Consider the following 121896-nt stretch of genomic DNA (forward strand, 5'->3'; position numbering starts at 1 on the left):
AGAGTTCACCTGCCAATCAGCATTCACTTCTGATACAGCATATAAAAGGTTGTTTCTCATCACATTTGTATTATTTTGTGCAGTGTCCTGAAGAGTGAAAGACAAAAAAATTTGTCAAAATGCACATTTTTCAGCAAATATATCAACATCTTGATTTTAATTAATAGGAAATTACAGCTAGGGTGTCTGTATTGCTATATAATTAAATGTGAGTTAGCCAATCACAGTGTGCTGCTGCCTAGTCTCCTGAAGGGAGAGTGGACTTAACAGAAAACTGAGCCCCAGAGGAAAGGCATTGAATCAATTAATCGAATAGTCAACTATCCGAACAAAATACTGCCCACCTATCTCGCCTGGATAATCGAGATTCCTCTGTAATGAAAACTAACTTTAAGTAGCATATTCTCCTCCATATTCCCCTCCAGCCTCACAACTCTTCTAATTCTCACCACTTACTTTTTTTTTGGGATAGAGGAATTTCATTATTATTGTTTGCAGTTAGGGAAGCATCGAATGAACCAATTTATTTCAGAGCCTTTGAGTTAGTTTATGGATACAAAGTAAAAGGACTACAAACTTATTAAACACAAATATAGGGATTAGGAAGAGGAAATTATTGTCTTGCATGGTGCCCAAATTATGAAACAGGTTGTCAAAAGCATATGCACATTAAGATTTCTCAACAGGGAACAAAAAAAGGCAGAAAGATGAGGAATAACAATTTTAAATCTGGGAATAAGGTACTGGTTATGTTACTGCTGCACAGTGAGTCACTGAAGTCTAGATCTTGCTTTATGAAGGTAAGTTTCTTTTAAAATAAATATTTTATTAGAATGCCAGACAGAAGAGAATGTGGATATCTCAAAAATATAAAATAGTATCATGACAGGAAAGATAACCAAGTGTACTGCAGGAAATAAAGTGATACTAAACCCGAGTGTCATAGAACATAGAAAAATACAGCGCAGTACAGACCCTTCGGCCCTCGATGTTGCGCCGATCCAAGCCCACCTAACCTACACTAGCCCACTATCCTCCATATGTCTATCCAATGTCCGTTTAAATGCCCGTAAAGAGGGAGAGTCCACCACGGCTACTGGCAGGGCATTCCATGAACTCACGACCCGCTGAGTAAAGAATCTACCCCTAATATCTGTCCTATACCTACCTCCCCTTAATTTAAAGCTATCCCCCCTCGTAATAGCTGACTCCATACACGGAAAAAGGTTCTCATTGTCAACCCTATCTAAACCCCTAATCATCTTGTACACCTCAATCAAGTCACCCCAAACCTTCTTTTCTCCAATGAAAACAGCCCCAAGTGCCTCAGCCTTTCCTCATACGATCTTCCTACCATACCAGGCAACATCCTGGTAAACCTCCTTTGCACCCGTTCCAGTGCCTCCACATCCTTCCTATAGTATGGTGACCAAAACTGCACACAATACTCCAGATGCGGCTGCATGAGAGTCTTATACAACTGCAACATAACCTCAGGACTCCGGAACTCAATTCCTTTACCAATAAAAACTAGTATGCCATATGCCTTCTTCACAGCACTATTTACCTGGGTGGCAACTTTCAGAGAATTGTGTACATGGGCACCAAGATCCCTCTGCTCATCCACACTACCAAGTATAAGTACATGACGAGACAAAGGCTGAAAATATTCACATCAAATCCCAGTAATAAAATTAGCCAGTAGAGATGCTAAAGAATTTAGATTAAGTATACCATCTTTCAACAGAGTTTCAGGGTGACATATGTAAACTGATAAAAGAATATGGGTCACTGTACATCATGTGGATTGAGGGTTCTTGTAGTGTAGTGATAATGTCCCTCCCTCTGACCCGGAAGGCCTTGGTTCAAGTCCCACCTGCAAGTCTGTAATAACATTTCTGCACAGGTTGATTAGAAAGTATCTACATGATGTGGATGAAGGAAGTGCTCCATCCACTAATCAAAATCAACTTAAACGTAGCCCTAAGAAATAGGCCCAAGTAAGAAAATTTATTTTCAAGTTGCATAATGATCTAGTGAACTGGATCAAGGTAGTTGCATTAAATATAAATAAGCGAATGCCATAACGAGACTCTTGTCCTTTACCACAAAATGAAGATTGCATTGAGTTAGAAGTTCTGCATTTTCAGCAAGATTGACTTATGAAAAGGGTATTGTCATTTTTGACTAACACAGCAATCAAACAAATTTCTTCTTTTAATGACACAGCCTCAATCAATGTAATGTTATTCATAATGATGAATATACTAGCTAGCTTTCAAAGGCTAATAAATCAAGTTATTATCAGACTATCAATAAACTATGTTTCTATTGACTATTTATTGATCCACAATGATACTCTGAAAGACAATGTGAAGAACCTCATACTGAGAAAGGTTGACTCAGAAAATGTCACATTAACTGGTGACGTCAATTTGCTAAGGCCATGTTTTTTTGGGATATGTCATGAGGCAAAGCTGAATTGTCTGGAGAAGTCAACGTTCAAGTCATTATAGGCATTCTTGTTTCTAAAACCAATGGGAAGATACTGCAGTTCCTTGAAACATGGATTTTACATGAGACTTGCCCTAAACTTCAACGAAGTAGTGACTCCATTCAAATCTGTTGAAGCAAGCCAAATATGACTGGGTATAATTAGACTTAGACTTACAGTGTGGAAACAGGCCCTTCGGCCCAACAAGTCCATACCGACCCGCCGAAGCGAAACCCACCCATACCCCTACATTTACCCCTTACCTAACACTACGGGCAATTTAGCATGGCCAATTCACCTGACCAATTCGCACATCTTTGGACTGTGGGAGGAAACCGGAGCACCCGGAGGAAACCCACGCTGACACGGGGAGAACATGCAAACTCCACACAGTCAGTCGCCTGAGTCGGGAATTGAACCTGGGTCTCAGGCGCTGTGAGGCAGCAGTGCTAACCACTGTGCCACCGTGCCGCCCATAATCTTGTCAGGCTATTTGAGAGATTAAAAGGGCTTCATAAGTTAGACAGTGATGGCTGTGCCAAATTTCAACAAACTGCTCAAGATTGCAGAGGATTGTTGTGATTTGGTTACGGAAATAACTTGGTTAGTTTCAAGATAACTTAATTACTGACTCCATGGTTATAAAATAAAGTATAAAGCCTTGTTTTGGCTGGTCAATTTTAAAACTCATCCCACTTTGGTTAACTGAAGGATTTCTAACAGTGAGTTATATTTATAGCAATACTGTAGGATAACCAAGCTTTGTTGGGTGGTGGAGGGGGAAACAGGAAAGGTTTAAAGGAGTATGACCAATCGCAAGCACATGGAACTAGTTTAGTTCAGAAAACATGCTCGGCCTGGATCAGTTGGGCTGAAGGGTCTCTTGCCGTGCTGTATGACTCTATATAGAGCAAGAAGCCTGCATCGGTGGGACTGTTGCAGTACTTTAAAGGATCAAACTTGTCAAAACTGAAAGTAAATGGAAGGTCACTGAAATCCCTTACAAAGGAATCTACAAATCAATACAAGTAATTCAATTTCTAAGTTTTGATAAATATCATACAAATTTATTTTGGGTACAAGTCTAATTTGAATAGAAAAAAATTGATTTAAGGAGTCAAGTTTAGATTGGAAAAAATGTTAATATGCTTTTACTATCTAAGTAACCATTTAATTTTTGTGTCCATGTTCTTTGATTTCCATGAACCTTGTAGCTTTACACTTTTTGCAAATTTCTAGACTTTCAGATTTCAAAAAAGTTGTACAAATACAAATGCCTCCACCTATAACTGAACAAACTAAAAACATTCCCACTTGGCCCCAGTAATTAACACCCTTGTGTCATTTACATTATTTTGGGAATAAAGGTAATCAGCAATATTATACTTAGCATTTTATTATTTAAAAATCATCCCAAATTCAAACAGCGGTACTACTGTACTGACAGGTTTTAGCATTGCTCACTTCTATTTGGGAACCAAAGACTGCATTGAACCAGTTTCTTTTAATGAAAAGGTGAATACCTCTTCTTGAATCAGCAACTTAGATAAATCTGTCAATTTCATTCTCAGGAAAAAATTATTTCCAGAATTATGAAGAATTTTTAAAGAGAATCCTGATTTTGCTGTTCCCAAAGTTTGGAGTGAAGTGCCAGAATTATTCCAAATTCTGCAAAACTCACTCAGTAGACAGCAGGAGTCATTTTTGATGCCCAGAACAAATGCAAAAGCAATCAGAGGGATGGCAGCATGCTGAAGCGAGTTGACAGGCTGGTTTCAGCTCTCTAGGACTTAAGAATAAAACAAAACTCTCTCATCCTCTCACTTCACTTTTCAAGCGTATTCATGTCATGTCTAATAATCCCAACGGGCACTTGAACTCTTCGCAGGACACTTCCCTCTCCAAAAGGTGTCCCTCAAACTCACTAAAATGTTATCCCCACTCTTTAAAAAAAACTCCCACAAGGTTAGCCTTTCCCACGAATTGTGTAAAATTAAGGTACTTTGGCCAACCCACTAAAAAACAATTGCACCTATTTGAATGAAGCTGCACTTTCACATATGCAGTTGCCCCTGTGAATCAGCAATGTGTAAATTACAAATCACCACCACATTCCCCCTTGGCATAAAGAATGGTTACCAGATTCAGGGACAACACTTCTGGAACTAAGGCTCTGACACTGTTTTAACTAAGTGAAAGACCTTCTCCATCCCTGTGAAAGAATCAGGACAGAAGCGCATGTAATTATTTTTGATGTAACTTTCATAACTTTCCCTTTTGGACAATGTCATAAGAGTTAACAAATGGGTTGAATGAGTCAAGGCCATGCCACTGAACGTCAAAACTTTTATTTCAAATTGTCACACTCTGTGACAGACAAAAAAAACCAAAATCAATTGTACAAGCAGCTTAAATCACAAGTACAATGCATATTGTACTATTAAACCATGCAGATCCCTGATCTGTTCTAAGTTAGCACAACATTTCATCTCATTGATTTCAGATTTGGGAATGACTCCAATAGATGTTTAAGAAGGATACACACATTTAATGATATATCCCTCCCCTGCACACTCCTCCCTCTTCTACCTATACACCAATACTTGCGGAAATATACCATTTTGAATTTGAAGGTTTTTTTTCATGTTGGATTAGGAGAATAATAGGGACAAAGCCCCAAAAGTTGCCAAGTTGGGAAACAGATAGAACACAAAACAGAAGTCTGCACTTAATGCTGTGACAGAACAAAGTGCCTTTGGAAATATAAAGTACAAAAGTGTAAGTATGATACTGAAGTTTGGAGTCAGACTCAACAACACAGTAAGAACAAGCTGAGACCCTAATTTCAGCAGGCTGTCTTATAACCAAGATAAGATTATAAGATTATATAACTTTCACGCATAACTGCAAGACTTTTCCTTTGCTTCACCAGTTAACATTTTGGCAGTCAAGATTTCAAGACTAATGTAAATACTAGAGGTTAACTACAAATCAATACATAGGTATATATATCAATAATCTTTGTGTTCCACAAAATACCTCTGCATATTATAGGGTTAGAATGGAGTACTGCTGCTTTCAATAATCACTACATATACTAATAAATGATTCTCATTTATAAAATGTTGTTTGAAGAACTTAATACTTTTATTGCAAGGTAGAATTCGTTATAAGCTTTACAAATAAAATGTGTGCAATGATTTTATTGCATGATAGAACTTCGTAAAAAAAACACAAGGGCCATACACTAATAACCATACATCTGTTGAAGGAACAACTTCCATAAAGTTACTACAGAATTTAATTGTGGAAAAACAAACCTGCTTCAAAAGTTCAGAAAAAGATTTTGATCTTTATCTTTTCATACCAAAAAATTTAAATCAGAAACATTCAGATGATCCTTCAAGGCAGAATCTGAGAAAAGACAATTTTCAAACAATTTCAAGAAAAAAAATGAAATAAAATGTTAAATGTTGCTTGCCCCAAATCACTAAGACATCTAAAATATAACAATGGAATCAAGGCCTGGTTGCACAGTTGGTGCATACAACTAGAAACATTGTTATGTCATAGACAAAATATTTAGCGAAGCTCTGTTAAGAAATTCTATTTTGCCAAAAACATCAGAAGGGATGAGGATACTGGAGCATCTGTTTCTCTAAATTACCCCAGGTAAAAATGTTTGCCCAAATATACAAGTATAGGACATGTTGTAGCATGGCATTTCACTACATGAAGCATGTTTGTTCAGGACTGTGGTTGCAATGTACAGAGTATGTGAACAATCACAGCAAGAAAAATTCCACAGGAGTCATTAGAAATACTATTTTAAAACTTTGGAACATGTTGCAGCATTTTGGTGGGATTCCTTTGTTTATACATCAAGATCTTCGCTATTCTGCGCGGTCACATGAACATGTGTAGTTCTCAGCCCAGCAAAATTACTTTTTAAAAGAATTTAATATTTTGTAGTGTTTCAGTTTAATGCAAATTGAACACGAGTAAACCGAATACATGAAATCAAACCTTTATGTAAGACGTTACATTAAATGAAAATTTTAAGGACTGTACTTCAATTCCAAATTGAAAGCATTTCTGTCTTATGCATGTCTTCAATATTATAGCTAAACAAAAAGATTCTGCAACACATTATACTGATAAATGAAAGTCAAATTTACAGAATCATAGAATCCTTACAGTGTGGAAGCAGGCCATTTGGCCCATCAAAACCATAACAACCCTCCAAAGAGCATCCCACCCAGACCCACCTCTACCCTATCCTTGTAACCTGGTTTCCCACAGCTAGTCCACCTAGCCTGCACATCACTGGACACTGGGCAATTTAGCATAGCCAATTCAGCTAACTTGCACATCTTTGGATTGTGGGAGGAAAACCACACAGACACAGGGAAAATGTGCAAACTCCCATAGACAGTGTGGAGGCTGGAATCCAACCAGGCTCTGAGAGGCAGCAGTGCTAACCACTAAGCTATTGTGTTGCAGAGTACTGTGCAATGCTGCTGAAAATAAAATATACAATATTAGTGAATTCCTGTAATCACCAAGATGAGGAAAATTCTTTCCTGTGTCATGAATCATTTTTCGGTCATGTGCAGTGGAGGTATATTGCAGAATATCAATTTCAAGATGACTCAACATTATATCCCCACTTCCCAATAACAACCATCCCAGTAGTGTCTCCGAGCAACACTCCCATTTTAGCATGATGCTGCATTGCATCCGTGCTATGCTGTGAATTTAATACATAAGGAAGTAGGTCAAACCTGCTTAAACTCATTTCACTCAAGATCTCTGCTACCCATTGCTGTGAAAAAAAGTAGCAGGATGGCAATTACCAGAAAGCTGTCAATCCATTCAGATACATTATTCCCATTCAAACAAAAAAAATGCTGTTATGGAAAACGCTAAAATCAAACTCCAATAAAAAGTTATTTATTGGTCTGTTTCAGAAACATCACAAAATAAAGCTAAAAACCAAAATGCTCCAAAATTAAAACATTAGATGAAATCATCTTTTGCAACACTTTACAAATTTATTAAAAGTCCAGTAGTACAAATAATCCAGGCTGCAGATTGTCAAAAAAAAACAAACTCAAACTGAAATCCAGATTTAAAAGACATGTCCCTAACATATCTCTGAAAAACAAATCACAGAAACATTTATTGGCAATTGATCACTTGTCCATAAAGCACATTTATTCACTTCTATCTTCATCTGAACTAGGGGATGAATCACAGTTTGAGTTTTGCTCTTTCTCGTGGTTCCGATTTTTTGTTCTGCTGTTTGACTTCTTAATTTTGTCATCATGTTCACATAATCTGCTTCTAAATGCAGACTTTTCTTCAGATATTTTGCTTTTACTACTCCCCCTTTTTCTCTTCAAGCTTGGACTACTACTTTTTTCCTTTTTATTCCTATCTTCATCTTCTTTCAGACTCTCAGAGCTGCTGCTATGATCCCTTCCCTGGCTTTTTGGTTTTTCACCCTCCCTGCTGTGTATTATTTTCCCATTTGAATTTTGATTTTCAGAATTCTTTAAATCTTTCTCCTTATTTGGATTATCTCCTGAATGTTTAGACTTTTGCTCCTTCTTTGAATTATCATACCTATCTTTCTCAGGGGTTCTTCTGTCTTTGCTTTTTGAACGTCCCCTCTTTTTCTGTTCTCTATCTCTGTCCCTGCGTGCTTCTTTGCTCTGACTTCTATCCCTTTCCTTACTTTTGGATTTTGCTCTTTTTTCTTGATCTTTACTCTTGCCCTGTTCCTCGTCATTACTGTTGGATTTAATCCAGTTTTCCTTACGTTTTTGTTCCCTGCCTCTGCTTCTTGAGTTTGCATGCTTTTCTCCTTCTCTACTTCTGTCTTTTACTCTATCTCTACTCCTCGACTTGTCTCGACGTCCTCTTTCCTTACTTTTACTTTTATGCCGATCTTTACTTCTGGATTTGGCCCTTTTCCCTCTATATTTGTCTTTACTCTGTTCTCGACTTCTGGATCTTGATTTGGCCCTTCTATCCCGTTCCCTGCTTTTACTTCTTTCTCTACTTTTAGATTTCGATTTGGCCCGTTTTGCTCTCTCTCTGCTCTTACTCTGTTTACGATCTTTACTTCTGGATTTCGATCTGACTCGTTTTCTTCTCTCTCTATTCTTACTCCGTTCTCGATCTCTGCTTCTTGATTTGGCTTCTTTACCCCTCCCTTTGCTGTTACTTTGTTCTCGATCCCTACTCCTTGAATTGGTCTCTTCTCCCTTCCCTTTGTTGTTATTCTGTTCCCGTTCCCTACTTCTGGATTGTGACTTGGCTCGTTTCTCCCAGGCTTTATTGTTAATCTCCCCTGGATCGCGTGTGCTGGATTTTGACTTGGCTTGTTTCTCCCCCTCTTTTCCGTTACTTTGCTCCCGTTCTTTACTCCTGGATTTTGACTTGACTTGTTTCTCCAACACTTTATCATTATTCTGTTCTCGGTCCCTACTTCTAGATTTTGACTTGGTTTGTTTCTCCAACTCTTTGCTATTGTTCTGTTCTCGATCCTTACTTCGAGACTTGGACCGTTTCCCCTTCTCTTTACTGCTACTCTTTTCTCGATCGTGAGTTCTAGATTTTGACTTTGCACATTTTCCTCTCTCTTTACTTCTACTCTGTTCTCTGCTTTGAGATTTTTCACGTCTTCCCTGCTCTTTAGTTGATTTAACAGGTTTATCCCGCTCTTTGCCCTTTGCATGCTCCCTATCTTTGCTTCTTGAATTTGCTCTCTTTTCTTTGTTTGGTTTCTGCTCTCTGTCCCTGATTCTAGTTTTGTCATGTTTTTCCTTATCTTTGCTTCTGCTTTGATTTCTTTCTTTACTCCTTGATCTATTTCTCTTTTTAGGTTTGCTTTTGTCAGATTTGTCATCTCTGTTTGTTTTCTTCAGTTCTCTTTCTTTACTTTTAGATCGATGACTCCTCCCAGTCTCTCGTTCAGTTTTTTTATCCCTTTCTTTGCTCCTTTTCGGACTATCCAATATGTCTGGCTTGTAGTCTGAAGATATTCGCTCTCTCCCTCTGTCTGGGCTTCTATTGTTGTGGTTCTCTTTCTTTTCATTCACTTCACCCCTTTAAGCAGCAGTTGGAGAGGAAAGAAAAGAATTAGCAACAGCAAAACTTACAGAATTAAAGCAAAATACCGCAGAAGTTGGAAATTTGAAATGAAAATAGCAAATGCAAGAAATACACAGGTAAGGCAGCATCTGGGCAGAGAAAAACAAGCTAATCTTTCATCACAACAGTTAAATGGAAAAATCGTCAGCCTGACACATTAATTACTTCACTCCGAATAGATGCTGTCAGATCTGAAAATCTCTGGCATTTTCTGTTTTTACTTAAATATATATTTGAATTTGGAGTTGATACTTAATATTTACTGCATATGGAAGAGCTTTTACTTCATTTTAGCACTTGAATTGGCAATAAAAAAATCATAAGAACACGCAGGAACAGTATGGATGAAATGCTAAACAGGAAGAAAATAATGGCTCTGATAGCAGGTTGCAGCTAGTCTGCATGGATGCTACAATTACATATACCTACAAAATGCATTTTTGAAAGGGACAAAGAGCAGTTAAATTTCCTATCTCTTATGGCTAGATACTATCAACGGCTCAGATTGTTTTTCTGATTTTGAAGAATTAACAAATGCAAGCAATTCCTGAGATTTCAGGTGATAGAAAATAAATTGAAAACACAAATGGACCAAGCTACAGCAAGCTTACAACAAACTTCGTAAGCCATTTATATAAAAAAATTATCAAACTAAGTCAAGAGGAGATAAAATAGACACATTGTTTATAAACTTCTATCCCAATTTATGATTATCCTGATATTAACTAATTCAGAACACACTGTCATACATAAAATAAACGTAATTATTTCTTCATACAAATTGAACAATATAATCCCATACTCATTATTAGGCATAGTAATTTATTTATTTAGCAACTTCACTTAGATATTTTCAAATTCTGCACAAGAAATTATTTAGATGAAAATGCATCAATACATCCCATAAAGCAAAACTTGATAATTTGCTTTCAACCTTGTGCTTCAAATCCAGTTTAAAACACTAACAATTTGCAGCAAATCCATACTTACTAGAATAATACAAGGATAAACAACTTTAAAATGCCTTCAATAGTCCTTTTAAGTACTTCCTAATTAGCATAAAGCTACACTTGATTTTCAGCAGGAAACTTCATTACTCAAAAACAATAACCTAGTAAGCTAAAAAAAAGCATTCGAAAGGGAAAGATCTTGCCTGCCCTACCTCTTGTTTTCCTTTGTGAAGAACTGACAATTCAAATGGTTGTGGAAATCCTGCACGACTTTGTATCTTACCTTCCAAAATGCGGATGACTAAATTCCACATTAAAGGTCTTTAGTTATGATAAAAATTGAAGGACAATGCTAAAATCCTCGAAATGAATAAGAAATTACTCAAAAAAACACATGGTTTTGACTTTTGCAAACAGGGTATGTACTTAATGTTAAATATGATTCTGCAGTTTGACAATATCTTCTAAATAATCCAGAGTGACTAAGAATTACACTAAACCAATTTAAGGTTGTTAGTTGGGCTCACAATGTGTCACCCTTGCTTGTACTCGAAGCTAAATATATTAATATAGGGGGCCTTGTTCTTTGCAGTTTTAAGGACATGTACACACAATGCTCCTGTTTCAACTTAGTGTGTGTGTTGGCCATTTTCTGGTTCAGTCCTAATGGTAATGCCTTGGCCAAAGTCAAGTTGCCTTGTTTAAATTTAAACAAAGTTTGGCAGTTAACCGTCAGCCATCATCTAACTGGATGCATTCTCCCTAACAACACCTCAGTAATCACAGTCAACTTGCCAACCAACAGCACTGATCTCAGACAGTATAAAATGTCATTTCCCTTCATTTTCATAATTCTGTAAATGTCCTGATGAATGCAAGACTTCAGGCTTCACAAAATGTGACTTTTCTCAGCAATACTAAAATCCTTTACTATTAAATGACTCAATACTTAGGTGTTAAGAAAGGTGTGTGGAATGGTGCGGCTATTCAAGATGATTTAAGACAGATGAATTGATTCCCTTATCTGTAATGAACTTGTGCAACATTAAATATTTCATGAAACAGTGAAGGATATACAGGTTGGCTATTCTTTATCTGCATGCGAGAAAACCGAAAATACCTAAAAACTGAAGGTTTCTTCAAACAGGCCTACAAGTGAGGTTTTTTCACCATCATTCCAAGCTTAGCATGTCTACTGCATGGTTTGAGCCTACTGGAAAAAACTTCACTTTTAGGTCTGTTCTGGCCAAGCCTAGTTTTCTTCCAAAGGGCACCGAGCAGATCTAACTACAGAAGTGTGGCAACAAATGGAGACAAAGAATAGTAAGTGCAGAGATAATGAAAGAAAATAAAGGTTACAAATACCATCAAGTTTTTCATAAAAGAAAATGTAAACCCATTCCCCAACAGACTAGGGGAAGTACAACTTCAAGACTTAAATTGTGTTTTTCATCATCTGATGATCAGCAAAAGATCTTAGAGGGTAAGGTAAGCGTACGTTAAAATCGAAAATACCATTCAACCGAGAAGCACCGAACCTAAGGTTTTTGGACAAAGGATCCCGGAACTGGAATTTGTTTTGATTTAAAAGTATTCAAAATCAAAAACAAATCAAGAATGAAAGTTAACAAAAGACAAAGATATACAGTACTGGGGCAAACAACAGAGTTCTTTTTATTTAAAAAATTCCAAAAATGTTCACTGGCAATATTCCTACATGCTCTAATTGGTACGTCCTGTTTGATTTGGACACATTTAAAAGCTTATTTGAGTGTTAATAGTTATCTACCTGATTGGATCAAATAATTTTATATGAACTGTTGTGTTGAAATATGTGGTGTGCAGACAGGGCAGCTTGTTGATTTTTTGATTCTAAAACAGTTACTGCGTATCCTGAATATCAGGAGGAAGCATAGACCACTGCTGCAACATGGGTTTAAAGAAGACCGGCAGTTACATTGTACTTGGCAAATGATATGTTAAGGTTTGATGGATGAGTCTTTTATATCCTTCTGCGTATAAAAGAACCAATCCTTCCATGACTTATATTTGAAAGAATGCTGAATTCAAATTAAACTCAGGTGAAGAGGTGCCTTTATAAAGCTCTGGTTATGCCCCATTTGGAGTACTGTGTCCAGTTTTTGTCCCCACACCTCAGGAAGGACATACTGGCACTGGAGCGTGTCCAGCGGAGATTCACACAGATGATCCCTGGAACGATTGGTCTAACATACGAGGAACGGCTGAGGATCCTGGGATTATATTCATTGGAGTTTAGAAGATTAAGGGGAGACTTGAGAGAGTGGTGGGCCTGTGGAATTCATTGCCGCAGAGTGCAGTGGAGGCCAGGACGCTAAATGTCTTCAAGGCAGGGATTGATAGATTCTTGATGTCATGAGAAATTAAGGGCTACGGGAAGAATGCGGGTAAGTGGAGTTGAAATGTCCATCAGCCATGATTGAATAGCAGAGTGGACTCGATGGGCCGAATGGCCTTACTTCCACTCCTATGTCTTATGGTCTTAAATCAAATTCCCACCAAAAAAAGGCTCATCAAGGAAATTAACGTCACATTGTAAATCATAATAGACTGCTATTGCACATGTGCCCAAACTTAAAGCTCATCAAATATTCCAAAGGCATTCACCATCGAAGTATCAAGTGAACTGGCTGAACTAATCCTCAATAACAGCAAGCAGTGCAAGAAAAATATCACTGATCTGATGAAAGGAGGTTTGAATTAATTGTAGCGGCCCCGAAGGTCAAATTGCTATCTTGTTACAACGAGTGGATTTTTGAAATTGTGACAGGGACAGCGACTCATTACAAGATGTCTGGCGTTGGGGAACAGTGGTTTATTGCAACGTATATATATCGTGGCATAATTAGGATAAGGGCTATTTACAATATCATTATGATTCCATTATGACAATGGGGTATGGAAGATGCGTCTATAGCAAATCAATTGGAGCATCATATTTAAAAGATTCCAAATTAAACGAATTAATTTGTCTGCTTAGTGTTTTTTTTCACATCTGTGGTCTCTTAGAACATAAGATCTAGGAGCAGGAGTAGGCCGTCCGGCCCTGCTCTGCCACTCAGTAAGATCATTGCTAATCTTTTTTGTGGACTCATTATCTCTGCACTTACTATTCTTTGTCTTCATTTGTTGCCACACTTATCCACATTTTCGCCATATCCCTTAATTCCTTTATTTTTCAATCAAGTATCTACCTCAGCTTTAAAAGCAACAATTGAAGTCATGACAACTACTTCCCTGGGCAAGGAATCCCATAGATTAACAACCCTCTGGGTGAAGACATTCCTTCTCAGTTCAGTTCTAAATCTACTCCCTCTAATCTTGAGGCCATGCCCTCTTGTCCTAGTCTCATCTACCAGTGGAAACATCCTATCTATTCCCATTTTATCGATTCCCTTCATAATTTTATGTTTCTCTTAGATCCCCCGACATCTTCTGGATTCCAATGATCTCAGTCTATTCAGTCTCTCCTCATAAAGCCAACCCCCTCAACTCCAGAATCAACCTAGTGAACCCCATCTGCACACTCTCCAGTGCCAGTACATCCTTTCTTAAGTAAGGAGACCAATCTGCACACAGTACTCCAGGTGGGCCTCACCAGCACCTTGTATAGCTGTAACATTGCCTCTGTGTTTTAACTCAGCCCCTTTAGCAATGAAGAACAAAATTCCATTTGCCTTCCTAATTACTTGTTGCACCTGCAGACCAACTTTCTGTGATTCATGCACAAGGACACCCAGGTCCCTCTGCAAATCAGCATGCTGCAAATTTTTACCATTCAAGTAATAATCTATTTTGCTGTTACTCCAACCAAAATGTATGACTTCACATTTACAACATTGTATTCCACCTGCCAGACTTTTGCCCACTCACTCGATGTATCGATGTTCCTCTGCACAGTCCTCTACACATTTTGCTCTGCCACTCATCTTAGTGTCACTGGCAAATTTTTACACTGTATATGTAGTCCCCCAACTCCAAATCATGTATATAAATTGTAAATAATTGTGGTCCCAACACCGATCTCTGAGGCATACCACTAGTCACTGACCGTCAGCCAGAATATTTATTTATTTGCTTCCTGTCAGTCAACCAATCCTCCAACACTTTAATACTCGACCCCTAACACCACTGCACTTGTGCAGCGCAGTCTCATTTGCAGCACCTTGTTAAAGGCCTTTTGGAAATCTGGGTACACCACATTCACTGAGTTACCATTGTCCACCTTGCTTGAAATGTCTTCATAGAATTCCAAAAGATTTGTGAAGCATGACCTGCCCTTCATGAACCCATGCTGCGACTACACAATAGGACATTTTCTTTTGAGGTGCCCTGCTATTTCTTCCTTGATAATAGACTCAAGCACTTCCCCGCTACAGAGGTTAAGCTCACTGGTCTATAATTCCTCAACTTTTGTCTCCTTCCCTTTTTAAACAGTGGCATCACATTTGTTATTTTCCAATCTGCTGGGACTGCCCCAGAGTCCAGCTAATTTTGGAAAATTACTGCTAGGCCACCTGCTATTTCTCCCACCATCTCTTTCAGTGACCTGGGATGCATTCCATCAGAGCCAGATGTATCTATCCTTAGCTCCATTAGCTTACCCAACACTAATTCTTCCATAATAATAATTGCTTTCAGGTCTTCACCTACTTTCATTTCTTACTGGCATGTTATTAGTATTCTCCACTGTGAAGACTGATGCAAAGTACTTGTTCAATGCCTCAGCCATTTCATCATATCCCATAACTAACTGTCCCTTCTCATCCTCTAAAGGACCAACATTTACTTTAGCCACTCTTAGTTTTATATATTCATAGAAGCTTTTGCTATCTGTCTTTATATTCTGTGCTGGATTTTTCTCATGTTCCATCTTACTTTTCTTTATACCTATTTTTGTGGCTCTCTTCTTATGGTCCTTCCTTCTCGCCGGAATATACTTTTGCTGAGCACTTTGAAAAATTTCTTTGAAGGTCCTCCAGTGCTTGCCAACTGCCGCACCATAAAGTCCCGGTTTCCAGTCTGCTTTAGCCAGGATCTCCCTCATTCTATCATAGTCCCCCTTATTCAAGCATAGGACCCTAGTATTGGATTTTATCTTCACATTACCCAGCTGTATTTAAATTTAACCATACACCTTCCAAGAGAATCCCTGACTATGAGGTCATTAATTATTCCTGTCTCGTTACATAGGACCAGATCTAGGATAGCTTGCTTCCTCGTCGGTTCCATTACATGCTGCTCAAGAAAGCCATCATGGATACACACAACAAACTCCTCTTCAAGGCTACCCTGACCGAGCTGCTTCGACCAATCTACATGCAGATTAAAAAAGAAAACCCCACATCATCTGATAATGAAGTTGCTGAGAATAAGTAAGCAGCTTCTGAAAAGTCAAAATGCAATCCATGAGAATATCTCAAAGAGCCCTTACAAAAAAAAGTTGACACCTGGTAGAGAAAGACTTTTCTGATAAATAATTTTCATAATTGGGTTGAATAAGAGTTTTGGGAGGAAGCTAGGAGTGTCATTCACTTATTACATCTAGTTAAAAAAAGACTAAAACAACATTTCTGCATCAGTTACTCCAGTGGCCAGAAATTGAGATTTTGATAGAGAAGCATGAAGCAAGAGCAGAGCTCATCAACTTTAATGTAAGTATAAGTTGCTCAGCAATAGTAATAGGCTCTTGAACAAGAACAGAGTATTCCAGCTTCATCAAAACTCTCAGAATCACAAATTCACTTAAGCAAATTAATTTTACAGGATGCCAAACATTTGAATAAACATGAAATTAAATTTTTTGATACACAGATATGCTACTATAAGAGTACAGCCTCAATGTTCTTTCATTTCCATTCACAATAGATGGTAGTTTCCATAAGCAGAACCATATTTCCAATAATGTAAAACAGTCCTCCACATACCATGACTGTGTACTTACCTCAGACTCAAATGAGCTGCACTCCATGGACGCCTATCAACAAAGAATTGGAGAAATACCACAAAACCAGACAGTGATGTTCAGCTAATACCATTAAACTTATTTGCAAGGAAATAATTGCACAGAAACAAAGAAAGACTATCTGTGACAACAGTTCAATAATTAAATGATCTATAATAAACGAATAAAGCTGGAATCTCATCAGTTCACAAAGGAATTCTATACAGAGACCTGATTAGTGTAGATAACCATTCAATGCTCCTCCCAACATTGTAATTTGGGATTGGAGGCGGGCAGAGACAAAAGTGGGAAAAAGGGGCCACCAGCCTTTGTACTGTCAAAACAGGTATCAATGTACTGAAACAAAAACAATCATTTGGGAAAGCAAACACAGCATAATCAATTCCACCATTCAAGCAGCTAAGAGTACAAAAACATAATTCCACATTTCATTTGTTTTTGAAACTTGCCTTACATATCAAAATTCTCCCACCTAAAGAGCCAACTGGATTCTGTTAATTTCCATGCAACAACTAAAAAACCTAAAAGGAATTTTTGATGTAATTAATGTGAAAATAGATGCAGGAATTCCCGCTGGAAAACCATCGACTATCTAATTCCCAGAGGATTATAATAATCCTTATACTTTGGCATTACCTCTTTCACCACGAAGTTAATGGAACACGTACATCTACTTTGTCATCTTCTGAAAGTCACAAAGCTTTGATATATCCAACGATACTAAATGAATTTTGCAGCCAGTAAGTACCCAGAAAAAAGCTAATACTTCAAAGACCCATACAAATTTCAAGAGATATCGAGTCTATAAATTAAATGGGATACTTAAAATACTCTTATCTGGAGACAATACAGATCACTGAGTAGCTTTGTGACACTTACTTGTCTCCTTTGATCCATCGTTCTCCACTTGAAACCCTCATTCTTTGTGCTCGTTGCATCTCCTGTCTCCAGTGTGGGGGAGTTTCACTGCGCCGAAATCGATCTCTGGACCGAGACCTTGATCTTGAAGGTGTTCGATAGCGCTGCGCAAGACCATGTTTAGAATGCATAAATATGTGAATCCCAATTAATGTATTTATGTAACATCATTCACAATCTCAATGCTCAAATTACTCTACAACCAATGATTCGGAGATGCCGGTGTTGGGCTGAATTGTACAAAGTTAAAAATCACACAACACCAGGTTATAGTCCAACAGGTTTAATTGGAAGCACTACTCCTTCATCAGTGGTTGTGGAGGACACAATTGTAAGACACAAAATTTATAGCAAAAGTTTACAGTGTGATGTAACTGAAATTATACATTGAAAAATACCTGGATTGTTTGTTGAGTCTTTCACCTGTTTGAATACCATGATAGTTCCACTTCTTTCATGTGTAAATCACAAAACCTTTTTTTAAAAAGTTACATTCTCAGATTAACTGTAACAATTGGTGTTAGCCAGATAATATGTTGAAGGTGTTAGTTCCTTGTGTTCTCTGTCTGAGCCATAATGTTTAGACTGATTCTAATCTAAAACGTGTGTTAACAGAGTCTTACATGAATTCATGCAGTTTTTGAGCAAAGAACAATGTAATTCTGCAAGTACAAATTCACCCTACAAACGTATATGTATATGTGTGCATGTGGGTGTGTGTCTGTCTGTCTGGGGTGGGGGGTTGTGAGGGTGAGAGAGAGTGTATATATGTGAGTGTAGAGTGTCTTACATCTGTGACGGGGTGCATGTGAAAGTGTGGGAGTGTGTGTGTCTGTAGGAGTGTGGGTATGTGTGTGTGCGTGTCTGGGGTGGGGGGTTATGAATGTCTGTGAGAGAGTATATATGTGTGTGCGTGAGTATAGAGAGGTCTAAGTCTGTGAGAGGATGCATGTGAGAGTGTGTGCGTGTGTGTAGGAGTATGCGTGTATAGTGCAATGGTGGTCACCTGTAGTGTGACATGAACCCAAAGTCCCGGTTGGGGCCCTCCCTATGGGTACGGAACTTAGCTATCAGCCTCTGCGCTGCCACTTTTCACTGCTGCCTGTCCCGAAGTCCGCCTTGGAGGATAGTCACCCAAAGGTCCGAGGTCGAATATCTTGGACCACTGGGAGGTAACACTCTTGTCTGTCGATTGTTGTGCAGTGCCCATTCATCCGTTGCCGTAGCCTCTGCTCGGTTTCCCCAATGTACCATGCCTCAGGGCATCCTTGCCTGCAAAGTATAAGATAGATAACGTTGGCTGAGTCGCATGAGTACCTGCCACGTACATGGTGGGTGGTATCCCCACGTGTAATGGTGGTATCCATGTCCACACTCTGACACGTCTTGCAGTGCCTACCGTGACAGGGTTGTATGGAGTTGTCCTGAAAGCCAGGCAGTTTGCTATGAACAATGATCTGTTTGAGGTTTTGCGGTTGTTTAAAGGCAAGCAGTGGAGGTGTGGGGAAGACCATGGTGAGATGCTCATCCTCATTGATAATGCGTTGCAGGTCACAAAGCACATGGTGTAGTTTTTCAGCTCCTGGGAAGTACTGGATAACAAAAGGTACCCTGTCGCTTGTAGCAAGTGTCTGTCTCCTGAGGAGGTCATTACGGTTCCTTGTTGTGGCACGTCAGAACTAGCGGTCGATGAGTTGAGTATTGTACCCCATATTTATGAGGGAATGCATGAGTACTTCCAGGTGCCCATCACGTTCCTCCTCATCTGAATAGATCCGGTGTACGCACAGGACTTGTCCATAGGGGACAGCTGTTTTAATATATTTTGGGTGGATGCTGGAGAAGTGTAGCATTGTGAGGTTGTCTGTGGGTTTCCGGTAGAGTGTGGTGCTGAGGTGTCCATGCTTGATGGAGATGCATGTGTCCAAGAATGAGACAGATAGCCGAGAGTAGTCCATGGTGAGTTTGATGGTGGAATGAAACTTGTTGATATCACTGTGTAGTTTTATCAGTGACCTGCAACACATTATCAATGAGGATGAGCACCTCGCCAAGACCTTCCCCACACCTCCACTACTTGCCTTTAAACAACTGCCAAACCTCAAACAGATCATTGTTCACAGCAAGCTGCCCGGCTTTCAGGACAACTCCATACAACCCTGTCACGGTAGGCACTGCAAGACGTGTCAAGAGTATGGACATGGAAACCACCATTACAGGTGGGGACACCTCCTACCATGTACATGGCAGGTACTCATGTATCTCAGCCAACGTTGTCTATCTTATATGTTGCAAGCAAGGATGCCCTGAGGCATGGTACATTGGGGAAACCGAGCAAAGGCTACGGCAACGGATGAATAGGCACTGCACAACAATCAACAGGCAGGAGTGTCCCCTCCCAGTTTGAGAACACTTCAGCGGTCCAAGATATTTGACCTCAGATCTTCAGGTGACCATCCTCCAAGGTGGACTTCGGGACAGGTAGCAGCGAAAAGTGGCCGAGCAGAGGCTGATAGCTAAGTTCCGTACCCATAGGGAGGGCCTCAACTGGGACCTTGGGTTCATGTCACACTACAGGTGACTACCATTGCACTACACACACGCACACAGACCCTTACAGACATACTCCCACACGCACCCCCTCACAGACTTAAGACACTACACTCGCATACACACATGTATACACTCTCTCTCACACTCACAACCCCCCACCCCAGACAGACAGACACACACACACATATATACGTTTGTGGGGCGAATTTGTACTTGCAGAGTTACATTGTACTTTGCTCAAAAACTGCATGAATTCATGTAAGACTCTGTTAACTCACTTTTTAGATTAGAATCAGTCTAAACATTATGGCACAGACAGAGAACCCGGGGGCTAACACCTTCAACATATTGCCTGGCTAACACCAATTGTTACAGTTAACCTGAGAATGTAACTTTTAAAAAAAATTTTTGTGATTTACACATGAAAGAAGTGAAACTATCATGGTATTCGAACAGATGAAAGACTCAACAAACTATCAAGGTATTTTTCAATGTATAATTTCAGTTACATCACACTGTAAACTTTTGCTATAAATTCTGTATCTTACAATTGTGTCCTCCACAACCACCTGATGAAGGAGCGTCGCTCCGAAAGCTAGTGCTTCCAATTAAACCTGTTGGATTATAACCTGGTGTTGTGTGATTTTTAACTTTGTAAAACCAATGAATTAGTCTTCAGGTGCAATCAGTGATGTAAGAAAACATGGCAGCAGGTTGCATATCACAAGGTCCCATAATTACTTGTTTAACTTGTTTTAGTAATGATATTGAAGTGAACTCTACTCTTCAAACATGACCATGAGAGCTTTTACATCCATTTCACGAACAGATTCAGTTTAAATGATTGCTCCCAAGGACATCACTCCCTTTGTACTCAGCTGTCAGTCCAGTTCTAAAGTATCAAATGGAACTTGATTAAGAGTTGAGAACTTATTCACTTAATCAACCCTGCCACTTATACCAAATTAAAATTCTAATTTCTTTCTATCAACAGCTTTAAGGGAAACAAATATAGTTCCAAAAAACATTTACTTACCCGTGGTCCTCTTCCTTTAATTTTTCGCCCTGACCTGGTTACTAGGAGTCTTCTTTGATATGTAGACATTTGGGAATTTGATACATTGCTGTTCAAGATAAAGACTATTATTCTACAACAATATTTACTCATACTTGCTTGATTGAACAAAGAGTCACTGTTAACATTTATGTTATTGTAATGCTAGTGGGATTATTGAGGTAGGGATCATTGATGCTGAAGTAGAATTATAAAGCTAATATAGGTCACTGAGGGCAAGCAGAACTTTGTGCCAAGGCAAGTAAAGGTTTGGATGTGTTCAAGTTCACAGAAGGTGAAGAATACGTAGTCAGCCACGAGAACAATGCAACTATGAACTGTTTAAAATGTTATCATGTTAACATAAATACAGTGCGTTAGCTTTACAATTTCAGTGATATTATTTATTTCTTAGGAAAACAAACATAGGTATTTATACAGTATTGCTATTTCCCCCCCCATAATCAAACACTATCTTGGTCCTTTTTGCAAGATGGGTCCATGGACCTTCATTGAAGAAGAACACAGATCTAATTAGACAATGCTCTTCTCTTCAGTCACAGTTGTTTCAGTTTAGAGCTGATTAATTAGCTCTTTGAAGCTCTGCACTAACATAAAATTGCTCTCCAGATACAAGCCACACGGGCGACACTTTGGGGTGCTGGTCAAATGGAAATTGCTGAAAACTCTCAGCAAGTCTGGCAGCATCTGTGGACAGAAGGCAGGGTGAACATCAGAATAGTTCTGAAGCATGGTCACTGGACTCAGAACGTTAACTCTGCTTTCCCTGCACAGATCCTGCCAGACCTGCTGAGTTTTCCCAGCAATTTCTGTTTGTGTTTCTGATTTCCAATATCCGCAGTTTTTTGTTTATTTGTTGATCAAATGGTTTGCTTTGATGTGGACAGCGTTAAGTTTCTGGAAGAACACTTGTGCAGGTAAGTAAAGAATTTAATGACAGTGTCCTAACTTGTGCATTGTAGATCATGGACAAACTCTTGGAACGTGAATTACTTGCTGCAGAATGTCTAGCAGTAGCCTAGATACATAGCAAATGGTTAGAACTTAGAATACACTGTTGGAGAGTGCAGTGGAGGCAGACACAATCACTTTTCAAATTGGAATAAGATAAGCACTTGGAGAGAAGAAAAAATGCTGGATTACTGGGAAAGGGAAACAAAGTAGAATGAACTGAGCTGTTCTTGCAGAGAAATGGCATCAATACAATGAACCAGCCAGCTTCCTTCTGTGCTATAAACATGTTATTCGAGTATTGCTGAGAAAACACACATTGTGTCATACCTTTTCATCTTACGCACATCAGAACAAGTTGCAAGAAATAACTATGTAACTAAAAGATAACATTTAAAAGAGTGATGGAAAAGGATAGACCAGATCTAAAATTTGAAGTTCTAAATTGAAGAAAGGCCAATTTTGACGGTATTAGGCAAGAACTTTCAAAAGCTGATTGGGGACAGATGTTCGCAGGTAAAGATACAGCTGGAAAGTGGGAAGCCTTCAGAAATGAGATAACAAGAATCTAGAGAAAGTATATTCCTGTCAGGGTGAAAGGGAAGGCTGGTAGGTATAGGGAATGCTGGATGACTAAAGAAATTGAGGGTTTGGTTAAGAAAAAGAAGGAAGCATATGTATGGTATACACAGAATAGATCAAGTGAATCCTTAGAGTATAAAGGAAGTAGGAGTATACTTGAGAGGGAAATCAGGACGGCAAAACGGGGACATGAGATAGCTTTGGCAAATAGAATTAAGGAGAATCCAAAGGGTTTTTACAAATATATTAAGGACAAAAGGGTAACTAGGGAGAGAATAGGGCTCCTCAAAGATCAGCAAGGTGGCCTTTGTGTGGAGCCACAGAAAATGGGGGAGATACTAAATGAATATTTTGCATCAGTATTTACTGTGGAAAAGGATATAGAAGATATCGACAGTGGGAAAATAGATGGTGACATCTTGCAAAATGTCCAGATTACAGAGGAGGAAGTGCTGGATGTCTTGAAACGGATAAATGTGGATAAATCCCCAGGACTTGATCAGGAGTACCCTAGAACTCTGTGGGAAGCTAGAGAAGTGATTGCTGGGCCTCTTGCTGAGATATTTCTATCATCGATAGTCACAGGTGAAGTGCCGGAAGACTGGAGATTGGCAAACGTGGTGCCACTGTTCAAGAAGGGCGGTAAAGACAAGCCAGGGAACTATAGACCAGTGTGCCTGACCTCGGTGGTGGGCAAGTTGTTGGAGAGAATCCTGAGGAACAGGATGTTCATGTACTTGGAAAGGCAAGGACTGATTCGGGATAGTCAACATGGCTTTGTGTGTGGGAAATCATGTCTCACAAACTTGATTGAGTTTTTTAAAGAAGTAACAAAGAAGATTGATGAGGGCTGAGCAGTAGATGTGATCTATATGGACATCAGTAAGGCGTTCGACAAGGTTCCCCATGGGAGACTGATTAGCAAGGTTAGATCTCATGGAGATACAGGGAGAACTAGCCATTTGGATACAGAACTGGTTCAAAGGTAGAAGACAGAGGGTAGTGTTGAAGGGTTGTTTTTCAAACGGGAGGCTTGTGACCAGTGAAGTGCCACAAGGATCGGTGCTGAATCCTCTACTTTTTGTCAATTACATAAATGATTTGGAAGCGAGCATAAGAGGTACAGGGTTAGTAAGTTTGCAATTGACACCAAAATTGGAGGTGTAGTGGACAGCAAAGAGGGTAAAACCTCAGATTACAACAGAATCTGGACCAGATGGGCCAATGGGCTGAGAAGTGGCAGATGGAGTTTAATTCCGATAAATGCGAGGTGCTGCATTTTAGGAGAACAAATCTTAGCAGGACTTTACCATTAAGTGTATAAGTCATAGGGAGTGTTGCTGAACAGAGATCTTGGAGTGCAGATTCATAGCTCCTTGAAAGTGGAGTCACAGGTAGATAGGATAGTGAAGGCGGCGTTTGGTATGCTTTCCTTTATTGGTCAGAATATTGAGTATAGGAGTTGGGAGGTCATGTTGCGGCTGTACAGGACATTGGTTAGGCCACTGTTGGAATACTGCGTGGAATTCTAGTCTCCTTCCTATCGGAAAGATGTTGTGAAACTTGAAAGGGTTCAGAAAAGATTTACAAGGATGTTGTCAGGGTTGGAGGATCTGAGCTACAGGGAGAGGCTGAACAGGCTGGGGCTGTTTTCCCTGGAGCGGCAGAGGCAGAGGGGTGACCTTACAGAGGTTTACAAAATTATGAGGGGCATAGATAGGATAAATAGACAAAGACTTTTCCCTGGGGTTGGGGAGTCCAGAGGTTTAGGGTGAGAGGGGAAAGATATAAAAGAGACCTAAGGGGCAACTTTTTCACGCAGAGGGTGGTACGTGTATGGAATGAGCTACCAGACGATGTGGTGGAGGCTGGTACAATTGCAACATTTAAGAGGCATTTGGATGGGTATATGAATAGGAAGGGTTTGGAGGAATATGGGCCGGGTGCTGGCAGGTGGGACTGGATTGGGTTGAGATATCTGGTCGGCATGGACAGGTTGGACCGAAGGGTCTGTTTCCATGCTGTACATCTCTATGACTCTGTCTAAAAGAAGTATGTTGATTAGTTGACAAATAGACAACTGCAAACTTTGCTTTTTTTTTTGCCATTTCAGTTTTTTTCTCATTGTAATGCCTTAAACAATCAGTCAACCTGCCTGGTTTAAAATTTAAATAAAGCCTACAGCTAACTGTCAATTATCATTAACTGGTGCATTTTCAATGCCTCTATCCCCTGTCAACTATTCAGCACTCTCCTATGGTACAAATATCAGTTTTCCCCTTAAATTGGTTTTCTTGCAATCCTGAGTGCAAGATGAAAAATTCAAATAAAATGTTTTTCTCAAACAAACTCAAGTTCAATACTACTAAATGACTACACTGAAAAGTTTTCCAGAGACGACACACATGTACTAACCTCTCTTTTTTTCTCTCTTTCTCTTTTTCATCTGCCTTGTGAGGGCTCTTTCGCATTAAGAATCTGTTCTCTGGAACAGGGGGAATGTCCTCAGCACGGACAGTGGCAACTGTCTGCAGTGTGGTACTTTCTGCACTTTCATCTGATGAACTTGAAAACAAAGTTAAGAAAATGAAACACTTTTTACAAAAGACAACATATACATAAATGCTTAAATAACATTTCCATCACTGTACGAAGTTGGACTTCCAACAAGGCGGCAGAGGAATGATGATTAATAATGGAGAAAGCAAAAAAATCTGAAGAAAAAGACAAGAAGAGATCAAGAGGCAGAAATTGATGCTAAGGAAGGGAAAGTCAGATCAGCAAGGTTAATGAGACAATCAGGCATGGAACTAATAGCAGCTATTGAGGATGAAAAAAATACTGTCAAGTCAGTGGAAGCTAGATTACATGCCCATTCTAGATAGAAAGCACAGTTGCATATATGTAGGCTTTAATGTAAAAGTGGAATTTAGCCAAGGTGAAGCACAATCAGGGTAAATAATAAGCAGGGAGGGCAAGGAATTAGTTGAGTGCGCTGAAATCTTGTTCAGTGTATGAAAGGGATGAATTTTGTGGGTTGGAGACATATTCACTATGATCAATGGTGGGGTGAACAGTTGCTCTTCATCTCCAATTTCCAGTGAAATACATACACCTGACAAAAGGTGGCTGATGACCTAGCTAAGGTGTTACTTTAGCATTGGGTATATTTTCATCTTCTCAAATAAAGCAGAACTAAAAATATTAATAAGCATAAACCAGCTTAAAGTTGAAACTAAGATCAAATTCCACAACAAGGCTGCATTTTGCAGCAATTACTAGTTCTACAGGCCTGCCTCACACCCTCTCTAAGGCTTGTCATCAGCAAGTTGTAGCCTGAAAGTCACATTCTCAAAGCCATTTATCAAAAATGTTCCCCAACAACACTGATGATTTAACAATACAACCTTTTTTGTGAACCAAATCTTGCAGAAATGTTCTGGATGTGAAGAATTAACTCAGATTCCACCTCTCCTCCATCAGCCACTACCTCAGGCCTTATTTTATTTTTTAAAATTAATTCATGGATTCACGAGCATTTATTGCTCTAGTTACCTTGAGATGGTGCTGGTGTTATGCTGTCTTCTTGAACTGCTGCAGGCAGTATGTACTGTCTACAAGACGCACTGCAGAAATTCACCAAAGATCCTTATACAGAATTTTCCAAACCCATAACCACTTCTGGCTAGAAGAATAAGGATAGCAGGTGCATGAGAACACCACCACCCGCAAGTTCCTCTCCAAATCACTCACCATCCTGACTTGGAGATTTCTTAGGTTTGCTGGGTCAAAATCCTGGAAATCCTGCCCTAATGGCATTGTGGGTTTACCTACAAGCAGATGGATTGTAGCAATTCAAAGAGTTTACTCACTACTACCTCCTCAAGGGCAACTAGGGATGCAGAATACATACGAGCCAGCCAGCAATCAAATCCCACGAGTAAATGTAAAAAAAATGAAAAGAAGCAAGGCATGGAATAAAAATACAGGTGGGAAGAGGAGAAACAAGGGAATCTCTTTGTCTTGGGGTCAGAGATGGGAAGGGCATAGAAAATGTGACTGCGATATTGTATTACAGGCTTTCCCTAAAAGATCACTGAATTTACAGAGCTAGTCTGTAGGGTTTGGGAGAAAGAGTGCAACTCGAGGATGAAAGACTTAATTGTTCACTTGAAGAGTTTATAGGTATATGCACACAATTTATTATGTCCAAACAATGGTAATTATAATCAGTTCATTGACCCTCAAGTGCTTTGAGATGTCCTGAGCACATGAAAAAATAGGAACTCTTGAATAGAGCTCACTTGCTTTTCAGCAAACAGGAGTGAAGGAATGTTTAAGTGCTTTCTGGCTCCATATACATATTACACCATGTGTGATGAAGATGTATTAGAATAATTATTGTGCGAATGGTGAATTTCCTATGCCATCATTTATTTAGTCAGAGGAACAACAAAACAATTACATCATATAACTGGCAATATATAATTTGTTATACTTTGTTAAATAATCCCTTTTACGTTACATAGTTTAATCAAAATTAAATATTTCAAAGACTAATATTATATTTTAATCCTCAGTCTAACAGACATTTTGAAGCATTAGGAGAAAGCTGCAAGCGCCTGCAATTTGGCTTTCAAAAGGCGACACAAGATTGATTCATGCTAAACAACTGGGGCCTAATTTTGTATGGAATTTAGGATATGGGTCAGTCTTCTAAAACAAATGTTAAATTCATCTTTTCTTATAAAATGTACTGAACTTTGCTGAAGTTCTAAACACTCCATAATTTCAAATTTCTACCAGAAGATATTTAAAGAAAACACAAGTGATAAAATACAAGTAAACTTTATCAGGACATATTTTGTATGGAGATATATCTAATGTTCACAAAAGTCTTCTTTATTAACAGCTGGATTATAGGTACTTTTACTGTTATTTCAACAATAAATCTTTGTCAGTAAAATGTGTTTTTAGATTTAGAACCAGCCAATTGGATCCCAGTCTCATGGCTAGTCAACAGATTCAGCCAACACAATTTTTCCCATAGACGCGGCTGTCATTTATTTTGGTTAAAATATTGGTCAAATTTAGAATAGGGATATCTCTAATAATTAATACATGTACCAGAACCAATGTGGCATCATGTCCAATGAATCACTAAAAAGAAAATATGCCAAAGAGAAGCTGAAAATATTTGGGCAGATCAATGATGTGACCATGGAAACATCTATTTTCATTGAAAGGTGATTGTTGTGTCACTGATTTGTGGGGGACCTGAAAGATGATGGGTGTCAATCAAGATGGATGAAGTTAGCAAAGAAAGTCTGAAATGCTCACAACACACCTCTTAACAAGGTTTAATTTAGCTATGTCAAACAAGGTGTTGAAGGTGTACCCTGATTGATTCAATTACTCAAGCTCAGACTAAGATGTTTACTGAGCAAATGAATGAAAATATCAGCGTTAAGGACAGTTTGAACCAACATGCAAAATATATGGGGCAGCAGGGAAATTCAATCCAAAACGTTTGCAAAACGCCAAATGAAGAAATTCCAATAATGAGGGAAAGGCAAATAGCAGAATCTTAGAGAAACAGCAAAGCACAGATGGGCTGAGATTAGAAACAGGAAAGGAGAGATTACTCTGTTGGGAGTTTTACTTAGGTATCCAAATAGTTCCAGAAATGTAGAGGATAGGATAGCAAAGATAATCCTCGATAGAAGTGAGAATGACACAATAGCTGTTATGGGGGATGGTGGCTGATTGGAAATATTCATCCTGGGGTTCAGTTACTAGTGGTGTACCGCAAGGATCTGTTTTAGGTCCACTGTTGTTTGTCATTTTTATAAATTATGTGAATGAGGGCACAGAAGGATGGGTTAGTAAATTTGCAGATGACACTAAGGTCGGTAGAGTTGTGGATAGTGACGAAGGATGTTGTAGGTTACAGAGAGACATAGATAAGCTGCAGAGTTGGACCAAGAGGTGGCAAATGGAGTTTAATGCGGAAAAGTGTGAGGTGATTCACTTTGGAAGGAGCAACAGGAATGCAGAGTACTGGGTTAATAGCAACATTCGTGGTAGTGTAGATGAGCAGAGAGATCTCGGTGTCCAGGTACATCGATCGTTGAAAGTTACCACCCAGGTTGATAGGATTGTTAAGAAGGCATACGGTGTGTTAGCTTTTATTGGCAGACAGATTAAGTTTCTGAACCATGAGATCATGCTGCAACTATACAAAACTCTGGTGCTGCCGCTCTTGGGGGTATTGCGTACAGTTCTGGTCATCTCATTATAGAAAGGATGTGGAAACTTTGCAAAGAGTTCAGAGCAGATTTACTAGGATGTTGCCTGATATAGAGGGAAGGTCTTATGAGGGAAGGCTGAAGGACTTGAGGCTGTTTTCGTTACAGAGAAGAAGGTTGAGAGGCGGCTTAATTGAGATATAGAAGATAATCAGAGAGTTAGATACATTGGACAGTGAGAGCCTTTTTCCTCAGATGGCGATGGCTTGCATGAGGGAACATAGCTTTAAATTGAGTAGTGATACATACAGGACAGACATCAGTGGTAGTTTCTTTACTCAGAATAGTAGGGGTGTGGAACGCATTGTCTACAACAGTAGTAGACTCACCAACTTTAAGGGCATTTAAATGGTCATTGGGTAGGCATATGGATAAGAATGAAATAGTGTAGGTTAGATGGGCTTCAGATTTGTTCCACAGGTCGGCGCAACATCAAGGGTTGAAAGGCCTGTACTGCACCGTAATGTCCTATGTTCCGGAGATTGGGAAACTGCAAAGTGGAGAGGCTGTATGGGCTGTATAGCAGTCTGTGCAGTTCTAAATTTTCTAAACGCTTGAACAATAGAGTACTCTCTGTAAACTGGGAAAAATGAAAACTTGAAATCAAAGAGGTAATCAGAGAAGGAGTATATGTGTTGTGACAATAATCTCAGTGTAGTGATACGAATGGGATTATGCTTCCAACAGGGATAGAAATTATCAATCCTTGTTGTGTCCAAAAGAGATAACACTCCTCCAGAAATCTTTAGTGCTGAGAGGATGGGGAGTGAATAACTAGTTATTGTGGACAAATGCCTCCTAGCAGACAGTTTCATAATAACAATGCAAACATGTTTCCATTGTAGCCCCTTACGCGGGATGATGCATGACATGAGAGTAAAATGGGAAAAGGGAGAATTTGATGGCGAAGTACACAGCCAATAAATAAATTAAAATTTGTGATATGGGAAGTATTTTGTTGGCATGCTGGTTGCTGTATAAAAGAAATTGGCTTTCAATTGCTAAAAATGATGCTTAACCTTATATTCAGATTTAGTGCTTGCGGAATGGCATGAGTCCTGGACAAGTAACATTCTTACATCTAACATTATCACTAACCTTTTCTTTTCGGATTTCTTTCTTCGTTTCTTGTCTTTCTTTCGTTTTTTGGATTCCTTCTTACGTTGTTTCTTTTTTCTTTTCTTCGAATCTTCATCCGTTTCACTTTCTGATTCGGAGGATGAGCTTGAGTCAGAAGAACTCTCAGATTCGCTTGAAGAGGATGAAGATTTCTTTCGTTTCTTCTCTTCCTTTTTTGCTTGTTAAGCAAAATACATCCATCCGTTAAAATATATGCCACCTTTGAAACATCACCTATACCTATAGATTGCAGCTATACAAGAAGACAGCCCACCAACAATTTCTCAAGGGCAATTATCTAAACTTATTTCACAGTGCCCAAATCCGGGGTGAGACACAAAGGAAACAAAACAATGTACTTCAATGAAAAAAAATTCAGAAATTTTATTATAAGCTTTCAACAAAAGTAACCTATTGGCAATTTTCACTGTGCCCTGATACCTTGCGATCTAATTTGGCACCATTAGCTAATCAGAGTTAGGCTTGGCCATTACTTGGATGAGACACCACCTGTGAAAATCGGCTGATCTTCCAAATTGTTGCATCGAGTCAGTTTTATCGTAAAAATATGATTAACACACAACCATGATTAATCATACATAAACATCTTATAGTGTCAATAAGAACTCTCATCCAATTATAAATTAAAAAATAACAAGTTCTAAGGCAAGAAAACAAAAGATTCTTTCTCTTCACTGAAAACAAAAAAATGCTGTAAATCACAGTGGGTCAGGCAGCATCAGTGGACAGCAAGCTATCAGAGCTCGGACGAAGAGTCATCTCAACTCGAAACATTAGCTTGGTGTTTCTCCACAGATGCTGCCTGACCGGCTGTGATTTCCAGCATTTTTTGTTTTCAGTGCAGATCCCAGCATCTGCATTAACTTGCTCCTAGATTCTTCCTCTTTCTCTCTAGTCATGCACACATACCTTTGGATTTTGGAATTAATTCCCCACAGTTTAAGATTCGTACTTCTGCATATGGTTTGCTATTTGCATCAGTCTTCTGGTTTTCCACATCCCTTATTAATTCCTGTCCTGAAATAACTTGACCAAAGACCACATGTACACTGGGAGAATGAAAAACTGATTTTCAGTTACAGTTTCAATGTCGTTATAAGCAACATTTAGATAATTGTTGTATTTTCTATATATAGAAAATGTACTTGCCTATCTAAATGAGGGGCAGGCTTAGTAGTTCTTTACGTTTTAATATTCATAAAAATGAATGTTCGTCACATGAAATTAGAAAAACAAAGTTAGACAACTTATAAAAGCTACAATAAAAGCATTGAAATTCAAACTTTCAGCAACAAAATATCATGCATATGGTGAAGGCAAATATCACAACCAAGGCAATTACGGAGAAAGGAAATGAATTAAGTGTAAAAAAAATTAGATATTTTTTATTCTCATCTCTCTTATTACAAAAATCTTGGGATAAGTAATGTAATAAATGCAGTTCTATAAAATATAAAATCTAAATTAACATTGTATAATATACAGAAAAACGCTATAATAAAAATTGGACATTAGTTACATGTACAGAGGTCATGTGAAGTCACAAAAAGACAAAACAAGCGTTTAAGGAAAAAGAAAGCGAGAGAATTTTTATTAATTACTGATAAATCCTTATCTGCCCTCACATACCAGAATGAGACAACATCATAACAAGCATACATAACTAGCTGAAAATTTAAATCTATTCTGCAGTGTCCAAATCAGATATTTTCCACAGGATAACAAAAAATCTTACATGAAGAACTGTGAACCATTAGTATCCTTTCCTCTGTTAGCCATAGACAACAGGAACTCTTTGTTGTGTTTGACTGCAAAACTTTCATCTATTTCCAACAAAGAAATGAGACAATTTTATCGAACTGAACAAAAAGCTTAAAGAACTCTTCACAATTGCCGTGACACTGTGAGTGGATTTACCCGATAAAGTGTAGTATAATCAGGAGGAAACTCTGTAATCACAAAACTAAAGACTCTTCACTTTATTGTATAGGAACAGTGAAAAATACAGAAACAAAAAAAATCACTGTGGCCCATCCAGCAGTGAAAACACAATCTATGAGACTCCATGTTAAATTAGATCCTGAACAAAAGAGCTAGATAGTTTGCAATTAAAAGTTGATGGGGTGCTCCCTCCAAATAAAAAATGTACTCCTGCTGCTTTGGACTGGAAGTCAGAAAACTATACAGTGTAGGAATAGGCAGTTAAAAAACATTCAATTAATCCCATACACCAACTCATTCCCAATAACGTGCAATTTAGTTTTGCTTCAGACAAATACCAATACCCTTTATTAAAATTGCCACTTTTTCTACCACTGTTCGTACAATTTGTTGCATATCATAATAATAATATAAAAACATTTTATTTCCCTTCCGGTTCTTTTATTATTAATATGAAATCAATCTTTTTTGGTCACTGATCCATTGATTGGTGGAAATAGTTTAGCCTTAATTACTCTGTTGACATTCCTTGAGAATTTTACTGAATCGCTCCTTTCTCTTCTCTGCTTCAAGGAAAACAATCCTAGCTTCTCTAGTCTCTCCACATAATTAAGTGATTCAGCACTGGTTACAAGTGACTTCGGGACTGATGCATGTCCATTACAGTTCTCTGCTCCAGCAGCTAAGCTATCAAGTAGAATTAACTTATCGAAGTTGGACATAAATCCACTCTTAAAATTTTACAACATTCCTCTCATAACATGATTTTCATCCTTAAAAATTGAAAAGCCATGTTGTAAATTAGACCCAAAATACCAAAATGAATACTTATTTTAGGAACCCATACAAATGTCATGAAAATAAATACATCAAGTTATCAGTAGCATACATACAAAACTTGTGATATATTGCTCACTAGCACCATGCAATGCTTAAGTTGCACTGATCAGATATGGGATAAAGATGGAGTTAAAGTCAATCAATCATAATCTTCTGATTCAACCGCAGTGTATGTTTGAAGGGTCAAATAGACTTCTACTTTCCTTCTTCGATTTTAAAAGGAAAAAAAAAATTACCTTCAAAAAACCCTCCATAGATAGATTCACCACCTCGGCCGTTTCCTAAAAGTACAGAAGACTTCATGAAATTACAATTAGCTTTTTTAGTATATACATTACTTCAATTGCAAGAAGGTAATCACATTATGAAAAACACATTCTAGTTGATTTAACAGGAAACAATCACAGCAGTAAAGTGTAATCTTTCTTTATAATTTGCTCTATATTTCAACAGGAGCACTGATTCAAGGAGGGTCATCATAACTTTGAAGAAACAAAACTTTCTACAAAGGGTTTTTCAGAAGCAAAGTGCACCACAAAACTCATTGAAAGAGATTTGTTCTCAGATGTGGGTAAGCATAAAGGACAGTAATACCAACTATTATGGAAAACATGCTAAAGACTAGGACAGCGACCACAATTTTGACTAAGTCCTGGTTCTGACAACAGTTTGGCTACAAAAAAGTGCACAGGGCTTTTATAGCACAAAGTGTCAGATACAGAGGTTAATGAGCATTTGTTTTATTACTAAACAGAAGTGTTCAAACAACTGGTTTATTTCTATTAATACCTCTTTCATCTCCTCTCCAAGCAATCAATGAAGAATGGGACTGCTCTACAGTGAAACAACATACCATGCTACACATTTGAAAAGAAACACAAATCCTGGTAAGTAGTTAAGCTAATTTAAGTAGAAAATTGCAAATTTAGACATTATGTCTCATTAACATCAATTTGCATCAGCTTTTACATTAGCAATGAAGGAGAAAAAAAAGCTGACTGAAGTCAAAAGTTAATAGAATATACAGAGCAGCATTTTGCCTTAGTGATCCATGCCAGAGACAATACTCCATGCAAGCCTCCACCACTATTATGAAATAACCATACACTGCTATACAAAATCAGGCTGGAAAATTATATAATGAGTAGTATGCAAGGAAGAGAAGGCTTTGGACCAAAAACTTCAAATTTTAAGATGAGCACTACAAACTACTGGTTTCATACCTTCACTGAAGTCACCTCCTTGAATCATAAAATCCTTTACAACTCTGTGAAATAGGCAACCTTTGTAATGTAAAGGTTTTTGAGTACTTTTTCCAACCCCTTTTTCACCTGTAATGAGATCAACAGGGGAACATCACTGATAACATGTGGGTACAAACCACCAACAACAGTTAAAATGCACCGAACTGTGGAGCGCTCCCTTAAAGCTGGTATGAAATGACATCCTGCCAATATTGATATGTGACTTTTTCGAAGAATTGTGTAAGATAGAGACAGAAAATAAATTAACACTAACCCATAGCATGGCAAATGGGGGATGAAGGGTACAAATAAAGAACATGTATTTGTTTCAGAACCGTAGGATGTCTCAAGGTGATTTACACCAAATTACACATTTTAAAAAGCTCATCACTCAGCTGTAATGCAACAAACGAGCAATTTTTATGCAGCCAAGTCTGATAAATACAAATGCGATCCCACCCTATCTTGTTGGCTTTTAAAGCTAGAGGAGTGTATGGAGTCTTATTGCAGTTATACAAAAGCCTGATTCATCCCCACTTGGAGGATTGTGTGCAGATCTGGGCATTGCACCTTAGGAAAGATATATTGACCTTGGACTGAGTATAATGAGCTTTCATTATTATAAGCCTACAATTTCAGGGGTCAAGTTATGAGGAAAGATGATCAAAATTAAGATTTTTTTCTTCCCAAAGTTTACAGGATGATCTGATCAAAGTCTTCAAGATATAAACAAGCAAGAACAGAGTAGATAACTATTTCGACTAATGGGGAATTGAAGAACTAAGAGACATATTCTGAGAATTAGGGCCAAATAGTTCAAAAGAGATTTTAGGAAGTACTTCTGCAGTAGATGCTTGAAACTCTTTTCCACAAACAGCAGATGTTGAATCAGGTGTTAATTTTAAATCTGAGATAGATAATTGTATTGCAAAGAGATTAAAGGATATGGACCAAAGGCAGACAAATGAAGTTAGGCCACAGATCAATTATGTCATTGAATGGTGGAATAGGATAGAGGGGCTGAACAACCTACTCTTTTCCTATGTCCCTATCTTCAACCATCTTTTCCTCCACAATATCTCTGAAAGCTTCAGCATGTTCAAAATGTGTAACCATCTTGTTTGTAACCCCATGTTTTAACCTCCTATCAGGTTTATATCCTCACTAGTGCAATAGCCCATAACATAAGTAATATCCAGTATGACTGTGATCATGGTAATCTATTGCACTTAATTCTTATTGCGCACTGTACATTTTGACAGTACACCACACCATCCTCTTCCAAACCCTGTTCTCCACTATCTAGTTGTTTATCGTTCAACTGTTCCATTCTGATCTATTCAGTCATAACCAGGGAATATGCCTGGAATGTCTTCTTTTCCTGCTCCACTCCACTACTTCTGGATTCCCATAAGATCTACTCTTGGTGTACTGTAACTTTTCCCTCGCAAGCTATGCCTTACTTACAACCTGAAAACCTATTAAACTCTACAATAATGGCAATGATAATCAGTTCTATCTCACCATCACTTCACATCACAATTTCTGATTTGTTATGTTACTGATCCGATAACTAACAGAGGTTAAAAAGGAACTTTCTCTCAGTAATTACTTGAAAAATTTGAGCCAATATTTTCAAGAACTAGCAAGAAATTTGTTTCCTAGCCACCAGTACCATCGATCTCCCAAACCACAGACGGAGCGGAAGCAGCCCATTTAAACAATGGTATCTCATTTTACCCTAAAGTCAGCTTTCAATCAATTATTATCTTCATCATTAAGACTATTTGCTTTCACCTCTAAGACTGCTTACATCTGATGTCTTAAATTGCAAGAAACAATGCATTTGTTTATCTCTAGGCTTAATTATGTGCACAATACTCTCCTGCTTGGCCTCCCATCTTGTACCTTCAATAAATTTATACCCATTTCAAACTATGTTCACCATATTCTCTAACTTACTCCAAGATCCATTCATAGAGTCATAGAGATGTACAGCATGGAAACAGACCCTTCGGTCCAACCCATCCATGCCAACCAGATATCCCAACCTAATCTCGTCCCACCTGCCAGCACCTGGCCCATCTTCCTCCAAACCCTTCCTATTCATATACCCATCCAAATGCCTCTTAAATGTTGCAATTGTACCAGCCTCCACCATATCCTCTGGCAGCTCATTCCATACACGTACCACCCTCTGCGAGAAAAAGCTGCCCCTTAGGTCTCTTTTATATCTTTCCCTCTCACTCTAAATCTATGCCTTCGAGTTCTGGACTCCCATATCTCAGAGAAAATAGTTTGTCTATTTATCCTATCCATGCCCCTCATAATTTTGTAAACCTCTATAAGGTCACCCCTCAGCCTCCGCCGCTCCAAGGAAAACAGTCCCAGCCTGTTCAGCCTCTCCCTGTAGCTCAGATCCTCCAACCCTGGCAACATCCTCGTAAATCTTTTCTGAACCCTTTCAAGTTTCACAACATCTTTCCGATAGGAAGAAGACCAGAATTCCACGCAATATTCCAACAGTGGCTTGACCAATGTCCTGTACAGCCGCAACACGACCTCTCAACACCCATACTCAATACTCTGACCAATAAAGGAAAGCATACCAAACACCACCTTCACTATTCTATCTACCTGCGACTCCACCTTCAAGGAGCTATGAACCTGCACTCCAAGGTCTCTTTGTTCAGCAACTCCCTCGGACCTTACCATTAAGAGTATACGTCCTGCTAAGATTTGCTTTCCCAAAATGCAGCACCTCAGTTATCTGAATTAAACTCCATCTGCCACTTCTCAGCCCATTGGCTCATCTGATCCAGATCCTGTTGTAATCTGAGGTAACCCTCTTTGCTGTCCACTACACCTTCAATTTTGGTGTCATCTGCAAACTTACTAACTGTACCTCTTATGCTCGCATGCAAATCATTTATGTAATTGACAAAAAGTAGAGGGCCCAGCACCGATCCTTGTGGCACTTCCCTGGTCACAGGCCTCCAGTGTGAAAAACAACCCTCCACCACTACCCTCTGTCTTCTAGCTTTGAACCAGTTCTGTATCCAAATGGCTAGTTCTCCCTGCATTCCACGGGATCTAACCTTGCTAATCAGTCTCCCATGGGGACCCTTGTCGAACGCCTTACTGATGTCCATATAGATCACATCTACTGCTCTGCCCTCATCAATCTTCTTTGTTACTTCTTTAAAAAACTCAATCAAGTTTGTGAGACATGATTTCCCACGCACAAAGCCATGTTGACTATCCCGAATCAGTCCTTGCCTTTCCAAATACATGTACATCCTGTCCCTCAGGATTCTCTCCAACAACTTGCCCACCACTGAGGTCAGGCTCATCGGTCTATAGTTCCCTGGCTTGTCTTTACTGCCCTTCTTAAACAGTGGCACCACGTTTGCCAATCTCTAGTCTTCCGGCACTTCACCTGTGACTATCGATGATAGAAATACCTCAGCAAGAGCCCCAGCAATCACTTCTCTAGTTTCCCACAGAGTTCCCGGGTACACCTGATCAGGTCCTGGGGATTTATCCACCTTTAACCGTTTCAAGACATCCAGCACTTCCTCCTCTGTAATCTGGACATTTTGCAAGATGTCACCATCTGTTTCCCGACAGTCTATATCTCCCATATCTTTTTCCGCAGTAAATACTGATGCAAAATATTCATTTAGGATCTCTGCCATTTTCTGTGGCTCCACACAAGGGCCGCCTTGCTGATCTTTGAGGGGACCTATTTTCTCCCTAGTTACCCTTTTGTCCTTAATATATTTGTAAAAACCTTTTGGATTCTCCTTAATTCTATTTGCCAAAGCTATCTCATGTCCCTGTTTTGCCCTCCTGATTTCCCTCTTAAGTATACTCCTATTTTCTTTATACTCTTCTAAGGGTTCACTCGATCTATCCTGTCTATACCTGACATTCACTCACAACCCTTGTGTTTGTTGACTCATATGGTGATTCTGCTTCCAGTAACTCAATTAAAAAATTCTGTTTTCAAATCTCTCAGTATTGCCATTCTCCATCTCTCACCTTGTGCAATCTTAAATTCCTTGGAGATATATTTGCTCATCCAATTTTGGTCATACATCAGATTTTCACTCCTCATCGACACATGCATTCTGCTGAAAGTCTTGAGTGCTGCAATTCCTTACCTCATCTCCTTTAAGGAATTCTACAAATTCAGCAAGTTTTTGGAGACTGCTTCTAAGATCTTCTTATGTGACTCAGTGTGAAATTTTGTTTGAGAACACTTCTGTGAAGGGCATGGAGATATTTACCACATTAAGGACACTCTATAAATTAATCCTGTTGCTGGTGTAAGTTGAGGAGTAAACGTTTGCCAAGACTCGAGAAACAGCTCCCCGTTTTTCTTAAAAACGGGCAATAAGTTATTCTGCATCTACCTGAAAGAAAGGTCAATCTCCCATCCAAAAGATGAAACCCATTCCCACAATGCAGAAAACACATACTTGAACATTAGCCTCTCTGTTGTGCTTACTACCTTCTGACAGAGACAGATTGCTAAAATAATTGCATTTTTCAGATCATGAAATTTCTTTGTAATAATAATGTAGAGCTGGGAGAGACACAACGGAAGTTGATACCAAATAACCACTGTATGAGGACGTAATTATAGAATGACAAATTTAATTGGCACTTTCCGGAACAATGTGGACAAAGACATTTATTTTGGAGAAAAAAAGACAGAATAATGGAAAATTGGGAGACCATGAGGCAAGCTTTTCCAAGTAGTAAATGAACAAAGATAAATGTTCTATATAAATATACCTTATTTCTAGTTGTTTAATAATGCTCTAATGCTTTAGCTGTCACCCTTTAATTGAAGTAGAAATACCGACTCTCCAATAAAATGTAACAATTTTAAACTGTTGCTTTTCAAAAGTAAGAACATGTCATTCAGAATAAAATCAAAACAATTCCAAACAGGTCTTCCAAAAGGAAGATGGTTATTACTGACAAATAGAAAGGACTGGCATGTTGGGACAAAGAAGAAGTCCTAAGACAGGACTGTGTGATACTTTGTCTGAACCACTCCAAGTGGGTCCCCAACTGAGTTATAATTGGAGGGCTAACCTTTAATTACCTAATAGTTAGGCAGGAACCATTAGACAGATTAAAAGAACGACTCAATATAAAACTGATTCCTGACGTACCACAATATCAGTTCCCCAGCACCAATTCAACCCATGCCCAGACCTAATTTCCTTCACCTCCATACGAATTCCATGCATCACAGACGCAATATATTGTGAGCTCTGTCCATTGGACTCCCAAATGACCCCCCTCTGACATCCACCCCTAACTCCTTCCTCAACTCATTTACTCACCCCTTGCCGAACACAACTCTTATAGATGCCTCCTAACCTCCACAGCTGTCCTGGACCTCACCTTACTCCCACATCACTGAATAGCCTAATCTGCCAATTCGAACGTTCCAAATTCACCCTCCCCCCAACTCCTTTGGATGTCCCCAATTCCCTTCGACACTCACAGCCGACCCTGAACATCGCCCCCCCCACCCAATTCCCATTGTTGTTCTAAACTCATGCCATCTTCCATAATTACCATGAACTGTCCCTATTCCTGCAGTAGTCAGAGTCTCCCAGTCACCGAGCACTCCAATTCCTGTAACCACCCAACCATCTCTCATCTCACAATTTTCACAATTGCAACCAATCTCTCCTGAAACTGAAACCTGACATCTCCCAGCTTCCATGCCCACCCACCAACCAATCTTGACCAACTCCCACATCTTACTGATTGCCATGTATTGCCATACATCCTATTCAGAATCCCACAACCATAACCCCATCAACTCCAACATACTCCTCAGAAGGTATCTGCACCACGCCCTCACCACGACTGACCCCCACACACTTTGGCCCCTGCCACCAGCTTCCTTGGGTTCCACACACACCCTTTGCTCCATGACATGCACACATGCAGAACTTCAATCTCCATGCATTCCCCTGGCCTCCACACAACAAACTCAATGCCTCATCTGAACCTAACATTCCCTAACACCCCAGCCACTCGTGATCATCTCCAAACCTCAGCAACCACCCCCATCCCCCTAAGCACCCTAAAACCTACAGCCTCTGATATACCCTAAGCCTTCACCCAGTCACGTGCGATCACCCTGGCCAGCTCCACCAGACATTCAGCCCTATCACCTATAACTTTTTTTCCATCTGCACCCAACTCCCCCTTCCTATCTGCCATTCTATCCCTTCAACTATTTTCTCTCAGTAGCTTTAGAGTAGGCTTAGGACTTTTAACCTTGGATTGTGTTAGATTGCGGCAAAAGGGATTTTGGTTTCAGCACCGATGCATCCCATTGCTGCCTGAATAGATTTCTGTCGAGAGTGTGGTGCTGGAAAAGCACAGCAAGTCAGGCATCATCTGAGGAACAGGAGAATCAACATTTCGGGTATAAGCCTCTCATCGGGAATGAGGCTTGTGGGCCAGGGTCTGAGCGATAAATGGAAGGGGGTGGGGCTGGGGGGACGGTAGCAACCACACGGGATCAATGTGGATTTCACCAGTTTCCTCACTTCCCTTTCCCCCACCTTATCCCAGTCCCAAGCCTCCAACTCAGCACCACCCTCTTGATCTGTCCATCATCTTTCCCATTTATCTGCTCCACCCTCTTCTCTAACCTATCACCTTGTCCCCCACCTTCATCTACCTATTGCATTCTCAGCTACCTTCCCCCAATTCCACCCCCTTCCCATTTACCTCACAGATCCCCGATCCACAAGTCTCATTCTCGATGAAGGGTTTACGACCGAAATGTCATTTCTCCTCTCCTGGGATGCTGCCTTATCTGCTGTGCTTTTCCGGCACCACACTCTTGACTCTGATCTTCAACTTCTGCAGTCCTCATTTTCTCGTGCATTGATTTCTGGATTGGATGTGTGATACTTTGACAGGGAAGGCTCCTACCTCAGACATTCACCAAGAAAATTCCTCCAAAGACAAGTGGTTGACATTTTGTCTGAGTTGGGTCAGAAAATAGGGATTCTCGCCTAGATTGGAAGATCCAATTCAATATCCAACAAAACCAAAGCATCTTTCTTAGTTCTAGTTCAAAGCACTCCGCACTCCCAACTAACCTGTACAGAGGCAGCGAAAGTTCTCGCAAGTCTTTGGACACACATCTGAAAACAATTCGAAGACAACTCTGCCTACTGTAAAAAAAAACAAAGTCTTAAACAGTATAATAAAAGTTATATTGCTACATTAACATCATATTACATTCATTTAGTTGCTAACTTTATCAACAATACGCAAAACAATATCAAAATCCTCGCAACTCAAAGTGACAACTTCATTCAAGAAAGACACTTTGAGACAAGTGGAAATTTTACATGGAAGTAGCAAAAAGCATCTTGTAGACCTTCAGTTAATGCACCATGCTGAAAATGTGCAAAGGGTGTTTTCTTCTGCATCTGACCTATGCTACACAGAACATGAGATTGCTTGATGTTGACACAAAACACTAGATTTTTTTTAAATCAGTCTGCTCAAAGATGTTATCACACACCTCTGGAGAAGGTGGGATTTGAACCCAGCCCTCCTGGCTCAGAGTTAGGGACACTAACACTGCAACACAAGAGCCCTCACCATACACTTTGGAGCAAAATACTGGAATAAACATTTTTTTTTGCCCTGTATTTCCTGAAAGACAGCATCGTTAAGCTTGCACATTATGATTTATTAATTTAGAGTGATAATGTTCTGAAACTTACAATACATTCCACTCACATTCCCAATAAATGTACGTATTCCTTTAACCGCACAACTTGAACTTGCAACAAAGTTCCAAACCAACAGCAGATTGTTAAAGAACAACGTCAGTAAAATATTTGCAATTATAATACAACAAAATGAACTCAAAAAGCTAAATCTGAAGCATGGTCATTTCCGTATATTGAAAGTTTGTGTATTCATGCAAGTAACATAATTGCTATAGTATATTTCCCTTACCAAGCAGATTATTGACAGTTATGTCAAAAAAACACCGAGGACGTTGTGTTTTCACCCCCATGCTATTCACAAGCTGTAGTTACTGCAGAAGAAACAGATACCATGATTAGTCAAATATTCAGCACAAGGGATTTACTCACAATGCAGTCTTATGAACTCAGTCTTTCTTTTTTGCACCTTCACTCTTACATCTCACTAAATGTGATCTAATTATTTTCCAAGTTTAAAGCTGGGGGTCTACCATTTCGATTTGCTGGGAAGTAAAACTTAATTTTATGGCCAAAGACAGCAGTTATATGAAGCAGAGAAAAGTCTATGTACAAGCAGAATAACAAACTGCTAGCTGACAACAAATGATGAACATAGGCTCCTGAGAGGAGGAGGCTGGGGAAATAACAATGGGGAACTAGGAAATGGCAGAGAATTTAAATAAACACTTCGCCTTAGTTTTCACTAGTGGTATGCACAGGGGTCAGTGCTGGGGCTACAATTATTAAAACATGTTAATGATTTGTGATGAGGAAAGTGAATGCACGAGAACCAGGTTGGTGGATGATAAAAATAGGTGGGAAGGCAAGTAATTAGGATCCCTGCAGAGTGGGAGAGACAGCTTAACTGAGTGGGCAAAGATGTGAGGTTATGCTTTTCAGCAGGCAAAACAGAACGGCTAAATAATATTTAAAATGGAGAAAGTCAGCAGAAAGCTACATAATAAAGGGATATGGGAATCTTCATCCATGAATCAAAAAAAATCTAACATCCAACTTCAGTGGATAATAGGGAAGGCAATGAAATGTTGGCTTTATTTCAAAGTGAATTTAACATAAAAGTAAGGAGGTCTTACTAAAACTTTATAAGGCAGACCATAGGTGGAAAACTGAACAGTTCTGGGTCCCTTATCTAAAGAAAGATATGCTGGCATTGGAAGCAGTTCAAAGCTGATACCAGCTATTGACAGACTGTCATACGAGGAGAGATTTAAAAGATTGGGCCTTTGCTTGTTTGAACAAAGAATAAGAGGTGACCCTATTAGAATATAAGACAAGGAGCGGGGCAGGCAATTCAGTCCCTTCAGCACACTTTGCAATTTGATACCAACATGGCTGATCTTATCTCAGCCTCAACTCTACTTTCCTGCCTGCTCTCCATAACTCTTCAATCCCATTACTAATTAAAAATCTATCTCCTCCTCAAAGTTATTCAATATCCCAACACTGACCACACTCTGGGTCGTGAATTTCAGATTTGTGATGCTTTGAGAGAAGTAACTTCTCATCTCAGCTTTAAACCTGCTACTCCTTGTCCTGAAATTATGACCTTTATTTCTAGATTGCTCATGTGAGGAAAAAGTCTTTAAATGTCTACTTTGTCAATCACTTGTGGCATCTTATGTATCTCAATTTGATCTACTCTCATTGTTCTAAACCCCATATAGTATAGGCTTAAGTTGCTCAGTCTCTCTTCATAAGTTGAACCCCTTGCTTCTGGAATCAATCTAGTGGACCTTCTCTGAACAATCTCCAATGCAACTAAATCTCTCCTATGTAATAGGGTCAAAATTGTGTGCAATACCCCAAGTAGTCTCACTAATGTCTTGTACAGTTGCAGCAACATTTCCCTACTTTTATACTTTATCAATTTAGCAACAAATGCCAAAATTCAATTTCCCTTCCTATTACTTACTGCACCTGCAAACCAGTTTTCTGTAATTTATAAAAGGACACCCATATCCTTTTGCACTGAAGTACTCTGAATTTCTCCCCATTTAGATAATAAATGGCCTGTTTATCCAAAAGGGATAACCTCAAACATGTCCACATCAAATTTCATCTGCCAAATTTTCACTCATTCACTTCACCTATCCTTATCCATTTGTAAAGTTATTTCTTCATTACAACTTATTTATTGAAACTTACAAGACTCTTAGAGGACTTAATAGGGCAGGTGTGGAAAGGTTGTTTCCCTTGTGGTAGAGTCTACGACCAGAGGATATTATCTCAGAATGGGATCATATTTACAACAGGGATGAGGAGTTTCTTTGTTCAGATGGTTGTGAATTCTCACAAAATCAATACCACAAAGGGCTGTGGAGGGTGGGTCAAGTATTTTCAAGATTGAGACAGATTTTTAAACAGCGTAGGAATCAAAGGTAATGGGGAAAAGGCAGGGAAATGGATATGGGGATTACTTCACTGCATCTATAGAATAGAACTTAGAACATCAGAGACTGAATCATGAGTAGGCCACTAGCTCACTTCTTTGAGCCCTCCCACCATTCAATGACATCTTGGCTGATCTTCTAGTCCATTGTCCTGGACTGTCCTTGTATCTTTAGATATTATTAAGCTGTAGAAATCTATCAATTACTGTCTTGAACAGACTCAAATATTAAGCCTCCATAGCCCTCAAAGGCAAAGAACTCCAAAATATCAGCCTCAGAGTGAAGACTTTCCTCCTCATCCCATCCCACATGGCCTACCCCCTGTTCAGAAACTGTTGCCTGGTTCTTGATTTCCACCCAGTCTCCTCTCCCTACCCATTCTATTGAATCTTTTCTCATAGAACAATCCCTCCATCTCTGGAATTCATTTTCTGAACTTCTGATGCACTCTCTTCTTCAACAGCTAAGGTGGCCAGAACAGCACTTAATCCTCCAAGTGCAATCTTACCAAGGCCTTATGTAATTCAGCTAGACATTATTACTTCTATATTCAAATCTACTTGCAATCATTAAATTGCTTGCTTTATCAGCAGATATACCTTCACTCATGAACAAGGATACTAATTAATTTTCCCACCAATTAAGAAATACTGTTTTTCCTACCAAATGGGACATTTACACATTTATGCACATATTACATCTGTCAAATTTTTGCTCACTCTTCGTCTCTCCAGATCCTCTCAAAATGTCTTTGCATCCTCCTCACAACACACATTTCCAACCAATTGCGTATCCTACAAATGTGAAAAAATAATTTAATCCCCAAATCCAAATTATTGATGGAGATTATGAATATAATTTACAATAAAGTAGATGAATGTCTTGAAATTGCAACTGTGGTTGCAAATATTTGTACATCGGTGTGTTATGACAGCAATGCGGCTACGGGGTCACCGAGACTAGGAACTGAACATCCAAGGGTCTGCAATTTTTTGGAGAAAAATGGCAGGACAGTAAAGAAAATGAGTGGTGTTAGTGAAAGATAAAATTAGTGTAATAGTACAAAAGAATACTGGAGATGAAAATCTAGATGTGGAGTCAGTCTGGTTAGAGCTAAAAAGCAACAATGAGTGGATAACATTAGCAGGAGTTTGTTATAGGCCTCCAAACAATAATGGTGAGGTTGGGGAAGGCATTAAACAGGAAGTTAGAGATCCATGCAACAAGGCACTACAGTAATTATGTACTACCGTAATTTACATATAGACTAGGCAAAACCATAGCAGATGAATTCCTGGTGTACAACATATTCAAAATTCATCTTGCATGTTGAAAAACCAACTCAATGTCGGAGACGTTCCTACATTTGGGTATATGCAATAAGAACAAGTTAATTAATAAATGGTGCCGTGAGGGGTCCTTTACGAAACATTACCAAAACATGGTTTCTTCACTGGTATAGAAAGTGAAGTACTGCAATCCAAAACTAGGCTCCTAAATTTAAAAAAAACTATAAAATATGTAAGGAGTCAGTTGACTGTGCTAGAGAGGGAAACTTCACAGAAGGCATAACAGTGGACATACAATGGTAAAGATTTAAGAATGGAATGTATGCTTCATAGCTCAGGGTCATTTTTATCAAAAGAACAAAGCCTTGAGACAGAATACCGCAAGACCTTATGCACTGTAGCTGGTGACTTCAACTCAGCCAACCTCAAGAGTGTGCTATCAAGATACCATCAACACATCTCCTGTCCCACCAGAAGCTCAAATATCCTTGACCATTCTACACGACATCCAACCACCCCCCCCCCCCCGCCAACATCACCTGAGTGAATTAAAGAGACGAAATATATGAATTTCTAGTTATGCTGCCAATTCATCTGTATTATTAAAAATGGTACAGGACCGCTAATTCAAATTTTTTAAACTGTTTCTGTAAGTGCTAGACTTATCTGTTGGCACACTCTTAAACCTGCGATCACTGTCCCTTCCTGTCATATTATCATTACTTTTATTGCTAAGTTGATTCATTGCTTGATAATTTCCCTTTAACTTATTCAATTCTTCCTTCCTTCCCTCCTCTAAGTAGTTAAAGCTCTCTCTAACAATACCTATGATAAAGCTGAAAAGTCATTTAATTTTGAAAAGTTCTTACAGAAAGTATTTTTAAAATATGCATGATCAGAACAAATATTCACATAAAATTCTTTGCACCCTACAGCTCTAGGTAAAAAGGGCTTAAAAGTTGCTCCAGAGAGTCTTAAATAAGGTCAAAAGTTACTAACTGCCAACAGTCTGCCTAATTCAGGTTGTTAGCAAGTATTTAAAATAGCATATACATATGGATGCTTCAAAATTGTTCTACAATCAATAAAAATCAATTATTGCTTACACTTGTTATTACCTATCAATTTGCACTCCAGTACATCAATCACACTCATGATTTGGCAAACTTGCGCATTTATAGAAGTAGAAACATAAATGAGCTAGAAAAGAATAATTGTTCCATCCAACCTATCAATGTTGTTTTGATACTTTATGCATCACAGTAAAGCTTTCTCTACTCATCAGAGTCACCTCTTGTTGTGCTGTGTCGTGTTGCCATTGTCTTACCAGACCATAGGGGCTGTTCTCTCATCAGAGAGACGCGACTGGAGGGAATTTAACCTGAGGGCCACCAGACCTCAGGTGAGGGAAGAGGTCGAAAAGGAGATTCCTTCATGGTAACTTCAAACCGTTGATGGGAATTGAACCCACACTATTGGCATCATACTGCTCTGCAAACCAACGATCCAGGCAACTGAGCTAAACCAAGTCACCTCTAGAAAGGGGCAAAATCCCAGGCAGGAATTCCAGTCATTTAAGGGGAGAAAGCCAAGAAAACTTCTCGCTGACACCTTTAATCTACTAAAACTAGTTGAGAACAAAATTGCAAACGTTGCAACAGAATACCAACCTTTTGTACAGAATGTTTGCCAATCTTACCTAGAAACAGATCCAGCTCTCTCTTGAAAGACTATATCAAATTAAGATCCATTACATGAACCAGCAATCTGTTCCATAGATCCACTTCTCTCTGGGGGAAAAAAAACTAGCTAACATACAGCATAATTCTTCCCTTCCTAACGTGTGGTTTTCCTCATTTGTGTGTTAAAATATTTGGCTCACAATAACACATTTTTGTTAATTCCAAATTTTATTAGTCTCTAGGATTTGAAGTGATGCTTTTCCAAAAAAAACTTAGCATTTTATATGTACCAAACTAGGAACTTAAGTTTGTGGCGCTCCTGTTCATCCTTTCTATAACTTCAATATCATCCATGAGAAAAACCAAAAAACAATGCAGTTTCCTAATTGGCTTTTTGGACATTGAGAGATTCAAGGAATATAGGAATAGAGATGAAAACTAGAGTTGACTGACATATCATGTTCATACTGAATGCAGGGCTAGCTTTGGAACGATGACCTTGCCGTATCCTCTTTTAATGTTTTTTGGTGCATAATTGAGGCTGAATCAAAATCTTGTGCAATGACAATATGTCATATTTTGTTTTACAATGAATTATCCTGTAAGCACAATCAAGAACATACTATTTTAGGTATAGCTTAACAGGATTTGTCACAAATCTTTCCAAAAGTGATTCATTTAAAAGCCAAGATTCTTTACTTTCCCACTTGCTTCAAATCCATTCCCTGGAGGACCTATGTACATATGATGAATACGTGGTGAATTCTGGATTCCAGTTGGTAGGTTTGGGCCATGGGTAGTTCAAGGTCAATCTTTTTGAAACCAAAGAAAACTTTGTGGTTACTTATCTATAAACTGATGTTCTAATTATTTTGAGCATCCAGCTAAATTGTGTTAAATCAGATTAAAACATAATCCAAGCTTTTCAATATTAAATATTATGAGACATGTGACAAGCTTTTTTACAGGGATGTTGGGTCAAGGATGATTTAGAGTGCTGAATAGATTGGCATGTGAATCAGATAACTGGTCTGGAGACACACTGCACCAATGCATTGCCTATCCAAACTGCCCTAGTGAATGCTTCTTAGATTTTATTCACTACAAATTTATGCAAGCAGTGCCCAATTTCCAAACAAGTCCAGGTTTTAGATAGCCGACTTTGACGGCAACAGACCTGCGTGACCTCTATTTTGATGATTGCTAGACACAGTGTTTTCCTTATTCAACGGGTAAGAGTAATACTTCAGTAGTGAAGACCAAGAAATTTAGAAAATTTCCCAGGTATGTGGTGACCACAAAAAAGGACAATTCCAATCTGGCCAGTTATTGACCTCGCACTTTACTATTAATTATCAGCAAGGTAATGTAAGGAGGTTCACATTGTATTGTTGACATTGCTAAGCAACAAACTGCTAATCACACTAAATTGGGGTTCTACCAGGTGATGACGTTACAGCTTCGGTCCAATAAAAAAAAAGAAAGCATTGGGTTCCACAACTGGCCAGAGAATACCTGACCTTGACATTAATGGATTATATAACAGAGTATGGCTTCAAGGAGTCCTAGCAAAATGGGAGTAAATGCGCTGGTTGGAGATATACGTAACTAGAATTCAATAATCTTAGTCCCAGGCATCACTATAGGAAGTCCTTGAGTTTGTGAACAAGGTGCAACCATCTACAGCTGTTGCATCAATAATCATACCTCAATCATAACGTCAGACAAGGGGATGATTGCTGATTATAGAAGAACATTTTGTACCATTCACTAATCAGATTTTGAAGCAATCTATGTTCACATGCAGCAAGACTTGGAAAACATTCAAACTTGAGATGATAAGTGGCAAATAACACTTGTGTTACACAAGTACTGGCAAATGACCATCTTCAACAAGGGAGAACCAACCATGACCTTGACATTCTTGAATCCTCCAATGCCAACATCATGGAGTTTACTACTGGCCAGAATCTGAACCAGATGAGCATTTAAAATACTAATACTATAATAGAGAGTCAAAGTAAGAATACTGTGGTGAGTAAATCAGTTCCAATCTTGAAATGCCAGTCCAACCAACTAGAAGGCCCGCGTCAGGAGTTTGATGAAATACTCTCCATTTGTCTAGATGGATGTAATTTCAACAACAGTCAAGAAGCCCAACACAATCCAGGACAAAGCAGTCACCTTGCATAAAATCTTTAACATTCACTTGCTCCAACACTGATGCACAGTTGAAGCAATACGATTGTAACATCTACAAGATACACTGCAGCAACTTACCAAAACTCCTTTGACATGTACCTTTGAAACCCATGACCCTATCACCTTGAAGGATAAGAGCAATGGAGGCACATGAGCATCACCACTGCAAACTTCTTTCTAAACTGGGTATGTAGAAGAAAAAGATGTAAACTTCAAAAAATTGCCAGCAAAATGGGTGAAACCTACAAACTGTAAACGTTTTTTAGTAATATCAATTATTCCATGTACATACTAAAAGTTACAACTTCCACCATAACTATTTTCTGCATTTGAAGGACAATGTTTTAAGAACTGGCAACATGATTTTGTATAGGATTCCATCAGAAGAAATTGTTACGTACATTTTTATTGTAGAAAATAGACAGGAATAACTACCATTAACTACCTAGTGGGGTGCAGAATCAAAGACATTTGAAGGAATTTGAAGAGTTTGCTGTTTCTTTTGAAATATTCTGACATTTTTTGCTAATTGTCCATCCTTGAAATTCAAATTTAATGTTTCCATTCTTGAAACTGGTGGAGGCTGGTACAATTACAGCATTTAAAACACATCTGGATGGGTATATGAATAGGAAGGGTTTAGAGGGATATGAGTTAAGTGCTGGCAAATAGGACTAAATTAGGCAAGGAGCAAGGATATCTGGTTTGTATGGACGAGAAGGACTGAAGGGTCGGTTTCTGTGCTGTACATCTTTATGACTCTACTGGAATCCATAATATTAGGTGGAAGGACTAAATGCTTGAGACAAAATAATGAATCATGAATCAGGGTCAGTGGATCTAGTTTACAGAGTACAACTAAACGTGTCCTACCTGAAAGTCTTTGAAGAAACAAATGAATATGCAATGGCTAAGACATTTCAAAAAGCTCTCGGTGTGGTACCACAGGAGGCAGGCGACAATGATAATGTGATCACATGAACAAAGCAGTGGTTGAAGACACTGGCAAAGAATAAAGGATAACAAGCAAAGGAGAAGGGAAAAATGCTTGACCAGACATCTGGCATAAGTGGCATTCCATTGGTCCACCCTTATATTTACTACATATGAAAATTTCCTGCATTTGGTTATAGAAGGAGCAACAACTAAACTTGCTGCTGGCTCCAATTTTGGTCATTTGGATCATAAGAATTGTGTAGATGGGTATAGACTGGACTAACAGAACAGTTGTGATTAGATTAATTAGATTCCTGACACAGGCCCTTCAGCCCAACCAGTCCACACTGACCCTCTGAAGAGTAACCCACCCAGACCCATTTCCCTCTGACTAATGCACCTAACACTATGGGCAATTTAGCATGGCCAATTCACCTGGCCTGCACATCTTTGGACAGTGGGAGGAAACCGGAGCACCTGGAGAAAACCCATGCAGACATGGAGAGAATGTGCAGACTCCACACGAACAATCGCCCGAGGCTGGAATCGAACCTGGGACTCTGGTGCTGTGAGGCAGCAGTGTTAATCACTGAGCCATCGTGCCACCCCATGGATGTAGAAAGTATTTTTTAAAAGAATCAAGAAACAAAATAAATCTTAAATGGACTGACTCAGCAGAGGGACCTCAATATCCATACAGATAGTCATAACATCGACCAAAAAACAAAAACAGAATTTGTGTCGGGGTTTAATTATAAATGCAAGGAGATAAAACAGACTTACTAAAGATGTTGGTTAGAACATAGTTACCTTACTGTTATGCTTGGGCACCCATTATATGAAGGCAATGCTGATATATTACTAAAATTTACTTGATGGCTTGAAAAAGGGGTTAGGAGGTATGAAGTTTGATTTGGGTTTGTATTCTTTTCAGATACAATTGTAAAACAATAAAGAGTCAACTGGTTGAGGTCTTCAAGGCTATGACAGACTACAATATGCATAGCAACAGCTGCAAACTTTAGTCTATTGACTGACAGTGTGGATAGAAACTTTAAAGAAAACACGTTAATTGAAATAAAGCTTAAAAACTTTATTCAAAAATAGTAGCTGAAATGTGGAATTTAGTCCACAGATTCTATTAAGGGAATTATATTGTTATGTAAGGAAAATGGTAAAACAATATTTATGTTAGAATATTCTAATGTATTTTTAAAATAACTATGGCAACATAGTCAGTTTTAATGGCTGTGCACCTCAAAAGTCTGGAGAGTCTAAACAATGATAAATCTTTAGGCAGCTTGTTCAAATTATATTGTCTCAACATTTTTTAGAATTTTAAAAATATTTATTGCTGAAAGTATTCAACAGCAATAAGCATCATCTTAATAAATGCATCTTCTCTCGACTCTTCCACTGTCTAATTTGTCAATATTGACTGTGAAATCCAAGACTATACAAACAAGCTTGATCTGTCCCTTAACCACTAACTCTACCCCTTTCCCTGACCACTGTCTATGAATGATCTGAATTGCCCAAATACATAGCACTGTAATTGATCCAGAAATCACCTTCCAATCATCTATCTGCTTCATCACCAAAAACATCCACTTCTACCTCCAAAACATTCTTCAGACAGTCAGCACAGACCAGACAGCTGAACAGTTGCCCTTTGTGCTGTAACCGTTTTATGATTCTGCTCCTGTCTCATTGGTGCTGAAATCCATTCTTTTACACCACTACACTTGAATATTTCAACAGTCCCCTGACTCGTTTTCCTCCTTTCACCCTCTATAAATAAGATAATGAAAAGCTCTTCTGCCTTATTCTAATTCTCACTAAGTCTTGTTCACCAACGTGTTTTGTTAAGCTATAATCAATGCCAGAGCCAAAAATGACTAATTTAAAAGTGCCATCCTGGTTTACATATTTCTTCAGTTTCCCCTATCTCTTTATCTGTAATCCCCTACAGTCCTGCAACAAGATCTCTCAATTTTCATTATTCCATAACGATAACCCACCAGTTTGGAGATTCTGTTCAAAAACCGCTTCTCCTCAATACCCTAGACCACAAGACTAAGACACAGACACAGACTTAGGCCATTTAGCCCTTCAAGTCTGCGCCATCACTCAATCAAGGTTGATATGCTTCTCAACCCCATTCTCCTACCTTTGTCCCAACCTTGATCACCTTAATCACAAACCTATCTCTATCTTAATACACTCAATGACTTGGTCTCCACAGATTCACCACCCTCTACAATCTTTCTTTTAGTCATCTACCATAATATCACATTATGTGACTGATGTTAAAATTTAGTTTGCCAACACTCCCCGAAACACCTTAAGATGGCTTTCAATGCTAGAGCATGACCAAAATGCAAATTTGCTCTTGGAATTGTTAAGAACGCCACTCAATTTAAAATATTTTGAGTGGAGTTAATTCTTAATTGCTGCATTTGCATTGAAGAAAATATTTATATAACTATTAAGGGTCAAACTTTTATAAAAGGGATGTTTTTTTAAAGTTGGAGTTTCAATATCGTTTAGGCCTCAATGAGTTTACCAATAAAACAAATTGCACCCAATGATAATCACTGGGAGAAATTATTTCAATCTTCAAGTTTTACTTGAATTTGAGTAAGATGATGATTAGATTACTAAATACAACTACATGAGGAAATTGTATGGATTGTGTTAAAACAGGTATTTCGATGGCTATCAACATCAACTTCTCTGCAATCTGCAAGCACCCCTTCACTCCCAGGCCGCCAAACAAACTCCATTGATTTCCAAGAAGCAGCTACCATAGAAATGCCTGCAATAAACTCTTGGGTGTCATGTCTTGGCCCAGTTTACATCAAAATTGAAGTACCATTTGATATACCACTACTAGAATATTTTAGTTCGTCTGCCCGATCAATTTAAGTCGTTCATGAACCGAAGTTTGGAAATGGAAACGAAAGCAAACACACTGATGAAACAAGACGTTTATTCAGAACCTCTCGAGTGTTTTTTTTTAACCCATCACCGGCACCCTATAAATTAAAGTCCTTTCCCCGTGAATTTTGAAAGATATTGTAAGCAAATGCAGACTCTGTACGAAAATACCAAACAAGACCGTCTCCAAACCAGCGAAAAAAAACTCACTTCACCCAACAACGTCCACCCCACAGCTCCCTAAACCGGAGTAGGCTCCCGAAGGACGCAGTGGGCCGTTGCACCGGGTACCGATTCCGGGCTTTCAACCCGCTCGCAATCCCACTCCGGGCCCAACAACGTTAAGCCTCATTCAGCAGGCTCCGAGCAGCTACAACCACACATGCTTCACTCACTCCCGCGCCCGGCACCCCTATTGGCCCAAGCACATCACCCCGCAGCTTCGAACAGACTTCGGGCATCGCTACTGGTCGACATAAACGTCAATCATGTACACATCCCGCCCCATCCACTCGGCGTTAGCAGGTTAGGTTGCCGCTCTCTGACGGGTTTGCGTTGGTGCGTATTGCGTTATGCGGTGGAGGACAACTGGGATCCACCATCTACTCGAGTCTCCGGATCGCGGCCTCGCCAATGATGGCCGAGCTATCAGGTATAACCAGCGCAGAGGTTGGGAGAGGAGTAATTGAGATTGAAAAGGGAGGGAATGACTAACCGCTACGCGGGGGTATGGTGTTTGTTGGCGGGTGTTATGGCTGGAACAGTTCATGAATCTTTCTCGACCTCTTTAAAATGAAAATGGCGCTGCCAGTACGTCAGTACCTTCGAGAAACCGGTGCGTTTCGGCGGCTCGAACTGACGAGGCTGCAGTCAGTCAGTGAGTGAGTGGAGGCCGATTCAGTGTTCGCCTGTTGGGGGCAGAGCAGCCCCGGCGCTGCGAACTGTACCTCGGTATCCCGGCTTCAAGACACTTGCTGTGCCGACTCCCCAACTCATCCCAGCTGTCTGCAGCCGAGCTGGAGGATCGCTGGATGGAGGAAGCTTGATGTTTCGGCCCTGATACCTGTGTGTAAGGACAGCTGCTCGCCTATAGCCTTTTATAGTAAAAGCAACTGAAGTTTGAACATAAGTGCCGCTGTCTCCACGAAGGTTAGAGAGGGTCGCAGCAAAAAGGGAACAGAAAACAGAACCTTTTATCCATCAGCGTCCCGCATTGAAATACACTTTGTGTTTCTCTTACCCACTGAGTTCTCTATTTGTGCAAAGTGATGGTTAAAATCGGTTAGATTTTGTTTTTAGGGCCTATGCTTCGGAATTTACATCGTGCGAATATATTGTCGTGAAGACCACACCAATATTGAACCATTGATAGGGTACAGAAGGAAAGGAAGCCATTTGGCCATCGTGTCGCTTGAGTTACTACTTTCTTGCCTTTTCCCCATAACCCTACCAAGCTTTTATTTTCTGATAATTTTATGCTATTATTGAATCTCCCACCATGTACTATCATAGACAATTTGTGTAATAAAAGTAATACAGTAATTCAGTTTGCATAAGGGTTAGGTAACTCTGATTATTAATATTGTGGAGGAATCATTCTTGGAATGTATGCAAGACTTTTTTAAACAGCAGTGTTGAGCAACCAATGAGAGAATGGGCCATTTTTTGATCTAATATTGTTCAATGAAGCATGGCTGATTAATGAATCTAATTGTAAAGGAATCTTTATGAAACAGAGACCATAAAATGGTAGATTTTTGTGTCAAGTGTGAAAGTGATTTTGTTCATTCAGTATCTGGATTAGTGGTGCTGGAAGAGCACAGCAGTTCAGACAGCATCCAAGGAGCAGTGAAATCAATGTTTCGGGCAAAAGCCCTACATCAGGAATAAGGGCAGAGAGCCTGAAGCGTGGAGAGATAAGCTGGAGGAAGGTGGGGGTGGGGGTGAGTACAGTGGGTGAGTGGGGGAGGGGATGAAGGTGATAGGTCAGGCAGGAGAGGGTGGAGTGGATAGGTGGAAAAGGAGATAGGCAGGTAGGTAGGACAAATTCGGATAGGTCACGGGGACTGCTGAGCTGGAAGTTTGGAACTAGGGTGAAGTGGGGGAAAGGGAAATGAGGAAACTGTTGAAATCCATATTGATGCCCTGGGGTTGAAGTGTTCAGAGGCAGAAAATGAGGCGTTCTTCCTCCAGGCCTTTGAATCTCCTTTGAATCCTCTCATTTGTTTGGCCGAACTGGTCCTCACCCTTAACAATTTCTCCTTTGAATCCTCACGTCTGTAGGAAGAACGCCTCATCTTCCGCCTCAGAACACTTCAACCCCAGGGCATCAATGTGGACTTCAACAGTTTCCTCATTTCCCCTTCCCCCACCTCATCCTAGTTCCAAACTTCCAGCTCAGCACTGTCCCCATGACTTGTCCAACCTGCCTATCTCCTTTTCCACCTATCCACTCCACCCTCTCCTCCCTGACCTATCACCTTCATCCCCTCCCCCACTCACCCATTGTACTCTATGCTACTTTCTCCCCATCCCCACCCTCCTCTAGCTTATCTCTCCACGCTTCAGGCTCACTGCCTTTATTCCTGATGAAGGGCTTATGCCGGAAACGTCAATTTCACTGCTCCTTGGATGCTGCCTGAACTGCTGTGCTCTTCCAGCACCGCTAATCCAGAATCTGGGTTCCAGCATCTGCAGTCATTGTTTTACCTTGTTCATTCAGTAATTGAGGTCTTGCAGAGTCAATGACTGAGTGGTATTGACAGTCGAATTAGTAAGCCCCATCCACCTGGACACCCCGTGCTGGCCCCATCCATCTGGACACCCCGTGCTGGTCTCTTACCCGCCCTCGATCTATTTTTTACTCTTAGTAAGCCAGAAACCCAAGTAATGTTTTTGAGGACCCAGGTTTGAATCCTACCTGAGCAGGTGTATTTTAATTAACATTTTAAAATCTGGATTTAAACACCATTGTTGTAAAATCCATCTGGATCACTTTAGGGAAAGAGAACTACCATCCTTCTCTGATTTGATTTACACATGACCCCAGACCCAAGCAATGTGGTTGACTCTTAACTGCCCTCTGGCAAGCTTGAAAGGAAAAAAAGGCACAGTCCTCATCACTAATGCCTGACATAGTTATGTGCATGAAATCACATCTTGTAAACAATATTCCAAACCAGTAGGATAGACCCAACAGAAGTAGTGGCGCATTGGTACACAATCAAGATGGACCTATGCCAGGAGTCTTCGAAAGTGACTCCAGACCCCATCTACCCAACAATGTGGAAAATTGCTCAGGTGTGTCCGGTACACAAAAGGAAAGAAAAATTCCAACCTGACAAATCCAGCCCCATCAATCTACTCTCGATCATCATCAGTAAAGTGATAGAAGGTGCCATCACAAGCAGCACCTCATTAGTAATAGCCTGTTCACTTACACACAATTTAGATTCCACCTCATTATAACCTTGGTCTAAACATTGACAAAGGACCTGAATTCCAGAGGTGAGATAAAAGTGAAAGCCCTTGACCAGGCTGCATATGACCAAGCGTAGCATCAATTAGCCCTAGCAAAACTGGAGTCAGTGGGAATTTGGGGAAGACTCTTTGCTGGTTGGAGTCATACCTGGCACAAAGAAAGATGATTGTGGTAGTTGGAACCCTGTCATCCCAGTTCCAGAACAACTTTACAGGAATCCGTAGAGTTCCTCAGAGTAACAACAAACCCAACAAACTCCAGTTGATTAATCAATGACCTTCCCTCCATCATAAGATCAGAGGCAGGAATGTTTGCTGATGACTGCACAATGTATAGCACCATTTGCGGTTTCTCTAAGATTGAAGCAGTTTGTGTCCAAATGCAGCACGACCTGGACAGTATCCAGGGTTGGGTTGGCAAGTAGCTTTTGTGGTTTTTGTCCACAAAATGCCAGGTATTGATCATCTCCAACAAAAGAGAATCTAACCACTCCCTTGTGTTTCAATGACGTTACCATCACTAAAGTTACCATGGCTCCTCAGACAGCACTTTAGAAACTCATGACTACTTCCACCTAGAAGGACAAGGGTAGCAGATATGTGGGAACACTACCACATGCAAGTTCCCCTCCAAGCCACTCACTATTCTGCCTTGGAAATATATTGCTTTTCCTGCACTCGCTTAGTCAAAATCCTGGAATTCCTTCCCTTTGTGGATCAACCAACACCATTTGGACTGCAACAGTTCAGGAAGGCAGCTCACCACCCCTTTTAAAGGGCAATTAGGGATGAGAAATAAATACTGGCCAACCATCAATGCCCACATCCACAAGCGAATTTTAAAAAAATAAAATGCTCTGCTATCAACATCCTGGAAATTACCATTGACCAGAACTGAACTAGCCATATAAGTACTGTGGCTACAAGAATAGATAAGGTGCTAGGAATCTTGCAGCATCTAAATCACTTGACTCTCAAAGCTGGTTCACCATGTATAAAGCACTAGTCGGGCATGTGATGGAATACTCTCCACTTGGCTGAATGAGTGCAGCTTCGACAACACTTAAAGATTGATACAATTCCACTTGCTTGTTACCAATCCACAACCATTCATTCCCTTTAGCAAAGCTCAGTTGCAGCAGAATTTTCCATCTACATAGTGTACTGCAGGAATTTTCCATGCTTCTTTGATGGCACCTTCCAAACCCATGACCTCTATCATCCAGAAAGTCAACAGCAGCAGTTAAGTAGAAACAACACTACCTGCAAGTTCCCTTACAAGCTACTCTCCATCTGGATTTTGAAACAGAAATCCATTCCTTAGCACTGCTGCATCAAAATCCTGGGACCACGTCCCTAATGGCACTGTGGGTCTATCTACAGCCAACAGACTGCAGCAGTTCAACAACATTCAGGGGCGGCATGCTGGCTCAATGGTTGGCATTGTTGCCTCACAGCACCAGGATCCCAGGTTCAATTCCAGCCTTGGATGACTGTGTGTGTGGAGGTTGCACATTCTCCCTGTTTCTGCGTGGGTTTCCTCTGGGTGCTCCGGTTTCCTCCCACAGTCCAAAGATGTGCAGATCAGGTGAATTGGCCTTGCTAAATTGCCCGTAGTGTTAGGTGTGTTAGTCAGAGGGAATTGGGTCTGGGTGGGTGACTCTTCGGAAGGTCGGTGTGGACTGGTTGGGCCGAAGGGCCTGTCCCCACACTGTAGGGAATCTAATCTAATCTAATCTAAATGTAGCTCACCATCATCACCTTCGTCGGAAACTAGAGATGGTAATAAATGTTGGCCCAGCCAGTGACGCCCACATCTCCTAAATGAAGTAACGAAAAACTGCTGAGGAACAGATTGGGAAACTGTTTGAAGAAATAGCTAACATTTTTTTAAAAAGTGAGAAATAAATTATAATGCATTCTTTTAATGCACAAAAATCCAACAAATGAAGCCTTCAAAAACCCACACAAATGGAAATTGCTGAAGAGACTCAGTAGGTGTGGCAGCATCTGTTTCAACTCAAAATATTAACTGTTTTCTCTCCACACATGCTGCCAGAGTTACTGAGTTTCTTGAGCAATTTCCATTTTTCTTTGTTTCACATCTCCAGCTTCAATGGTTTTTGTTTTTTATTTGAATTGAATCTTTCCAACATGTGGTCATTAGATTATATGACAGAGATGTGTAAAGTTGCCAAAATGTGGCAAGTGAGAGGATTGGGTGTATTTTAGAAGTCCGCAATGAAGAAGCAAGAAGATTGTATAAGAAAGAGAAAATGGAATGAGTAAAGTAATAAGGAATATGAAAAAGAACTAAAATATTCTATGGATATTTAGAAAAGAAAAGTGTGAAAATGTGGGTTATAAGCAAGTCAGGAGACTTTACAATGGATTAGCAGATGGTAGGGAAACTAAACAATACAGATTACAGAGGAGGAAGTGCTGGATGTCTTGAAACGGCTAAAGGTGGATAAATCCCCAGGACCTGATCAGGTGTACCTGAGGACTCTGTGAGAAGCTAGAGAAATGATTGCTGGGCCTCTTGCTGAGATATTTGTATCATCGATAGTCACGGGTGAGGTGCCGGAAGAATGGATGTTGACAAATGTGGTACCACTGTTTAAAAAGGGTGGTAAAGACAAGCCAGGGAACTATAGACCAGTGAGCCTGATCTCGGTGATGGGCAAGTTGTTGGAGGGAATCCTGAGGGACAGGATGTACATATACTCAGAAAGGCAAGGACTGATTTGGGATAGTCAACATGGCTTTGTGCGTGGGAAATCATGTCTCATAAACTTGATTGAGGTTTTTGACGAAGTAACAAAGAAGCTTAATGAGGGCAGAGCAGTAGATGTGATCTACATGGTCTTCAGTAAGGTGTTTGACAAAGTTCTCCATGGGAGACTGATTGATTGATTAGCAAGGTTAGGTCTCATGTATTACAGGGAGATCTAGCCATTTGGGTACAGAACTGGTTCAAAGGTAGAAGACAGAGGCTGGTGGTGGTGGAGGATTGTTTTTCAGACTGGAGGCCTGTGACCAGTGGAGTGCCACAAGGATCGATGCTGGGCCCTCTACTTTTTGTCATGTACATAAATGATTTGGATGCGAGCATAAGAGGTACAGTTAGTAAGTTTGCAGATGACACCAAAATTGGTGGTGTAGTGGATAGCGAAGAGGGTTACCTCAGATTACAACAGGATCTGGACTAGATGGGCCAATGGGCTGAGAAGTGGCAGATGGAGTTTAATTCAGATAAATGCTGCAATTTGGGAAAGTAAATATTAGCAGGACATATCCACTTAATGGTAAAGTCCTCAAGAGTGTTGCTGAACAAAGAGACCTTGGAGTGCAGATTCATAGCTCCTTGAAAGTGGAATTGCAGGTAGATAGGATAGTGAAGAAGGCATTTGGTATGCTTTCCTTTATTGGTCAGAGTATTGATTACAGGAGTTGGGAGGTCATGTTGCAGCTGTACAGGACATTGGTCAGGCCACTGTTGGAATATTGCGTACAATTCTGGTCTCCTTCCTATCGGAAAGATGTTGTGAAACTTGAAAGGGTTCAGAAGAGATTTACAAGGATGTTGCCAGGGTTGGAGGATCTGAACTACAGGAAGAGGCTGAACAGGCTGGGGCTATTTTCCCTGGAGCGTCAGAGGCTGAGGGGTGACCTTATAGAGGTTTACAAAATTGAGGGGCATGGATAGGATAAATAGACAAAGTCTGTTCCCTGGGGTTGTGGGGTCCAGATCTAGAGGGCCTAGGTTTAGGGTGAGAGGGGAAAGATATGAAAGAGACCTAAGGGGCAACCTTTTCACACAGAGGGTGGTACGTATATGGAATGAGCTGCCAGACGATGTGTTGGAGGCTGGTACAATTGCAACATTTAAGAGGCATTTGGATGGGTATATGAATAGGAAGGGTTTGGGGGATATGGGCTGGGTGCTATCAGGTGGGACTAGATTGGGTTGGGATATCTGGTCAGCATGGATTGGTTGGACCGAAGGGTCTGTTTCCACGCTGTACATCTCCATGACTCTATAAAACCTTCCAGAAAAAGCAGAGGATCTATCGAGTTGTATAAATGAGGAGCTTCAAGATATTGATATTGGTATTACTGGAGAGATTAATAGGATTTAAATACCTACATTCTCTGGAATCTGCATCCCAGTGTGGTGTTACCTGTGGCTGGGACAGTAGTGGATGTTTAGTGGTTTTTCGGTGTTTTACGGACTCTGAAGTGATTTCAAAAAATTGGAAGGTGACAAGTGTAAGCCCACTATTTAAAACTGGAGGGAGAGATTAAAAACTAAGAAGCATAGATCTGTTTGCTGAACATCAGTCTTACGAAAAATACTACAGTTCATAAACAGGTTGTGTTAACAGGTCATGTATACAATAAAGTTAGGATTGGACAGAGTCAACATAGACTTATGCAAGGAAAATCATGAATTCCTTGACAGTGTAACAAGGGGGACAGGGTGACAGTAGGTAAAGGAGAACTGTGACATGATATATTTAGATTTTCGGAAAGCTTTTGATGTTGTCCCACATAAGAGGTGAAACAAAATTTGACCATTTGGAATTATGGGAAATATGTCAGTGTAGTTTGGGAGCTAGTTAATGGATAGAAAGCCGATAGTAAGAATGGATTGGTTATTCTCAGGTGAGCAGTCTGTTCCTATTGGAGTACCACAAGTATCAGTGTTTGGCTTCAGCTTTTCAAAATCCATAGCAATGATTTGTATGTCAGAAATATAATATTTCCAAGTTTGCAGACGATGAAAAGCTCCATGGTATTGAGAGTTGTGGCGAAGACGCAAAGATGCTTCAAAGGGATTTGGAGAGGCTAACAGATTGAGCAAAAATGTGGCAGATGGAATACAATGGGAAGAAATATGATCGAGCTCATGGACCTGGGAAAGGTCAAAGCTATAAAATTATTTGAATGATTGGAATCAAATTTTAAATTGAAAACTTTGTTGAATGAAGAAAGATGAGGAATATTGGTGTGTGTCAGTGTACAGACAGCAGAGTCTTTACAGAGCTGATGTTTTATTTACCTTCATACTCCCTTTAGACAATTATGTCTTAGATGGCTTGAAGGAGTTTGAAGATTGTCTATTGAACCATGTGAATGCACGTTCATGACTGACAAATTGTGGGCTGGAACTTGAACCTCTGACTTTTTGGCTCAGAAGCATAAATGCTATCGGCTGAACCATACAGGCTCCTTTAACTCGGTTTAAATAAAAAAAAGGATTGCAACTTTAGGTCAACTTAAAATGTTGATAATGGGGCTCTTGTGGCACAATAAGATCAGAAGTTTTTTTTTAATGCACTTATTCATGGTATGGTGTCACTGGCTAAGTCAGCATTTATTGCCCATCTCAACCACAATGCTATGGGTCTGGAGTCACATGTAGTCCAGACCAAATAAGGGTGGTGGTTCATTCCCTAAAGGGTGTTTGTCACAAAAATCCAGCTGTTCTCAATCTACATTGGATTCATAGTCTTCATTAGACTCTTATATTTTTATTTAATTTAAATTCCACCTTTTGCCATGGTGGGATTCGAATCCAGGTCACCCGAACATCATCTGGGATTCTGGATTAGTAGTCCAGCAATAAAACCACAAATTTAGGAGCAGAGTCCCATTCCTACTACTTAAGCCATATTTTTCATTTGGCCCAAAAAAAGGCTGCTAGTCGATCAATCATAGCTTTCTCAGATATTCTTTTGCGTTCTCCATGTAACCTTTGATCCCCTTACTGATCAAGAACCTATCTGCCTCTGTCTCAATGACCCTTGGCTCTAAAAGCCTTCTACGGAAATGAGTTCCATAGATTCACCACTCTCTGGCTGAAGAAATGCCTCCTCATCTCATTTCTAAAGTGTTGTCCCTTCATTCTGAAACGGAGACTCTGGGTTCTAGTCTTTCCTACTGCGGAAATATCTTCTTCATGCCCACTCTGTGGGCCTCTTATTGTTCTTTAAGTTTGTGTGATCCCCTTCATCCTTCTAGACTCTATCAAATACATGCCTTGAGCTCTCAACTGCTCCCCATATGATGGGCCTTTCTTTTCCGGGATCATTCTTGTGAACCTCCTCTGGACCCTTATGGAACTAGTCACTGGCTGCCATCCTAAAAAAAAATCCCATTATCCCCCCCTCTGCCTTCTGCCACATAGTCAAGGTGATGCAAAGTACTCACTCAGTTCATCTGCCATTTCTTTGGAACCCAATACTACTACTCCAGCCTCATTTTCGAGCAGTCCAATGTCCATCTTTTACATTTTAGATATCTCACAAAAACTCTTAAATGTTCTTTTATATCACTAGCCAGCTTACCCTTGTGTTTGTTGTTCTTCCTCCCTTTATTGCTTTTTTTAGTTGTCCTCTGCTGGTCTTTTAAGGATTTCCAATTGTCATCCTTGTGTATTCCACTGAACCCCCTCCAAGGCCAGCACATTCATCTTTGGATACAGGACCCAATATTCTAAATGCGTTATGACCAGAGCCTTAAACAGCCATATCATAAATCCCTGCTGTCCACACTCCACATGGCTTTCCATCACCTTCACCACATTGTATATTTTTATGCTGACCTTGACTTCCCTTGTTAGCCATGGTTGCCTTATACTCTCTTTAAAATATTTCTTCTTCCTTGGGATGAATTTTTGCTGTGCCTCCTGAATTACCCCCAGAGATTCCTTCCATTGCTGTTCCATTGTCTTCATACTAGGTTCCCCTTCCAATCAACTTTGGCCAGCACATCCCTCATGTCTTTGTAGTTACTTTAATTGTAATACCTTACAGGACTGCTCAGTGGTTAGCACTGCTACCTCACAGCACCAGGGACCCAGGTTTGTTTCCAGCCTCAGGCAACTGTCTGTGTGGAGTTTGCACATTCTCCCCATGGCTGCATGTTTCCTCCATGCGCTCCAGTTTCCTCCCACAATCCAGAGACGTGCAGGTTAGGTGAATTGGCCATGCTAAGTTGGTCATAGTGTTCAGGGATGTGTAGGTTAGGTTAGGTTAAGTGCATTAGTCAGAGGTAAATGTGGAGTAATGGGGAATGGGTTTGAGGGATGCCCTTCAGAGGGTTGGGCCAAAGGGCCTGTTTCCACACTGTAGGGATTCTAAGATGCATCCATTTCAAACTTTCCTCCTCAAACTGCAGAGTGAATTCTATTATATTATGGTCATTGCCCCCTAGGGGTTCTTTCACCTTAAGTTTCCTAATCAAGGCTGCCTCATTACACATCACCAAATGTGGAATTGACTTTCCTAGTGGGCTGTTTCATGGACTGCTCCAAAAAGAATCATCCATGAATTCATATTTTTGAGATCCTCAATCAACCTGGTCTTCCCAGTCTATCTGCATATTGAAGTCACCATACTTACTATAATGGTGCCTTTCTTACATTCCTTTCTGTCTCTTGATTTATTTTCTGCCCCACATCCTGACTACAGCCAGGAGACCTGTACATAATTCCCTTCCGAGTCATTTTTTTCTTTTCGTTTCTTCAATTCTACTTAGACAGATTCCATGCCTTCTGATTGTGTATGGCTTCTTGATATTGATTTAATTTCATTTCTTACTAACTAGGCAATCCTACCCAACTGCCTGTCCTCTCGCCAGGATGCATATCCTTGGATATTTAGTTCCCAGCCAAGAGACAATGGTAATGCCCTTGCTGCTGGGAGAGAAAGCCCTGATACAGAGTGCTAGAGGTTGCTGCAGAGGTCTGTCATAACTTGTCTCAACAAATTTGATTAAAAATATCTACTGTTGATAGTGACTTCAATAATGTATTCAATATTATTTGTCCAAGATCACAAATATTTGTTTAATGTCATGTAATTGGATTTCTTCTATTTTTACAGATAATTAATACATCCTAAATGTCCTCTGGAATTTTCATTTTTTGGAGATAACAGATGTGGATTTTTGATACACAGCAGAAATATTTTGTGGTTACTTTTGGAATTTATAAGAAGATCTGAAAATATACTTTAAGCTTGGAAAAAAAGACATGCTTCCAATAAAAATGCTTCTCTTGAAGCGAACATGCTGTCCTTCAATGAACTTTTATCGCCCATGGGCAATGGGTTGTGATTCCTTACTGGATCAGTTCGGCAACTGCTCCAATGAGGACCAAATATTTGACGTTGTAGGAAAAAATAAAGCCAAGCTTTCAGTGAAACATGTCGGGCATGCAATACATCTACTCTGGCAATTTCAAAAAGAAAGGCCACAAATGTTGAGGACTATAGATTTCGTTAGAAAACATCCACAGTTCATGGTTCTCCGTGTGTTAGCTGAAAACAAGATTGATCTGATGGATGATGAAACATTGGTGGACATGTTATACAATGCACTGAGGTAACTACAGGTACTGAAACCAGTTAAATTCTTAAAAGAGGTTAAAGTGCAATTATTTTACACCATTGTCAACCCTTGTAGCGTTATTTTAATTAATTCAGAGGGAGAGGGCTTTGCTGGCTCAACCAGCATTTATTGCCTGAGTTGCCCTTGAAAAGTGTGGATGTATAAAGTGATCTGGGTTTGTTTGTACATCAGTCAATGAATGTTGACTGGCAGGTGCAGCAAGAAGGCAAAAGCAAGAAGGAAATGTCTTCATTGCATGAGGTTTTAAGTTTAGAATTAGGGATGTCTTCCCGCAGTTTTATTGGGCCTTGGTGAGACCATAACTGGAACATTGCATGCAGTTTTGGTCTTCTAACATACGACATCCTAAATGTCCTCTGGAATTTTCATTTTTTGGAGATAACAGATGTGGATTTTTGATACACAGCAGAAATATTTTGTGGTTACTTTTGGAATTTATAAGAAAATCTGAAAATATACTTTGGCATAAAGGAAGTGCAATGAAGGTTCATGAGGCTGATATTTTGGATGGCAGGACTTCCCTATGAGGAGATATTGGTTTGATTGGCTCTGTTTTATTACAGTTTAGAAGAACAAGGGGATTGAATTGAAGCATGCAAAGCTCTATCAAGCTAGACGGGTTAAATGCAAAAGGAATATTTTCCCTGGTTGGACAATCTAGCAGCAGGCAGGGGTTACTCTTTCAGTATACAGGGACTGAGATGAGGAAAAATGTTCTTCACTTAATTGGTAGCAAATCTGTGGAATTGCCTACCACTGGAATGACAGGGAGTCAGTGAATAGCACCAGCATGGAGTGTCTGTCTAAAATCCCAAGTAACTTTCTGGAAAACATTAGAATCCACAATCTAGCCCTAGACTATCCCTGAGCCATGTCAACCTTTCTTGAACTTGAGTGAAATTAGATGTTTAAGAACATTAAAATATTTCAGAAAGTGGATAACAATCCATTAAATGGTCATGCATACAAGTCTGTTTGTTCCAGACATTTGTTTTAGTTTTAGAGAGAGCCTTAATTCTCTCACATCTGAATCTATTCGTATTCATCATCATAGCTTCAAGTATAATTTAACAATATAATTTGTTGTTTCACTTGAAGGTTGAATGTTGAACCTCATGATTCAATGATACAACAATTTATGATTGAGGCATCAAGACGGATCGAAAGGTAAATGTAGCTACTTTTATTCTCATCATTTATAAGTTTTAATAGTTTTGACAACTGATACAATAAAAATACAAAGAAAAGTACCTCATTATGGAAATGCTGCAGGATTAATAAACCAGATACACTGGGAAGTAATGGCACAAAGTGCAAGTGTGCAACAAAGTACTTAAATGCCTAAAACTTCACCTTTCACTTTAATTAGATGTGACTAAAAATGGAAAGTATTGTGCAGTTTTCTCTTGTTTGATACAATGTCTTATTTTCAGATAACACTTGGTACATAAAGTACATCATGTGTAGAATAAATTTAGTGAATACCACCAACGAAGCATCTGAAATATGTTATTTAAATAGTTAAAAATCACACAACACCAGGTTATAGTCCAACAGGTTTAATTAGAAGCACTAGCTTTCAGAGCACTACTCCTTCAGTGCTCTGAAAGCTAGTGCTTCTAATTAAACCTGTTGGACTATAACCTGGTGTTGTGATTTTTAACTTTGTACGCCCCAATTCAACACGGCATCTCCATCTCATGGCTTATTTAAATGACATACCTATTGTAGTAATAACCATGAACTCCTCACTTTAGTTCCCTGCTTAATGTTTCACTTTAAAGTAAATCATTCTTTAGAGTCTGTTTCTGTAATTTATCTCGCAGTTCTTATTTTTGCACTTTGTCCATTGTCATCACTGTTTGTGGCGATTTTGTGGTGTCAGGAAGTTTTCTACAAACCTCAGAACTTGGGCTGACCAGCTGAGTTTCATTACATCACTCCTACCCTGCATCCATCCCTCCTTGTTGCCATTCATTGGCTTGTTCACTTGCTTATCGCCTCACTCAAATGGTCAAAAGTACTGTTGAATTGCCACTTGACACCTAGGTAGTAGAAATTTAGGAGACTTTTGCTGGGATCAGGTAGTGAATAGAATCACAGTGGAATAGATGGTGTTGAGAGATTTGCCAGGAATTGAGAAGGTTGAGGATCGACTGACTGGAGGCTTGTGGGACTGGAGGGTTGGGAACAGGCACATGGCTGGAATTAGGTTTGGGATTGGGGTTGAGCTTGGGGGAGATATCGGAATAAACTGATGATCAGGTGTTGGAAAGACTCAGTAGGGATAATGGTGAGTCTTGCTGGAAATCAGAAGCCTAACTGCTGTTTATACATCAGTGCATCCCAAACATTTTCCACTGTGACCACATTTCTAGGCTTGGGCCTTCGGTGAGACTTATGACAGTAGAGGTGGGTGAAGCTCCAAAGTACCTGTTTATGACATGAGGCTGGTGACCCTAAAATTTCAGTTTACCACTCCACTTGGGGTCCTGACTCCTTTTTTGGGAAACCCTGTTGGGAAAATTTGATTGACTTCAATTTGATTGGCATTGTTTTGCTTAAGTTTGCATTCTTAAAAAACACAACTAGGATGTTAAATGCAGAATTACTATTGCAAATCTGAGCATGAGGGCGGCACGGTGGCTCAGTGGTTAGCACTGTTGCCTCATAGCACCAGTGACCCAGGTTCGATTCCGGCCTCAGGCGACAGTCTGTGTAGAGTTTGCATGTTTTCCTCGTGTCTCTGTGGGTTTCCTCCAGGTGCTACAGTTTCCTCCCACAATCCAAAGATGTGCAGGTCAGGTGAATTGGCCATGCTAAATTGCCCATAGTATTAGATGCATTAGTCAGAGGGAAATGGGTTTTGATGGGTTGCTCTTCGGAGTGTCAGTGTGGACTTGTTAGGTCGAAGGGCCTGTTTCCACGCTGTCGGGAATCTAATCTATTTTATTATGTTGTTTTCTCTGCTGTCTTCTCTGTTATGGAGATGCAATTAAAATTATATCAATAGTGGTTGCCAAGTTGAGCATGTTAATTTTACTCAATATAGTACGTTATACCTCTTCCTTCAAGCTGTTTTCCTGTCCTTTGGAAACATTCCAATCTGAGGCATGGATAATTGATAGAATCCAAATCAAATTATTAACTATTTTAAAATATACTTTTTATTGAAGAATAGTTTTTAAAATATTACAAATACAAAACCATACAAAGAAAGAACACAAAAAATTTTAAAGCCCTCATGTACAAATGTATAAATATATATAAAACTTATCCCCCAAAACTACTTAACTAAATACATACTAACTAACAACGAACTAATAAATAATATTAATTATAATAACAATACAGCTCAGCAAAACAAAACACTAACTCGAACATATTGAACCAGAGGCAAGTGGACTATGTGGAGAATCTTCAACTGTAAAGCATGGGTCCTGTTGCAAATTGATATCTTTCTAGCGTTTTCCCAAATATCTTTCCATGCCTCGGAGGATACCTCAACGCCTAGCTCTCTCCCCTACACCCTGCAAAGCCAATCAAACTCACCTGAGTAGTCACCCCTAGGTAATGATATAAAGTGCTGGCAGAAAGTGTACTCTTAGCAGTGAGCACCCTCCTCTCTATGTTGGATTTGTAGGGATTACTCAAAAGTGTAGTCTTTTTTCGAATAATATCCATAACTTGAAAGAAAACAAAAGAGATCCCTGCTATATAACTCGTATTTCCCAGCTGAGTGATCAAAAGACATCACTGTATCTCCCTGAAATAAATCACCCATGCAAGATACACCCCCAGCTGCCCAATGTTTGAATCCTGAATCAATCATCCCTAGTTGTAAACTTAGAATTCCCATTATAGGTGTAAGAAAAGATGTTTTGCCAATATTGCCTTCCCTCTGGCAAATTGCCCTCTATGCTTTAACAGTATTGAGAACTGTTGGGTTATGGGAATATTTCTTAATTGTCCTCATTTTGTCCAAGAGTATCAAGCTAGTAAGGGGACACTTTGCCTGAGAGGTTTTGATATGTAACCATATTGAATGAGAGTCCCCTACAAGCCCAATCACTCGCATAAGATAAAAGTGAGCTTAGTTGATAGTGTTTAACGTCTGGGAGAGACACACACAGAGGAAATTACAGTTTAGCTCGTTTAATAAGGGGCTGCTTACGATGCCAAATGGAAGAGCTGGACCAGCCGTTCAGTCTCCTGAATATTTGCTTATCGAAAATCAGGGGGAGCGTTTATATAGGGTACAACAAACAGGGAGAATAATAATAAGAGTTATCCGACCCAACCATGTGACTAGTAGTGCCTCCAAACTTTGAAGGTCCTGTTTGATTTTGTCAAATAATTGACCAAAATTAGCTTTAAACAGCCGATCAAGAACTGGAGTGATGAATATGCTCAAATATACAAAACCCCCCTGTGACCACTTAAATAGGAATTGAGAGTCGTCCTTAAGACATAGCATCTTCGTAAGACCACCCATAGGCATAGCCTCTGATTTTGCAAAATTAATCTTGTACCCTGAAAAGGCACCAAACACACTGATTTCATTTATCAGGTGAGAAACAAACTGCTGAATTTGCAAACAAATTAGGACATTGTCTACGTACAACGAAATCTTATGTAATTTTGACCCCACTTATGGAGCTGATATGTTGGGATCCCTATGAATGGCCTCCAACAACTGTCCAATTACCAATGTAAAAAGCAATGGCGAAAGGGTACAGTCCTGCCGGCTGCCCCTAAAAAATACTAAAATTGCTTGATCGTACCCCATTTGTGATGACCACCACTGTCGAGAACCTTTACCCATCTTATAAAGGCTTCACCCAAGCCAATCCGCTCTACAGTGTAGAAAAAGTACGGCCACTCAACTCTGTCAAATGCTTTCTCTGCATCTAAAGAAATCACCGATCCCTGTATTGACTTGTTGACATGCTTGAATTACATTAAGCAGCCTCCAAAGGATCTGCGGCCCTTTGTGAAGCCCCTTTTGTCCTCTTTAACAATAAAAGGTAACACAGTTTCCAGCTTAACGCAAGAGTCTTAAAGTCAACATTTAAGAGTGAAATGGGCCTGTAAGTCCTCTGGGACCTTCCCTTTTTTTAAGAATAAGTAAAATACAGGCCTTTCTTAGAGATGGCAGGAGACGATCAGGACTGTACGAGTCATTGAACATATTGAGTATCGGGCCTGACCATATGCTTTCCATTCTGAAGCTGCATCATGGCTTCCTGCACATCTTGCTCTGATAAGGGGGCAATGAGCAAAGACTCTTGTTTGGGCATCATGCTCGGAAGCTCCAGATCCTTGAAAAAGGACTCCATCTTGTCCAGCCCCTCTTCAGATTGATTTAATTCAGAGTAAAATCCTTGAAATGCCACTTTAATCTTTTTGGAATCACATGTTAGATTCCCAGCCCCTTCCCTAATCAATGTAATGGCTTGAGAGGCACTTTTTTTTCCTGCCGAGATATACTAGGAACTTGCCTGGTTTGTCACCATGCTCATACAATCTTTATTTTGTGAAGGTAAGCTCCTTTGCTGTCTGCGTGAGCACAGAGTTCACTGCAGACCGCAGCGCCATAATCCTTGGCCAACGAGAGCCTGTCAAAGTAAGCCTTCTCTGCTGCCTTCAACCGTGCTTCAAGGAGACAGTGCTGCTAGCCCTTCTGCCGCTTCCTACTGGCAGAGTAGGAAATGACTAACACCCGGCATAGGCTTTGGCAGTTTCCCAAAGAATGGACGGGCTGCTAACCGAGCCTGAATTAATGTCTAGGAATACCCTAAATTCCTTAGAAGTGTTTCACACATTTATTATCCTTGAGGATAAAGGGATCGATGCGCCAGTGCCTCGGGCCCACTATAGCATCCTTAATCCTAACACTCCAGTGTACCTGTTAGTTATCGGAGATGGTAAAATTACCAATTGTACAAGATACCACCAATCCAGGGTTGCCACGGGAGTCTCAACAAAATTAATGCTGGTGTGACATCTGTGTGGATTGGGAAAAAATGCAAAATCCCTGCCTGTAGGGTGGTGACACCTCCAGGCGTCTGCCAACTCGAAGTCCACACACAGATCCACTAATTGTTTAGTTTGTACAGAGGGTATTGGGGGATCTTTTGAGCAACCTGTCTATCGTGGGATCCATAAGATAATTAAAATCTTCCCTCATGATGATATGCCGAGACTCTAGACTGATCAATTTAGAGAAAGCATCCACCAGAAATTTGAGGGGATGGGCTGAAGGGCAGTAAACATTTAAAACACCATACTCTTCCTTGTTTATCACTGCTTTGAGGATTACAAACCTCCCATGTGTGTCTTTAACACATCTAGTAACTTAAATGAGAGATTCCTCCTCATAAATATAGCCACTCCACGACTTCTGGTAATAAAAGGTGAAAAGTAAAGCCAATCAAACCCATTCTGCTTTAGTTTCAAATACTCCCTATCGTCCAAGTATGTCTCCTGTACTAAAGCAATATCCACCTTTTCACTTCGTAGACTCGAGAATACCTTTTTTCCTCTTAATTGGTGAGTGACTCCCCTTGCTGTTCCAGGTACACCATTTAATCAAGTCATTAGCCATAACCTTCTGCAGCAACATTTAGATTCCAGAGAGGAGGATCTCTAATTACAAATCGCCGAGCTTAGTGTCACAAGATCCATCGAATGTAACAGTAGTGGTTTTACTTTATGTAGTTTTTAACAAATTACAAAGCTATCAAAAACTGTATGCAACAAAATCTAAGAAAATAAATGGATATATAAGGTGCAAATGGTGCTGAATAGGGGAACTTGCCCCCTGCCGAAAGGAAAAGAGAGCCCCAACTGGACTTACTTTTTTTCTAAAGAAAATTAGAGACATATCCAAACAATACTACTATTTGTACACACTAAATTGTACAGATTAAGTGAATTTGTCCACAAAGTCTCTCACCTTCTCCAATGTGTTAAAGAGACGTACAGATCCGTCTAAGGTGATTCGAAGCACTGCCAGATACCTCAAGAGTATTGGATCCCGAGCTCCCTCAGTCTTGTCTTGATGCCATCATAGGATTTTCTTTTCCGAATCACCAACGCTGAGAAGTCCTGGAAGAACATGATTTTAGAGCCCTAGTAAACTAGGGCCTTTGGATCCTTCCCCTGGATTCTGGAAGCTTCCACAATTCTCTCCTTATCTCTATAGTGGTGAAATCGAACCAACATATTCAAGGACATTGGTCCAGACCTGACCTCCGCACCATGACCTGGTGAGCCCTCTCAATCTTCAAGCTTTCCATTCCTCCCTCCAAGTTAAGGAATTTCGGCAATCAGTCCTCGATTAAATTCCACTGGTCACTCACTTTCCTTACCCTCCGGCACACTGACAATCCGAATTTTTTTTCTCCTGCCCCTGTTCTTGAGGTCATCAACATAGTCAAGCAAACTGTGGACCTGCGTCTCCAGAGCCTGGGTTCTTTCCTTGGAGGAATCAGCATCAGCTTCCATTACTGTAACTCTATGTTCTATCTCATCTGTTCTTTTCTCGAGGTCTCCCAGCTCCTGTTCAAGCTTCTGCAGCATGATAGAGATCAGGGCCAGCTTCTCCTCTATCCACTTCCCCAACATTTCATGAGATTTCATGAGTTCCTTTACCAGGACCTTGTAGGAAATAGAGTTTGAGGATCCTGCGGACTGGGCCATGGGGCCAGCCTCTGACATATCTCCTCCCTTCGGCATCCCTGGATGGCAAAAACTGAGGCAGTTTGTTCTCTTAACAGGTTACTGGGACCCCACGATCTTTCCAGATTCCCAGGATGTTGAGGTGGTCTGGGTAGGGTGGATCAGGACATTTTCCTGCTTGCGATGTGGATAGGAGCTCTTCAGCACAATCTTTCTAGATTGCCGCCAACTTGAATTCCCCCCCCCCCCCCCCAAATTATTAATTTGAGTAGGAATAGTGTTGTGACTTTGTGGTTTTCGAATCTGCTGGGATCTTTCTGGAACCTCTGAGTTTTTGGATGGCTGCATCCAGTGAATCCACTATTTCTGCAACCAATTCCTTTATAACCCTAGGATGCCAGTCATCAGGTTCAAGGAACTTGTCTGCCTTTCATTGTGTAAGGTTTTCTGGTGATTTGTTTTAAATTCCTCCCTTATTTCTGACCCTTGATTTTATACTCTTCTTAGGATGCTTTCTGTGTCTTCTCCGAAGACGAATAATAAATACTTGCTCAAAGTCTCTGCCATTTCCTTTGTTAATGTTCCAGTCTGACCTTCTGAAGACCAATGCTTGCTTTAGCTACACTATTTCTTTCAATTTACCTCTGCATCTTTTACTGACTATTTTTATATTTGTTGCTAGTTTTCTGTCATACTCCGCTTTCTACCCTTTTTGGTTTAAGTCATCCTTTACTGGTTTCTAAAACATTCTCAATCTTTTAGTCACTTCCATAAATCTTCATCCAGTTTGATCCTGCTAATTAAAGAAGTTAAGGACAATGCGTGGTGCATCCTTCGAGTAGAATATTTCTTCTTAAATGGAATGTCGGCCTTGGTCCAAATGCAGGTTAAAAAATTGAGCTCCACATATGATATGAGAGTGACTACTTGTGACATCGTAGCAGTAATTGCCAAGATATAGCATTAAAATGCCTGAACAATACTGAAACCAGTGGGAATTGGGGGTGGGAGTACGTGAACTCTTCTCTGGTTGAAATTATACAAGCACAGAGGAAATGCATTGGGTGCGAAGAGGCACAGTACCAGGACCTGACCAGAAGAATTCCTCAGGGTAGTGTCCCAGACACAACTTCTTCAAGAAGCTTTTGTCTGTAAAGTCAGCAGTTATTGAATCAGCCTGTATCCATATGCAGCAAGACCTGTACAATGTCCAAAGCTTATCCACATCTACAAGGCACAAATCCGATCCTTGATGGAACACTTTCCATTTTTTTGTAAAGTGCAGCACTTGCAAAACTCAAGAAGCTCAACACCACCCAGAACCAAGCAGTCTACTTGATTGACACAAAATCCACCATCTTCAACATTCCCTCCTCCAACATCGATGATTAGTGTTTCACTATCTACATGATGCACTGCAGCAACGCAGCAGGCACCTTCAACTGTACCTTCTAAAACTGACCTCTACGACTTGAAGAAAGGAATGCGGATGCTAAAGATCAGAGTCGAAAGTGTAGTGCTGGAAAAGCACAGCAGGTCAGGCAGCATCTGAGGAGCAGGAGAATCAGTGTTTTGGGCATAAGCCCTTCATCAGGAATAAGACTTGTGAGCCAAGGGGTAGAGAGATAAATGGGAGGGGTTGGGGCTGGGGGGAAGGTAGCTGAGATGCAATAGGTAGATGAAGGTGAGAGTGATGATGACAGGTCAGAGAGGAGGATGGAGCAGTTATGTGGAAAGGAAGATGGACAGATCATGAGATTTATTTGGGATTAATGTGGACTTCACCAGTTTCCTCATTTCCCCATCCCCACCTTCTTCCAGATCCAACCTTCTAACTTGGCACCACCCTCATGACCTGTCCTACCTGTCCAACTTCCTTCCCACCTATCTGCTCCACCGTCCTCTCCAACCTATCACCATTACCTCCACCTTCATCTACATATCACACACTCAGCTACCTTCCTGCCACCCCACCCAAGCCTCATTCCTGATGAAGGGCTTTTGCCCGAAACATAGATTCTCCTGCTCCTCAGGTGCTGCCTGACCTGTACTTTTCTAGCACCACACTACTACTTGAAGGACAAGGGCAGCAGATGCCTGGAAGTATCATCTCCTGCAGTTTCTTTCACTGACATTGAGTCAAAATCCTGGAACTACCTAATAGCACTGTGAATGTATTTGTCCCCCAGGGATTGTTCAGAAAGCTAGCTTAGCACTACCTTCTGCAGAGAAATTAGGAATGGCCAATAAATGCTGGGCTAGCCTGCGATATCCACATCCCAATTTAAAATAAAAATATGGTATGGCATATAATTTGTAATGGAGAGCATTGATGCCAAATCTCTATGCTGTGTCCAACAACTTCTCTAAGCCATTTTCCCCAATAGTACCATCAGTAAGAATATTGTGTAAAGCACTGGAGAGAGCAAGGAAAAGCATTTGCTATTGAAGGTATAGAAAAATCTTGAATATTCTTTCATTAAGGAGGGTTTAGATTAGATTCACTACAGTGTGGAAACAGGCCCTTCGGCCCAACCAGTCTATACCGACCCTCTGAAGAGTAACCCACCCAGACCCATTTGTTCTCTGACTAATGCACCTAATTGGCAATTTAGCATGGCCAATTCACCTGACTTGCACATCTTTGGACTGTGGGAGGAAACCGGAACACCTGGAGGAAACCCATGCAGACACAGGGGAGAATGTGCAAACTCCACACGGATAGTCGCCCGAACCTGGGACCCTGGTGCTGTGAGGCAGCGGTGCTAGCCACTGTGCTGCCCACTGTTAATGTTAATTTTCCCCGTATTCACCAGGAATGCATTGTTTTACTTGTTTAGTATTTTGTTAGTAAGTCTAAACCTTCCATAAATCTGATCAAATATATTTTGTTAATTTTATGAAAATAAGGTATATCATTAATGCAACAATACATCCACCATAAGGTAATAATGTAGGTATGTGCTTTTTTAAGAGAAGTGGATAAACATTTGTAAAATGAAGCTTTAGAGTGTTGAAAAAGTTCAAAGCATTAGACTTCAGTGAATAGCTCCTGCAAAGTTAGCACATATGTGATGGGCTTAACTGTTTCTATATTATGAAATCTGAGGATATTTTCTATCTTTCCTTCAGGAATCATTATATGTGCTTGGGCGAATGAAAAGTAACCACTGTTAAAGTCAGCAAATGTCATTTAGAAATCATCAAAATCTCACATGTCAAGAAAAGAAAGCTATATTAATGCTGATTGAGAGGGTAGGTGACCAGAAGGAGGCCATTCCACCCATATTGTCCTCTGTCAATAAGAAAATTTGCCCAGCGTGTTAGATCATTCTCAATGAAACGTATGTTTTAAGGCTAAGTTGCATCTTCGGAAGCTACCCAAATCTGATTAGAAACATGGGCTGAATCTTATTTTTGACTATCGGTTTCGTAAGGCTTCATGAAGTTCTTCCCTCTGCTAAGCGTACCGAAATTTCTCATTGAATCTTACAAAATCCACTTAATTACCTACTCTACCTCGATGGTTCTTCTCTTGCCTGATTTCTAGCCCTATTCTACCACTTGCCATTCCTGGAAGATCATTCCACTTAATGGATAACCACTGACAGACTGGCATCCCTGGCACATGCACCACCTTTAAAAGATCACTCTGCCCCCGAACGGACATTGGCATTCTGAAGCTACGTTGTTTGTTGAAGGGCAGTCTTTTCAGAAGAGTCTGAGGAGGGGTAAATGGCGCTGCAAATCTTTGACCGAAGCCTTCAGGAGGCTGTCTCCCACTTTAGATTAGGCAGTTCAGAATTAATCTGTGATCAAGGGCAAGGGAATATGATTGTAAATGAGGAAGCTATGTGGGCCCAAGGAGCAGCTCTTGTGGACCCTCTGTCTCTACAGTTGTCCAACAATTATCAGGTTCTTGCAGCCTGTATGGACAAGAGTGGCTCGCAGGAATGATTAGCAAGCTAACCACATCATTGTGGTACAAAATGCCATTCAAGCAGAAGAGGAAATAGTAATTGGTATAGGTATGGTATGGTATAGGTATAGGTATGGTATAGGTATGGGGCTACTTACGGTTCTCTGCAGTCATGCACATGAGTTCTGAAGGCTGTGTTACCTGCCTGTTGTCAGGTTTAAGGACATCTCCTTGGGAGTGGAGAGAAATTTGGTAGGGAAGGAGCCAGGTGTTACCATCCATGTTGGTACTAGTGACATTGCTAGGAGTGGAACAGTAGCTCTGCTGAAAGATTTTGAACCATTTTGAGCTTAACTTAAAAAAAAAAGTTAATTCCAATGTAATAATCTCAGGATTACTACCTAAATCATGGGTAAACTGGCACAGGGTAAACAAAGGAGTTAAAAAGTGGTGTAGTAGGAATGCGTTTCAGTTCAAAGGGCATTAGGACCAATACTAGGATAGAAGGGAGCTTTTCCATTGGGACAGGCTTCACTTGAACTGTGATAAGACCATTGTCCTGGTAAATTGAACAACTAGGACTATAGCAAGGAGATAAACTAGAGAAGGGAGGGGAGATACATAGGCTGCTAAATCAAAGATAAGGCAGCATTGCTGGATAGCTGTTTTGATAATGACACCCACAGTGTACAAATGTTAAAAAAGCAGCCAATAAGATCAAAAGGGAAAACAATGGTTAAAAAGGCCAAATTAATAACATTTTACTTAAATGCATGCTGTATTCAAAAAAAAATTAATAGCACGAGAAAAGATTAATGTGTAGAATTGTATAGCCATTATGAAGGCATGGTTACTAGGAGATCAAAATTAGGACCTTTCCCAAAAGACAGGTGAGAAGGGTAGGGTAGCTTTCTTTGTACAAGATGGAATAAATACTTTAGCAACAAATGATCTAGGATCATTTGATTCCAAGTAGGTGGAGGTAAGAAATAACAAAGGAAGACGACTATGGTAACAGTAGTCTCTTGGCATCCCTAATAGTCGCTGTTCTATAGGATAGAGAATAACGTAAGAAGTAATGAGGACATGTAACAAAGTTAATACATTAATTATGGATGACCTTTATTTTGTAGATTGTGAAAATCAAATTGCAAAAGGTAACCATGAGGAAAAGCTCAGTGTATTTGGGACAGTTTCCGAGAATAATATGTTATGTATACGACCAGAGCTTTAGATGTGGTAATACATAATTAGGCATGTTTAATAAACTATGTCAGAGTAAAATTTGTGCTAGAAAAAAGCAACCATAACATTGTAGAATTTAACATTCAACTAGAGAGAAAGTTGGGTCAGAAATAACTAGTAAACTTAAATAATGTTAATTACATGAGGAGAGCAGAATTGGTTGGAGTGAACGTGGAAAGAGGTTTAGCAGAAAACATAGTTGAGAAACAATGTTTAATAAAATAGATCACGACTCACAGCAAAGATATGTCCCAGTAAGGAACAAAGATTCTTGGAAGGGGATAAACCAACCATAGTCAACTAAGAAAGTTAACGATTGTATCAAATTGAAAGGAAAAACCTACAATGTCTCAAAGATTAATAAACCAGAGGAATGCAAAGTTTTAAAAGCTAATAAAAGATGACCAAAATAATAGAGGGGGAGAAAAGACCTATGAGGGCAAATTAGCAAGTAACATACAAAAGTACCAAGTGCTTCTTAAAGTATATTAAAAAGGGAAAGATGGATCAAAGTGAACACAGACCCTTGGAGAATTAAGTTGGGGAAATAATAATGAGTAACCACAAAAATGGCAAGAGTCTGTTTCCCTGCCGTACATCTCTGACTCTATGAAAGTTTGAATACTTTGTCATACCTTTAAAAAGGTAAATACTTTGCAGCAGTCTTCAGAGTACAATACTGTAGAATACAGTAGCATTCCAAAATGCTAAATGGTTAAGGGGTGGGAAAGAAATAAACACAATAACTAATGCTGGAGACAAAGTACTAGAACCATAATTGTGCTAAAAGCTAATAAACTTGCAGGACCTAATGGGTTGCATCCTAGGATTTGAAAGGAAGTAAGTGTGGAGATGGTGGATATACTGGTAGTAATTTTCCAAGAATCTTTAGATTCTGGAAGAGTTTGAGAATTGGAAAACTGCCAATGTAACACCCTTATCCAAAAAAGAAAGGAGACAAAAATCTGTTAAAGACACGTTGGCTTTTGGCAAAATGTCTGAGTCTATTGTAAGGGATGTAGAAGTAGAGAATGTAGAAATACGTAATACAGTATGATCAAGCAAAGATAAATTGCCTTCTCGAAGGGGAAATCGTGCCTAACAGATTTATTAGAGATCTTTGAGTAGGTAACAAGCAGGAGAGAAAAAGAAACTATAATATATTTGGATTTCTAAAAGACATGTAATGAGGTACAGCACATGAGGCCATTTAACAAGAGCCCATGGTGTTAGGAGTGATATATTAGCATGGATGGAGAATTGGTTAGCTAATTGAAGACTGAGAGTTGGGATAAGAGGCATTTTCAGGATAGCAAACTTATGTAATAGTGTGCCACAGGGATCCCTACTGCTAATCATTTATAATATACATTAAAGACTTGGAATCAGAAGTGAATCTACAATAGACAAGTTTGTAGATGAGAAACAAATAAAGGTGGGAAGACAAGTAGTAAAGGATGACTGAGTCTGCAAAGGAATATGGATAAGTGGAGTTAATGGGTGACAACCGGACAGGTGGAATATAAAGTGGGAAAATATGAGTTTATGCACTTTGCAGAAAGAATAGAAGAGATAATACCGAGTATTTAAGAGGGGGAAAGATTGCAGAAATCTGCAGCACTGAAGAATTTGGGAGCTCACCCATGAATCTTGAAAAGCTAGCTTATAAATTCAGGTAGGGAATAGGGAAGGCAAATGGACTGTTGGCCTGTATTTAAAAGATAATGGTGTATGAAAATAGGAAGGTGATGCTAAAACTACAAGGCACTAGTTAGACCATAGCTGGAATAGTTTGGTTCTCTTCTTTAGGTTAAGTACCTAGATCTAGACTCCTCAACTTATGGAAATAGTTTCTTTATTTGTTCCCCTTAATACTGAGAGAACTTCGATTAAATCACCAATTAATCTTCTAACTTCCAGGGAATGCAACCCAATCTCTCCAATTAACCAGGTGGTATTCATTTTAATTCCTTTCCAAGATGTAGTGTCGAGAACTGAATGCTGTGTAGTAGCTATGGTGTGACCAGAGCTCTATAGTATCCGTGTTACAACTTCTAATTCCTTACATGCTGGTCCTCCGATATAAAGGTCAGCATTCCCTTACTTTCACAATTATTAAGAAAAGCTGTTACTAATACTATTTAACATTCTTGTTCAGCTTGTTTTTAAAGCTGTCACCACACCCAAGATAATTAAACACAACATTATTCTGAATAAACTATTCATGTTGTTCCAGTATTATATTCCAAGCCGTAAGCATTAATGTTGTGTCTACTTTGACAGGTTTGATATGGCTACATTATCCAAGTTTGCTGTGTGCCTGACTGATCAACATATGTACCACTGTCCACTGATGGGAAAAATCACTGATATTGTTCACAGGAAGTTGGAATATATACACGATGCAAGGTAATGTTACGAGGCAAGTCGAACCATTTTGTTGGCTTCTGGCTGCTGTACTTTGTCACTAATTTTGCATTGATTTGGGTTTGCATACTTGAATTTGAAAATAATTAATCATATGTGAAGTGCATTGGAATGGCTTTAAGAAACTTCAGATTGCACCTCAAAATAAATATAATTTTATTTTGTGGTGCAATGTAAGGAAACTATAATTTTGGGGGTTGCTGTATTTAACATGTTTTAATAAATATTTTGTTCAAAAATGCAATTCAATTTGATCAGAAGTATTTTTCTTGAATTTAATCAGTTGGTGCACTTTTACAGTAGAATGTTGTCAGCAGAGGGTTTTTTTATTCCAAGTTAATATATTTTTAGATGTTATTGAGTCATACAGTTTTCATAACATGTTTCGCTGGTCATCAAGCATCCATATTTCATCTAATTTTCCAGCTCTTGGCCCATAGTCCTGTATGTTATCATGTTTAAACTGTTCATCTAAATAATTCTGAAATGTTTTGAGGCTTCCCATGTCTGGCATCTTTTTAGGCAGTGAGTCAGATACCCACAACATTCTAGATTTTTGTTCTGTTTCTGCAAATCCCCTCTGAACTTCCTGCTCCATACTTTTAAAAGGGTGCCCCATAGTTATTGATCCATATACCAAGGGTGAATGTTTCTCCCTATCTACTCTGTCTATGCCTCTGTTTTCCCCATCAGCCTTCTCTGCTGTTGAGGAAAATAACCCAAGCCTATCTAGTCTCTCTTTTTATAGCTGAATTGTTTCAGCTTTGGCAAAGTGCTAATGAATCTCTTCTGTACTCCCTCTGGTACAATCACATCCGTCCCTTGCTGTAGTGACCAAAACTGCACACCGTATTCCAGCTGTGGCCTAACTAATGTTTTATACATTAGTTCTGTCATAACCTCATTTCTCTGGTATTGAATGCCTTGACTAATACAGACTAGTATCCCACATCCATTCTAAGCCACATTATCTTTCTGTCCTTTTGCCTTCAAGAAACTATGGACATGCACATCAAGATCTGTCTAATCCTCTGTGCTTTCTAGGATCACACCATTCAATATGTATTCCCTTTCCATGTTAGTTCTGATCATCGTCCTTTTGAACTGATAAATGTATCATGACTAAACAGCAAGATTAAAAGATCTTTAAGAAAATTACTGTAGCACAGCACTACTTATACTGATATTTATCAGTACTAATCTATTGCTATCTATTCACTCTGAAATCAACTGTACGTTAAGTACTATAGCACAGGAAAAGAAGGTGTAGCCTTTATTGCAATATAGAACATTATGCAAAGCGATGAATGATTCTGAAAACATTAATTGTCATTGCTAATTATGTCTGTCTTTTGAATAGAATACTTTCATCTTTAATGTTAAGCATCTCTGGAATGGTCTCCACACATCTTCGGAATTGTCTGATAGAAAAGGCAGAATTTCTGTTGGACACCAAAGATTCTCAATTTAACAATCCACGCCGAATAGTACAATTTCTACGCAACATCAAGTTCAGTTATCGTCCTTTGTTGGAAAAATGCAACAAGATTTTTCTTCAGAACATAAAAAATCTAGATGCTGATAACATAAGTATAATCCTTGGAGTCTACCAGTCTTTACATTTTAACAACTGTGACTTTCGCTTAGCTGCTAAATGGAGACTGACTGAACTTATGAATGCACACAGTGACTCTGCCAGTTTTGCCAAGCTATTTGCAGCATTAGGACCTTTATCTGGATCAGTGATTAGAGAAAGGTATGTTCTTAACTTAGAGAGCTATGCCATCTAAAAATAACTTCTGAACACATTCTTTACTCATTGCATAAGAAAAATGTGGAGCACTGTTTTGTTTTTTGCAGTTCTATTGTTACATGGTGTAAAAAACCATTCTTACAAAATATGTAAATGTCATTGCTTTGAGATTTTAATTTAATGATCTTCATCCATTTGAGATAATTTAAATTCCTTTTAAAAATTACCAGAAGTAATGCCTAGTATTTAATATAGTTTAAAAAAAATGTAATATCATCTCATTTAAACTAATTTAAATTTAGTTTATAAAATTACAATAAGTAATGCATTATGGATACATCAAAACTAATTAGAATATAATGAACAAATAATTTGCAGCAAACTTTTCTTCCTTCCTCGTTATCCTTCCACCCTGTCAAATAGGCTTGAATCTGCTACCTTGTTAATGGTTGATGAGTTTAGCCCTTCACAAACATTAGCAGTTATAGAGACCATGGAAGAGATGGAATGCAGGAATTCACAACTAATTCAAAAGTAAGTATACATACTATAGTTCACAAGGATAAGTAGTCTATTGTTTGTGTTTGTTCTGTGTTATCACTTCCTTCATATTAGGAAGAGATTGTGGGCAATGATAGTTACAATGGGCTACAAATCCAGAGGGCTGAATTGATACTCTAGTGACACAAGTTCAAATTCTAAGCAGGTAATATTATTTTTCAATTGATAAAATATAGAATTGAAAGTTACTTTCATTTTCAAAATCCAGAACTATAGTGGAATTGAGGCTTATTGTTAGCTAAACTAAATGGTGGAGAATATTTCAATAATGGGTATTCATTGTTCTGTACTTTAATATGCTTTTGCACAATGAAGGAACGTCCATGAGCCATCTATTAATGGGTTCATTACTGTCATGAAGGTGAGGAAATCTGTTGTTCTTATTCAGCCTGACTCACTTGTAACTCCAGACCCATAGCAATGTGGTTAGGCCTAACTGCTTCTCCAAATTGACTGAGTAAACTATTCCAATCAAGGGCAATTAGAGATGTGGAACAAATAATGGCCTTACTAACAATGAACACAAACTACACAAAGGATAATAAAAACATTTCATATTGATATTTAACTAGAAAATACTTATTTTACCTTTCACCTTGCTCAGATTTGCAACCGCTTTGTACACACAATTGGATCAATACAAGCCAGTGGATATTGCAAGATTAACAAAGGCATTGCTGTCACTTCGTTGTCAAAATCCAGAGTTGTATGCAGAATTGAGGCGAATGTTAACGAGGTAAAATGAATTGTGAAGAAAACTGATCTTACCATAACAAATTTTATGAATATTTTTCGTTCTGAACTTTAACATTGCCACAGCAGTAGTGTTCAAGTCTCGTGTGCTTTAGAGAGGTTTCATAACATGTCTGAATAGGTTGATGAGAAAATATCATAAAGCGGACTCAGGAGGGTTCTTGTGGTGCAGCAGATGTTTGGATAACTAAATAATTGGAATTGTAACTTTGAATTCTTAGTTTTGTTTGCAATGCATGCAAAGCTGAATTTCTGTTGATTTTCTGATATTATATAATGTAGAAATTATGTTAATTGAATGTAGAACACTGCATTTTATGAATAAACCTGAAATGTTACTAGAATGTTCAACTGTTGAGGCTCTTTGGGCCTTTACTATTATGTATTAATCAACACTAGCATAGAATTGGTCGCATTCTGCTAAAATGATATGCTGTTTTGGGAGCTAACATTTTCTACAGTTAGCAGCAGCAAATATGGAATATGTTTTCAAAGTGCTCCATGCAAATCATGTAGCAGTCAGGAAAAACAAAGTTGGGTACTTTTAAAAAATTGCCTAACAAGGATGAAGTTGTTAAGTTTAGTCCAAACTACTGTTTCATTTTAACCCATCTTTTCATTGTCAAGGTATATAGTCAGAAACTGATAAATAAAGTTTATTATGGACTGATATTTCTTCAAACAGTGAATGGGTGGAAATGGTTTCTAAATAGAAAAGTGAAAACCCAGGATGGCTGTTGTGATGCAGTGGTAGTGTTCCTACCTCTGGGCCAGAAAACCTGGAATCAAGTTCCAGCTGCTCCAGGGATATGTCATAACATGTCTGAACAGGTTGATTAGAAAATATGATAAAGCAGATTCAGGAGGGTTCTTGTGCTGCATTGGTAATGTCCCTACCTCTGGGCTAGAAGACACAGGTTCAGGTCCCTTTTATAACACACCTAAACAGGTAGATAAAAAATTTCTAAAAGCTCAAACTGTTCAATCGAGTATTTAGTCTGAACATAGATTATTCACCCTGTTCATCTATTTAAAAAGTGCACTCAGTAGTAGTTTCAAGAAAAAAACAAAGCAGAACCAGCCAACTGTCTGCTCCTCTTCTGTAATCATATACATGCCTGGATCTCCTTGGAGAAGGAGCACAGTGTTGATCAGTGCCATCAATGCCTTTAGATAGAGGTGGCCATTGTGGGGGATGCAGTGTTTTATTTCCCCCTCCATCTCCATTTTGGTTTAGCCCCTTCCTGCTCTGCCTATCCCCCACCCTTCACTGTTGATGGTTTGCATTGCCCATAATGGGCTTTGCTTATAAATATTTAATTGGCTATGGAAAGTTTCTGGTGGTGGTTAGTAGTTTAAGAAAGGAAAAATGTCACAGGTATATGTTGATGAGAGAGTTATTTGGTTGTGTGTGATAACATTCTGGATATCAGAGGAAAAAAGCAGACTTCTTGCCCATCATGGGTTTTGCATGCAAATTTCTTTTTGGCTGCATGGGTGACTACTGGTGATAGTTAATATTTAAAAGAAAAACAAAATAAATTCATGGTGACTTGTGGTGGGAATGTCATTTGGTTGTGTGAGATAAAACTTCTGAATGTAATAAGAAAGAAAAAACAATTTTAAAAAAAGCAGACTTAGTGGAGGAAAAAAAACACAGACTCGGGGCTCTTCTGGCACACTGATAGTGTTCCTACTTCTGAACCAGGAGATTTAGGTTCAAGTTCCACAAGTTCCAAAGGTGTGTAGTAACATCCCTAAATAGGTTAATTAAAATAAAAAATAAAGCAGACTCAGAATGGGCTTTGAGTGTAAACGTCTAATTGGCTGTATGGGTGATTACAGTTAATACTTAAAAGCAAAATCAGTGAGAAAGCATCTTTATAGCAGACTCAGGTAAAACAAGATGGCTGAGAGGAAAAGGCAGTGGACTGCTAATCTATTGTGTTCTATAATTGTGAGTTTGAATCCCAGTCTTGTTGCTACTTCAGTAAATGATTTGTGCAGGGTTGTTCACCTCTTAGGGTTCTTGTGGAACATTAGTAGTGTCCCTACCTCTGAGCTAGGAGCATTGAATTCAAGTTCCATCTGTGAAAGTTTTATCGGAAAGTATATAGAAGCAAACTCTGGGATCAGTCTGCAGACTGCCTGGCCCAGGGTGCAACTAGTGTATGTACACCATGGTATTGGCTTCGTTTTGATGTTCTACTATAAATGATGTTTCTTTCCAGTTGGGCTTCCTAAGTTATTGCAATTATCTTAGAACATCTCAAATCACTTTACAGACAATAAGGTAGCCACTATTATAATTTGGAAAACAGTGACTGGACCAAACAGAATCAGTGTGGATTTACAAAAGTGAAATCGTGCTTGACATATCTACTGGAGTTTTTCAAGGATGTAACTAGTGGAGTTGATGAGGAGGAAGCCAGTAAATGTGGTTTATTTGGACTTTGAGTTCAAGATTAGATCTTACATAAAAGATTAGCTGGTAAAATTAAAATGCATGGGATTGGGGATAGTGTACTGACATAGATAAAGAACTGTTTTATACAGCTGTTTAGAACTTTAGTTAGGCCACATTTGGAGTGCTGTGTGCAGCTGTGGTCTGCACAATTGTAGGAAGAGTTTTAGAGAGGATGCAAAAGAGATTTTCCAGGATGTTGCCTGGTTTAAAGTGTATTGCTACAAGGTGAGGTTGGACAAAGTTGGATTGTTTTTGCTAAAGCGTCAGAGGCTGAGGGGCAGCCTAATAAGAGTATGTAAAATAGGAGTATGTTTCTATGAAATGGGCCAGCATATTTGTATATATTAATCTTCCATAAGCAGCTGTGTGATGATGCACATAATTTGTTTTGTAATATCATTTGAGGGAGAAATATTGGCCAACATACTGAAGATTTCTTCTCTATTCTTACAGCCATGGGATCTTTTACATTCACAGTTCCATTAAGCTGGGTGGAGCACAAACATCAGCAGAGGCCAGCTCAGCTAAATAGTCTGTGTTGTGCTGTAATTAGTTGTACTTGAAGATGATTATTTTATTTTGAAACATTACTTGCTTTAGTATTTCTTAGCTGCAGACCAAATCCAAGTGCACAGCTTTACACCTAATGTTTTCTTCACTTCAGATTTGCAAAGGTTACAAGGATTAAGTTCCGTCACTAAATTATTCAATAAATCACTCAGGAAATATGGTAACTATAGGTTAATGATCACTGCATGTCCACCATATTAGGTATTTTGTACATTAGAGTAATGCCTATACACCAAGAACTCTGCCCTGCTATTTTCCTTATGCATTGCCGAATCCATGTAAACGTTTGCTAATTATCTTGATCTGGCAGACCTAACTTACAATTTTTCGGATCTAACTAAGGTATGGTCCAAGTTTTATTTCTATCAGATTTAAATGCATTTGGAAAGTTCCCAACAGATATGGCACTTCAGATTACTCATTTTGTCATTTTTCTCTTTCTTCCCTTATTTACCATCCCTCCATTACTCTTCCCCACTGCAGTTATCTTCACCGCAGTTTTATCCCTTATGAGGTGTCCATGTTAACTCGGGTTCTCTCTCTCCTTCCTTCTGCACGGATTGATCACTTGATCTCTACACGTATCGATGCTGTCTTGCCCCAGTGTAATTTAAATGACTTGAATGCATTGGCCATTGCCATCACCAAATGGGTACGGAATGGTTCCTTATACCAACCTGGCACAGCAGCAGTGTACATGAAACTACTACAGAAGCTGAATAAGTGTGGTTTGGAAAGATTGCAGAAGGCAGACAATATGGATCTACTGATGGAAGAGCTAAAATACGTCTCTGGAGAATGGTTTGAAGAAGTACTTTGCGAAGAAACAATGACCACCTTAGAACGATTAATTGATCAGGTGACTGAGTCCAATGTTGTGGAATTTGCCCTATTTCTAACCAAAACAAGTTGCCTACACGCTGATCTGCTGGACCAAATAGCATCTGTCACGCTTAAACATATCAACAAGGTACGTAACAATAGTACATTATATAGCAAACCAAGATTTTCCTCCTTTTGACTACCACCTTAACCTGTAAACTATAATGCTGCCATAGGGGAAACTTTCAACATCTGTAAGGGCTTAATACAGGTAGTGGGGAATGAACCCGTCATACAACTTGTCTGATTTTTTTAATGTTTTTCTTTCCATTGGTTTAAATTGAAAACAGAATTACAGTTGGAATTGATGGGTGTTTAAGGGAACAGTCTGATGGCTTTGTTGAAGTACTGTGGAAAGTAGAAAGAACAGTCGTTTGTTTGCCTTTGCCTTCTATTCAGGATAAATCTATATCCCAACCTCAGCTATTTACTCATCAACCTGTTCAGAGATGATAGTTCACGCCTCTAAAGCAGGTGGGACTTAATCAAAGTCTCCTGACTCAGAGATAAGGACAGTACCACTGCAATACAAGGAACCCATATCCCAAATGTACATTGTCATTTTTGTAAATTACTTAGATGCATGCATAGGTGGATGGAATAACACATTTGCAGCTGACACAAGTCATTGGAGTAGTGGACAGTTTGGAAGAATGTTGCAGGGAGACTTGGATAAACTGCAGAATTGGGCTGAGGTGGCAAATGGAATTCAATGTAGCTAAATGTGAGGTGATGCACTTTGGGAAGAATAACAGGAAAGCAGAGTATTGGGTCAATGGAAAGATTCTTGGTAGTGTGGATGTGCAGAGGGATCTTGGAGTCCATGTACATAGATCCCTGAAAGTTGCCACCCAGGTGGATATTGCTGTTCAGAAGGCATACACTGTATTATGTTTCATTTGTACAGGGATTGAGTTCCGGAGCTGCTATATCATGCTGCAACTATACAAAACGCTAGTGCGGCCACACTTGGAATATTGTATACAGTTCTGGTCGCCATATTTCGGGAAGAATGTGGAAGTATTGGAAAAGGTGCAGAGGAGATTTACGAGGAAGTTGGCTGGTCTGGAGGGAAGGTCTTAGGAGGAAAGGCTGAGAGACTTGGATCTCTTCTCATTGGAAAGAAGAAAGCTAAGAGGGGTTTTGATAGAGACATTCAATATGATCAGAGGATTAGATAGGGTTGACAGTGAAAGTCTTTCTTTTTCCTAGGATGATGACGTCCGCTTGTATGCGGGGGCATAACTACAAATTGAGGGGTGATAGATTTAAGACAGATGACAGAGGCAGGTTCTTTATGCAGAGAGTGGTAAGGCCGTGGAATGCCCTACCTGCTAATGTAGTCAACTCATCCACATTAGGGAGATTTAAACAATCCTTAGATAAGCACATGGATGATGATGGGATAGTGTAGGGGCCGAGCTGAGGATAGTTCACAGATTGGTGCAACATTGAGGGCTGAAGGGCCTGTTCTGTGTTGCATTGTTCTCTGTTCTATGTTCTAAATAGATTGTTACATGTTGGAGTGAATTCTCAGTATTTTCCCAGTATTTGAGACTGTCTTAAGTCACAGAGGATGTAATTTAGATTTCTTTGAGCCTTCCTGCAAGTAGCAATTAAAGAGGCATTTATGTTGCATAGTTTAAAATGATTGGATAATGATGTAAAATAAATGTTATAAAACAAAGAATGCGTCAAAATGGCCATTTCCTATTCTGTAGTACTTAACTTTTATAAATGTCGTGCACTATTTCTGAATTTCTAGTCATTCTACAAAAATTATTTAAATTATTCTGGGCTTTTGGGTTTGGGAAAGATGGTGTGAAACTTCAAAGAGTTCAGAAAAAATTTACAAGGATGTTGCCAGGGTTGGAGGATTTGAGCTATAGGGAGAGGCTGAATAGGTTGGGGCTGTTTCCCCTGTAGCGTCGGAGGCTAAGGGTTGACCTTATAGAGGTTTACAAAATTGAGGGGCATGGATCAGGTAAAGAGGCAAAGTCTTTTCCCTGGGGTCGGGAGTCCAGAACTAGAGAGCATAGGTTTAGGGTGAGAGGGGAAAGATATAAAAGAGACCTACGTGACAGCTTTTTCACACAGAGTGGTACATATATGGAATGAGCTGCCAGAGAAAGTGGTGGAGGCTGGTACAATTGCAACATTTAAGAGGCAGTTGGATGGGTATATGAATAGAAAGGGTTTGGAGGGATATGGGCCAGGTACTGGCAGGTGGGACTAGATTGGATTGGAATATCTGGTTGGCGTGGATGGGTTGGACCGAAGGGTCTGTTTCTATGCTGTACATCTCTATGACTCGATGATTCTAACAGGTAAAGGATATTACTGTAATGTGAATCCATTATTCAATAAATGTCACACTCAAAAATTGTAGAAAGGGAAAGTGGACCAAATACCCCAAAAACTTGATATTGATTTAATCTGTATTTTTATTTTGAAGACTTCTTAGGCTATGGAATGCTAAAGCATATGTTATTGAGTCATTTAAAAGATCTTGGATCACTTTTTGAAAAAGAATATGAAATAATATTTGGAAAGAGGGAAGGAAAATGAGAAGCAACTTAGCAAAAGTTGTGGATTATTTGCTGTTGTTGAAATGTTCTACAAACTAAAATAAATCTGAGTTCCTTCATCCTCAATGAACAGACTTGGATTGCTTTTTGAATAATGGTTCCAAAGCAATTTATAAGTGAAAATACTTTTGATGCAGAAATAAAATGGTAACTTTATTTTTGTTCAATACTTCAGATCCATTATTCAGCCATATATGCCACTCTACTTCCATTCACTATCTTGAATTATGATCCTCCACAAGCTGAAGAGTTCTTTGAATCCAGTATACAGCATATCAGGCCTCATTTGAGTGAGTATTGTACTGTGCATTATGATAATGCAGAATCTAAACTTTTGCAAATCAATAAAAGTCAGCAGACAATCACTCAAGTCATCGCATTGCTTGACTTCTCATTTTCAACACAATTATTTTCCATCTATAAATGATTTAAATGCATTGCAAGATTACATTACTGTTTAAACATTGAGTTTAAGTATATTAAATTTAAGACTTCAGTGGTGATTGCTTGTCTTAATATTAGATTTCTGGATTACAGTGTTTAATTGAAAGCCAAGCCTCTTTCCTGCACTGTTTCCATTCACAGTCCACTATTTTAAGTAAAACATGGAAAATTGGTGATTTAAGTATTGTGTGAATTGGTAGTAAGGTCCTGAGCACCTTGCCCAATTTCTCTGGCAACTATTGGCTTAAGCCACTCAGCCATGTACTGTACTTGATGGTGGCCTAAACTTTGGACTGGATTGGGAAAACTGATTGGGACAATAAATCAGTAAATGAAGATTGAATCGGAATTGCTATCTTTTTGAAGCCTAGAGATTGATGACTGAAGACTTCACGGGTTTGTGCAACCAGACATAAAGTTTACTGTCTAGTAAAGTAAAATAGCTTAAAATATTGATCTTGTACACAAATTTTCAAAATCAGCATGAAGCAAAAGTGAATTAACAAACAAAATGTGGTTATATAGAATGACCCACACATTGGATGTACATGGAATAATGTAGGTTAGATGGGCTTCAGATTGGTATGACATGTCGGCGCAACATCGAGGGGTGAAGGGCCTGTAATGTGCTGTAATGTTCTATGTTCTATTAAGTAGCTAATGCAACCAAGACCAATCCCATGCACTCATTAACAACCCTTCTAGATGTCAGAAATCACTGAGTCACAACAATCTCTCTCAATAATCTTTTCAAAGGGATTTCCACTCTTCAAACTCAAAGATCTGATTCTCAACTCCCTCCAATACAGTTGCAACTTAGGGTGCCTCAATATCTGCTCATTTTCCAGAGATTTAATCCTTTCTTCCAAGTCCTAATTGCACTCTAATTCACGATCCCACCTCCCCGGGATTTCTCTCAGCATGACATACATGGAGCCAGCACAAGACCACACTTTGCTACCTGCAGCCTCTACCTGTAATCTTCTGACGGTCTTTTCATTGTTCCTCTTGGTCACCAGCCTCTTCTTCTGGTTTCTTGGTTTTCTTTCTCTCTCAGGACTCCTGCCTTGACTTCTAGCATCCTTTCGATAGACCCTATATTGGGTCATGTGACAACTCATTTCCAATAGTTACAGTAAGAATAGAGATTGGATATCTCTTGCTTTTGAGTTTTTGATTAATTATACTGCTGTGGATTGTGTAGGTCAAATTTCAGCCACATCTTTAAGGGTTGAGGCATTTTGTAGAATTATGCTTGGATTGCGAATTTTAGGTAGCTTTGATAGCACCTTGCAAACATCCACCCTGTACCGAGGAAGTCAAAGGAAACTGAAACAAAAGTAGATTTTAATAATCTTTAAACAAAAAAGGCATGCAAGAATTTTCAGTTTCTTGCATGCCTTTTTTTGTTTAAAAATTATCAAAATCTACTTTTGTTCCAGTTTCCCTTGACTTCCATTTTATTATTATTACATTGCAATGAATATGTTTCATAACGTACTTCCTTGACTGTAAAGACTCTTAAGATGTCCTGAGCTCATCAATATAAATCCTTCAGTTTGTTTCTTTCCATTCTCCAGAAATATATAACATGTTAAATAAGAAAGTAAATTACGATGCCTTCTGAGACACCAATACTTTCAAAAAAAAAGGATTGATGGATATAAATTACATTTCATTTTAACTAAATCATGGCAAGTGACAACTTGATTTTGAAGTCTATATAGTTGGTCCTAATTTACCCCTTCCCATTTGAATAAATTTGAAATTTGCAGTCAAACATGTCTGTAGGAAGGCAAAGGATAATTTCCAGGAAAGAATTAAGATATATTAATATTTCTTCCATAAGTTCCTGATTTTAATTTGAAAATTTATTTTTATCCAAGCATCTAGAAGTACTGTGACTACATTTCAATTACATAATGCTGTTTATTGTATTTGTGTACTGTACCTTTCCCATAAGGATGAGTATTGTAAGACAAAAATATCCATCATTTTCATAGTTTAGAATATTAATCTTGCCAATTAACATTGGCAGTATTAATAGGAATGCAAAATCAATTCTCTAAAAATTATTTTGCAAGCTTATTAAATTTTTAACCTTTATTGTGCTGATTAGATTGTTTAGTGATCTACAGAGGAACCTCGATTATCCAAATGTCAGATTATCCGAAGAGGTCCCAATAGAAATATTACATCAAAGATGAGGTTGGGGAGTGGGCGGGGAGCGGGGGTGGGGGCGGTGTTGAACTAGTTGGGGGGAGCGGACGGGGGTGGGGAGAGGGCAGGGGCTCACAGGCAGTGTGATGCTGCCTAGCCTCCTGAGCGAGGAGCGGACTTAACAGAAAACTCTGAGCTCCAGTGGAAAGGCATTGGATCAATTAACCGAATAATCCATTATTATCCAAACAAAATAGTGTCCGCCCATCTTGTTCAGATAATCGAAGTTCCTCTTTAATGGAGGATTTTTTTTCCCTACATTATGACCGTAATTACACTTTGTAAATATTTAATTATGTAAAGCTCTTTGAGACGCCCATAGATCTCGAAAAATGCCACATAAATACAAGTTTGTTCTTTTTCCATAGATTTATGTGACCCTCATCTTCTGGTCCTACTTGGTTACTCACTAGCTCTGGCAAGCTATTTTCCTGAAGATCTAATTAAGACTATTTTTTGTGTGGATTTTCTAGCGAAGTTGGACTCTCAACTTGATAGTAAGTTTCATTTGTTTTTTAGACATTGGTACTTGTAAATTATTAAAGATATCATATGACCTTACGCTCCCAACAATTTTGAAATCTCATGTACATTAGGCCTGTATGCTGAACCCCCTCTTCCGCAATTATAGTTTCAAAACAAAGCATCACTGCCTTTGAACAAAGCATTTTGACATTTTGGTTAGTATTTTCCAGATGTGATCTAAAGCATTAATTACCAACTTGACATTTCCCTTACTTTTTGGATGCCAGTCCACACCCTTTTAGACGTGTACACTGGTCAGAGCTGAGATTGGATATGTTACATTTGGTTGAGAGTGAAATTTTAATATTCTAAACTTCAGATGTTTAGAGAAACAATTTTTGGATAGATTATGACCCCTAATTCAGGATTGACTGGTGACAACAAAATCAATTTAATTACTACTTTCTGGAATGAAGCTTGTTATCTTTAATCAGTCTGACCTGTAGTCGACATAAGTATAACATGATTCTTATCTCTCTACTTTTTGTCATTTACATAAATGATTTGGATGCGGGTATAAGAGGTACAGTTAGTAAGTTTGCAGATGACACCAAAATTGGAGGTGTAGTGGACAGCAAAGAGGGTTACCTCAGATTACAACAGGATCTGGACCAGATGGGCCAATGGGCTAAGAAGTGGCAGATGGAGTTTAATTCAGATAAATGCGAGGTGCTGCATTTTGGGAAAGCAAATCTTAGCAGGACTTATATGCTTAATGGTAAGGTCCTAGGGAGTGTTGCTGAACAAAGAGACCTTGGAGTGCAGGTTCATAGCTCCTTGAAAGTGGAGTCGCAGGTAGATAGGATAGTGAAGAGGGCGTTTGGTATGCTTTCTTTTTTGGTCAGAGTATTGAGTACAGGAGTTGGGAGGTCATGTTGCGGCTGTACAAGACATTAGTCAGGCCACTATTGGGATATTGCGTGCAAATCTGGTTCCCTTCCTATCGGAAAGATGTTGTGAAACTTGAAGGGGTTCAGAAAAGATTTACAAGGATGTTGCCAGGGTTGGAGGATCTGAGCTACAGGGAGAGGCTGAATAGGCTGGGGCTGTTTTCCCTGGAACGGCGGAGCATGAGGAGTGACCTTACAGAGGTTTACAAAATTGAGGGGCATGGGTAGGATAAATAGACAAAGTTTGTGCCCTTGGGTCGGGGAGTCCAGATCTAGAGGGCATAGGTTTAGGGTGAGAGGGGGAAGATATAAAAGAGCCCTAAGGGGCAACTTTTTCAAGCAGAGGGTGGTACGTGTATGGAATGAGCTGCCAGAGGATGTGGTGGAGGCTGGTACAATTGCAACATTTAAGAGGCATTTGGATGTGTATATGAATAGGAAAGGTTTGGAGGGATATGGACCTGGCTCTGGCAGGTGGGACTAGATTGGGTTGGGATATCTGGTCGGCATGGATGGGTTGGACCGAAGGGTCTATTTCCATGCTGTACATCTCTATGACTCTACTCTGCGAAGCACTAGGCTATATGTGAAGGCTTACCAGCATCCTCTTGGGATAATTAGGCATGGGCAATAAATGGTGCCTGTTTCGAGAATACCTCCATGTTGGGAATGAGCAGAAAAATGTCAAACACATCTGAATTACTCATTGTTTAACTTTGATCTTACCCAGCAGTAAAAACTCTTCTGCTTATCATTTTGTTCTTGAGTCAGTTGGACTGTTCATTTAAAAAGTATTCAGAGCTGGGAAGTGATTAGTTTTCTTCTTTCAAATGCATATCATCATCGTCATGCTTGTATTTACATTTTGAGGTTACTGTTTTAAAGGTAACTTAGAAATTATGTAACCCGCTGTGTGCTTCTGGATCAACTGATTAAGCAACTTAACAGCTGATGAAAGTTGCCTTTGGAAGTGTTGGCTAACATTATAATGGTACAACATTTTGCCAGAGAAAGAGGCTCCTAAGAAAGGGAGAGAAAAATTCCTGCACTTGATTGTTATCTGTTAACTGCATCGGCGTCTGCACATGAAGATTTGATTGAGGATGGGATCAAAATCATCCTTTTGAATAAAATGCCTTTATAAAGGGTAAAATTGGTGAAAAGAGAAAGTACTGTAATTTATTTTAATAATTGATTTCTAATGCTAGCGTTCCCTGATGTTCTGAACATGCGGATCCGGTTACGTTTGATGGAGCTGAACAGAGCTGTCTGTTTAGAGTGCCCGGAATTCCAGACACCTTGGTTTCATGACCGTTATTGTCAGCAATTACTAAATAAAGGTTAGTGATTACTTCTAAAAATAGAAATATATTTTTATCCCTTTTTGCTGAGGCTTTTTCCACTGTTATTTCTCTTTTAACACTTATTCAATGCAGTCTGTATTGTTGTGGGAAGGGATATAAGAGCATAAGAAATAGAAGCAGGAGTAATCATTCAGCCCCTCAACTTTGACCCACCATTAAATAAGACTGTGGCTGATCTGCCTTGCAACTCATTTCCTCTTTTGTGCTAGTTCCCTGGAAAGTTGAGAGCTATGATACTTTTTAACTTTCTAATTGTACCAGAGGGTAAAGGGCAGAAAGGATGTTCCCAGTGATCAGGAACTCCAGAATTAAGAATGTGGAATAAACTCTTTTGGACTGAGATGAGAAGTTTCTTCATTCAGAGAATGGTGAGACTGTGGAATTCACTGCCACAAAAAGAAATTTAGGCCAAAACATTGTATAATTTCAGGAAGGATTTAGATACAGTTCAAAGGTTCATCAGTATCCTGAGATTGGATACACTTGGAGCTTGATCTGTGTCTCTGCAGCTGTAACACTGTATTCTGTCCGTTGTTCTGCTACCCTGATGCATTTTCATATGGTACAAAAATTGTTTGTGCAGCACACAAAGCAACACGTTCACTGTATATCGGTGCATGTGACAACAATAAATGAAACTCAAACTAAAGGGATCAAAGGATACAGGGAAGCAGCAGGAACAGACTATTGAATTGAATGATCAGCCATGATCACATTGAATGGCAGAGCAGGCTCAAAGGGCGAAATGGCTGACATATACTCCTATTTCTGGGTTCCTTTTAAAATACCTTCAGTGTTCTAGCCTCTACGATGTCTGGGTAGAGAATTCCAGACATTCATCTCTGGGAGAAAAATTCCTTTGCATCTCAGTTTTAAAGGATTGTCTCCTCATTTTGTGACGTGCCCCCTAGTTGAAACTTTCTTATTAGTGGCAACATCGTCTCAACTTCTATCCTGTCAAACATCTTGGAATCTTGCATGTTTCCATCAGATCACCCTTCATTTTTCTAGACTCTAATGAATAAAGTCCTAACCTGTTCAGGTGTTCTTAAAAGTCAACCACTTCATCCCAGGAATCAGCCTAATGAATCTTTTTTGTTTGAACTGCCTAATATGCAAGTACATCCTTTTTTAAATATGGAGGCCAAAGCAGCATAACCTTCCCCACATGCTGCCTTACCAACACCCTGCACAGTTGCAACACAGCTTCTCTATTTTGAACTCCAAACTCCTTGTATTAAAGACCCCAAATTCCATTTGCCTTCTTAATTACTTGCACATGCATGTTAACTCTATATGTTTCATGCATAGGATCACCAGCTGCATGGTAGTTTTCTGAGGTCACTCTCCACTAAGCTAATAGTCTGCTTTTGATTTGTCCTGCTGAAGTGCATGACTTCATTCGTTAAAATCCACCTACCAATCTTTTGTCCACTGTCTGAACCTTTCTGCCTCCTCTTGTAGATTATCTATGTCCTTATTACAACATGGCCTCCCACCTATTTTTGTCTCTTCAGAAAATTTTGATATATTACATTTTGATCCCTCCTGGTGTCATTATTATAGATAGTAAATAATTAGTTAAAATTAATGCTTGTGGCTGGAAGAACACAGCAAGCCAGGCAGCATCAGGAGGGGAGAAGTCAACGTTTTGGGTATTGGCCTTCCTGAGGACTTAATGTGGGGATAAAGAAAGCTACAAATAAAGAGAGAGGGGTTGGTGGGTGGAATGGTAAGTTAGTGATAGGTGGTGTGGGGAGAGTAGTGGAATGGTGAGATAGTGATTGATAGGCACTACTTCACTACCTATCACTACCTCACCATACCGCTATTCTCCCCACCTATCCCACCCCATCCTCTCTTTATCTGTAACTCCCCATACTCCCACATCTAGTCCTGAAGAAGGATTAATACTCGCAATGTTGACTTCTCCACCTCCTTACTCTGTCTGGTTTGCTGTGTTTGTCCAGCTTCCTGTTTGTTTACTTCGGATGCCAGCATCTGCAGTTTTTTTTGTCTCTATTAATAGTTATCTTTTATTTAGTGTCTTTCTGCTTGACCCGCAGGAGAGCCAATGGTCCCAATGTGATAGCATGGGTCTGGGTCTCAGAATGTATAAATGGAATGTTTGTGTCATTTTTAATACTGTTGACTTTGTACTTTATTAAGAATGGGACCAATATGCCATTGAGTTATCTGTATTGTCTATGATCTTTTGCCGTGTTTCAATCCATGGTTAACATACAAGTTCAATAACTGAAATATAAAATATCAGGACAAGAGTGCCTGTCAAAATTCAAATTTCAATGAAGTTTTCATGTATCATTAATTGTATATGCCTGAGGAGATAACTGAATAAATATGATAATTGTGATTCTGTTGAGTAAGTAAATTTTATCTCCATCAGTTTTAATCATAGGTGGAACAATGGTATTGAGGAAAAAGGTTACTGTTATTCGCTCGGTATAGACTTGTCACCTGTCATTAACATCAGTGATGTAATTGGTGCAGACTTTTGATCTTATGTTTTCAATGTGTGTTGAAACCTCATTTGATATGTTAAAATTTACGTTATTAATACTAAGCATTCGAGTATATCAATTTCTGACTGCAAAACTTGCTGTTTTGTAACGTTTTTATTTTAAAGGCAATCCTTCTGTCAGTGCAATCCAGCAGCAGATTCAAGAAATATTGGAGCACTTATTGGGAGGAAGTATCTACTTCAAAACCTCTGTATTTACCCCATATTATTACTTAATAGGTATGTTACTTGATCTTCTGCAATTTCCTTCAGATATAATCATGTTTTGCATTTTAGAGGAAAGGTAATTTAAATTTCCTGTATTATTCTCTGTTCCTCCTAACTCCAGTGATCTAATGTATCACTGATTCTGAAATCAAAGAGTTCTTTAATTTTGATGTAAGAGTTCATTGCTTTTTGAGTACATTGTTTTTAAAGACCTTTAAAACTGAAATTGATCTTTCATTTTAATAACACTGCACATACTTCCCTGTCGGTCCACTCAGGTAATTGTCTGTGTGGAGTTTGCACGTTCTCCCCATGTCTGTGTGGGTTTCCTCTGGATGCTCTGGTTTCCTCCCACAATCCAAAGATGTGCAGGTCAGGTGAATTGGCCATGCTAAATTGCACATAGTGTTAGGTGCATTAGTCAGAGGGCAAGGGGTCTGGGTAAGTTACTCTTCGGAGGGTCGGTGTGGACTGGTTGGGCCGAAGGGCCTGTTTCAATACTGTACAGAATCTAAAATCTAAATGAGGCTTTAAAACAAAAAAAACAGAATGAATGATCGTCGATTATCTAATTAAATGATTACAGTCTTCCTAATTCTTTTGAAATAAATTCAACTTTCATGTTAAAAACTGCTACTTAGCAAGTTTTCAGAAGATTTAATGAAAGAATGTAGGAAGACCAGATATTGAGTAAGCTATTTAACCTAGAATCTGTTATGCCATTTAATTCAATCATGTTTGATCTGTATCTTGACTGTATTTACTCTCTCAAGCTCTTCACAACTGAAAATAATCAGTCTTAAACTTCAATTGACCTGGTATCTACAGCCTTTTGAGGAATGTGTTCCAAATTTCAATCACCCCTTTTGTTAGGAATAATGCTCTCTTTTGTAAATAACCTAGTTCTAATTTCTGATTTATCCCTCTGGACTGGACTTTCGCACAAGAGGGAATAGTTTCTTGGAATATACCCAATCAAATCCCTTCATTATTATTCTTAAACGGAATCATCTCTCAACCATCTAAATTTAGGTCATATAAACTTCTCTTATTCCTTCGTTGCCAGCTTTTAATCCTTTTAAGCTATGGTATAAAAAATGAGGTCTGCAGATGCTGGAGATCACAGCTGAAAATGTGTTGCTGGTTAAAGCACAGCAGGTTAGGCAGCATCCAAGGAACAGGAAGTTTGACGTTTCGGGCATAAGCCCTTCATCAGGAATGGCCGAAACGTCGAATTTCCTGTTCCTTGGATGCTGCCTAACCTGCTGTGCTTTAACCAGCAACACATTTCAAGCTATGGTATATACATGGTCAACTTTCTCTGCATCCTGAACACATACACACATGCTGAAAACTGAATTCAGTACTTCAAATGGTACCCACCCAAGACTTTATTTCCTTTCTTTTGAATTCCACCTCCTTTGAGATAAATATTAACACTTCATTTGTTATTTCCAGGTGATCATTCTTTCATGTAAATGTACCACTGTAAATCCATGTTTGGCATCCTTATCTTCTCAAGAAAAAGTTATTGTTAATGGTGATTTTCCCCCATTAAATACTTTGATTTTGAAATTTATAATTCATTTCTTGTAGACTTTGAATGTGTCCTTGACAAATATCAAAAGCCTCTTCCTTATGTTGATCAAAATGTTATGCTACTTTCTGAGAAGAGAAAAATGTTTTGGGAACCAGACAACAAACATATTAATGAGAAACAGCTAGTACCTGGAACACACAGGTTTGTACACAGCCAGTTTGCTTTTTCTCTTAAATGTTATTCTGAAGCAATATCTTTCAAAATATCTTCAAAACGAGGTCACTCTACCAAGATAAAACCTGCATTTTTTTTTGTGTAGCTCGTAACTAGCTTGTAACTGCTTAATTTAGACTTTTTTGAATGTTGTTCAGTTTCTATGTGCTCCTATCGAACTAACCAACTAGTATTTTAGCCACAATTGTGTGATATTAAGAATGGTCATTTCTCAAAAGCTACTTGCAGTACTACTCCCCATCTGATACAATAAGATTTGTTATCTACGAAATTGAGTGTGTTGGGTTTTTTTATTTTGCTTTGAAATAGTTATTTGCAGCAGAGATCTGAAGGTTACTACGCATCTGCAGTTTGCCATAGCTAAACCAGCAAGAAAGATTCAAATTTCCACAAATATTAATTTATTCTATAATCTTTCCTATAGTGAGAACTTAATAGAGTGCATCATATATGTTGATGTGGTTTGGTATTTTTTAAATGTAGATTCATGCATTGGACTTACGGCCTTTTTTATGAATTGGTAGTTAACTCACTGTAAAACACGTTGAAGTAAAGTCGTTCTGTGTGGTTTAACCAAAATAGTATATTGTGTTATTGACATTTTTTGACTGCATTAGTATTAATAATAACATTTAGTAAGTAAGGTTATTGACAATTTTACATTTTTGAGTGACTTAATTACAAACTGGTATTTTATAGCATAAACTTTGGCAACCAGCTGCATTTTGTGGATGCCTGGGTTCGGCTACATATTTATTTTATAAGCTTTTTACTTCAAATTAGCGCTCACTCTACATATTTTGCAGGTTGAATGCTTTAACGTTTGAGGTTAAAATTTATCAATTACCGTGGACAGATCTTCATAGACAATTTTGCCATTTTTTGTCTGTGCCATCTATCAATTCAACCAAATATACCCAGAGCTGATTTCCTTGCCTTTTCCATGCATTATTTTAGATGCAGTATTAGACTTGGTTGTCTGCCTCCTTTGTTAGTCCATCATTACAGTCCTTTTGACAGTGTGCATTCATTCTATTTTGACTCATCCATGCTTGTATTCCCTCATCTATCCTTTATTTTGCCTCCATCTTGGCTGTTTCAAGGCTTTCCTGGATGGCCTTCTGTTCATTTTTACCCTTCATGCATTTGCTCATTTAAAAATGCATCTATGTGTATCGTAACTCTCAATGTTCTATTTGCCCATTGTCCCTGTCCTTAGGTTCCTGGTTTGATTAAAGCTTGATTTTTAAACTTTTCATGTTCAAATCTGTCTGTGACTTTGGAATTCTCTTCCTCCAAGCAGCTATCTCTTCAGCTGTCTAGGCCTTTGACTCTAGAACTTCCTCCTTCAACTTGTCAATCTCTGTCTCCTCCCTTAAGGTGCTCTTTAAAGCCTTCCATACTGGCCAAACTTTTGGTTAGCTGTCCTAATGTTGCAGTGTAGGCGGTTTAGGGTGTAGGTTTGCTCGCTGAGCTGTAGGTTTGATATCCAGACATTTCATTACCTGGCTAGGTAACATCATCAGTGGTGACCTCCAAGACACTTGGACATTGCCACTGATGATGTTACCTAGCCAGGTAATGAAACGTCTGGATATCAAACCTACAGCTCAGCGAGCAAACCTACACTCTAAACCTCAAACTGAGCTACAAACCTTCACAAACCTCGCTAATGTTGCAGTATTTTTGAATGTAAATATTTTTTGTTTGATTACGCTCTGTAAATTGTGTTGGGATGTTTTACAGCTTTAATAGTGCTATAAAATTGTTAAACTCTTAAACACATTAACTTTGGTTCTTTTTTTGCTTTCATGTAAAAGTTGAATGTCAAGTTGTTACAATTGTTTTTCTTTAAACTGTCTCTATATGCATATTTATGTAGTATGTATAATAATGCAGAAAAGAGGTAACTTGAATTGATGATCAAATTATACTCAATTCCAGAATGTGTTGACGTGGCCTTTTAAAAAAAAAAGCTTATTTCACCTTTTTAAACAGAACAGGAAATAGAAATCTTCTGATTATTGTAAGTGCCCTTGAGACACTGATTTAAAAAGAGGAATGAAGACAGATGAAGTTTTTAAAAAAAAGTTTTTAAGTCATTTCTTGTTTATGTTTGAGATCTGAAGGTTGGTGCAGCAAGCCATTAAGAAGGCAAATGGTATATGGCCTTTATCACAAATATTTTCATAAAGGAATGCAGTTAACTTGCTTCAATTCGAAAAGCAAAAACTATGTTGAGTTCTGAGCACCTTATTTAAAGAAGGATATTAAAGCCCTGGAAAAGTTCAAAGGGGATTTGTTAGAATGATTATCAGGAATAAAGAATTTTAGACATAAGGAAAGATTAGAGAGTTTAGGCTTGTTTTCTTTGGAGCAGAGAAGATTAAGAGGTGATCTTATTGAGGTGTTCAAAATTATGAACAATTTTGACATGGTAAAGAAGGATATTCTGTGTCCACTAATTGCTACGTCAGTAACTAGCATTCACATTTCAAGAGTGTCAGCAAGAGAGCTAGGAGTGAGATGAGGAGGGACTTCTTTAGTCAGACAGTTATGAGAACTTGGAGTGTGTTGCCATAGGAGTTTTCATATGAGAGTTTGATATATATTTGAAAGTAATAAAGTTAAAAGGTGATGGAGATAGAGTTGGAGAATAGGGACTAACTGGATAGTTCTTCTGGGAGCTGACAATAATGGGTCAAATGGCCACCTGTACTATAAAATTTTATGATTGTATGATATTGCAAAAGTACATGACAGCCTGAAAGATTAGGAAACGTAAGATCAACAAAGGCCAAAAAAGTAATTAAAAAAGCAAAGATAAATCATGAAAGAAAACCAATGTATGACATAAAAATGGATAGAAGAAGCTTCCTTAAGTATATAAAAGGGAAGAGCATATCTAAAGTAAATCTTTGTCTCTTGGAGGATGAGAATGGGGAGTTAATAATGGAGATCACAGAAACGACAAGAGACATTAAATCAATATTTTGCCTCTTCTCACAGTGGTGGAAACTAGTACCATCCTGATAGGAACAGGTAATGCAGAGGTAATAAAAAAGAACAAACTTAAAACAATTGTTGAGTTTGATGATAGACAAGCCCGTGGGGCTTAATGGCCTACCTCCTAGGACCTTAAAGGAAGTGGCAGCAGACATAGTGAATCCATTGGTTATAATATTCCAAAATTTCCACAATGGGAAAAAGGTTCCAGTGGATTGCAAGAATGTAAACCTAATGTCCTTGTTCACGAAAGGCAGGGAGGCAGACAGTTGGAAATTATCGACCTATTAGTTTAACATTTGTCATAGTCATACAGCATGGAAACAGACCCTTTTATCCAATCAGTCCATACTGAATATAATCCCAAATTAAACTAGTCCCATCTAGCTGCTTCTGGCCCATATCCTTTTTCCTATTCATGTACTTATCCAAATGCCTTTTAAATGTTCCAATTGTATACACCTCCACCGCTTCCTCAGGAAGTTCATTCTACACGTGAACCACCCTCTGTGTAAAACATTTGTCTCTCATGTCTTTTATAAATCTCTCTTCTCACCTTAAACATGTGCCCCTGAGTCTTTAAATCTTCCATTCTATGGAAAAGACAATTGCCATTAACTCTATGTATACCCCTCATTATTTTATAAAATTATATAAGGTAACCTCTCATCCTTACTCCTGTGGAAAAAAGTCTCAGCCTATTCAGCCTTTCTTTATAATGCAAATGTTCCATATCTGGCACCATCCTTGTAAATCTCTTCTGAACCCTCTCCAGCTTAATAATACCCTTCCTGTGACTGGCTGACCAGAACTGGACATAGTATTCCAGAAGAGGCCTCACTAATGTCCTGTACAACTTAAACGTGACTTCCAATTCCTGTACTCAAAGGACTGAGCAATGAAGGCAAGTGTGCCAAATGTCTTTTTAACCATCCTGTTTATATGTGACTCAAACTTGAAAGAATTATTACTTGAACCCCTAAATCCCTCGATTCTACAACACTACCCAAGCCGCCACCCTGCCCCCCCCCCACTTTATTGTACCAAAATGCAATGTCTCGCATTTATCCAAATTGAACTCTTTTTGCCATTTTTCAGCTCATTGACCCATTTAATTAAGATCCCTTTGTAATCTAAGAAAATCTTCTTTGCTGTCTATTATGCCATCAATTTTGGTGTCATTGCAAACGTACTAACCATACCTTCTATATTCTCATCCAAATCCTTTATATAAATGACAACCAAAAGACAACCCAGAACCGATCCCTGTGAAACACCGCTGGTGACAGGCCTCCAGTCCAAAAAACCAACCCTTCACCACCACTTTTCTCTTGCCGTTAAGCCAATTATGTGTGCAGTTGGCAAGCTCACCCAGAATCCTATTTGACCTAACTTTATTAATTAGTTTACCATGCGGAACCTTGTCGAAGTCCAAGTAAACAAGTCTATTGCTCTGCCGTCTTCAATCTTTTTGGTAACTTTCTCAAGAAAATCAGTCAAGTTTGTTTTCCTAGCGCAAAGCCATGCTGACTATCCCTAATCAATTTTTCCCTCTCTAAATGTTCATAGAAAACTGTTAGAATCTGTTTTTCAGGAAGTAAGCATAGAACATTTGAAAAGTTAAAATGCAACCCATCAGAGTCAGCATGGTTTTGTGAAGAGTAACTCTTCAAAGATGTAACTAGCAAAGTGGATAAGAAGGATCCTGTAGATGTAATATGTCTGAATTTAAATAAGGTATTTGATAAGGTGTGACATAAAAAATTAATATACAATGTAAGATCACATGGAGTTAGGAGGCAGTTAGCTCGGTCAGAGGATTGGCTTACCGAGAGTTAGAATAAATGGGCTTTTTCTAGTTTGCAAAATATAACTGGTTGGGTGCTGCATTACAATCTATTAATAACTTTGTAGGGATAGAAGATTATATAGCCAAATTTACAGATGATACTAAAATAGGTGAGAAAGTAAGCTGTAATGTACAAATAAAATATTTACAGGTGGATCTCCATAGTCGATGGATGCAATTTCCACACTGAGGTTACCATTGATGGACTTTCCTTCTCAACCTCTCCCATCACCTAAGGTGTAGGGCCCCTCCGTTAATAAGAGAGCGGTCTAATAATGGTCTGATTGGACTAATACAACTTAAGTGACTTAGCCATGATTTGGCTGATGGAGTTCAACATAGATAAATGTGAGGTTATCCATTTTGGTCAGAAGAATAGAAAGATAACATCATCTAAATGGAGAGAAACTTAAGGGTATTGCAGTTCAGAGGGATCTGGGTGTCCTTGTGTGTGAATCACAAAACTAGTGTGCAAGTATAGCAGGTAATAAGGAAGCCAAATTAAATTTCAGCATTTATTGTTAAGAGATAATGTACAAAAGTAGGGAAGTGTTGCTGCAACTGTACAAACATTATGGCATCATACATGGAGCCTTGCAAACATTTTATTCCACTTCCTTAAGGAGGGATGTAGTTATTATGGAAGCAGTTCAGAGGAGCTTCATGATTCCAGAGTTGAGGGGTTTATCATAGGAGAAGAAATTGAACAGTTTAAGCATATACTCTTCAGGGTTAAAAGAATGAGAGGAGATTTAATTGAGGTACATTTGATACTAAAGGGAATTGACAAAGTAGTTGCAGAGTGGATGTTTCCACTTGTGGAGCAGCCTACAATTAGAGGTGATAGTTTTAGGATAAGGAGTAGCAGGTTTAAAATGGAGATGAGAAATTACTTCTCCGAAAAAATAATGAATCTGTGGAATTCACTACTCTGGAGTGTGGTGGATGCAGGGACATTTAAGGAGGATACAGATTTTTAACTACTGATGGGTTGAAGTGTTATGCAGAGCGGGCAGGAAAATGGAGTTGGGGTCAAGATGAGATCAACCATGATCATATTGAAAGGTGGAGGGGGTGTGAGAGGCTGAATTGCCTACAACTGCTCCTAGTTCTTATGAGCCTTGATAAAACTACACCTGGAAGTTGCGAGCGTTTTTGATCCTCTTCTGAGGAAGGAAACACTTTCCACAGATTGATTGTGCAGAGATTCACGAGACTAATTCATTAGATTGTGGAAATTCTACATGAGAATTTGAGGAAACTGGGCCTTTATTCTCTACAATTTAGAAGAAAGTCAGTTGACCTCATTTAAAACTGTTTTCGAAGGGTTGATGCAGAACTGACTTTTTTCTCTGGCTATGGTGTCTAGAACCAGAGGACACGGTCTCAAAACAAGGGCAAGTCATTTAGGACAGTCATGAAGAGGATTTACTTCTTAGTAAATCTTTGGAATTCTCTAATCGGAGGATTGTGGGAGCTCAGTCATTGAATATGTTCAAGATAGAATTTGGTACATTTTTGCATACTCCTGATGAGAGATACAGGGATAGTACTGGAAAATGGTATTGAGTTGGATGATCAACTATGATCAAGAATGGCAGAGTATGTGGAAGCAGTTAAATGGCCTTCTACTCCTATGTTCCCACAAACAAGTGCTCCCATGACCTTCATACAATTCCAGATTTCATATTACATCAAATAAAAGTAAAATATTATGTTTGCTGCAAATCTGAAATAAAAACAGAAAACACTGGAGAAACTTGGGTCTAGCAGCATCTGTGGAGAGAGAAACATATGCAATGTTTCGATCCAATCTGACTATTTTTCAAACTGAAGAAGAATTATTATCAGTACATTATGAATTAAAAATAATCAAAAGTGTTGCCTTTCCTATAGGATTGCTATAGATTTTCTTGACTCTAAAGCCTTCTGCAAGAACTCTCATCACATGAAAGGAGACACTGTTATGAAAAAGAGACACTTGGAGATTTTGGGATACCATGTAGTACAGGTACAATGTTATTTCTGAGAAAATGCCTTATTCTGATTGCTTTCAAAATATATACACATACCTTGACTCTATAAGAGTAGCATTTTATATACTGATGTAATGGTTTAGATTAGTCATGCATTTTCCAACAGCTTCAAGATGAATAGAAGCTTGAAATGGTGCAAGGATCTGTTCAGTTTTCTCTCTGGCGTTTTCATTTTTTTTCAAACTTTACACAAGAAATGACCTGGATTTGAAATTTATCTTTCTAAGTGAGCTTAATGAAGGTAAATAATACATGGTTTGTTTTTTTTTTAATCCAAAATATATGAAGTGGTTGGCAGAAATGTGCTGCATTTCATTGATAAGGTAATGACATGGTCTTTAAATTACCATCTTACATGCTACATGTAAGATTTCATCATGCAAATTAATATGTACATGAAGAAATAAACTTTAGCTAACATTGCTGTCATTAGCACCCAGGCAATTTTAGAGTCTACCAAAAAAAAAGTAACACTTTAGAGTACTAAGACCCAGGTGTGTATCTATCAGTTGTAATCTGTCAGGCTTCCTGTTGGATTGGGAAAAATCCAGACTATTGTGCATTAACCATTTTGTTTCCCATTAGCTTTTTTAATTAGCCATGTAAGGTACTATATTATGAGCTGTTAATTTTTTTTCCAATAAAAGAAAATTTAATTTCCATTTAAATTAAAATAAATGCTATCAATTGTAGCATTGGTGACCGGTGAGGCAGTAATTTTACTTTTATTGCTTTTTATTTTTGAATTTTTTTACTTAAAGTCTGAAATAAAGCATCACCAATAAATGATAAAAATAAGTGTCCTCATACTTCAGAATTTCAAATAATCCTTTTGCTTTTTTAGTATTTCTGTGTAGTTTATACTTTTATTTCTTGTAGTGCAACTTTACAAATTTTGCCTTTTTTTGACTCTTTATAGATCCCTCATTTTCAATGGAATTCCATGGAATTATCTACAAAGGATGCATGGGTAGAATATCTTAAACAAAAGATATTTACAAAAAAATCTTGAAATCATGAATCAAGTTTCAGATCAGTTGTGGAAATGTACTAAATATTGTAATAAAGCAGATTTATTCTTGTATTAATTTTTATTATTTCTTAAACCCAATTCAACTGTCAAAAAATTGGAAATTCTAAACCAGCATTAAAAAAAAAGTACCACAAGTAAGGATAATTTTTGGGAATGTATCCTACATTAGTGAGAAGCTCCAAGATTAGAGATTTACCATATTGAATATGAAATATCTTGAGTGAAATTTCTGTACAGTGGTGGAATATAATGTACTGGAGGATAATTACTTTTTTTTAACTATAGACTTTAATCAGGTAATTTTTAAACAAAAGAAGAAAATACAATGAATTGATTTTTTTTAGACAAACTCAGTTTCAGCAAATGGTAAAATGCACAACAGGTAACTGGGGTATTTTTAGAATAATTAGGAGTTGTGCAAATATTTTGTAATTCTGTGAGAAGTAAATTAATTTTAAAGCTTTTTAATCTCAAATTTTATAATTTAAGCAATGTTAAAGCTGATGAAACTAATGTGCAAGTTGTATTCTGTTGAGAGAATGGGTTGAAATTTCTACTTCTGTATTGCATTGCAAATAATCTTAGTATATGTACTTTCAACTTCTACAGCATTCATATGTTCTGCACCTCTTCAGTATATACCTGATATCATCCTGACCACATTGGATATAAAGCAATATTGTACAAACTCATTATGATAAACTCTGACTCATTTAATGGTAATAGTCGGTACCATGCACCAGTTATAGTTGTCTTTGTTTAGCAGCAATATTAATTACTCTATAGAACTAATTATAATTTGGTAAGCCTGAACATGTTGAGGGATACAGCAAGACACGTGGCTCCTATTGCGTAATTAATTTCCTTCACCAGACCACTCCATTCCTTTTTGTCATCTTCATATCTAAAAAGAAAGTACAAAATGTATTTTAGTACTTTCAAAAGTTTCATTTTTGCACAACATTAATGTAACATTTAGCCAAGTATTCAAAGTATGTACAAGATCTATAGATATGCAAACATTTAGTTCATTTTGCTGAAAACAACAAATGCAGGAGATTGCAGCAAGTCAGGCAGCATTCATGGAAAGAGAGCAAGCTAACATCTCGGGTCGAGATGACTCTTCAGAGCTGAAGTGAAGTGTGGGATGCTTTAAATCAATGGGCAGTGGTAATAGAAATGGATAATATTTGGTGTGTAACTTGAACACTTAATTGGGATCTAAGGAATCTTGTTGCAACTGGAGAACCTAGATTTGAAACTTCAAAAGCATTGAAAAGTAATTTTAATCAAATTTCAGTAATTTTAATCAAATTTCAGTTATTTGGATTGAGAAACTTTCAACTTGGAAACCCTAAGGCAGGATTACCAAATTAAAATAAAAAGCGAGAAATACTCAGCAGGTTAAGTTGACCTCCGTCTCAGTCAAGAGAGCGGAACAAGGTGTGAAATTTACACTTGACTTCTCAAACCTATAAGCCTGTAAAGAGAAATTATTTACAAATTGGGCCTCATGTACAAATATAAACAAATATACTCTACACTTAAACCATAGTTAGGAATAGTGTAGAGATTTGGATATCCTGTGACAGAATATTGGAAACTTTGAATTCCTAAAGAAGGGCTTATGCCTGAAACGTCGATTCTCCTGCTCCTTGGATGCTGCCTGACCTGCTACGCTTTTCCAGCAACATATTTTTCAACTCTGATCTCCAGTGCTCACTTTCTCCTATTGGAATCTTTGATAAGGACATGCCAGAGACAGGAATCGATTGAGGGAATATTGACTGACTAGTTTCATTCAAGTGCAACAGACTAAAGAGAATTTTTAAAAAAACTATAGGATAGCTTTAATATTGCTCTGATTCAAATCTTGATAATATTGGTTTAGGCTGAGGGTTAAATATGGAGATTTGAAAACTATCAATCCTGAACAATCTTTCCCAGTAACTGCATTGTTTTCCAAGGTTAGCAGGTACTCCTAGCATTTGGACTTACTTCCACACATCAGCAAATTCTGAGGGAGCAAATTCTTTGTTTTCTAACTGAATCATAGCAAAACCTCCAATGGCGTAAAGTGATCCATCCATATTGACAACGTTTATGGAGCTTCTCTCTTGTGGGAATTCAGGCATTACTTCCCATCTATGGCAGTCAAACAAGAATAGCATAATTACATTCCAACTGTAAATAAATAGATATATTCACTTTTTTACAAATGGCTTTAGCTAGTCTACGAAAACATTATGAAAAATTTATTTGAACATTTTCTTTTAGGTACATACGAAAATTGCATCTAATGTGTGAATATCTAAAGATATTTTGCATTTCCTTCAAATAATCTGCCAATAGAAGTCATAGATTGTAAAGTTTCACCACTGCAACATTTTTGAACATTATTTGTTGGAAATATGTGTTTAATATGTAAGAATTGTTCAGTATTCAGATTGTGTGACAACTTTATCCACATTATATTAGCAATTTTGATATAAGTCAGGAGTGTGATGGAATATTCCTCACTTACCTGAATGGGTATTGTCCAGCAAGATTCCTTCTAACACCAACACTCGGTAGCAGCCATGTGTGCCATCTACAAGATGCACTGTCAAAATCTAGCACCTTCAAACCCGTACTCACTACCATCCAGTAGGCAAGAGCAGCAGATGGATGGGAACACCAACATCTGCACGTTGTCCTCCAAGCCACTTACCATCCTGACTTGGAAATAGTTGCCATTCCTTCACTGTTGCTGGATCAAATTCCTGGAACTCATTCCCTAGAGGCAGTGTGGGTCTACCAACACTAGGTGAACTGTAGCAGTTCAAGAAGGCAGCTCACTACCACCATCTTGAGCAATAGGGATTGAGTGATAATTGCATGAATGAATTACATTTTTTCACTGGTTATTTAGCTTTGTGAAATAATATGTACAGATGTATGTTTCACTGAGCCTTTTGTTATGAAGATGTGGGTGTACTTTGAGAGCTTAAAGCAGCAGAACTACCAGACACAGCACCAAGTGTTCTCAATTAAGCAACAATGTAACACTTGCTCGAACAACTCGATTAGCTTGTTGCCTGGAGACAAAAACAAACTCTTTCAGCTAATCAGTTTAAATTTTACCTTCAAAAAAATCAAACTCTAATCCAGTTTGAATTAAGTATATTGACAATCTTAAAAGCCAATTACACAATCTGATGCTTTGGGTCTATAAGTCCGGGGAAAATTGAACAGTTGAGATGAGAGCTGACAAGCCCAGCATGTAAACAGACTGGCTGAAAACAGCTCGCTTAAAAGTACCTTCTCGGTCAGTAAACTGTAATGCAGAAATTCATAAGAAGAAAAGATGACATCACAGGTTCTAGAAAGAGACCGTGCAAGATAGCAGTCGATGACACATCCCTCCCAGTTCATCTCAATGCCTCTGTGTTCGCTTTGAGCAGAATTTCGGCGGAGAGGTAACATCTATTCTGACAAGTCCTGGCGAATCTATCCCAGCAGTCACTGTGTCAGAGGTCAGATCAGTTTTCCTCCTTGTGAATCCAAGGAAAGTGATGGGACCAGATCGAGTACAGGCTGTGCACTCGTGGCATGCGCAGAACAACTGACAGAGGTCTTCTCGAACATCTTCAGCCTCTTCTTGCAGCAGGCCACTGCCTCTGCCTGTTTCAAGAGATCCAATATCATCTCTGTGCCTAAGAAGGCTCATGCAGCATGTCTCAATGACTCTCGCCTAGTGGCCCTAACCTCTGTGGTAATGAAGTGCTTTGAAAGACTGGTCATAGCATTAATCAACTCCAGCCTCCCCACTATTGACCCACTCCAAATTGTCTGTTGGACCAACAGATCCATGTCCGATGCCAAAGTATTTGCCCTTCACTCCTCCCTAGAACATCTTGATACCAAGAACAGCTACGTAAAAATCCTAGAATTGACTACAGTTTACCCTTCAACACCGTTAGTCCCTCGAGATTGGTTACTAAACTTAGTGATCTCGGTCTAAGCCCCACTCTCTGCAACTGGATCCTCAGTTTCCTGACCTACAGGGCACAATTAGTGAAGACTGGGGACAATATTTCATCGTCACTAACACAACACTGGTGCCCCCCCCCCAAGGGATGCGCACTCAACCCCCTACTATACTCACTGTATACCCATGACTGTTGCCAAATACCAGACTAATGCCATTTACAAGTTTGCTGATGACACTACCATAGTCGGTCAGATCTCAGATGGCCACGAAACAGACTACAGATGGGAGCTGGCAGACCTGGAAAATGGTGCACTGAGAACAACCAGCTCTCAATGCCGGCAAATCTAATGAATACATTATTGACTTTCGGTGGGCTGTTACTCGTGCCCCCCGACACATTAATAACAAAGAGATGGAGCGAGTGGAGAATGTCAAGGTCCTGCGAGTGGTCATCCACAACAAGCTTTCTTGGACTCTTCATGTGGATGCACTGGTTACACAGGCCCAACAACGTCTCTTCTTCCTCAGGCAGCTGAGGAAATTTGGCATGACAGCGAATACCCTTGCCAACTTTTATGGGTGTGCCATCGAGAGCATTCTGTCTGGATGTATCACTACCTGTACCATTCAAGATTGGAGATGGTTACAGAGAGTAGTGAACTCAGCTCAGACAATCACAAAAGCCTCCCATCTTTAGAATCCATCTACCAGGCCCACTGTCAGGGAAAGGCTGCCAACATTCTTTAAGATCCAACCCACCCTGGCAATGTTTTTCTACAACCTCTACCATCAGGGAGAAGGTATAGAAGCCTGAACACATTTCGAAACAGTTTCTACCCTACTGAATGTATTAACTCTTAATATTCGCCTGAACCTGTGTTTTTGTTGTTGCTGCTGTTTACCTATTATTTACTTATCTATGCTACATAACTCTGTGATCTGCCTGTGTTGCTCACAAGCCAAAGCTATTCACTGTGCCTCGGTACACATGACAATAAATTCAATTCAATTCAGAAGACACAGGAAGATCCAACTAGAACAAAGAAAGCTGCCTGGTTCTGAGATAAGAAGTGTGGTTTTTTAAAATCTTAACTGGGAGTTTTACCAGATTGTATTATAGAAGGAAAGGTAAAGGTTAGGTTAGAGGAAGAAATTGTAAATAGTGGTTAGTTAATTATTCTGTTATACTTTAAGAAATAAAGTTGTTAATTTTTAATTTAAATAGTTTTTGGCCACTCTAATAGTTACAGATTACTACACAGGATAAATCTTTTGTGTTGCTGATTTTAAATTTAGCTGGAGGGTTTATCCTGTGTCGTAACACTTTGCCTATGGGGCTGGTGGCAACAAGAATGCCAGTAACCATTTCCAGTGATAACAATCCTCAACCTATCTAATAATAGATTTTAAATGGAGCCACTTGAGTAGCTATCGTTTTAGGTGACTGAAAGCTTGATCTCTCCGTTTTTAAGAAGGAGAAAGACGGTGAGATTTAGGATGAGATCCCAGAGCTTGGGACCAGCACAGGTGATGACACTAAATTAAGGAGTAATTAAAAGGTGGAATGTGCAAGAGATCAGAACTGATTGATTGCAGAAGGTTTGAGAACTAGAGGAGGTCAGGGATTGGGAGAGGTGAGGATACGGCGAGATTCTAAATGAGTGACAAATATTTGAAAATAGAGGCATTGTCCAACCGAATGTCAGTACTGATCAGTGAGCATAGGGATGATATCAACAGGATTTGGTGGAATTAGGACAAGCACAACATTGAATGTTATCAGCATAAACATGTAAGCTAACAAAGGCCTAAAAGTTGTGATCAAATGTGTAGAATTAGTGTTCACCATTATCATTCAAAAATGCTGCCCACAGAAAGACAGCATTCTCCGTGGCATGGATCTTATTTTTCTGACATAATTTTGTATCAACACCAACAAAATCAAATTAAAGTGAGTTGTGAGGAAAGTGTTAAGAGGGTGGTTGGAATCCAGAATGTGCTACCTGGAAGGATATTGAGACAAGAAACCTTATAACCTTTAAAAACAAAAGTACGTGGATGAACACTTGGAACATCATTCAAGACTATGGGTCACTTGCTGGAAAGTGAAACTTGTGTAGATCCAAAGTAGCTTTGTCAGTGCAAATTTGATGAGTCACAGGGGCTCCTCTATGATTCTATGAGACTTGGAAATCATTGCTTTCAACTGGACTTGGATGACCTTCTACATAAATCAGAGACTTAACACTTAGGTACAGCAAGCAATTAGGAAGGCAAATGTTACATTGGTATTACTACAAAGGGATTGGAATATAAGTATAAGGATGCATATCATTGATGAAGCTACACCAGATGTACTGTATACAGAGTTTTAGTTTCCTTAACCAAGTAAAAGTGTACTTAGAGGAAATGCATCAGTTTTGCTGGACTGGTTTCTGATCTGGATAAATAATACAATGAATAGAGATTGAGTAAATTAGATCTATAGTCCTTTGAGAAAAAGAATCTAACTGAAACATGTAAAATTCTAAAGGGATTTAACGTGGTAGATGTTATGAAAATGTTTTCCTGACTGAGTAATCTAGAACTCCTGATTTCTATATCTGAATGAGTTAGCCATTTAGGGTTGAGATAGGAAATTTCTCACTTGAAGTGATGGTGAATCCTTGGAATTCTGTATCCAGAGAGCTTTGGGGGCTTAGTCATTAAGTATATTCAAGGTGGAGAAAGTGAGGACTGCAGATGCTGGAGATCAGAGTTACAATCAATTAGGAGAAAGTGAGGACTATACACAACTAGGAGAAAGTGAGGAGCATATTCAAGATGGTTACTAGATTTTGGGTACTAGGGAAATTAAAGGACAAGGAAATAGTGAGGGCATGTCAAACTGGGGAAGAGGATCAGCAAAGATTTTGTTGAATGGCACAGCCATTGCATTGGGCCAATGCCCAATTCCAACTCCTGAGGGAGAAACCTAACATTCCCCATGAATGCAAAATTACACACAACATATAAAATTTTGCAAGGCCAGAATGGTTATGAATTTTAGGCTGTTCCACCTGATTCAACAAGGCCTGCCTCTTTCAAGGGTCTTTAGAGCAAATGGCAAACAAAAATAAATGCAAGTTCACCAATTCAATTGATTCTGAAAATTTTCCATCTATCAGGCCCTTCCTATGGAGGAGTGGGGAATGCAATTTGTGGATTTATGTTGATGAAATGTTGTTGCTCACAATGCCTTGTGGATGCCAGATTTTGAGCTAATACGTCTGGTCTGAGTTTATTCTATTTAACATGGTAGTAATGCCATCTAACAAATTGGAACATTTCCCTCGTGAGACGATGGAACTTCACTTCCACAAGGTCACTCATACCATTACTGCCATAGAAAGAAGCATCTGAAGGATGACTCATGGAAATATAAGAAAGGTGGATATGAATTTGGCAGATGACAATATATTCAAGACCTTTGGAGAGGAAAGGGAATATAGAAATGGGGTGGTAGTTCACAAAAGCACAGAGGTAAATGGCTGTATTATTTCTGAAGTGGGTTGGTGACTATTGATTTGTGTCACATCAGAGAAACTGATAAGTGTGAATGAGCAGATTAGTAGGTATAGAAATGTAACGGTGAATAGAAGGCGAGGTATTTAGCCTGCTGATAGTCAGAAAGGTAAAGCATAGACTTATGCATTAACTTATTTCTATGTCCAGAAAATCATAAGAATGTTGTCAGGATTTTTTAGTTGCTGCTTGTGGTGAGCCAAATCTCGCATGGGGACGTAGAAAATCAACTCTGTGGTTACTTTCCTTCTTAACCATAAGATGTTGGTAAAGTTAACTTACAGACTTGTGCCAGCGCATTATTTTGTTTTCAGCTCTTACACTGCATTAAATTAAGAACTAATATTTCTAAAAAAAACTAATGGTATAAATTATGAATAATAATTACATATATCTCCTTTCTACCTTACTGCCTTAAAAAATTATCTGAAACAAACTTTTCATTATTATTTCTAGAATCACAACATTCATTTCAGACTTGGAAAAGAATTGTGTTTTATTATCTAAAACCTGGGTTCAGTCATGTTTTATCCTTAAATTGATCTACCAATTTAAAAGGTATGTTGCATCAATATTAAAATTTAATCTATGACAAACAAAAAAAATATAAAAATGGCAAAAGTTCTTAGTACTCCACAGAAGAATCTACGAAAAGTCACCAATGATAACAATGAAGCTTTTTCTACTGTTTGTCACTTATAACAAGATTGATATTGAAGTGCATTCCATCTACTATGTAATAGTTCTAATAAAGCTATTCTAACTTTGTGCTCCTGGTTAGCAGTTTTTTTAGATTAGATTAGATTACTTACAGTGTGGAAACAGGTCCTTCGGCCCAACAAGTCCACACCGACCCGCCGAAGCGCAACCCACCCATACCCCTACATTTACCCCTTACCTAACACTATGGGCAATTTAGCATGGCCAATTCACCTGACCCGCACATCTTTGGACTGTGGGAGGAAACCGGGGCACCCGGAGGAAACCCACGCAGACACGGGGAGAACGTGCAAACTCCACACAGTCAGTCGCCTGAGTCGAGAATTGAACCCGGGTCTCAGGCGCTGTGAGGCAGCAGTGCTAACCACTGTGCCACCGTGCCGCCCACGGTTTGGGAAAATTGCGATTTTTTTTAAATTTAAAGCATTGATTACAAAGGTTTTGTTTTATTTACTCTTGAGTTGTGAGCATCACTGGCATGGTCAGCATTTATTGCCCATCCTTGATTGCCCTTTAAAAGTGCAGAAGTGAAACCGACCTTTGAACAGCGTCTGTCCGTATGGTGTAGCTACATCTGCAGGACTGTTCTGAAGGGATTGGCCCAGCAACAGTGCAGGAATGGCAATTTAGTTCCAAGTCAACTTAGTTTACAGCTTAAAGGGGGACCCTTGGATGTTCCCAAGTATTTGCAGCCCTTGAATTTCTTGTAGTGGTCACAAAGGTGTTGACATAAAAACCTTGGTGAGATGCTGCAGGGTAGATGCTGCTGTGCATTGGTGATGGAAATAGGGCATGTTTAAAATGCTAAATTGAGTGCCAAGCTAGTGTTGGTTTATCTTGGATATAAAATGTTTCTTGAATGGTGTTGGAATTATTATTCATCCTAACAAGTGGAGAGCATTTCATCAAATATACTGTTTCACATCTGATTTGTGCTTTACAGATGATGAACAGACATTGGGAAGTTGGGAGGTGAGTTAGCTGCCACAAAACTCACAGACTCTGGTCTGCCTTTGTAGTTCCAGCATTTATATGACTGGTTTACTGAAGTTTTTAGATAGTGCTAATCTCGTGGATGTTGATGGTGGGTGATTCAAAAATGGTATGTCATTAAACGTCAAGGTGAAGTAATTGAAGTCTCTCTTTGGAGACAGTCATTGCCTGGCATTTATGTAACACTGATGTTAGTTACCAACTATCAGCCTATGCCTCAATGTTATCTAGGTCTTCATTTTCAATTATCATATCCAAGATTGTACTGTCAGTTGTGAAAGACTCTTGAACGTTGCAATGGTGGGACAGTAGAACTTTTCTGTAGAAATTGTTAATCATATTGTGAATTTTATTTTTTTTAAATAATGACTACTTTTTAATAGCAATTATCAACGCCATTAGAGGAGAAGTCATGAACTGGTATCAGAGACTAGGATTATGACATAGTGCCTAGGAAGATGCATTGGGGTCAAATAGAATGAGAATGAAATACAAAATTTAGCAAACTGAGGAACAGAGAGGAATAAATAGGATCATAAAAACCATTATTCTTGATCTTGTCACATAATATCACATATGTTTCTGAAAATATTGTAGAATTATTTTGCCACCACACTCTTCCTGGCAATCAACTTTATGGAGTCATAGAGATGTACAGCATGGAAATAGATCCTTTTGTCCAATTCATCCATGTTGACCAGATATCCAAAATTAACATAATGATCACCATGTCAAGAAATATTTGGATATCAACTTAAATATTTCTTTCATCAATTTAAAACTCTGCTTCCCTGTCTTTCTATTATAATTCAAATTAGTATTGCAGATTCCAGCACCTTAATTTTCTTAAGTGTAACAAACTCACATCTCCAGTATCTCCTTGGGAGACTAAAACGGTCACGTTTTATATTCTGTTTGATTATACTCACTTATTATTCATTATGTCATATGCTTCAGCTGCAGCTGTCAGGCCATCATCAGTGACTCCTCCAACAACCCAGATTTTGTTTTGATGCACAGTAGCTCCAAACATGGCACGTGCTGTCTTCATGGCTCGCAGTTCCCTCCACTCAGATTTTTTAGGATTGTAGACAAACAATTTGTTGATGCACTTACTGTGATTAAATTAAAAGTGATTAAATAAATCAGTTATACCAGTCTAGAACTAATCCATAATGTAGGAAAGGTGCAAAATACTTACGCATCATCAGTTTTCCCACCAATAACATAGATTAATCCATTATGTGAAATCACAGAGTGGCCATAAATCTTAAATGGGAATGCTTTGGATTCATTCCATTTTAAGTTGCTGAAAAATGCAATAAAATGATTATTTATTGTAATCCATTGCTCATCAGGTAATGTTTATGTGTTTTAAAAATGACGTTTTTGTTCATGAATATGCTTAAAATTGCAGAAAGTCATTGCCTCAAATAACAGTGCAAAGATAAATTATCTTAAAAAATTGAAAAACAGTGTAAACAAGCCATTTCATGCTGCCATAATAGAATGACTATACAAGTGTCATTTATCACTGATGGATGTTGCTGTCAATTGAAAAGACATTCTACATATCATACAATTGAGCAATGTTGTGTATAAATAAAATCAGAAAGTGTTGAAAATGTTCAGCAGGTCTGTGAGGAGAAAGCATTCATACACTTGTCCTGAAAATGAAAACTTGGAGCAATTTGTATCTGGCTTTCCCAATATTCGCACTGAAATTAAATCATGTCAAGTTTTTCAACACCAAATTTATTGAAACCTTGCCTAAACTCAAAGTTCATGTACTTAGCCCTTTCTTGATGTGCAATAGTCTAATAAACAATGAACATTGGACATAGGGAAGCTAAGCGTCTTGTTCAAAAACTGAATAACCGAGTGGATGATATTGCGTTGTCATTATCTGAAGAACTTTCCAATTGTGAATAGAATCATAGACTCATAGAATCCATATCTAATCATGCCTTCTGAATGTCACAAAACATACCAGTTACAATACTTACATTTTCGTAGTCAATTCCCAGAACTAACCCAACCAATACGATTGTAGGTCTGACTACTTAGATGAACTAATGGAGGGTAAAATAATCCTGTTATGGATGGGACCTATAATCTCAATGACAGACGTCCCTTGTATTCTGACTCAGTTTGATATACTCATTGCTAATATTAACTTATAAATGTAATGACACTGAATACCATACTGTACAATATTTTCTATTATTAGTTTTGAAGCATTGTATTAGAAGTTGCTACAAAATAATTCTAACATAACATTTTGTTAACATGTAGATAATCTGAATTCACTTACTTCATGTCATAGCAAAATACTGAATCCAGTGATTGCTCGTTTGGAAGATCCTTGCCACCAATCACATAAAGAAAGTTTTCTGTTTCTCCCAGTCCGAAGAGGCATCTGGCTGAAGGCAGCGGTGGGAGGCCGTTCCATTCACTAGCGATACTATCAAACTAAAGTGTCGGGAAAGTCCGTTTAGTTATGATTTATTTTCTATAGATTTAATTTATATACAAACGTATTCCAAAATCCGATGAGATTTGATAGGAATTTGAGCTGGAGCACACTAAATTCACAAAATGATCATACTTTGCAAATATCTATTTCCAATCAGAAGGGAAGAGAATACATTGAAATGGAACTAGTTGCTTATATATATTTTTTAAAAACTTGGAATGATTTTGAAAATACGTGAAATAAATTAACAATTACAATCAAGTTTCCTGAAACAAAGCTAAAGATATCTGATTTCACAATTCGGTAGGTTTAGGAATACCTACCTGATAGAAATAGCAGTGGTAGGGTTGTTCTTTAACTTCTTCATCCAAGTATAGCCCACCGACAACAAAAATTTGGTTTCGCTTTGTAACCAAACTAACGTGGTTTTTGGGGATCTGATCACCTACTGCAGCCAGAAAGCATTGATTTAGTTTTGGATCATATGCCACCGCCACGGTGTCATTAATGAACATGACCATCTCCTTGACGAACATGCCATGTCTGGGAATGTCATTCAGAAAACCTGGGAGCAGATCTTCGTCGCCTACATCACCGTTAACCAGATCTTCACCACCTTCTGCTTTGTTTGCGTTCTTGTCAGCGCCTTTCTCAGGCTTGGGAAGTTTTCCTCCAAAAGCATCTTTAATCACCTGAACCTTCTTCAGTATATCTGGATTAGCCTTAATAATGTCATTTTTTTCGACCTGGTCTTTGACATATTTCTCAGTCATGAGGCGAAAACGGATGCAGTCAAAGATTTCTCCGAAACTTTTAGCCCTGGTCTCTTTGTCCTTCCGGACCCATCTTACTACAGCTTCAAATACCGTCTCTTCCTTTTCTACATTTAAAGCGTCATTCGCAATGATGCTGATAAGCTCATGCGGAGCAAGCTGCAGAAAGTCTTCATCATTACAGATTTGTTCAAAACGAGCGGACGCATATTCACGGGCAGCAATAGCAAGCCGAGGACAGTCCAGAAGGAGTCCTAGCCTGAATATGGCCAAACAGTTGCTAACGGATAACTTTTCCTGAAGGTAGGTGACACAGAGTGTGAAAACGGAGGGGATCTGAAAGCGACTGGAGGCAGCAAAAACATTTTGCACGTTCTCATCGGTCAGTACTATCTCAGAGGAGTACAGATACTTCAGGATCATATCCACGACACTTTCATCAACATCTTCCAAAACCACCTCACGTTTCTTCTCCTCGCTTACATCTGAAAAGAAATACTCACGGAAGTAAGGGCTGCAAGCTGCCAGGATTAGTCGGTGGCAAGGAAATAATTTATTTCCCACCTTCAGGGAACAATCCACAAACTTGTTTTCATCCAGCAAATTTTTCAGTCCATCCTGAAGTAGAGTGGTTTGATAAAGCCGAGATTCTTCCCTTGAATCTTTCCGAGGGTCCATGGTGAGGAAATTGTGAAGGCGAAGAGAGCAGGTCGCGTTTGCTGTACTCGGGTCTGCAGTGGCTTGGTGCACTTGAAGGGTTTGTAATGTAACTCCACAGGCTAAATATAGAGAGAGACACCCTACACATTGGAATTCAGGTTAACCAATGTGCGGCTTGGGTCACATTTTGGCAGCTGCTGCAGACGGAAAGAAACAACTGTGATCGGTTTAGGAGTTTAACAGGATAGGCAATCGCCATCGGGAGCGATTACTAAGAGAATTAAATTTAGTTATTTTTATCATATTGAGACAGCGTCATGCTAGTGCCTCACACATATGAATATCACACATTACGGAATAGACCTTTCCACTAAATTCTCAAAGGGATTCTTCAAATCACAACTCACACCCATTCCGCTCCCGCCGTTTAATCACAAATGTTCTTTGGATTCTGATTCTGTTTTAAAGAATTCCAATGATCGTTTTGAAAATTTGCAAAATAAATTTAATGTTACGGTTAAATTATGACTCCTGCATTACAATCAGTACAACGGTATACAACTATCATTATTTGCCTATGTAAGGGGTATGATTTTGTTTTTATTGCGGATAGAATATATTTCTTGGTCAAATATACTTACATTTCTCAAATATTTCTCAAACAAAAGTTAAATGACGAATTTACATGCAATGGAAACAAAATAA

General features: G+C 38.9%; 3 protein-coding genes across 10 annotated transcripts; 1 reads left to right on the forward strand and 2 right to left on the reverse strand.

Annotated features, from left to right (window-relative positions):
- Positions 1-7513: 7513 nt before the first annotated feature.
- Positions 7514-54376, reverse strand: ppig (peptidylprolyl isomerase G (cyclophilin G)). Of its 5 annotated transcripts, XM_060827279.1 has the most exons (14): positions 53607-53765; positions 49599-49702; positions 42187-42268; positions 41313-41387; positions 34141-34248; positions 33154-33198; positions 31872-31959; positions 31286-31315; positions 31046-31185; positions 30095-30293; positions 25104-25253; positions 21117-21204; positions 17489-17631; positions 7514-9610 (listed from the first exon to the last, which is right to left on the reverse strand). In XM_060827279.1, exons 3-14 carry the CDS (start codon positions 42245-42247, stop codon positions 7711-7713), a joined length of 3027 nt encoding a protein of 1008 aa, XP_060683262.1. In that variant the 5' UTR covers positions 42248-42268; positions 49599-49702; positions 53607-53765; the 3' UTR covers positions 7514-7710. The 5 variants fall into 5 exon arrangements, with proteins under 5 accessions (XP_060683262.1, XP_060683264.1, XP_060683265.1 ...); XM_060827281.1 differs by lacking the exons at positions 49599-49702; positions 53607-53765 and adding an exon at positions 54219-54376; XM_060827282.1 differs by lacking the exons at positions 49599-49702; positions 53607-53765 and adding an exon at positions 54112-54130.
- fastkd1 (FAST kinase domains 1) lies at positions 53948-108113 on the forward strand. Of its 4 annotated transcripts, none has more exons than XM_060827283.1 (15): positions 53948-54048; positions 64769-65267; positions 66393-66461; positions 80425-80550; positions 81929-82324; positions 82745-82855; positions 83487-83618; positions 87156-87642; positions 90318-90432; positions 93175-93303; positions 95430-95561; positions 98233-98346; positions 99931-100075; positions 106860-106974; positions 107919-108113. In XM_060827283.1, the coding sequence occupies exons 2-15, from the start codon at positions 64918-64920 to the stop codon at positions 108009-108011; spliced, it is 2514 nt and encodes an 837-aa protein (XP_060683266.1). In that variant the 5' UTR covers positions 53948-54048; positions 64769-64917; the 3' UTR covers positions 108012-108113. The 4 variants fall into 4 exon arrangements, with proteins under 4 accessions (XP_060683266.1, XP_060683267.1, XP_060683268.1 ...); XM_060827284.1 differs by lacking the exon at positions 53948-54048 and adding an exon at positions 54351-54465; XM_060827285.1 differs by lacking the exon at positions 53948-54048 and having other exon boundaries at positions 65185-65277.
- A 611-nt stretch (positions 108114-108724) lies between these two features.
- On the reverse strand, positions 108725-121287 carry klhl41a (kelch-like family member 41a). The gene is made up of 6 exons (XM_060827288.1): positions 120082-121287; positions 119597-119754; positions 118484-118591; positions 118212-118397; positions 110031-110177; positions 108725-108936 (listed from the first exon to the last, which is right to left on the reverse strand). The coding sequence occupies exons 1-6, from the start codon at positions 121207-121209 to the stop codon at positions 108825-108827; spliced, it is 1839 nt and encodes a 612-aa protein (XP_060683271.1). The 5' UTR covers positions 121210-121287; the 3' UTR covers positions 108725-108824.
- Between the last annotated feature and the right edge of the window lie 609 nt (positions 121288-121896).

The sequence above is a fragment of the Hemiscyllium ocellatum genome, chromosome 7 (genome assembly GCF_020745735.1).
Source record: "Hemiscyllium ocellatum isolate sHemOce1 chromosome 7, sHemOce1.pat.X.cur, whole genome shotgun sequence".
NCBI lineage: Eukaryota > Metazoa > Chordata > Chondrichthyes > Orectolobiformes > Hemiscylliidae > Hemiscyllium > Hemiscyllium ocellatum.

What these genes read in the sequence shown, in the direction of transcription:
- ppig (XM_060827281.1), bottom strand. Translation starts at nt 42,247, where the DNA reads ATGGGGGTGAAAACACAACGTCCTCGGTGTTTTTTTGACATAACTGTC. An exon ending in AATGGTTCACAGTTCTTCAT is followed by an intron (nt 31,316 to 31,871) that starts GTAAGATTTTTT and finishes TAAAACGTAAAG; the next exon opens with AACTACTAAGCCTGCCCCTC. An exon ending in AAGAAATCCGAAAAGAAAAG is followed by an intron (nt 25,254 to 30,094) that starts GTTAGTGATAAT and finishes TTTGTTTTCAAG; the next exon opens with TTCATCAGATGAAAGTGCAG.
- klhl41a (XM_060827288.1), bottom strand. Translation starts at nt 121,209, where the DNA reads ATGGACCCTCGGAAAGATTCAAGGGAAGAATCTCGGCTTTATCAAACC. An exon ending in GTATTTTGCTATGACATGAA is followed by an intron (nt 118,592 to 119,596) that starts GTAAGTGAATTC and finishes TGCATTTTTCAG; the next exon opens with CAACTTAAAATGGAATGAAT. An exon ending in TATGACATAATGAATAATAA is followed by an intron (nt 110,178 to 118,211) that starts GTGAGTATAATC and finishes TGACTGCCATAG; the next exon opens with ATGGGAAGTAATGCCTGAAT.
- fastkd1 (XM_060827283.1), top strand. Translation starts at nt 64,918, where the DNA reads ATGCTTCCAATAAAAATGCTTCTCTTGAAGCGAACATGCTGTCCTTCA. An exon ending in CGCTTAAACATATCAACAAG is followed by an intron (nt 87,643 to 90,317) that starts GTACGTAACAAT and finishes TCAATACTTCAG; the next exon opens with ATCCATTATTCAGCCATATA. An exon ending in CTAGTACCTGGAACACACAG is followed by an intron (nt 100,076 to 106,859) that starts GTTTGTACACAG and finishes CCTTTCCTATAG; the next exon opens with GATTGCTATAGATTTTCTTG.